At 41.3% G+C, this 144,179-nt stretch overlaps 6 protein-coding genes across 6 annotated transcripts; 4 read left to right on the top strand and 2 right to left on the bottom strand.

The window, feature by feature from the left end:
- Window positions 1-268: 268 nt before the first annotated feature.
- Window positions 269-9,113, top strand: LOC138608592 (digestive cysteine proteinase 1). The gene is made up of 11 exons (XM_069681183.1): window positions 269-427; window positions 1,195-1,254; window positions 1,335-1,427; window positions 2,093-2,265; window positions 2,761-3,022; window positions 3,118-3,313; window positions 3,414-3,607; window positions 3,687-3,778; window positions 6,349-6,510; window positions 8,286-8,475; window positions 8,558-9,113. The coding sequence occupies exons 1-11, from the start codon at window positions 385-387 to the stop codon at window positions 8,743-8,745; spliced, it is 1,653 nt and encodes a 550-aa protein (XP_069537284.1). The 5' UTR covers window positions 269-384; the 3' UTR covers window positions 8,746-9,113.
- A 1,459-nt stretch (window positions 9,114-10,572) lies between these two features.
- Window positions 10,573-17,145, bottom strand: LOC138609191 (solute carrier family 22 member 13). The gene is made up of 10 exons (XM_069681829.1): window positions 16,807-17,145; window positions 15,452-15,555; window positions 14,838-14,992; window positions 13,742-13,910; window positions 13,449-13,563; window positions 12,205-12,305; window positions 11,855-12,066; window positions 11,651-11,759; window positions 11,342-11,554; window positions 10,573-11,069 (listed from the first exon to the last, which is right to left on the bottom strand). Exons 1-10 carry the CDS (start codon window positions 17,143-17,145, stop codon window positions 10,967-10,969), a joined length of 1,620 nt encoding a protein of 539 aa, XP_069537930.1. The 3' UTR covers window positions 10,573-10,966.
- A 2,889-nt stretch (window positions 17,146-20,034) lies between these two features.
- Window positions 20,035-23,621, top strand: rpl14 (ribosomal protein L14). The gene is made up of 6 exons (XM_069681368.1): window positions 20,035-20,099; window positions 20,644-20,745; window positions 20,831-20,925; window positions 21,454-21,553; window positions 22,804-22,857; window positions 23,527-23,621. The coding sequence occupies exons 1-6, from the start codon at window positions 20,097-20,099 to the stop codon at window positions 23,584-23,586; spliced, it is 414 nt and encodes a 137-aa protein (XP_069537469.1). The 5' UTR covers window positions 20,035-20,096; the 3' UTR covers window positions 23,587-23,621.
- Window positions 23,622-25,880: 2,259 nt separating this feature from the next.
- On the top strand, window positions 25,881-41,624 carry LOC138609329 (SNF-related serine/threonine-protein kinase-like). Its single transcript, XM_069681974.1, has 8 exons — window positions 25,881-26,082; window positions 29,349-29,702; window positions 30,145-30,363; window positions 31,197-31,443; window positions 35,407-35,548; window positions 36,822-37,034; window positions 37,372-37,506; window positions 38,852-41,624. Exons 2-8 carry the CDS (start codon window positions 29,580-29,582, stop codon window positions 40,158-40,160), a joined length of 2,388 nt encoding a protein of 795 aa, XP_069538075.1. The 5' UTR covers window positions 25,881-26,082; window positions 29,349-29,579; the 3' UTR covers window positions 40,161-41,624.
- Window positions 41,625-51,551: 9,927 nt separating this feature from the next.
- On the bottom strand, window positions 51,552-54,323 carry LOC138609025 (1-acylglycerol-3-phosphate O-acyltransferase ABHD5-like). Its single transcript, XM_069681629.1, has 7 exons — window positions 54,253-54,323; window positions 53,567-53,649; window positions 52,941-53,343; window positions 52,442-52,593; window positions 52,120-52,231; window positions 51,859-52,039; window positions 51,552-51,721 (listed from the first exon to the last, which is right to left on the bottom strand). The coding sequence occupies exons 1-7, from the start codon at window positions 54,321-54,323 to the stop codon at window positions 51,590-51,592; spliced, it is 1,134 nt and encodes a 377-aa protein (XP_069537730.1). The 3' UTR covers window positions 51,552-51,589.
- Window positions 54,324-100,665: 46,342 nt separating this feature from the next.
- Window positions 100,666-129,013, top strand: trim71 (tripartite motif containing 71, E3 ubiquitin protein ligase). Its single transcript, XM_069682008.1, has 8 exons — window positions 100,666-101,034; window positions 101,065-101,411; window positions 117,129-117,296; window positions 122,640-122,774; window positions 126,333-126,575; window positions 126,790-127,287; window positions 127,898-128,038; window positions 128,203-129,013. The coding sequence occupies exons 1-8, from the start codon at window positions 100,677-100,679 to the stop codon at window positions 128,773-128,775; spliced, it is 2,463 nt and encodes an 820-aa protein (XP_069538109.1). The 5' UTR covers window positions 100,666-100,676; the 3' UTR covers window positions 128,776-129,013.
- Window positions 129,014-144,179: the final 15,166 nt, after the last annotated feature.

Raw genomic sequence — 144,179 nt, forward strand, 5'->3', positions numbered from 1 at the left:
GAACCGATACCAGTATGGATTCGCTGTCATTTTAAAACGGTAAAAGCAACCTTGACGCATTGAAAAACAAACTCCACAAGCATTGCAGCAACATCACTGACACAACCATCTTTTGGCACTGTGCAACATCCTAAATCTGTAACCATGATTTGATTTAGTCATATGACGCAAGTCATGTGATCAACTGACAAATAAAAGGAACCTCATATCTGATTGGCGTGTTCTTTTTCCAGGCGCGCTGTGATTGGTTAGGACGGGGTCAGTTTGGACTGCAGTTAGCTATTAAATTAGTGTTTTGGAGACATAGGTTGCAGAGTCATGTGTTTTTATTAAGTTTAGTTTGACTGCTTCATTCCCTGTATTTCTGGTCTCACAGTGGAAGCAATGCGTCTGTACTTTGTAGCTGTTGTTTTGTGGGCTATCACAGGTAAGAGGCAACACTTAACTTTCCACGTCGTGTTTACTGTTAGCTAAATACATGCTACGAAAACAGCTAGTGGTGTTTAGAACAGTCGTTTTGCAATGGCTATCGTTCAGGTTACGTTAGAGAAATAATCTCAGAAATTAAATTCTTTACAGCAGCGGTAATAAGTCTTGTATATCTTTTTATTTATCAAGGAAATATGTCTGCTTCTGTCACAGATACGTGCTGATAAATGCATAGAATGCCCCACCAAACCTCAGCTGAATTCTGTCAATTTAGAGTTGACTTTCTTCTCAAGAAAGGCACGTGCATCCTAAAGTAAAATTATGATAGGAGTCGAAACTGTAGTGTTCAGTCATTTATTCGGCATACATGCCATTATTAAAGCGACACTATTTTGACTTAATGAGCAACTATTTTTATAAGCCCTTCTGCCATTACGTTGTTCCCTTTAGCGTTAACTGAGCAAAAAACAATACGAGGGAATGTGGACCTATTGCGGTCTGAATGTTATTTTTGTAAAGATACGTAAAGCTCTGAAAACTGCTTGTTTAATATACCTGACATAACTCAATTAAGTCGGCAGGAATTTGTCTGCTTTTTGCCTTTAATGAGCACATGTTAAATTTTTGAACAAATTATTGCCCTAACCTTACAATTTTTTCTGTGAAAAGGACACACTGTGAGAACAAACATCTTAGCACAGCTGTCAGTTTATTTTAGGAAAATGTTATTTACAAAGCACCCTTCACTTCTTCTTTGTTTTTTAGCTTCAGAGGGCAAAGCAGTTCCCTCCCTTCCAAATTTTGGGGACAGCTATCATGTCACAGGTAAGCATTGCAACATCAGATTACATGTTGGGGCCTCAAAATGTTGCTTACTACAGGACTGTGTTACATATCCATTGCAGGAGTGATTTCTCTGCCCTACGCTGAGATCAAGGAGCCATTCGAGGCCTGGTTAGACCTAGCAGCAAAGTCCAGCCGCATTGACTACTACCATGGTAAGAAACCACTGGCCCCATGGCTGTTTCTCTTAAACCTGACTCTGTGTTTCCCCTGCTTGGCTGGATTACTGATGTGAAACTGAGAACCTGTTGTGTCAGACCAAAGTGACCAGAGCAGAACATAAGCACTCAGTACATAAACACAGAAGTGAAAAAGAATGAATAAGCACTTTTGAGGGACTTATTCTGTGGACTCCTGATACATACCCATGTGACTGTAAGCATTTACTGTCATGTTTTGACTGATTATGTAAACTCTGTCTATTGTATCCACATGATCCTGATGTGGGTAAGAGTCCAAATTTATATTTCTTAGTAAATTTATAGGTGGTAATCGGCCTTTATTGTGCAGGCTTGGAGTTATGAAAGTTGTAAAAATGGGCTGAGATTAGAAGACCAACAGTCTGTAAGTTTAAGAGAGAAATTAACATTACATGAACAGAAGTAGTTTTTCCAACTTCGGTGTGTTCATGAGCTCAAATATGAGGTGGAAATTAAGAAATCGAAAAGATATGTTATACTTTATTATCCAGAACCACATTAGGTAACTAAATAAACCTTATAAAATGTTGAAATTGACAAAAGTGTGACTACACCAATTTAAACTCAGATTAAAGAAGTAAATAATATAGCTTAACTTTTAATGCATTGATTATCAACAGGCCAGGTTTCCACTTACCAGCTGGGTGCAGAGAAGCCGTGGGGGGTTTCCTATAAGATCTCTCCCGAGACAACAGAGGTAGAGCTGAACGTGATGAAGTGTTTCCAGGTCAACGGAACAAAGGATGAAGCGGTCACAACGCAGGCTTCACTGCCTGATGTGCAGGGCTTCCAGGTCTGTGTGCAGTATTTTGGTTTGTTTAAGAATCTTATCACCATGAACGAACTGGAATCTGCCAGTCATTGCTTACATTAGATAACTTCACTGCATGGCATCAGATCCTGTATTCTTTTACAACAATACAGGAGTATTTGTCAGAGTAGATTAAATATATGCTCTTAGGAAAAACATACTTACCCTCCCTGTTGCAAAGTACTAAGCTGCCTGTACAAATCTAGGCGCAGACTAAACTTGAGAAGACAGATTTGATGCTCATTTGTGTTTGTGGTCCTGTGAATTGTAAAAGAATTGTAGGTGTTCTCCAGAGAGTCAGTTACTCATGTGGACATTTAATTTATTTTTTACTATTGACTCATTCATTGTCTAAAACCCTTTATCAATGCAAACTCAGGGACTTGGTACTCTGAATTTCCCATTTAATCCAAACATGATTTCTGGCCCATATTTTGTGTCATTATGCTCAAAAGTAAAAATGTTTATCCCCCACAGTTCCTGAGGATGGAGTACTATGGAGGTTCCCTGTGTGAAGTTTGGCAAAACGTGACCACCGTGGGTTTCAAGAAGAATACATACACACTGTGGGTGACTCATTCAGAAAAAGGTGCTGATGGTAAGGAAGAGCCTGCTACACCCCTCCATTATGAGATGATGGGATACAACACGCTGCTCGGGTCACATTATGACAAATACCTGGTGGACTACAAAGAGTTCAGCACTCACGTGGATCCCAAAGTCTTTGCACTGCCTGAAGGTTTGTTCTCTTTTATAGCTGCATAAAGCCAGATGTTCTAGGAGAAAATGAATATAAAAACACCCGTTCTACTTTGTCAATTATTGTTCATATAGGGATGAGCTGTGGGGGATTTCCTGGTCCAGGAGTGGAGCACCACATGTTGGCCAATCCAATGAAAGATCTTATCCACACTTCAGCATCAGGCCACTCACAGCGCATCTTCAACCATTTCAAGGACAAGTTCCAGCGCCAGTACAGCGATGAAAGAGAAGATGAGAAAAGGCAGCACGCTTTTGTTCATAATCTCAGGTGAAGGAATGTCAACACTTAGGAGTTGTGACACTGCAGCAATATGATCTCTCCTTAAATGAGTTTCTGATGCCTTGTGACTGTTTTCTTGTAAATGTAGGTACGTCCACTCCAAGAACAGAGCAGGGCTGCCCTTCTCTCTGGCTCTGAACTCTCTGTCAGATCGCACCATGTCTGAGATGGCCACTATGAGGGGAAGGAAACAAGGAAAGACTCCAAACAAAGGGCTCCCTTTCCCCGCGAAGATTTACGAAGGAGTGACTGTACCTGACTCACTTGACTGGAGGCTTTACGGTGAGTGTTTGCAATCTAAAATGTTTACCAAAGATGTTATTTACTTATCCTTGTTTTTATGTCAACTCTGCTCTTACAGGTGCTGTGACCCCAGTAAAGGACCAGGCCATCTGCGGCTCCTGCTGGAGCTTTGCTACCACTGGAGCAGTAGAGGGCGCCCTCTTTCTAAAGGTGAAAAGATTAAATAAGCAGCCTGCACAAGAGTCACTGGCCACAGTGCAGTGCAGTGCAGTCTGTCGGGGCTACTTTGTTATGCTCTTTGCAGTTCATCTGTCCATGCTGTGACTGATTTGCATTGCAATTATGTTCTGCGTTGATTATAAGCATCTTCCTAAATATTGAAGAAATAATATGATGCAACTAAAATAATTCTTGATGCTGCATAGCCACTACAATTTATATTAAAAAAAAAAAAAAAAAAAAGTGGTCTGTGTGAAATGCATGGTAAATGGACTGTACATAATATAGCGCTTTTCTAGTCTTTGCGACCACTCAGAGCTGCTTTTACACTACATGTCATTCACCCATGGCTATGCCACCGGGAGCAAGTTCAGTGTCTTGCCCAAGGACACTTCAACATGTAAACTGAGGGATCGAACCTCCGACCTTCTCACTGAAAGTCAACCGACTCTACCACTGAGCCACAGCCGCCCCAGTTTGAATTTCTTTGCTTGATGCAGGTGAACAGTTTCACCCTTCTGAAACAAACAACATCTTTTCCACACATAGCTAAAAGAAAGTTTGTATTCCATCAGTTTAGTTAAATTTCTGTACAATGCTGCATCTAATGCTCCTAAACTTAGGGGAGGCATCCCTTGAGTGAAAAGAAGTCCTCCCCTTCAGAATGGGGGCAGGTCCACACGACATTGTTCATTGTGTCACTCTCACTCACATTAGACAAAACGGTGTGTGTGTGAAGGAGTAGTACTGGTGAATGACTGTCAGCTTTGGTCCCCTCCATCCCGTACAAGGCAAAGCTCAAAGGCATTCCTTTTCCTGTGCTGCCCAGCAACTTGATCCAAACATTGGATGGTTTATTATGCGCACACACAGTCGCCCAATCCCCTCACTCATGGAACACATGGAGTTTCAGATGCATTCCCTCCACTAAGACGTTAACCTGTAAGTGACAGAATTTGGCTGCCTTCTGTTGTCCCAGTCTGCCTTTTTTTTTTTTTTTTTAACCTTCTTAAGCCCTCATGGACATGCGCACTGAACCTGACATCAGTTAAGTCTGTGAGGGTTTTGTGCTTGGGCCCTAGGGTGTAGGTTTGGCCAGTCTTGATTTTTGTCTCTTGTTTGTCTTGTAGTTGTCTATTGAATAGGCTGACAATGGAAATTCCCAAGTATGAAGAAGCAATGCAGGGATAGAAAAAACTAGGTTTATTTAGTGTAGAAGGGCCTTACAGAGTTATTAAGAAGTGGACTATGACTCTGGAGTGCTATGCAATAGAAGAATGAGAGGGGTATTATAGACGGACGAAATCTTAATTTATAATTGTGTTTTAAATTGCTTGCATCACCCTGTTATACAAATCCTTTTTGCTGCAACATTTTACTAGTTATTTGTGTTTGTCTTAAAGTGCTAGTCTCGAAGATTTTAGTTTGGTGCTGGGGCAGCACCTATTGCGATAAATGGTAATTGCGGGAGCACACTTCCCAGATATCCAGACAATGTTGCAGTGTCATCTGAGCGTCAAATTTTGTTCTTTTTCTTTGGATTTTCACCTATTTTTGAAGTTGTATCTGTAGTCATCAAGCTTTTTTTGTTTTTTTGTTCAGCCATAGTAGATTACTATTTACTTGCAACACTTGCAGAGATAAAAACGCATCACTAACTGGGCGCCGCTTGTGATTTTTCCCTGCGAAAGTCGCTCTAGGCACCCAGTCTGTAATACTGCAAAAGCAGTCTTTCACTAGTGGGCCATGGGCTCAATCACCAGTGTTACCTCATTCGTCAATAGATGTTGACTTAACAGACATTTATTTAAATGAAAATCTTCGATTATTTAAGTGTTGATCCCAGCCCAACAAAGCAATTTTCTTCCTTTCCCTCTTTAATGATGGAGAAATGTTGAATTTGCTTAATTTCTGTGTCAATTTCAGTGTTAAAGATAACTAAAGTACCTTGTCAGTGATAAAACACGATTCACTTATAAAGGAAGATCATGATGAACCTTTCTGTGGATTAGTACTCCTATCTAGATAATAAAGCTAACTGTTTCAGTGTTGTGCAGTTTATTTTGGCTAGCAGTAAGTACTGCTGCGAAGCCTCCAGCAGTTCGTCTTTGTGCCTTCGCCAGCACGAGGCACAGCAGCAGGAAGTGACCTGCATGCTGAGGCACCTCCGTGACCACAGGCCGCTTCGTAAATAGAGCCACTCTCCAGGGGCCAATTTGAAAATTACTTCTTCTTGATCTCACAGCGTCTCCCAAGAAACCTGTAACTAATAGCTTGTATAAAAACTGTTCTTTATAAACATCCCTGTTCATTCTCTTACCATCTATTTTGTTTTGTTTTTTAGTGCCTTTATGTTTGTTTTTTGTCTCTTGGTCTTATTTTCCTCTCTCAAACCCTCAAATTTTCTTGTATAAGTCTTTCGTTCTTTAATTATTGTTCAGGTTTATGCACTGCCATGAAAAACCAAAGCTTCTGAAACTGTTGTGTACTTTTTGTATGTGATTTCTGAGAGATTAGCCTTGTTCTGCTTCAGTGTGTGATGTTTTGTTCTTGTTTTTCAGATGGGCTCCCTGCAGGTTCTGTCTCAGCAGATGCTAGTGGACTGTTCCTGGGGTTTTGGCAATAACGGCTGCGATGGAGGGGAGGAGTGGAGAGCGTACGAATGGATCATGAAACATGGAGGCATTGCCACAACAGAAACCTATGGAGCCTATATGGGAATGGTGAGCTGTTTTGAAGATGTGATTCTTTAACCTATTAAAGCAAAATAACTTCATAGCACTGCACTGACAACCCATTATTTGTGTGAGACTAAAGCCTGGCCTACACTAAAATATTTTTCAAATCTTAACAGATGTTGAAAATGTGACAGATCCCACACATGACAATATATAATCATAGATTTAACAGTTTTGCTCCTATGGTGTGTGGAGAGCAACGATTACGTCACAACAGCACCCCACACCACACATTAACAGATCCCATTCACCAACAACCAGAATCCCGACTCTCAAAACTGGAAATCTCTCAGTCAAATGAGATTTTATAGTTAACAAACATGGCGGACGACAGGCAGGAAAAATTGGTGATGATAGTTTTAGGACTTTTTACTGAAAATTCTGGAAGAAAAATAAACAAACGTGATGGATGAAGTGGTGGAGATGGTGTGAACATGGGATGTACGTGTTCCTTTAGGCTCCCTATCTGCTTTTGTCACCATGGCTGCAGTTGTTGTGCTTCCTTCTTCAGTCAGCTTGCTTACCAATTGGCTATCGTTTTGTTCCACGTGACAATCCACAGAGTGCGTGCTCGGCTGTCATCTGGGTTCACCCTACACAACAGGATAACGGATCGTAAATATTGAACGTTTAATATTTATGATTTGAAATCAGTGCGGCGACGGCCTTCCAAGCAGATCGGGGGAAGTAAAATCACTCTTAACAGACATCACACCACAGGAACATCTGGAGAGATAATCTTTCGAACCATCAAAAAATCGGGACTTTGCTTACTACTTTCTGAAGGGGGGAATCGAGCCCATTATCTTGTAGTGTGTACCCCGCTTTGGACACTTACCTGCCATAATAAATGATGACTCTAAACTAAGGCTGTAAGGCACAGCTTGACATTTTTACACGTAACACAAGAGTTAAATTCTATGGAACATTCTTCTGCTTCTTATATTATATCTTATATCTATGAAAAATGCTTAAGGACGTGGTAAGAAGTTTTCATACTAGTACAATGTGCTTGTGAATTTTGTCATGTATTAATGCAATACAAGTAAAGCCTAAAAGATAAATCAACATCTAGCCTGATACCCAGGTACTGGAACTGTTTTTTCACATTAAACAATGCAGAAATTGAATGTGCCAATGTGGTATCAATTGAGTCAATGCTCTCATTAGTCTTAAGCTAATGCTGATAAAAACAGTACATGATATTCTCAAGACACAGTTTGTTGCATATAGCTAAAAGCAGTGTACTGTGAAAAAAACCTGAGAGGAATATGTGTCATAAAAATTATTTTGACAATTTTTCAAGTTTTGGGCAATATAGTTATAAGGAAATGTAAAATGAAGTGGCCCCAGGATAGATCCCAGGGGTACTCCTTTGCTGACCACCATGAAGGGGAACTTTACACCTTCTGCAACAATTGCTTGAGTTCTTAAATTGTTAAATTGTTGATAAACCATGACATGACATTGATGCCTTTTTGCTAGCTTTTAAATAAATATTATTACCCAGTTGTCATCTATTTCAAAGGTCAACTAACTGAAAGAACTTCTAAACATAGTTAAAAGGAAGAAATTGTGTCTATGTAGCCCAATTGGAGTCACCTGGTGCCCTGTCTGTACAGCACTATTGTCAATGTCCACAATCTCGACTTATGCCTTGATGGCCAGGGTGACTGTATGACTGGGACATACAGAATTGTTTCCAGTACTTCGGCAATATAAGCTCAGTAATCAGTTTTTCTGCTTTCCTTCCTGAACAGAATGGATTTTGCCATTTGAACACATCCCAGCTTACTGCACAAATCCAGAGCTACACCAACGTGACATCAGGAGACGCAGATGCCCTTAAGATGGCACTTTTTAAAAACGGGCCAGTGGCTGTTAGTATTGATGCTTCACATCGATCTTTTGTTTTCTACAGTCATGGTGTCTACTATGAACCTGCTTGTGGTAAGTTTTTATTCTCACTGGTGCTCGTAGTTTTTATAGCAAAAGTCTCTCTCTAACTGTGCGTGATTGTTGTGTTTTCCAGGGAATAAAACAGATGACCTGGACCATGCTGTGCTTGCAGTGGGATACGGTACCCTGAATGGGGATCCATACTGGTTGGTAAAGAACTCATGGTCCACCTACTGGGGCAATGATGGCTACATCCTGATGTCTATGAAAGATAACAACTGTGGCGTCACTACTGATGCAACATATGTTACACTGGCATAGATTTGCACATTTTCTGCTTATTCAAATCTTTATGTTAATACCACTATGTGAGTGCCTGAGGATGACTGACACCTGATTTTGGATGTGTTGAGGTTATGGCATCAAAATGAGCTGTTTGCAGATGAAGTATTCAATGTTGTTGTTAAATGGAATAAATTTGTATGCTGCACAACTCAAACACACAACAAATTAGCTTCTTTAGACATGATTTTGATATGTTTATTCAATTTTATTGCAGACGGTACATGGCTACAGTGCCTTCATATCAGTTGTACAAAGTACATTTTGTGACACATTTCCACTTGTTCTTGTTCTGTTTATCAAAATAATGCACTGGTCTGGAATCAATGCAATAAAAAGTTTGATTATTAACCATAACCTGACTTGTCTGGCTTATCTAAAAGAAAAACTCTGTGGGCAGCAGTAAGGCATGCTTTCTAAATTCATGCAGTGGCATGACATGTTATCCCCTCCACACACACATGTAAAGCATTCAGGCCTCACTTTTCTCTTCTACAGGAATAAGATTCTTAATAACCAAATTCCCTTTGCCTGAGTTACATAGCATTTTACATGACCTGTGCTTCTGATCCATGTTTGGAGTTTAATTTTAATAAATCTCTTGTACTTTGTACATTAACAGCCCTTGAAGTCAAAATTCACAGATCCAAGTAAAAACTAGCAAATATTACATCTAGATATAAATCCACATAATAGAACAAACTTCTACAAACAAAGCTGAAATCAAATCACATGCGGATAAAAGTGGCATTCCATAGTTTCAGTACAAAACTACAAATCAACTACGTTAGTCTAATAGGCTACAGTAGGCATAATAAAGTTAGCTTTTGCATGCAATCTACATGCAATTTTTATTTCTCTTTCTTGAGAATTGCAACATAGAAAATAAGGCAGTTGCTTGTTCATAACAGTCATAAAACATCAATGATATATCATAAACAGTCCACAGACATGGCAAACTTTTAAACAAATGTAAGTGCTTTTATTAAATGAACTAAAATGTAATAAATCCTAATAATGAAACAGGAAGTCTTAAAAGCAGCTGATGAGGCTCTATCTACTGCATTGCCCAATCCCAATCTCCACCCTAAAGCCTAAGCACTGAAACCTCACGGACCTTAGTGACGTCAGGAGTGCAGTGCGCGAGTCTGTTTGAGAACTGTATAAAAATTAGGACTAGGAACTACATGGCATCACACATTGCCTGGAAACAGAAGCCGACCTCCAGCATATAATTGTGTGTCTTACATTACAGTGTTTATTTTAGCAAACTATCAAAAGTCGGAGGCATCATTTTTATTTCTTTGCGAATTTTTATCTGGAAAACATACCTTTTTAAGAGCTTATAACTTATCTAAAAACATGCTATAGGCTAAAATAACTAAATGTTGTCACTTACAGATAAACCTATTTGTGGTTCATATCACCGCCCATGCTTGCTTTGTTTACATTTGAAGGGGGGCTGGACAATCACATTAGTATACGTGACCAAGTTGGCTATGAACTCTGGGTAACTACCAAAGGAAAGTCTGCAGATATGCAGACTCACGAAAAGTCCGCAATTTAGCATTGAAAAGTCTGCATCAGAGCCCTTACGCGCTTGATGATTTGACAGTGGGACAGCGCTAGGCACTCACACACTTACCGGGAACTTGCCTCAAAGTCTGAGTGTGGAGATTGGGATCGGGCCCATAAAAGGAAGTGGCTTAAGTCTTCCTGTCCAGTCTTATTCTACAAATCAGCACAGGCATAGATATTTAATCTTGATCTGATGCCTGTAGATCAAAAAAATATTTACAAATATGCAATCTGTCTTAAGTGGAACCATTGGTTCTGTTTCACCACTTAGATAAATTATAAAAAACACTTCTCAGAATAAAGATGTAAACACCTGAGTAATACCCGAGATTGAAAAGCAGGATGTCATTCTTCTGCCTCCTGAGGGTGTTTACAGTATCTGCGTCTGGTCAAAGTGTGCTACTGATTTGCCTTGGTAGCATGTATGAACACCTGCTTTGTACATGTGTGCACAATGCACACTTGCAACTTGTTTAGTGAGTCAAATATGTTTGGTTACCTTGCATAGAGCTCTTAATCACAACCTTACAGGTCAATGCATAGAGGATATTCGATGACGCACTGTATCCAGTAACAAAGTTGAGGATGTGTGGCAAGTGTATAATGGAAAATGTACACACAGTTAAGTCTGGTTTGCTAGATGTCGACGCTCCTGTTCCTCTGTGCTGCTGGCTGATTGGCTATTATCCTCCGACATCTCAGGGTTCTTATTGTTGGGAGGCCACCTTAAGGAGACAAAGTACAACAAAACTCAAAGTACACACTGAGAGGTTTGGTCTTCACCTAAGAACAAAGAGGCCTGTTATGTCCTGTTCAGGGTAATGAAGGCTGGGAATATGCAGAGGCTTTGATAACACTTTGATAACACTACAGCTGCTGCAAAAATAAGCCTCCCCGACAGAGAATGTTCCATTTAATTCTCTTTAAACTCCAAGTGAATTGAAAAGAATATCCACAAAGCAAAGTCCCACCCCCGTGAAAGGTCACATTGTAATACCTCGTGTCCCAGTTCTCTGCATCCTCCACCGTGTCGGGAAGAGGTCTGTCGGCAGTTTCAGGAAGTGCCAGGGCCAGCACAGCACCCAGCAGCGGGGAGATACCGAAGATGACCAGAGGTGTAGCAGGGCTGTTGTTATGAAGCATGTTGATAATGGGTGCTAACACGCCACCAATCCTCGCAAACATACAGGATACTCCTATTCCTGTTTGCCTGTAGGTATACACAAGGAAAAAGTTCCCGTTTTTTAAAATCACACAGAACATTTCTTTATATAAAAAGCAACTAAAACTGAAAGAAATGTCTTACCTCAGCACAGTGGGGAAGATCTCTGCAGTGTACACATAGATGACAGCAAAGGAGGCTGTTATGCCAAACTTCCCTACCATAGCAAGAGCAGTCAGGACATTGGGGTGATCTACAGTTAAAAGGATGGAAATGGTGCTTGTGAAAAGATGGTTTGCATAAAGTTCACATTCCTGTTAGAACACAAACACTCAGTGGTCATTGTACCTGCAGGGACAGTGAGCATAAGCAGACAGGCGAGCCCTCCGACAGCCAGAAATCCGCTTTGGGAGAGTCGTCGACTGCAGGGCAGGACAAGTAGGACGAGAGAACGAGCCGGGATCTCAACCAGCCCAAACACAAACTGGGTCAGGTAGAGGTTTGTGCCTAACCTGGACACGCCCAGTGAGAGGCCGTAATACACCAGCACATTCACAAACCTTAGGTGTGACGGAGGAGAAGTGATGTAGACAGAAAAGAAAAAGAAGAAAAATAATAAATGGGAATTTGAAATGTTATTGATGTATCTAAAAAAACTAAAAGTCATTTGTGCATTAACAAATAAACAAGCAATTTACCAGATGTAAAACAAGATGAGAGCCCTCTTTCTCATCTGAGGTGTTCTTAAGAGGTCCACTGCTGAATGTCTTCGCTTCGCCCCACCTAAAATCTTCTCCACCTGGACACATGTGAACCAAATTCTTTAAACATATTTAATATCTTTCATATTTTTAACAAATCTAATAAAAAGACAAGGCCTATTGACTGTGTAGCCAATGTTTGATATAGATGTTCCTGTGTACCAAAGAGCTCCATTGTTGACTTTAAAAACACATCAGCGAGCCTCTCTGTTGCAGTGGGTGACATGTTCTTTGGGTCTTCATTACCATGAACATGGGCAATGTAATTTTTTGTGTGCCATTGTTAGCAGCTGCAGAATACAGCTGTGAATAAGAAACGTACAAAAACGTACAATACCCACGTGTTTAAATCAAGTGGGAAATCTTACGCTGCGTTCCAGACAACTGGGAACTCGAGAACTTCCCAGTAGACATTTCCGACTTCTGGACTGTGAAGTCTGGAACGCACCATTTTTCCGACCTCTGCCTGGAAAAAATGCTATGGAACGCCATTCAAAGTCGGAGTTCCTACTTGTGGACTCGAGTTCCCAGTTGTCTGGAACGCAGCATTAGAATTATATATTTGTATCAGGCATCATCGTGAACAGGAATATTTTAGAAGAATGTTTATTTTTTTCTATTGCAGAGAGATGATGAGAAAATTAATAATACTCCAATGTTTGTCTATCTTACATCTATTAGCTTAGCTTAGCATAATAACAGGGAGTGATGAAAACAGTTTTCCTGGCTTTTTACGAAAGTGATAAAATCGCAACCTGTCATTTTAACACTTTGCTACATGATGCTAAATGTTAATTTGTGTGTTTTGGAGTTGCTAGTAAGATCTTTACATACAGTCTATGAGACAGGCTAACTGTTTCCCCATTTCCAGTGTTTGTGCTAAGCTAAGCTAACCGGTTGCTGGCCTTACCCCATTTACTATTTCAAGTGGTCATACCATCTAATCTAACTCTCTGCAAGCTATACATCTGCAGTAAAGAAAATGGGTTGGGGGGTAAGGGAATTGTGACATGTTGGAAAAATGACAAAAACATTGTTGTTATTAGTCTTTTTATGGATTTTTGTCATCTTCCATATCCCTTTGACTAAAAGATAAGTCTTCAACAGGTCTTACCTGCAAGCAGCAGAGAAAAACACATTTTAACATTTTAATTAGCCAGCAAAAATGGTGATGGATTTACCTGTACAACGGGTGGTAAGACCCGGCCATTGACAAGCGCTGCCTTGCGTAGGAGCGCAATGGCTTCCTCCTTCCTGTTGTTGGCCAACAACCACCTAGCAGACTGAGGAACCACCCTAGCAGGAGAAAGAGGAGTATACAGGAGGGAGGGACAGGAGGGAGAGTGAACAGAGATAAAAGAAAGTGCCGGAAAAATGGGGAGAGGAGGATTGGAGGTTCACAAGGAGGGCATTCATGTCCTAATGTATGAATACACAGTGTATCGAATGCTCAGATGCCCATTGATTTTCCCACCAAATATAAAAGATGAGCAGGAAGCCCGGGGCTGATATAGCCAGTTGCAACTTTCTCCAGTCTCGTATCAAGTACGCTATGCCTGCCAGCAGCATGTAGCCCAGACCAAATGCGTAGTCGGTGATGATACCAGCTAGCATGCGCCTCTTGGTGCAAGTCCATTCAGTGCCTTTGAAAAAACAGCACAGGGTTTGGAAGGAGAGGAGAGGAGAGGAGAGGAGAGGAGAGGAGCATGGGGAGAGAGTTAAACTATGTTTGGGGATTTGGAAATTTAAGGAGCGGACAGAGTAGGGAGGGTTTGTGTTCTGGGATTGAACAAAAAACACATGAGACATTAAATTATTACAAATAGAGCACATGTCTGCAGGCCTGAAAAAAGCTAATATGGTAGCATCAAAAAACGAAATTTTGACCTGATTATGGCACTAAGTTATCGCTAAAGTTAGTACAGTTCATCCTTAGCAGAACATAAATGTCTGTACAAAAAATACATGGCAATGGAAAGTTGTGATGACAGTTTACTAAAACCACAAAAGTGAACCTTGTAAGTGGTGTAAGAGGAAAAGTCAGGGGATCTCTGAAGTCGGTAGGATTCCACGCTAGGACCATGAATATCTGTAAGAACTTTCATGGCAATTCATCAAATAGTTGATGAGCTATTTCAGTCTGGAGCAAAGTGGTGGTCTGTCTGATTAACAGACTGTCATTGCCATCCCCAGAGTGGGATTAAAAAAAGAAATCATAGGATTGGAAAATGTTTTGTGTTTTTAAGAGGTAGGAGAATTTTTAAATAATTTACGAAAACAGAATAATTCAGTTTCATCTCTGTGTTTTTCCTGTTGCACCCATAGTTTCTAAGCTCATATTCTAAAGCTTCCTGGAAACATACAGCTTCCATGTAAAGGTTCTGTGTACAAACTGAATACACAAGAGCTGAAAGGACATGAAAGAGAACTTAAAATCTGATGATTTATTCCACAAGAACTTTCTTAAAATACTCTGTACAGACGAAGCTTTGTGGAGGATTTCTTTCTTTTAGAATATGATACAAAATTCTGATGATGATAATCTGAAGTGTCTCTGTTGCGTTCCGTACCTAGTACAAAGGCATTGATGATGACTCCAGATATCGTGGTGCCAACTGTAAAGCGAAGAATCACATAGACAGGGAAGTTGGGTGCAAAGGCCACAGCGACACCAAACACAGTCTGAAGAGCGATGCACAGCAGCAGGATGAAACGTCGGCCGTACCTTGCACACAAAACAATGCATGGACATGAGTTTGCTGACTGTATGAAAACTCCCACAGTTGCAAACACATCTCTAATTTATTTGGTATTGAAGAGTTTTAGAGTCCCACACACATTTTGATTTTATTATTATATCACAACGTTTATACCTTGAGAGGAACACAAAATATTTCATGATATTTAAATTATACAGTTTTTTAAAGATATTTTAGGCACCCACACATCCACATTGGGTTAAATCAGATTTAAAATACACAGAATTAGTGAGGCCCTATCAAGCAAATGTAGCCCTTCAACTCAATAAGCAACAATGTTTCAAATGTCATGGCTACCATAAACTAAAGACTCCCTCTGTGTCTGCCTCTGCAGCCATGCTTTAATGCCAAGGACTGGCTGTGTCTTGTGTATGTACAAGGTCAGAGGTTACAGAACTCCCGGCTAAGAGAAAGCAGCAACCTACCTGTCAGCCATGGCTCCAAAAACTACAGATCCCACCAACAGTCCAGACATGTAGATGGAAGAACCAAGACTGTTCAGTCCTGCTTTGTCACACACCAGGTCCCACTGGTGTAAGAAAAAGACAAACAAAAGAGAGGTGATATGTTAATAAAACCTTTTATTTATCTTTTATTCTCCCTCTGTACATATTAGTGTGAACTTATTACAGCAGGAATTATCTGTGTGTCTATGTTAGTCAAATTAAGTCTATATTGAAGTTAAAATACTTCCATTGCCCCTGGGACCCCTTTTTCAAGCTGTAGGTTCACTGTGTTGCTATTTTATTGCATGCTCTATATGAATAAATGTAACTATGATACTATTAGAAGAGACCAGCATTTGTTTTTTATTTATTTATAAAGGGCTTCTTAAAAATTTGCCTCTTTATTTGTCATCCCTTCTTGGATGGAGAGTTGCAAAACATAACACTCGTTCACAGGACTGGTTAGTGCTGCATGTCCCCAGAGTTCACAGTGAACGAGGAAAGACTGCTTTTAGATTTTTCGCACCGAATGCTTGGAATAAATTACAGTGCACCTTAAAGCTCGATACTCTGGTTCCAATGGGTCAATTCAGAAATCTTCTCAAAAGTCTGATTGATTTCAGTTGTGTTTGTTTTTAGTTTCTTTAACTTGTTTTAATTTACCTTTATTCGTTTTTTATGGCTTTCATTGTATTATATTTATTATGATTTATTGTGATAAATGTATTAATTTATTGATTGATACTGTACATTTAAATTGTGTTATTTATGTTTTATTGTACTAATATGTGCTCAGGTCTCTCTTGAAAATGAGATCTTGATCTCAATGGGACTTAAATGATTAAATAAAGGTTATTACAATACTACAGTACACTATTTATAGGCATGATAAGGGCAATAGGTTGGGTCCTGCTTTATTCCCTGAGGTGCTCAGTGTAAAAATTAAAATTAAGGGAATTGAAGGGAATACACCTATTTGCTATCTTGACACAAAAGCCAGTTAGCCTAGCTTAGCATAAAAATTGAAAACAGGGTAGACAACTGGCCTAAACTAGAGTTTTTTCAGGTGATATTGTTGATAGGCCTATTATGTTAACCAGCCAACCTTTGCCCCGTGGCTATCTTACATCACATCAGCATCACATTTGGGACTCTCTACTTCCTAAAAATGTTTGATGTTCTCTAGTAACCTTTTTTTTGCTTTTTGGGATTCATTTTTACAGTGTAATAACTGTTCACCTGCTCGCAGGCAGGAGCGTAACTTGAGATTGATTGCATGCAATGATAAAACAGATCACATTTAATGTGCACACCAGCATCCTACTACTGACTACCTCTGTGACTGTAGTGCTCTGGAAAGTCTCGTTGCTGTACACCCATCCGTGGCCACATGGGACGCGCCCGGTCCGGTTTCCTTGCAGGAGGACCTCAGAAGAGAAGCAGGAGGAATCCGAGAGGGTGAAGCTCTGGTTGAGTGTACCGGGAGAGTAGGAGAGTTCCCGGGCTACTGAGCTGGAGCTCTCCCGGCAGTGATGTGGCGGTGTGGCTCCTGTAAAGATGCTCACCATCATGTGGAAGGCGAGGAGGATCTGGGGTAAACAAATCCATATGTACAAAATTTTCTGATACTTTCCGAAGCCTCCGACGGCAGAGAGGATCTGGTCGAAATTCATTTTGGGAGAAAAATAGACCAATTTGGAGGGACTGTAGCCTATTCCACCAAATTTGAAGGAGCGGGGAGGTTGACTGTAAACACCCACCAGACAATAAATCGGAGAGGTGGTGGGGGGCTGTGGTGAGATGTTCAGGAGGTAAACAACGTAAATCAAACATGTGCTGTTGTGGTCAGTCTCGCAGCTTTCTACCTACATGGCCATCAGCCGTCCTGAAATGACTTGAAGAAACATGAACTGATAGCATCTTCCCGCCGACACTTCCCTTTCCTGCATGCAGCATCAACTCTCTGCAAATGAGGGTCCACACAGATTAAAGCTCCAAAATCAGATAGATGCCCAGAGGTTGTATCGGATTGCCTGAATGGTGAAGAAACTGCATCAGCTTGAAATATTAAAAAACTACATGCAGGATTCTGCTCGTTGAATTTGTTGTTGTCAAAAAGTAGTGCATCCAAGAAATTACCAGCGCTGTTTTGAAGCTCTTGCTGTTTTCCACTCGGAGAAACCTAAAGACACGAAAAGCAGCTGGGAACGCGCGTGGTTTGATGTAGCCTGTTACTTACAGGGCAGGGACATACCCTCAACATAAAATCCAATAAAAGACGCTCCAATGCAATTGTCACAATACATGCCTGACATTCAGTTATCATGTAGACGACTTATTTTATTAAAGCAGTTTATTTTCTTCATAAACATCATGTTATCATTAATTGCACGTGCAATCACTCTTCCCGTTGACTAACAGTACATTATCCTATTGTTCATTTGTGGTGCGTAAACACAAAACAGCTCACTGTGTCTTATGTCATCTGAGGCCCTCTGCTGCCCTCTGCTGTTAGGAGATTTAATTACACATTTCCAAACTGTAAGGCTCTGTTGCACAGCAGGAAGAAAAGTTTCTTACAAAATGAAACAAAAAAAGCGGGTTCAGAGTTTATGCTTTATGATTTTCCACAAACAATGAGATATTACCAAGTGGGACATGCTCCTGGACCGACCTCCCACATTGCATGTATGAGACTTGAGACTGTCATAGGGGACACTGGGTACGGTTGCAACACTGTGAATTTTTCTCAGTAATTCTACTCTTACTATTTAGACTAAACCAACCTTAATTTTTATTTATATTAAACTTACATCCATCTGCAATTTAACTATAATTATATATGACACATTATAATCAATATTTATTGGAATGGAAAGTATAAAAAAACATTAAGTGTAAGGAAAAAACTATACTTTTGCTTTTTTCCTCAATCCAAAAAGTATTATAATTCTATTGTTTTACAATAGAATTATGGTAATAATAATCATCTATTATCTAACACTCATCAAATACAAAGTTTTGTTTGTTTATGCATATAATACATGCCTACATAAAGTCAATGTGCAGATGTCGATGCTGTACATTCCAACTCAAATTTTTATTTAACATGAATTTATTCAATAAATACAAAACTATTTCCAACAAATCTGAGATTAAGTGCAGACCAGCTACTTCACATAATGTAAATGCATTTGCTTTGGTGGCATGTGTGATTCTGAGGTACCAGCTTGATCAATCAAGACAAAATCTGTCAGCTGTGACGTTAATTAACTGTATTCAGCAACACCTCAACACCTGAAGTATAGTGATACACAAAGTTAACAATCCCAGTCCAGTTGTTCTGTATATTAACCCTCCTTGGACTCTTGTCCAATTTAATAACTTTTTTAATTATCATATTATTATTTGGAGGAGAAGAGAGGGGGCGTGACTGTACACTTGTGATCTTTTTGTAGATAATAAGTGCTTGCATGACTTGCATTGTGGTTTCCCTGAAAGCCAAGGCTGGAATGCAAAAGAGGCAAAGAAGACCACTACACAAGGGCCCCAGATCCCAAAGAGTCTCGAAAAGCCTCAGATCATAGTGTTTTCTGCTGCTGTGTTTTTTGTCAGTTTTATTTATTGAACATTAGTTTTGAAATTTGAACACAAAAGTGCACAATCAACTAAGGCAGAGCCTGCAGAATAGCTCCCCTACAGGAGTCTTGCATGCACGCATTATATAAATTATATATATATATATATATAATTTTTTTTTTTCTGTAGAAAGATACCTCGGACTGTGCTGGAGAACATGCAGGGATTTGACATCGAGAGGGTGGAAACCTACAAATACCAGGGTGTTCACCTCTGCAATAAACTTTATGATTCAAATAACATAGATGTTCTGTACAAGTGCAGGAGTGTGCAGGACACTGTTAAGGACATTTTATGACACTGTGGTGGTGTCTTCACTCTTTTAATGCAGTGATCTGCTGGGGAGGAGGGAGCACATGAAGGGACAGGAAAAGACTGTTCAAAACACCTCTCACCCCTTGCATTGCACTGTTGGGGCCTTAAGCAGCTCCTTCAGCAGCAGACCGAACACCCACCCTGCAAGAAGGAGTACTACTGCAGTGAAGGCAATACAAGCATTTTAATTACACAGACAACAGTGACTTGGACTTTTCTTTTGATTTCATATCTATGTGTATCCCCATCCAACAACCACATCAAATGTATCCAGCTCATATTTCTAAATGTTTTTATATCCAAGTCACATGTGCTTATAAATCACTTGATGACAACTGATAATTGTGTTTAATCTGATGATGCAAGTTATTATTAGATTATGTTATTTCCGATATTTCACTGGGTTCATGAAGGCAACACGAAAATGTGGCGCACACGTTTTTGATCTGGCAGCACAGTACTTAATATAAATTAATTTAGCATCACATTAAGATAACTTTGTCGAACCACTCCCCAAATATAAAATCATTCTAACACCCCGCGGCTTTATTAAGATGCTCATGTCACAATATTAAAAAAAAGAAACACTGCGCATGCTCACCGTTTAAGCGGAAGCCGTATGTGCGTCAGGCGGAAGCTCTAACGTCCTTTCTGCTCCGGGACTGCCATCATGGTGAGTTCGCCATGAGAGTTGTAGCCTTTCAAAGTCGAATATCTTTTCAAATATTTAATTATTCTGGCACAACAAGAGTCATGTGTTTTGTTAACACATTCATAAGCATCTTTTTAACGTGTTTGATGGGTGAATGTTGATTTATTTTTAAGTTTTAATGCCATGTAAGGAACATGTCGGCTACTCTCCGTACAACAACGTGGTCCATGTGGCTGAGAAGGCCGTAAACTGCTCCATTAGGCAGACGTACTTCGTTTGTAATGTACCCGGAACACAGATTTATATCATGCGTTAAAGATGTTGTTTCATTTCAATACATGTTGTTACTACGGTTCAATACAGTCCCATCTGTGAGCCGTTAGCTCAAACAGTAGCTAGTTTAGATTAGCTAGCTGAAGCGGACGTATCAGCTGTGGCAGACAGTGGAATGCTACAATCCAGGCATGCCATTAGCCATGTAGTTTTATCAGATGCCAAATTTCTTATATTTATTTTAACTTCCATTTCCGTTAATTCTGATGTGCAACTCTGGCATCTTTCTCAGGTGTTCAAACGCTTCGTTGAGATCGGCCGTGTTGCCTACGTCTCCTTCGGACCCCATGCTGGCAAGCTGGTGGCCATCGTAGATGTCATTGACCAAAACAGGGTGAGTGCTCTAAATGACCAAAGACTGATCAGTGTTACTTTTGACTTGTTGACGTTGATTGTTAAATGTGCCCTGTGGTTTCCAGGCTCTTGTTGATGGTCCCTGCACAGGCGTGAAGAGGCAATCCATGCCCTTCAAGTGCATGCAGCTCACAGACTATGTCATCAAAGTACCTCACAGGTGGGTGGAAGCACTGAACACCAAAATCCTGCACAAGATTTCACAGATGCCTCTTGCCCAATGAAGATACTCAGGAATTCCTTGATATGGCTAATGTGAATATATGGTTTTCCCTAACATTTAGCCCTTCACCAGATTGAACAAATGCATGATACTAATAATATTTCTTTTCCTTTTTTTTTACACTATGATTTATGCTTTGTGACTCAAACATTTTTTTTTACCAGACTATATACAGAAGATGTTAATCTATTAAAATATCTGTCCTCCAATTATATCTTACATTTTATCATTTTATTTGGTCAACCCAACTCAAAAGTATTACCAACTGCAGGCTTTCTTTCGGGGTTGTCTTTCATTGTAGTAGGATAGATTTGTCTGGAATGTACTTGAATGCAATACATCTTGTGTTAAGAAATGTTAGGTTGTCTTTGCTTTAGAGTGCCTGCATGAATATGGAGTACAGTGTATATGGTGAAACATTAATGATGCCTATACCATCAGTACTGACTGTGCATTGGTTCACAGTGCTCGCCAGAAGTTTGTGAGGAGAGCCTGGGAGAAGGCTGGTGTCAGTGACAAGTGGTCACAAAGCAGCTGGGCCAAGAAGATCGAGGCAAGACAGAAGGTAAAAGCTACGTTTCTTTCTGGTCACTATGAACATAAGTTATTAAAAGGTATGATAGGGGCATATATAAAAGACATCAACAGTAGCAGTGTCATTGTTGTTTATTGATAGGTTTGTCAGCTTCCATGGCAGCAAGTAATGGAGAAGATGCTTACCACTGATCCTTGAAATTTGGGGTTAAAGTGGTTTCAAAATTGAGTAACTTGTTGGATATTTTAATTTTTAAATTTTTGTTTTGACCCCAGTCAAACTGTATTGATTTGTAAACTGAGCATACAGATTTTCTTGAATTAGTGTTTGGGAGAAATGGGTAATGACAATAAATGTAAGTTCCTGCAAACAGCTGTTAATTGTACATATCATCATGGTATCTAATATTATTGTCAAATTAGCTACTCATGGTGACAAAGTTTGTTTACATGAAGACTTTGGTTCCCATCTCACCTGAGTGAGTTATCTAAGCAGCCTATGCTTCAGTATAGATAGGCGCTCTAACCAACACATAATATGACGCATGTTAATTGTGCAGAAAGAAAAAATGGCATTCTGACCAATTTGGTCAATAATGAACAGCTGGCTGCCCTACAGGGAACCGGACAACTTTAAACAACTAATTTAAATCCGTTACCTGGGGTTAGATTTGCATCGAGCTGTTATATCCCACCACAGTGTCTGATGGCATTGGTGGTTTCATTCTCACTTTGGATGTTGTTATTCCTCACACATTCTTAGCTGATTGTGACCTGGTTGACTCCCCACAGTTTCTTATAGTGTCATATGCTCCTTTATTTCCCACAGAGCTGGTGTTTTTGTGTGGCTAGACAATCACTGTCAACTAGCTGGCTCTGCCTGCCAGAACCTGATTGCATAACGTGTTTAGTGTGATTAATTTAGGTACTAGATGATGTAAACTCACTTAACATATCACACATGGTTTTTGAAAAGTTGCCACTTTGTTGTTCTCAAAGGTTATGGTTGCATTTCAGATGTTTCTTTTGATGTTTGTGCAGGCAGTCTGTCTTCCCTTAAGAGCTGTAGTAAGCTTTGGATTGGTTAATACATACTTTAACGTTTGACATATTGTAATGCACCAACAACGCTCTCCAGTATGGACAAACAGAGCTTAGAACTGTTCACATCACCATCAATGTACATGTCCATCCTTCCATTAACTTACTTCGAGCCGAGAGCATTTTTGTGAGAAAAGTCTGCTCTGAATATCCCTGACTCTGTGTTCTTTGTCTTTGCAGAGGGCCAAAATGTCTGACTTTGACCGCTACAAGGTGATGAAGGCCAAGAGGATGGTAAGTAAATCACACCATTACGCAGGTTTCATATCTGCCAGAGCAGTTGGCCCGGTTACAAACATAAACTCGATCATGGCTGTTCAGTTCAAACAAATGCAGGGATCTTGGAATTAATAATAAAACATTTATCATTCCAATTTTATTATAGATAATAGCTTTTTTTTCTTGTCCCTCCTGGGATTATTAGTTTTGATGTACAATAAACACACTTTCTTCCATTTTAATAAAAACACCTTTTATTGTTAAATATGAATTTAATTATAAGAATTCCGATGCTAAATTGGGTAAACATGGTTGAACTCTTCAGGCCAGCCATTAAGTCTAGATAAGAATATCCTCCAGTGTGTTTTTGGTGTCGCAGACCTTGTTAATCTGATGTTGGATACAGCTGTGTTGAATAGGATTGGAGACTTTGCACGGCCGACTCAATGGCTGCAACTAATTCAATTAATGATGGGTCAGTTTGATTTAATAGTGCCAACGAGCAAGCATTGACAGCTCTCAGTGTGGTTGTCAATTCTCACTCTTTGTGAGGCAAATGAGAAGTGATTATTAATTTTCCAGACTGCAGCTTGATTTATCACCAATGATTCCTCAATTTAAAAGGTCCATTATGCTCGATTGAGTATCTTTCAATTAATGCATGTGTTCTTTTTGTTTCTGCAGAGGAACAAGATCATCAAGCACGAGGTGAAGAAGCTGCAGAAGGAGGCAGCAAAGAAGTGAAAAGTTTCACAAAATAAATCTCCTGTCCAATTGTTCATCTGTGTCTTCTCTTTTTTGCCCCCTCTGCAAAACATGTAATGGCTTGGGTAGATATTTTCCCACTTCATGTGTTATGAATAAATATTATGGACTGGAAAATGCAAACTTCAAAAGTGTTAGTTCATTTAAACAATAGTTACAAATCAGTAGTTAATCTGAGTTTTATTCTGGTGTTATAGTTTCAGCCTGATTTGTGGTACTTCTCTGTTCAAATGTATTTTAATAAGTAACTCACATACAGACAGAAGAGAGACCGGATGTGTCATAAAAGTATAAAAAAGGAAATTTTTTAAACAAACAAGGCGCAACATTAAATTGTTACTACTCAGTTTCCCTGTGTTTTTACTCGTATGATATTCTATGGTGTTGATTGTCTTCTAATTCAAGCTGTTAGGTAATACATACAATTAGCTGAACCTGGTGCTTGGAGTTCCCACTGAAATAGGATTGATGTACAATCCACTTAATTAGTCTTCACTACAAACCTGACAGTATTGTAACTAAGGGTACGTAGTTTGATTTGAAAAAGGTTTAGAATTTATAAAGGGAGAGAAAATATGATTCTCTAGTGGCTTGTGCAAAGAACAATTTTTCAAACATCCGCTAGATGGCGGTATTGAATAGTAATTGACGTAAACCATTTTTTTATTTTTTTGTCAATCAAAACTACATTTTCAGATGTATGGAGGTCGATTTGAGGCCCCTGAATGCAAAGCAAAGTCCTCTATAGATGAAGGGCTCGGGTAATCGGTTCACTGTTTTGTTGATGGAGTGAAATTAATGACCACACTTATCTTGTTTCTCTAAACCAAATATTGCTGCTTTCTAACGCTCTTAACTTGCAACACATTATTAAAAATCATTTATATAAAGCGCAGGAAGCCGGCAGCCCACTCCTGTCTGATGTGAACCAGCATGATAAGGCATTCAGCCAAACAGGTTTCGCTTCCTATATCAGGGAGGGCTTGTAAATATTACATAACAAAACACTTGAACGTTGCCCGGCCGGTTGAGTGAAGAGAACAGGAACACACAGTTGGTGCCAACACACCTCCCCACAGACCGCCACACCAGGCATCCGACTCCTCCTGGCAGACACAGAAATGTGGCGGAGGATGGGTGGGTGGTGAAGGAAGTCCGAGGGCCAACTCACTCAGTGGTCTGAATGACAACTTGCTTGATTTTCTATAGAAGAAGGCCCAGGCTGTAAAAGCTGATAATGACCCATTGTTCTTTTGTTGCCAGAGTCATATAATCCATACCAGTTTTACCTTTCACTCCCAGAATTCATTTGTGTTGAAATCCTTAAAATAAAGTCCAAAGACGAACACAGGTCGTCTAAAGATGAACAAGATAAAGAACATTTTGTTATATTGTCATGGGGCCTGATAAACACGCTTCTCTATTAGCGTAGTTCTGACGTCAGAGATGAATGGTACCGATGCGCAGTGATAATAGAGTTGTCATTCAAGAGTAACAGCACCGGAAAGCAGGTACATTTTCTTTCAAAATAAAAGCACAATACATAAAGGTAGCCCATTGTATAGCCTATGGGTCACCATTAAAAGTGGAGCAGATCTTGATGTTTTCACGCATGTTGTCAAAAATAAACATTGCCTATATTTCCCCTTCACTTATATTGAAACCATATTGCTAGCTTTTTATTAAAAATGTTGGTGTTATTTCTTTCTCTTAGCTTTGCTAACTTATGAAAGTAAAATTAGAAATGTGTTTCTACAAATGCTAGGCTAGTTTTGTCATTATTGTTTATAGGTCCTCTGTTATATGTTGAATATATTTAAAATATATATTTTTTCACTTTTCAACTCTCTCACTCCCTCCCTCTCACAGTCAGAGGGTAAAATACTCTTGATGACTCATTTAATCAGGAAATGTCCGTACATTAATGCATTTTATTAATTTTTTGCAGTGTTTAATTTTGACAAGACTAAAATGGTCTAACAAAAAGAAAAGGAAATAAGTTAAAATCCAGAGTAACATATCTACTAATTAGACAATTTAGTCAATTAGTCAACTTCTATTTCAATAAAATAAAACCAAAGAATGAATAATTCCTTTTAACAGCTCACGTTACTAAATTAGACTTATTCCATAGTTGAACTGTTACCCCAAAACAAAAAAAAGGCATTTATTTTTACGCTTTTATTTTGAAATCTGAACTTCCTGTATTAACCTGCTACCGCTGCGTGTTTGACGCAGTTGAAAACGCAAGCTAGAGAAAGAGGGAGGTTGAGTTGACAGTGTGACAGACTTACACGGGGACTCTTTGGAATAATCGTTGGCCGGTTCTCTGTCAGTCGGTACCGAGTGTTAAACTGAACGTCTGAGGATTTCAGCCTCGTTCAGGCTCGTAGCTCACGGCCCAGAGCCCCGCACTCTCCCGCAGTTTGAAAGGGAACAGATAGGACGAGTGGCGCTGCTTCATATTCCTCTGTGGTAAGTAGGACTGGTGTAGCGCATGCAGGCTGATGGTGTGGGCCCGCGTAGTAATATGTGTCAACATAGCTGGGCTCCGTTGGGTTTCAGCAGGGGACTTGCGCATCCTTCGAGGTGCATTTTAGCGTGCTATTCAAATCTTCACAGCTTCATATGTGTGCTGTTGGCGCAGGCTGGTCTGCACTGTCATGTTATTGTGGATGCGGCCAGCAGGCATGTTGACAGTAAAGGGGGTACCCATATGTGCTGTAGCGCCTATGCAGATTAAATACAACTGGTGTAGAATGGTCAGCACAGCTTAAACAGAACAATCCTTTTATATACTTAACTTTAGGTCTTCATGTGGTAGTGTAGAGTGAGGTTACAGTGACATATTGATAATATCTTTAGGCTATGGAAGACCAATAATAACTCCCATAAACTAAGATATGTATCTATTACCCCTCCTGCGTTGTCTCTATAATTATCCCATAGTGATGTATTTATTTCGTTTATATTTCTGAAATATCTTTTGGGACCCTGAAAGTGGTTTCAGGTAAGTTTTGAAGGGTCATGAGAGCTGAAAAATGTATTGATGCAACTCAAATGATGCTAATATCAAGGCTTTTCTCTTGTCTATGCTTTTTATTGTATAATTCAAGACTTATATAATATAATATAATGTAGGTATAAAGTTGAACTGATAACAACTAATTGACATATATAACTGGTTTAAGTATTCACTGGCCCTAAAATGTTGGGATCCTTTGTGTTACTGTACCATTGGCTACTAAATCTTCTTACCTGAAGTATCAGAATTTTTTAGCTTACCATCGACAGTGTGACAAAAAAAAAAAATCTTTGGTATCTTTGGCACATTGACAGCTTAATCAAGCGTGCCAGGTTAGTGATTTTCAAGTTAACCAGAGGCTTGATAACTCACCAGCTCATATCTCTTATCTTGGTCAATGAGAGTGGAGCAGTTATCATAACAGGTCCTTGACCTCATATGTGTGTTAATGTGCACACACACTCACTACCTAGTAAATCAATACACACCCCTAGCACCTTGAACAGTTACACAACCAACCTCAAAGCGTGCATGACGCTGGTGTGACAGGCCTGGGGGCTCTCTAGCCACGTAATCAAAATACCAAACTGTTTCAAACTTCAAGTTCATTTTTTAACCTTGTTATTTTGCCCATAAACTTTACTCCTATCTAGGTCTAGATTTAGGCTAGCAGATCCTGGTTTAACCCAGCTCATAATCAGACCAGCCCACTTTGGTCTCACCTAACCTGCCCTGACTAGTGTGCCCTAGCTGTCTGTGTGTGTGCATGTGTGTGTGTGTGTGTGTGTGTGTGTGTGTGTGTGTGTGTGTGTGTGTGTGTGTGTGTGTGTGTGTGTGTGTGTGTGTGTGTGTGTGTCTTCTTTCACGGCTTCAGGTTTTTTGAATATCAACACCCACATGTGTCAGTGTCAGGCGAAGAGTTCGGCAGCATTGAGATAACTTGTGTGTGTATGTGTGTGTGTGTGAGAGAGAGAGAGAGAGCTGAGACAGACAGAGATGTCAGCCTCCTATTATAAGAAAAATGACTCACTCTTTTCTCACAGGTACAATCATCCAACTGAAGATCACATAAAAAGCCCAAAGAGCCTTTTAGGCTTTCATAGTTTCATTTGAGTAAGCACGGAAAGCTGGTGGGCTGGAGAGGTTTATTTTTTCATCTAACTGTATCTTGTTGTGTTGATGGGTGTGTTCCCTGGCAACACTTATTTGGTCTCCTGTTCTCTCAGTGATTCCAGGTGAATGGGACACACCTAGGCCAGGATCACCTCGCTGGAATGTTCTGTGCCTGTAGATTGTGTGGTTTTACCTTTTCTTTTTGCTGTTGGCACGCAGGTAGATTCCTGAAAGAGGAATGCCATGCCTCCCCCGGAGGCGTTTCATAATCAGGGCTGTGAAGCAGCGTACAGTATGACGACAACAGCGTCTGCTAAATGGAGCAGAGGGTTAGACATGTGAGCGCAGTAATATTGAAGATGAATCAGTTTAGAATATCTTTTCACCCCTTAGAGGCAGAAAATATCAGATGACACAACATTGATTATGAAACAAATCCAGAAGTAGCTGTGAAACTTTGGACAAAGATGTGTCTTGTTTACTGGAGCTTAAAATATAGTGCAGATGGATTAACTGATATTAAAACAGTGATCTAAAATTAATTTGCAATCATTTTGATAATCTATTAATCTTTTAATCAAGAAAAATGCAAAATATTTGCTGGTTCCAGGCTCTCAAAAGTGACGTTGTCTACTTTTCTATGTTTGATATCATTTTAGATTGAATACTTTTGGGTTTCTGATTGTTGGTCAGACAAAACAGACACAGCATTTGTAGATCTCACCTTCGTCTGACATTTCATAGACTAAACGACAAATCTATTAAAGGAAATAAACAATCAACAGATAGATCAATAATGAGCACAAATATTACCACCTTTATTTGTTTTCCTTTTCCCGAAGCAGAAAATCGTCACTACATTTGATGATGTTTGGCATGTGATGTGAGTTTTTTCACTTTTAGCTTTATTTAGCTTTCTTTTAGTAAATTAAGTTTGGAAAAGTTGTCTTTTATGTAGCAAGGCTAACAGATTAGTTTTGTTCAAAGACAGGCTCATATGCACCAGGTCTTTTTGCAGACAAGCTAGCTGGCACTAGCTTGTTCACAATGTCATTCAGTCGGTTAATCCACTACTTTGGTCCACACTAAAATTTGAAGCATTTGCCAAAGTTTCATGACACTTTATACAAACATACCTTTGGATGAACTTTGGTGATTCCCTGATTTTTTTTAATCTAGATGGAAATGTATCTAGTATTTCTGTTTATGCCAAAATACGTGCAAAACTAGTAACATTCCCATCAGCCTCAGCTGTATGTTTGTTTAGTTCTAATTACCAAATGGTTGCTTGCTTACTAATAACACTTAGATAGTGACCATGGTAAACATCATACTTGCTAAATATCCGTGTATTAACATTGCCATAGTTGGAATGTTAGCAATTATAGTTAATTCAATTGATAAATTATGCACTCACAGGCTGTGAATGCAGTCTTGAGAATAACAGTTAATCTGAAAGGTTTACGACTCGGGGTTTAGCAGGATTTCCTCCAAAGCAGTGAATCAGTTTATTGTAGAGATTCACTAATGTGTCATATTGTCAATATAACTGTTTGAATTCTGATTCCCCCTCTCTCTCTTTTTCAACCATTTTCATTCTCAGATCACTGGAGGATGGGATTGAATTGAGAAGAGCAGCAGCATCACGGCAGCACAAAAACTCCAATAATTTCTCTTACCATCGAGTCTGGGTTTTTCGACATTGAAAGACCCACAGTTGGTCTAGAAGCTAAAGAACCACCTAAATTCAGCCTACTGAGGAGGACATGGAGAACTGATCAGAGACCAGCAGGCACCAGAAGGAAGCTCCTCCCCCTCCTGTCCATCAGCAGCAATGGCGGGGCTCAAACGTCACCATGACGGGAAGATCGCTGGGCTGTATGATTTGGACAAGACGCTGGGCCGGGGACACTTTGCTGTGGTCAAACTGGCACGACATGTTTTTACTGGGGAAAAGGTATGCTTGTGCATGACTGTACATGTGTGGAATGCAATGATGCCAATTATTTAATTTCCTCATTTCTGAATAGCTTTTATTGATTTCAGCCTCACCCTAACATACAGACATTCCTAAGAAGGGTGACGAGTAACACGTGTAGAGATTTGAGTTGTGTCTCAACATATTGTGTTGATCTTGGCCTTTGTGATTATATTAGCATCACATGATCTGTCTCGATGTCTTTTCTTAAGATGTTTTCAATTTGACATGACTAAATAAATACTTGTAATGTTTTTCTGTGACAATCATCACAATATCTAAAGTATCTGCTCTTCCGATCAGCAATTAGCTGTTTCTCTTTAAAAGTATGAACAACCTCTACAGTTTACAAAGGTTGCTGCTGATAGTAGATTGGAACAGATGTCTATCAACAATTTCCCTCATTATGCGGCTCTTCCAGGTTGCTGTGAAGGTGATAGATAAGACTAAGCTGGACCCGGTGGCACGCGGGCACCTTTTCCAGGAGGTGCGATGCATGAAGATGGTGCAGCACCCCAACGTGGTGCGCCTGTACGAAGTCATCGACACAGCCACCAAGCTCTACCTCATCCTGGAGCTGGGAGACGGAGGAGACATGTACGACTGCATCATGAAGCACGACGGAGGCCTCACTGAAGAGGTGAGTGGGAATGTGGGCAGCAGAGTGGCCATTAGGGTGCATGGACATTCAACTTGCAAGTGAGGGTGAATCCTACCATCAAGTGTACTTGACTTAGGAAATCTGAACTATCTACAGGGAACCTTGGGATAAGGCTTAAGAAAAGAGACTACCATAAAGTTAAATCTCAAGGTTAAAGAATTTGGATGTATCTCCTTTCTTTATTTTTAATTCCGGCTTTTTGTGGAAATGCAGTGAAGGCGAGGTCGACAGTAGGTCACAGCATTGCACACACTGCATCTCGAGGTTAATATATTTCAGATATGAGGAAGCAACTGTGTGATATTGAACCTTGTTACATTACAAGTGAAGTAGGGAAACTTCCTGGTATAAAGAAGGCTAGGAAATAAACAAGGTATTGTTGGTTTTATAGTAAAAACGTGTCAAAATAAAAGTTAGCATGTTTTGTAAGATTATCTCCTGACATACTGTATTAAAAAAGTTATTAATTCAAAATTCTTTAATTTTTTTTTTTTACTTTAAAGCAAGATCAAATTACTGAAAACCCTTATAAGTTTAATATAAGGGCTAGATAAGAAGATTGGTACTACCCTCCTTAAGGTATGGCGCTTGAGCCTTCGATTGTTAGCAAGACGGTTAGCATCGCTGAGCATGCAAACTTGAAAAAGGGGGGGGAACAGCTAGCTTGTCAAAATCAGCTAAACTGAAGCACCATATAAAGTGAACTTCAATATTTCCATTTCCAAGTGGCAGTAGTTGGAAACTCTCAAACTGAAATATTTTTTTAATGAATTATATTAACATTGCTCATGTTATTGTCTTTCCTCCCAAAGGTTGCCAAGTGTTACTTTGCCCAAATTGTCCATGCCATCTCCTACTGCCACCGGCTGCATGTGGTGCACAGGGACCTGAAGCCGGAGAATGTGGTGTTTTTTGAGAAGCAAGGTGTCGTCAAGCTGACTGACTTTGGCTTCAGTAACCGGTTTCAGCCCGGGAAAACTCTCAACACCTCCTGTGGCTCTCTGGCCTACTCCGCTCCTGAAATTCTGCTGGGGGATGAATATGACGCTCCTGCTGTGGGTAAGTCTAAAGAACTGCTAGATTAGCAAGTGCTAGGTTACGTAGCAGGGAGATATCTTTGCTGATAATTTGTCAATTAGTTATTACAGCATTCACCTTTACTGGAATGAGACACAGTCCGTAGTCCAGTGTGTGTTCCTAGCAGCATGTACAGCCTGTCCTCTGCTGTGTATAAGCCTGGTTAAGCGATGCTGTTATATTCACACGCTCTCTATCTGCCATTACGACCTACTGATAGCTCTGCATACACTTTGACCGTGCTGTATGACCCACAGGACTTTGGATGGACCCTGCAGACAACTTGGCATACTTAGGCTTTAACAGCTAGCTGATAGTAGGAGGGGAAGTGCTCAAAGTTCAGAATGTGGCGGCGTATGTCCTATATGAAGTTAATGAATGTCCACATTTTTAGTTCATTGGCAGTCACATCCTTTCTGTGTGTAAAAAATCTGGTATCAAATTAGGCTGAAATTGGTTTCCTCAGCACTTTCTTCTTCTGTGGTGGAAGGGAATACACCCCTCGATCATTCTTACCATGATCCTTCTGTCTCTCCTATTGACAGTGGCACCAATCCTCAGTGAGCCACAGCTTAGATTTTAAATTGAAATGTGATGGAGAAGAAATTAAAGAAGCGTGCAGATTTGAGGCTGAAAGAGGTAAAAGAAGCGTAAAAAGAGAACAGGAGAAAAAAAGAAGAGAAAAAAAGCACGAGTAGTCCCGTCTGTTTACCCAGAGGCCACTACGTCAGAGCAAGGGAGAAGCATTTTCTCTTTTTCTGACTGAGTGGATTTGCTGTGGCTATTTTCTTCTGCTTGCCTTCGCTCTGTCTCTTTTGTGGCAGGCAGAAGAGCTGCCTTTAAATACTGAAAATGAGGTTATAATCGTTGTTGCTGTTATTTTTCTGCATGTGCTAAATTAGATAGCTGTGTGAGCGGCTGCACATGAGAGGTCAGCTGTCCTGTAAAGCCTGTCTGAGCGCCTGACCCAGATGACAAATCAGACGATTGTGGACATTTTCAGTGCATATATGTGTGTGTGTGTTCTGTCCTCTGGAGTGATGGTACTGCCTGTCCGCTATTGTTCATTCAGCTGAGATGATGATGTTTTGATTGTGAGGATTATCCACCCAGCCGGGGTGTAATGTTGTGTGATTCTATCAGCGCTGCAGTTTGATGTGGAACAGGCTGAACGGAGGCCGGCCGTCCTGACGTGTGGGGCTTTGAGGTTACATGGCCTGGGATCACAATGCTGCCAAGGTACCTGCTGACAGTCTGTAGGGTGCTGAGGTTTGCTGGTGACGTGCCAGGTGGCTGCCAGCCCAGTTCGTTGCAGAGATAAAGAGGCTGTCCGCGCTCGGCTCTCTCAAGTCGGGCCTGTTTGGAGGCTTTTTTTTCCTCGTTTGAGGAAGTGCTGAAAATAATTTGAGATGAAAAGTGATCCAAATAGGGAGGGGGAATGTTGCACCATAACTCAGTCCTACAGCTGACAGAAGGAATGAAACAGCACGAGGTAAACACACAAAGCTGCAGTAAAGGAGAGAAAAGGCTTCATTTATTTATATTACTCTCACATGCTCGGGTACCAGAACTGTATCCTAGATGATTTTCAACATTGATTAATGTGTTTATTTTTTCAAAAATAGTCAAAAATAGTGAACAACACTCATCATATTCACCCAGTTCCCTTTCTGACATCTTTAACCGGCTTGTTTCATCTTACGAGAAGCCTCTGGTGGGTAGAATACATGCTGAAAGAAAACAGTGAGGAATTTTGAGGATAGAAAAAAACAACAATAATGTGTGAAATTTTGATCTCATTGAGGCAATTGGAAGGAAATGACATGTTGCAGGCATGTTTGTGCACTTTAGGGAGCAGATGATTGGCTCATAAGTGCTATGAAAAGCTTTTTCTGCTTTTTGATGTTATGCAGTGTGTGGGCTCTCTCCTTTTTGTCTCCACTAAATGGAAAGTTAAATATAGATTTCTGCTTCCTCTTCAAGAAGCACAAGCTGCACTTTAAAAAAAAAAATGACTTACTTAATAGCAATTACAAAGAACATATCCTGGGCACATGCATAATTCAGAGCATATCTGTGCATAATGAACGTGCCCAAGTAGAAGGATCTTTCAGAAAAACATGTTGCATAATAATCAGCAGGACAGGATGTTGAACTTGGCCGGCTCAGCCTCGGGGTTAACAGTCTTAGGACACAAGGGAGTGGTTGTTAGTTATCTCAGGGAAACAATGGCTGTTAAAATGCAGTTCAGGACGGAGGAAAGGGATGTTTACATTCCCAGCTGTCACCAATAAGTAGCCTGCGTCGTTCGCTCCAGGGATGCTAATGTGCGGTGACGAGAACAGTGTAATCCAGAGATGTGTCAACCATCTGGTTTATAAATAAAGTTATTGAGGAAGGAAGTTTGGCGGACGGCTGACGCAAGTAATGAGGGAGCAGGGTCATGGTTGCTAGGATACGTTGGCTAGGGGGTAAGATGGTGGTGGGGACTGCAGCGGAGTTTGCTCCCTCCATCAGCAGCATGAGACGCTCCTTCACAGTCTCAGAGCAATAAATACTCACCACCCACAGTAAACTGGCACGTTGACTTCACCAGATTGAAATCTCCAGCGTATCCTGGCAAACTGCAATCATATGAAGAAATGTGAAGACACATCCTGGGGGCTTTTGGAGGATTAACCCACTTAGGCTCACTTTTTTACAGAATAAGTCTTTAATTTATGAGTTTATAAGTTACACAAGCATGGTGTATAATTGGTAGTAATTAATACGTCTGCTGCTCTGTCCTTGGAGAGAAAGTCATCTGCTGCACAAGAAGTGAGCAATTTAACATTGTCAGTGAGTTTTAATAATAAGAGTAAGAACTGATAATTTGCCTGTGCAGCCGGAGCAGCCATGGCTTCAACAACACAAAACCTCTAAGAGACAAAGTGACACAGTTATTTTGTTTGATAAAGGAGTGACCTGTCAAAGTGTAGCCGCAGCAGTCGGCACATATTACTCCAGTTGTAATATTTAGTAAGCATGGTTGAATTAGGCTATAACCTTGACCTTTAAGTGTCTTTGAGCTCATTGTTTGGTTTTACAGCCAGCAACTTTACTGTTTTGGTTCACTCTCACTGCTCTTATCAACCTCCAGCCTTAGCAGGCTAGCTGTAAGCTAGTTAAAAGTTCTGATAGCTTTGAAGCTAATGTTGCTGTGTCTGCTTCATGTGTAAATGTATGCTAACATGTTTGCTACAAGTGTATTAAAAATTAAGAATAATATTGGAAAGTGAGATTTGCAGGAGAAGATACTATTCCACTGCTATTTTTATAACCACTACATGACTACATGACTTCAAATGTTGCAATTGTTTGTCCTAGGATGAAAAAGGGGGTCGACATGACTATGAAAATGTAAGCTTTAATGTCACTGTCTCTCTGCTCGTAGCCAGACAGCTGAATGTGTGTCAGTGGACCATCCCGCTGACCAGAGCGCCACAGAACGCCAAGAGCAAAAAGTTGCCGTTTTAAAAAGGCTAATCGGACCAAGAGAACTGTTCCATGAAATTAGCATTTGTATGATGCTTTGAGGGATGAACACGTTAACCCACTTTCCTAGTACCGAGTGTTTATGTGGGGGTGCATGCATGCGTGTGTGTGAGCATGACGCTGGCGGCAGGCAGCAGTACGGAGCCTCATCCTCGGTTTGACAGATGTGTCCTAAGCTAGTACATATTTACGGAAAGGGCTCTGATTGAGTGTTATTCATGCTTCATTTCAACTGGGGGCGAGACAGCTCTTGTTTCTTTATATCTAGGTCACTAAGCAGAAACAACATATGTGTTGGTGTGTCATGCTTATTCTTTATTTCTGTTACCATCTTACGTAAAACACTTATTCGTACGCGCACTTAAGTATGTTTTGGTGTGAACAGTTTGCATTCTCTCTGTGTCGCTGCAGATATCTGGAGTCTGGGGGTGATCCTCTTCATGCTGGTCTGCGGTCAGCCCCCCTTCCAGGAGGCTAACGACAGCGAGACGCTCACCATGATTATGGACTGTAAATACACAGTGCCTCCACACATCTCCCATGCTTGCAGCGAGTGAGTAACATGCACGCGCACACACCCACACAGATGGACGGAGTACTCTGCAGATACTGCATATTTCATGTTTATAGATGTGTGAAGACAAGAGACCGAAGAGAGAGGAGCGGCCTCTCTCTTCTGCTGCTGCTCCTCGTTGTCCTGCTTTCACTCGGTGCTGCAGTCAGCTGCTCCGCCAGAGATGCAGTGCAGCGTTAAGTGTATCTAATGCACCCTTTAAAATCGTCCCTCTATTTTTAACATTGTGAGGGTTTAACGATGCGTCAAGTCAGAGCAGGGCAAAAGAGGTGCTGAGTACATTTAGGGTTTGGCTCTAGCTTTGAAACACATTGTTTTTGGACATGACTTTATTATTTTATGTTAATCTGCATGTGCTACTTGAATCTCTGGCACACGTTAACTGTGGCCTTGAGGAAACAGCGCTTCTTCATATTTCTTTTAAACTATATAGCCAGTGGAGTTAGCTGCGCTACACCTATCTCAGCTAGACTGCAAAAACAAATAGCAAAGGTTTACAGCTTGTTAACAGGATTATGACTGGTAGGGTTAGACTGATTTTAGGTTTCAAGGCCAACAATGAAAACAGTGCTCTTGTGATCAGCTGCAGAGAGCTGATGTTTTGTGCTAACAAAATATCTTTATGTTTGACCATTTGTCATGTTAGCAGAGTTATTGGTGCACTACGCTTAAAGTCTGCTATAGAAAATGGTGCATCATATCCATGATTAGAGGTCTTCAAAGGATAATTCTCTCTTATTAAGAGTTGTATTATTTGCAAACTTGTGCCCACACTTGGAGCATAGAGTTAGCTATGCTTCACAATCACCTGTGGCTACCAGCTTAAAACATCCAATCACATAAATGCAGGTGTACAGCACAACCACAGTAATCATTTCTGGTTTGTTCTTTCTTTGTTCTAGTTTTTGTCATTATTCCTTTTGTGGAAATGTGTGGCTTCTATTCCTATCAGTAATAAAGAAACTGAAAGTAAGCACATCATAACTTTGTTAATAGCCCCTTATTTTATAGGACAGTTTATCTTTACAAGTAGGGCAATCACAGTAGGTCAAAGGTCATCCAAGTCTGCTCTTGTATCTGCCCTGTGTCACTTTTAGTGATGTTGTCTTCCTGTATTAGGAATTAACTTCTATCTAGGGCAGCCAACACAAAAAGACTTTGTGATTTTTCTAAATGCCAGTTATGACTTTGATATAATCTATTGTATCTGTAGTTCCTCTCTGACACTGCCCTCCTCTGTGACTCCCTCCAGTCTAATAGCTCACATGCTGCAGAGGGACCCCAAGAAACGAGCGACCCTAGAGGAGATCGAGGGCCACGAATGGCTTCAAGGTGTCGACCCCTCACCCGCCACCAAGCTGTCCACCCCGCTGGTGTCCCATCGCAGCCTGTCGGAGGAGGAGCACGGCTCCATCATCCAGCGCATGGTGCTTGGGGGCATCGCAGATCGAGACACCATAACAGAGTACGTGTCCCTCTCTCTTGCGCTCATGCATGAATTACCACCCTGCTATTCTTTCCTGTGTAATCTCACAACATTCGCCATGGTTCACCAGTTTAACTACAGAGTAATTGAGTGTCGTCAACACTGTAATAGCCTTTAACAAGCAGCTGGCAGTCAACCCTGAGCCATGTCAAATTAAATCTTCACCCCCGTCACTTCCTTTTGACTCACGGTCAGGGTTTCATCCTGATCTATGTGTTGATGTGTCTTAGTGTGTGTGTGTGTGTGTGTGTGTGTGTACGTCCGTTTGTACCTGTGTGTATTTTGGAATTCATTGATTCACTTTCTATCCTCCCAGGGCTCTGGAGTCAAATCAGTACAACCACATCACAGCTACGTACTTCCTGCTGGCTGAGAGGATGCTGAGGGATAGGCAAGAGAAGGAGCAGCACAGCCAGACACGATCACCCAGCCCCAGCAAGGCCCAGTTCAGGTACACACACACACTCTAACACACAAACACAAACATTTCTGGAGATAGACAGGGTGCTGCCTCTGCAGTGCTGCATACTGTCAGTTTACAGAAGACAAGTTTGACAGCAAATGGACAGACGGAGCCTTTTTTTCTGCAGAGACTGAAAGACAGACTGTGAATAGAGAGAGAGAATGCATATCAGCAACATTATCAGGGTTGTCCAACCAAAATATCCTGAAGCTGAAAACAGCAAATGTTTTCCTGCGCTGGCATTAAGGAGAAGTCAGAATAATTATACAACCGGATTTTCTAAATTGTATAAAGTAAACACATTTTTAAACTTTGAATAACTTTTCAAACCAACGTTTCTGTAAGTGAAAGCAATCTGACCCTTACAATAGTCCCAGTCTTTGCAGCTAGATATCTAGTCAGTGTTTACTAACTAGCTAAGGTAGCTAATTAACTAACCAGGCAGCCTGGGTCGGTCATGCAAATTCATTAGAGTTCCAGCTTTTTGACGCCTGATGCAGATACTTTTTCTCCCATCATCAGCATGTATTTTAATTAAAAAGGATTGGAATAGAAATAGACCTGAAGGTGCATGAAATAAAAGATGGATCATTAATTATATTACAATATTGATACCTCTCTCTGCGTAGCTTCACATAATGACAGAAAAGGGGGGAAACGGCTAGCTTGGCTCTAGTCAATAGTTACATAACCTCTTCTACCAACACTTTGAAAGCTTACTGATCTACACATGCTGTATATACTGTGCTTTACAATTTGGGTTTTTGGTATAGATTCAAACAGAGTAAGTACAGCTGGAGTCAGAAAGCAATTAGCTTAACTTACACAAAAAAGATGTCCAATCGACTTTAGGTTGAGTAACAGTGTAAATGTGCGATAAATATTTCTTCATGATACATGCCAGCATGTACTCCCACATGTGTTTATTTTTGAGCTGTGTTGGTGCAGCTCTGTTTTTCTCTTTTCACATGGACAAAACCAGGCTAACTGCTACATGTCTGTATGCTAAGCTAGGCTTGCCTCCCTTCAACCCTGTGCTTGAGCAAGCCATAAAACTGAATTCCAGGCAATCCGTAACTCACTCTTTCCGGTACATGCTTACAACAAATGGCATCTGAAACATGTTAGCAATGACAGTCGCCTCCCCAATTAAGGCTAACCCAACCCTCGGGCAGCAGATGCTCAGGATTCCAGCACGTTAATTGTTATGAAATAATGGTTCAACCTCAACATTCAACCTTATGAGCGAAGAGGGAGTCTGATCATTTAAACATAGTACTTCTAATCCTGTTCAACCCACTTAAGCTTGTGTTGTTGTGTTTACCCTTCACAGGCAGTCCTGGCCCACCAGAGTGGATGTTCACCAGGATGTCAGTGATGGCTTGGGAGGTCCGGCTATCTCCCATCCGGGGGGGCCACAGTCCCCTGCCCGCAGCGCTGAGAGCCTCCACAAAGGCCCCCGCCCCAAAACAGCTCTGCTGGACGTCAGCCAGCGGCAGGAGAACCACACCACGGCATCTAGCCAGCATCAGCCTGCTCGACAGAACCTGGAGAGGGGGATCAGGCCGCTGGCAAAGCCCCACTCCAACCCCCACTCCAACCCCCTCAGACTGGGCTCTCTGGGCTCTGTGGGCCCCTGTAAGCCTCGTAGTCCCAGTCTTTTCAGCGTGGAGGAGGATGAGGAAGAAGAAGGGGTGGGAGACTTATTATCCCCCTCAACGCTACCTGCTCAGGTGGTGCTTCGCTGCAAAGCCTCTTCCTCATCATCATCTACTTCTGGTAACCGGCTGACATCCCGTATGAGTGCTCCAGTTCTCAACCAGATCCATGAGGAGGATAAAGAGGAAGAGGAAGAGGAGGAGCAAGGGGAGCTGCATGGACTTGGCCCACCCAAACCCAGCCTCAGTCTCAATCTGAACTCTAGAATACCATCGCCGTTAACACTTATGTCATCTCCAAAAACTCTTGGTGTAAAAGCACCAGTTGCGGCTTTCACCCCCAGTCCAGAGACTAGTGACGATGAGACAGAAAGTCATAAACCAGACACTGCAACTGTAGGTGGACAAGGCGATGAGAGTGAAGGGAGAAAAGAGGAGAGAGAGAAAAGGGGGTCAGGGCAGGGCAGTGACTCCAACTGTGCTAGTCCTGGATCAGGTTCAGGCCAAGCCAAGGGCACAACCAAAGCTGCCAGCGGCCTGGTGGAAAGCCTAAAGTTGATGAGCCTGTGCCTCAGCTCTCAGTTCCACAACCTGACGGGGGGAGGAGGGGGAGGCAGTGGGGGCAGCGCTAACGTTGTTGGAGGGGACACCCAGGACCGCCCCATGTGGAGGATGTGCATGGGCGGCTCCACCGGCAGCCTGGATAAGGTCTCGCTCCTGGGTGGACCTTCACCCAGGGGGAACCTGTACCACCCGCAGCCCCCTCTTGGAGACGCGCTGGCGGACCCTCTTCTGGAGGGCCCCTGCACGGGCACCCTGAGGCTGGGAGAGCTGGACCTGGCCCGGGAGAACCACAGGAACATGAAGAACCGCGTGCTGCAGATGCCTCTGAGCGACAAGACTCTGTCCGTCAACATCCACCGGAGCCCCAAGGAGGGTCTGCTCTGTACCCCCACACCCCACAGCTGCTGCCAGGTCATCTAGAGCGCGGACAGCTGCTGCATCAGCTGCTGCATCGGCTGCTGCACCTCCACACTCCTCCATCCTCATCTATACATTCCTTATCATCCTGCTTCAGCCAGGCCATCGCTGGCTCATGAGTTCACACTAATTTTGCATTTAAGCTGTTTCCTGTGATTTAACACTTCCGGTGGATAACTGGGAGAAAGTCTAAATGCCACCCTTGCACATTTAGGGATGCGAGAAGTCTCCACGGAGGAGTCTGGGTGCCATGCCAAGTATGTGAAGCACTTTGAGCACATTAAACGGGACACTAAGGGGACATTTTAACCCACTGGTTTGTTTTAAATAAGAGACATTAAGTATGAAACAGGTAAAGGAGGTGCTCACATCCCTGCTCTTACACACTTATATATACTGTATGTACAGATTTTGTGCACATTCACACATACACCTTTATCACTTTCTGATAAGCTGATAAAAGGGACAGGTGATGAACGGGTAAGTTTAAGTGTCATGTTACATGTTGTCTTTTGTTGGACTTTCTGCTGTTTTTTTAATATCATTATTTTTTAAATTATTTTTTGAGACAATCGTTTTATTCGTTTTTTTATTCTGACTGAACGAGTGAAGTTATGACTGTTTTCATTGTAATGAGGACAAATATCAGGGTGAACATGGACAGCAGCACTTACATATGACGGTGGCACACAGTATTTTGTAGTCTATCACTGTTTTATTTTTCTATCTCGAACATGCTCTGCAGACTCGGAAAGAAAATGCACACTCACTTGTCAACTCTCTGCGCTGTTACACGGCAGAGTTTGTACATATGTGAATAACCTCTTAGCAGTACTCTGTACCTGTAGTATTGACGGTAAAGTTGTATTGCAGTAGAAACCTGAATACTAGATCCTTACTCACCATTATCCTCCACTCCTACTGGATGTTCAAGGTTTTGGTTGAACCCAGAGCTGGACAGGTGTGGCTTAATAAGATTTGAATCATCCCTTAAACCATACTGAAGTCAGTGATTATTATCTATGACGACAGTTCTTCAAATTCAAAGCGAATGATTACTGGGTGGAACCTAAACCATGTACAGCCTGTAGCCTTCCAGGATCACGGTAGCCACTGTTGTAGCATATTCCAAAACAAAAACAACAACAAAGGGGATTCAATAGAACATAATAACACCGCCCCTTCAAGTATCGGTCTGTGTAACTGGATGTGTGACCCACCCCTCGTGGAATATATAACCTGACAGTGCATGTGTTTTGCTGTAGCAACCTTATTCTAACCCACTGAGGTCAATCCACCTGCTGTATCTACCTAAGTAACAGATTCTAATGGTCACTTTACTGTAGCCTCACAGCAATACCAGCGACTGCAAAATGTACAACAAAAATGGATGTGCCATAAAATCTGTCTTGAGCATATTGTACTGTATGTATATGATAGAGATCTATTAAAATGAAATGATGTGAATGATGTCCGCAGTCTGTTTCTTGACCTTTAATAGATCTGCTTACATGTTTAGAGGCAATAAGATGAGGTATTTTAAGACAAATAATACATCTGTTGTGCAGCTATATTGCCAGGGATATACTTGAGCCAAGCAGAAAAATAGACAAGAATTAGGCGTTTTGGAGCGTAATGAAATATACATTGACCTGTAAATGCCAAAGCTACAACTGAGGAAAGTGAGAGCATTTTCATTTGCAAAACACCATTTCAGGATATCTTTAAGTATTCTTTACTTAAAGCTCCTGTGAGGAACTTTTGGTTTGATAGCCTGGTTTGCTTTGTAGGTCATATAGAGTAATCAGAATTAATTTTAGTCTGTTTAATAACCAACTAAAAACTCCCCACAGGAGCTTTAAATACTCAGTTTGATTGTGTCTATATTTCATAATTTCTTACTGAGTATTATAGGAATCACAAAGTAGCTATTTCATTTTCCTATCTACAGATTCTGAAAATGATAAATGACTTGTTCTCCACAGTCCATGTGGTGTATGCAGAACACTGACGCATTTTTGCCTTGTTCAACTTTCCTGTTTACGTAAAGAGAGCAAAGACAGCAAAATCACCCACGAATGCTGGGTCAACAGTTTGCTGGGGCATTTTGTTCAACACTATATTTTTCTAACACTAATACACCATGTTGACAAAAGGTATCTGAGTGAATTAGACTATTAAAAATCACTTATAAAGATGACCTACTGGTTTTACTCATATAGATCAGTTAACTTGTCATCTGGAGATAATGCAAGGTCAGTTTATTTCTGTAATTTGCCTCTTGTGAGAACACCAAACTTTGCAAAAGCACTTTGAAACAATACTTAACACACTGCTGAACAACCACCTTTTCCCTTGGATGAATTGTTTGCTGTCCAATGCCTTTACTTTGACAACACACAGAGAAAGTAGTCCCTTGTGCTTTAGAACTGTAATATTTGTGAATTTTGCCCCCAAAACTGCCCAACTCATCAAGCATCACTTAACCTTTTAATTTAGCTTCAAACATATTGCTAGCAACCAGCTAGCCTCTAGGGTATGATACAGACTCAGCAGAATGTGCGTACGTATTCCCATTGTGTTTATTTTCCTGAATGGTCTAGAAGCTTCCCCCCCCCAAACACTGCAAGGAGTTGTAATCTCTGTGACATCTGGGCTACTGTTCCACATCAGGCCGCTGGGAGGAAATCAGATCAGATTAGATCAGCTCCAGGGTCGACACATAAACCCGTTTGACCCACAGGCTTATATCCACACATGTACTCACACACACAAACGATGCGCCAACAGCTACACACAAACAAGCTGGGGCACATAAGCCAGGAGGGAAAACACAAATGAGCAGGTGACGTGGCGGTCATGTGGGTATGAAAAAATGAATGAACCAGTCCAGATAGTGTGTCATAGAGGATGTGATGAGGCAGACAAGACACGAGCTGGAATCTGATTTATCCCACAATCCTGGAGAGACATCACTGCATCCTAATCTCTCTCTACATCTTTCTGTACATATTGGTTTATTAGTTTAATTTGTTTCACAATATAAAAACCTATTATGTAGAACACGATGGATATGGCTAGATGTTGACGACTGTGTGAGTTAGTTAGTTGTGTGGTGTTTACAGTAGACGCTGCGTGGTTTGCAAGGGATAAATCTGGCAGACAGGCAGGGAAACACCACTGACAGACACGACGCTCACAGCAGCAGACAGATTATCTGCTTCTGGCAAGTCAGTGTGTATTAGCAGCAGTCTGCTAAAGTTAATCTTTAACTGACATTTGTACTGATGAAAAACCTTCAATTGCAGTTGAATATAAAAAGGTTGTTGTGGACTTGGAGGGGAAAAAAGCCTCAGTACATTGGAGGCTATTAAAGCTGTTTTTACATTTGTGGCCTATGGGGCAGAAAAACATCAAAGATAGATGACACGGGCACAACCACCTGCTTGTTTAAGCTAACGTTATAGCTAAGTTTACTAAGAATTGGCATCCAGCTGACACAGAACAACATTACAATTCTTTTTTGAGTTTTCCATCCACTTAAATCTCCTGTGAGGATTTTTTTCCACTGGTTATGAAAAAAAACTGAAATTACTCTATATAACCTTCAAAAGCACACGAGACCATCAGCGACAAGATTGATTATTTCTATACAGTTATTCTTAATGCCTGAAACTGCTGGCAGGGGGCAGGTGTCAGATGAAGCGATTAACTTCACGCTGCCTTTGTTTACATTTTCCAGGGCAAAAATGTCAAGTGAGTGATTCATATGACTGTTAAGGAAAGCAGGATGAGATTTTTTTGTTGAAAACCACCACTGCAGCCTGTACAGGAGTCTATGTACAGGACACAATCAGCAAAGAGGTAAGAGGTACAGCTTTGTCCACAGGGGGCGCCAAAATCAAACACAAACAGAAAGATCCTCACGGGAGCTTTAAAGTCGAGCTGAAACGGCATTTCGAGAGTATCTAGCTTCCGTATCATGACGTATTTCCGAGTGAAACAGGACGTGCAGGTGGGACATTTAATTAGAGGGATTTGATTTGATCGTTGAGAAGTGGGCATTGACAGACGTTCTCCACAGCGCAGTAGCTAGCTAACTGACCGAGCGTTCTTGGTGCTCTGCCGCTAAATGTTGCAGATTGATTGGTTGAAATTGTTTGGTGCTAACTTACGTAAGCGCGCGTGAAATTTAGTTTTACCGAAGAAAAAATGATCTGATTTTGATATAAGAATACGAAGAAATGGATTTTCTGTATTTTTTTTGGCCTATATTGTCAAATAGATGCACAATATTACCGGGGATGTGATCTAAAGGGATTAAAATGACATTTTTCATTTCACCTCATCTTTAACAAATGTAAGACGTGTTTGTTGTTTATTAACTTGAAACAAATACATGTGTTAGCTTGCTAGCTGATTGCTAACTATGTATCAGGTGGTGTAAATTGACCCTATCAAGACTTTTTGTGCTCTAAACTGCTGCCTGGTTTCATTTAATACAATGGGAATCAATTATAGGTCAACGTGTTTGTCTTAAAACCAAAACCATGAGCTAATAAATTCACTATTCAAATGAATGTCCATGAATGTTTTAGGTGGTTGATTCCATGTTTGTATCAAGAATAATGATTAATGTAGGTAAATATTGACAAGCAATGTGTAGGTTGTGAACGCATCACAGTTAAATGAAGCCACTTTGTGCAGCTTCTACAGTAAAAAAAAGGTTGTTTAATCTTCTTCTAGTCATACATTGTTGAGCTCTAGTGAATAAAAAAGAAAAAGGTGAAAAGGAGTGTCATGGCATTGACTGCACATGCAAGGCCTGGCAAATTTTTCTACACATAAAAATGTATGCTATTAAAGTAATTCAAAAATCATGTACAATGTGTTCTGATATTAGTTGAGGGACGTACTTCCCGGGCTGCACATGGTGGTGCAGTGGTTAGCAGCATAGCTAGAAGGTTCCTTGTACGAACCCCACTTCAGACGAAGTGGGCCTTTCTGTGTGGAGTTTGCATGTTCTCTCTGTGCAAGCGTGGGTTCCCTCCGGGTACTTAGGCTTCCTCCCACAGTCCCAAGACATGCTCGTCAGGTTAATTGATGACTGTAAATTGCCGTAGGTGTGAATGTGTGCGTGTAAGGTCATCTGTCTCTATGTGTCAGCCCTGTGATTGACAGGCGATCAGTCCGGGGTTTAACCCCACCTCTCGCCCAACCACAGCTGGGATTGGCTCCAGCCCCCCTGCGACCTTGTACAGGATAAGCGGTATAGAAAATGGATGGATGGATGGACTTATCTCCTTGTTTACATTGAGAAAGGCTGGCCTAGTTCACATAGGTTAGCCCCCATGCTATATTGAGCACTCATGTAGCCCAGATATCTGTCCAGCAGTAGAGCTGATTCAATCCTTCTTACCCTTAAATAAATCCTCTCTGTTTTTCATTGAACAAATGTGTTTTCTGTTGTGTTACTCACTTGTTTTCTTAAAAAAAATGTAACATTGAATATGTCACTGTTTTTATAATGTATGGACTCTATCAATTGAGAGTGTATCTGTCAGCAGAGCATCTGATCTGTCAGTGGAGCTGAATGTTAAAGCTGATCTCCTGCCACCAGGCTGTCAGAGGAAATGCTGATAAAACTGCTTTAAGGAACAAAGCGTGCGCACACACGCGCACACACACACACACACACACACAGTCAGCAAGGCAGATGGATCCCACACCTCTTAGACTAAATACAGCCTGCTGAGACACTACAGTCCTCTGTTATTTTAAAACTTTTGCTTTGTGACTGCCTAACAAGCACAACACACACACAGACACAAAGACACACATACACACATGCAGTTGGTCCCAAAGTACACAGACACTGTTTGGCCATCTGATGGAGCTTTTTTTATCCGTCATTGAGAAGTTTGTGTGTGTGTTGTGAGGCTCTGTCTCTGTGTGTGTGTACATCTGATTACACTGTAGGCTTGTTCAAAGTGTTACTAAAACAGTGTGTTTACTCATGCCACACAATGTGAAAGCAAGGACTGGCAGAGAAAGCAAGCGGTACAGGGAGAGAGAGAGAGAGAGAGGACAGCAAGTCAATTAAAGGCAAATATTCATCAGCCGTGACAGCCTGGGAAAAAGCAAAGAGAGGAGAGGGTATCAAAAAAGAACAGTTATTAAAGTATTACATAAAGGACATCAGAAGCCACAGCATTTTGACAACAAATTATATTACCAGGAATAGAAGGAGCAAACCGCAGCAGAGCAAAGCAAGGAAATGGATGTTGGGAAAAAAAGAAGAGGGCAGGACACAGCTGGAGAGGATTGGGCATCAAAGCTGTAAAAGGCAGACACAACACTGCTGCTAAACAGGAAACCATACAGCAGCACACAGAGATGAAGACAGGGTAGCTTTAATGTTGCAGCTTTAGGAAAATGACAATCCATCAGATAATGAAAGCAGGGAGAGCGATCGAATCAACCAATCGTACACGACTCCAATATGAAATGCATTGTGGCAAAAATAAAGCTGGGTCGACAATACAGAGGTATCACTGGTTGGACATCAGTGCAGACTTCCTTCCAAGTCACATCCTGTTGGATCTGAGAGACGCCTGCTTTTAATGATCTTGAATGAGAGAAAGGCCGTTTGGATGTTACCCAAAGTTGTTGTGATGAGAAGCCACAGAGGCTTTTTGTTGTTTGTTTCTGAGTTAATTAACAATTGTAGCCTGCAGGTAAAATGAGCTGGAGGACTACAATAAACCATATTTGGTTTATAAGGATAACGTTATTGATTTTACCTTTGTAAGTTAATTTAATATATCTATAGAGTATTACTCAGCCAGTGAAAATGTGTGTTAGGTGTTTTGTTGTTTGCATAAAGATGTGTCAATATTGAGAAATTACTCACATGATTGAGCTCGGAGAATACACACATTTTAATTTTTTTTATAGAAAACCTCCATACATGCACACAACATCAATCAAAAGATAATGTGCAATAAGTTGTAAGGTTAAAGAGGGGGTATTACGCTGTTATACATAAATATAATGTTACAATGTTGGATGTCCAGACTAAACGTCGGTGAAGTTTGAAATCAGTATAGGTGAAATTACGTTGGAGTAATCCCCAGGCTTCTCAGCTCAGTCTGCAGGCTGCTGTGAATGCCAAGTTTCACACAGTTTTTTCTACATGCTGCCTCAGCAGCCTTCGGAGAGCTGGCCAATCAGAAGAAAGTGGGCTTGTAGGGGCAGAGTTTCTTAAAGGGACAGAGCTGAGTCGTTTGAGGCAGAGGCTGTATGAGGGCCTGCACAGAGCACCAGTGTAAGAAAAATGAGCATAAATCCCCCCCCATTAAGTGTATAATCCAATTTTTAGGGCCAAAATGAGTGAAAACTTGCATGAACTTAAAGGAGCAATTCGCCCCTGGAAAAAGCCAGTCAAAGCTGGTGTTCTCTGTAATCGATAGAAGCAATAATATTTGAAATTGGCGCCATAGCAGCTCGAGGTTGCTCTTTCTACATTCCTACAACACCCATCGTGCATTGCACCCCTCCCTCTGAAAGGAACGGCCCAGCAAGAGACGCTAGAGTGAAATACTACCGTTTCGCTGCAAGCAATGGCTCAGAGCGGTACAGCATCCAAAATACGACGAGAATATATCAGTTGATCGTCTAAAAAATCTTCGGGTCTGCAGTCTCGTTTCAAACCTGACGATTTTGAATGAGACATGACATCGGAGGCAGGCATCTTAGATTGAGGAAATGTAGTTTAGCAAGCTCCCTGGCCACCACCAGATGACGTGTTTGATGTAGTCTGGCGGAGGTTTTCCAGGGCTCATTGGAGAAGCGGATAGTGTCCTCCAGGCAGTAGAAACAAGCTGTTTACACAATAGTTCATCTTTTATATGCTGAACTTGTTAGCACCTGTAGTTGCATTTTTATACATCTAGCCAACAGCAGGCAACATTAGCACCCATTTGTTGTTGTGTTTCTGGCAAAATGGTGAATCTACATCCGACATTCACTCTCTACCACTTCTTGGGGGAACTGGCTCATTATCAGCTAAGCTAATCGCTAACTCTGTTGTTTGGTGGTTAGCATGTATTTTACAGTGAGTTTTTTAAAACTTCTGAGCAGAAAACAGATGCCTGAAACTGTAAAAAGATGCTGATTTCAGCCGTGAGAGTGAACCAGAACAGTTGAATTGCCAAAAAACAAAACAAATAGCTTAAAAATGCTCAAATGTACTGTATACGGTTGAGGGGATCTGCCTGGGTGATCATTCTTTGAAGCTGTAGCACTTTTGAGCAATTTTTTAACAATGACTTTTAAAGAAGGGTTACGGTTAGAGCTTTCTTTGCTTTATCAATTTTGACCAACATTTTTTATGTCTCTTATGAGTTCCCAAACTATGTAAATAATAAACAGGTTGACGAGGAAGGCTCTGCTGTACCTTTAAAACCAAAAAACGAGACCAGATTTAGTTCTACAGAATCAATGGCTTCAGTGAAGGGAGAGAAATTACATGCTTTACAGGTTTTTTATGAATCAGCAGCACTTCAGTCTCAGCCCCAGTGATGTCACTGATGAGACGTGTCTCAATGCCTCTTTGGATCCATTTCATTCCTTCTACAGAGTGAAGAGAAGTCATCACATCAACAGCTTTTCCTGTGCTCTGTCTGCAGAGAATTACCAACCAGCTGGCATACTCCACCTCTGCTTCTGTCAGTCTTCCCTGATGCTCTCAGAATTGAAACGCTGTGAACATTAACCTCTGATGTCTTTGGTGTAATGTGGGAGCTGTGGGGTGCTGTGAAGTGCTCTCGCAGCGTGGAGACGGGACTTTTTGGAGTTCTGGGAAAATTACTTCACCTTTCATATCATTGGTATGATAGAAAATTCACTTTATTGATAGATGAACGGTGCTTTCAGTTAACAACAGAGTCATGCTGCACAGACTTCATTGAATATTTTCCTTTTCATTGAGCAAATGTCAGTCTGGCTGCAAACTCTGAGGTAAAAATAAATCTCTGGACGGTAAATATCATCAGTCACTCATAGGCAGTCAATTGTTGTTCGGTTCAGACAGGAGGGGAGTGGAGCTGCCCGTGCGTCATGCAAAAATCTCATTACACTACTTGACTGTCACATGAAAAATGAACACAATTGTTTGGGACTTCTGCACTGAGGTGATGGATGCCTATATAATGAGGTAAAAAGAGTTGTCCGGGTTTATTCATATCATCCTTTATGTTTAAGTTTAATTCACTTTTGATCTGCAACTATGGCAAAGGACTGAAAAATGCATGTGAATAATCAGTAAACAACACATCTGAGCCCCTGATGCTTTGGCTGCACAAACCTGTATGTGGTGATGATGATTAAAGATACACTGAGAACTGATAGGCTGCCAGCAGCAGTGCAACAGTGTGTATTTCTGTGTGCGCACACCTTTTATGTGCTGTTATTTCAGGCCTCCGAGCTTCACTTACATCCAAACCCAGTATGAAAGCTCCTGTCACTTTTCTCACTTTTGCAAATGAAATGAATCTGTGCCCATGTGACAGAGGAGGAGAGACACGAAGAAAATGCTTGCATTTATTAAGTGAATATTACAGACAGAGGGCCTGGCACGTTGTGTGTGCACGTTTCCAACCCCAGGAGGCTGCGCACATGTAGCTCCTGCTGAATGTTCCTCGCCTTGCCTTGACAAGTAGCCAGCCAGCGTCTCGAAGAAAACAAACAACCCATAATTACCCCGTTCAACCGCAGCATCACTTCCTGCAGTTCGGCAATCCAAAAGGCTTCGGTCTCCGTGGCTACCCTGTTGCCGGGAGACAGTTCGGGTGGGCTGGGTTGATGTCTAAGGAATGACAGGGACCGGCAGAGGTAGCAGAGGGGTTGCACGTGTAAAGGCCAGGGTGCTCAGTGCTTAATAATAATTATACATCACCATGTTATCAACTCCCTCCTCCGCTTACTAAACTGCAGCCATTAATCAGCCAGCTGCCAGAGAAAATAAAAAAAACATGTTATTAAAGTTGCCCTGTTCACTGGTCTGTTAACAAACTTATGTTTTAGTGTTAACATTACTTGAGCTCTCAATGTTTTCCTTACCCAATACTTGTATAACCACTCAAGACCCTTTGATACTACATGTCACATTCACCCTTTCACACACTAATGTGCTGTATATTCATACGCCTCCAGGAATTTGGGGTTAAGTATTTTTCACTTCGGCATGTAGCCTGGAGGAGCTGGGGGTTGCACCTCCAACCTTTTGAATAGAGGTTAACTCACTCTACCTCAGGTTTTGACGAGGAAAAAGAATGTGTGGGATAAAAAAGAAAATCTAGATCGATTTTGAACCTTTTTAAAATCTATCCAACAAAATTGTAGGAGTACAAAGCTTGATTGCAGAAGTAGTCATTTAAAATTGAGGCCCAGTGGTGACTTTGTAAATTTATGAAAAAGATGAAGCACAAGCAATCCAAGCAGAGAATAACTGTTATGATTTCAAAATAGTCAATAGTCAATTAATATAAATTAAGCATGAAGCTAATAGGTTCAACAAACAATTTCACAGAATTTTACATAGAAGGACACTTGATGGCTTCTTTGCTCAAGCTATTTTTACAGATTCACAAATTAACATCTCCTAGTAAAGCACCGTGTTGTTTCAACTCACGTCGATGCCCCTTGAAACAGAAGGCCTATTTTTAGTCTAACACACATCTCTGACCCTATTCTGTCACTGCAGTTGTGACTTAGCAGAGAGCAGAGTCGTACTGCTCTGAAAGCATCACTGTCCAGGTCTCCTGAGTAGGTCACTCGACTCAATATGCATGTGAGGGCGCTTTGCACAGGATTCACTGTTACCCCCCTGCAAAGGAGAGAGGAGGCAATGTGCATAGGCTGTTACTGTGCTGCCACCTGCTGGCTGCTATTAGTCACAGCTTCTTTGTTAAAATGAGGAAGTCCCCTGAAAAACTGACCAGCCCTTTGCCCTACTTACTTCCCCCCCTTTTATCTCTCAGAGTGGGCGAGTGGTCAGAAAAAAAAGCACCCAATGCACTTTTCTTAGACCTCCACCCCAAACAAGATGTTCCCAAGAGAGATGATTTCTCTTTTTACAGACAACAGTTGCCCAACAGTTACTAAGAATACTGATTTTGCAATAGATCCCAATTTGAACATGAGGAAATAAGAAATACTTAGTGAGCAACACAGACTGCAACTCACATTTATTTACAAAACTTCTTTACAAGAGGCTGGATTAAGGCACCCGTGGCTTCATCTGACCTTTGACCCCCAAGCCTTAGTTAAGGTTAGACTGGGGAATAATGAGTGAAGTGTCCTCGGCCAGTGATAGATTTCTATAGAGTAAAGTGCATCATAAAGAGGCTTACAGTTAAACTGTTGTGGGGTTAGTTAAACTCTTTTTTTCTGGTTCCCTCGTCTTCACTTTTGTTCTCTGCTCTGGTGAGGATCTGAAGGACTGTCTGGTTGAAGTCATCAGGCTGGTCGGCAAAAACATAATGGCCTGCTCCTCTGATCACCTGACAAAAACAAGACACAGTTTTGGATCCGCTTTGGATCAACTGAATAACAGAGATTTGCTATTGTGTATTTCTGTGGATATTTATTTTAAATCATACATAGTATAGACTGTAAAGAGACTATGGAAACAACCTACCTTTATTTCCACATCTGGTCTGGTCTTCTTGAAAGCGAATCCAGAGTCACAGTCAATGCTGGAGCGCGATCCGTAGATGAAAGAAATGGGAATGTCAGCCTGGACCTGTCCGATCCTCTCCAGCATGGGCCTCTTAGCCCAGCCATAGGGAATGGTCATGTTCCTAAAGGCCGTTTCTCCACTGTAAAAGAAAGAAATGATGTTGCAGATGGTATGGTGTGCTGCCAGAGTATCAGAACATATGTGTTACTAGATTCTCACCTTGGAGTCTGAACATTTAGATGGTAGATGTAGTCCGATACCGTGTTGTCGTCAAAGACGGAGGAGTATTTCTGCTTGAAGTCTGACCTGATTGTCTGCACCAGCATTGGACCTGAATAAACATATTTTAAAAAACAGATGTGGTAGAATCATTACAATCATGCTCTACTTTTAAACAAATTAAATCACACTTTTGTTGTTATTTAAACCATATTTTGATGTTTGTTATTGATACATATAATCACTTTCAGCATGCCCAACCTCCACATTTTTGGATCAAATATGTATAGAACAAAGAATAGATGTATGGGTATATGCTGACCTAGAGGCCCAGCCAGCCTGAGTCCAGCCAGTGGGTTAAAGGGGCTCATGACGGCCCCCATAGCTCTGATCCACACTGGGATGGAGTTGTGGTTGGGGTTCTCTGGACGTGCTGGGAACCCCCACGGCTCCACCAGCAGCAGATGTTTTACCCTGAACGCACACACAGTTACTGGATAAGTGTACACACTTAATGTTGAATTTCAATTATAAATCCCCACATTTACTCCTTAATGGGATTGCAGCTAGTGTGGCAGATGGTTAAGTGTTACAAATTACCTAAAAAGACAGCAAAACAACTTTATACAGAGTTTTGGAGAATTTAAAAAGCAGGACTATTGGCACAACTGTTTAACTAAAGAACGTATATACAGTAAAATATAAATATACAAAAAAAGTCCTTAATGATAGTTTCCTGTTGCAGAAAGTGTTGTTATATGCAAGTAAGGCTAAATGACAAACTTAAGCTTTGCAGGAGAAACTGCAAAAAAAAAAAGCACCTGCGTGGGTATTTGAGTGTGTAGGCAGCAGACAGGTATCCCCCAAGGTTGTGTCCCAGCAGCACCATTTCCTCCAGTCCCACCTTCTCCCTCCACTCCTCCAGGGCTTCCAGGAACTGCTCTTCAGCCCCCACTGGGTCGCCGCTGAATTGGGGTCGGCTGCTCCTGCCGAAGCCCAGCAGGTCTAGAGCGTAGACCGGTCCACTGCTGGACAGAGAGTCCAAGTTTTGGGCCCAGAGGGCGACACCGCCTCCAAAGCCATGCAGCAGAACCAGAGGAGGTCTGGGCTGGGCTGGGGGCTGACAGGGAGAGTGTGGCTGTGGCTGAGTAGAAAAGGCTAAGGTCCACAGGTAGTTGTCGTTAGATATCCGGACATGCTGCCTGGAGAAAGCCTGCTTCACACCTGTAGTGGAGGGGAGACAAGTAAAGATGAATGAGGAAAGACTCATAAGGGAAATGGGATTCATTACATGGGTACAATAATCAATTTTGGTATTTTAGCCCCTTTAGAAAAAAAAAATACTTAAGATACATCATATCATCTCAGTATTGAGACTATTCAATGCTAAAACTCACTGATACATTCAGCTTCTTTTAAGTAATTGATTGTTTTAAGACACGCTTACTTTTGAGCATTTTTTCTTCTGCATTTTTCAGCTGAGAGGGAGATGTGGGGCACCAGGAGGGAAGCCAACTTAAGATCCAGGAGCTGTGATTCAGACGGCAAACATGCACCCAATCCAGGCAAACAGAACACATGAAGTACATGAAAACACAGACCAAAAAATGAACTTTGACCATATGACATTTCTGTTATCAGTGCTGCTGGTATGTAATCTATACAGTGCTCCCCTAATGTCCCTGCTAGAAAAACAGTAATTATGGTGAATTTAAGATACTTTTGACGTGTACTTTTGGCAATCATCAAATGCATCAAGAGACAGCTGCACCATGACAAAGTCAATACTTGGAAAAGGAATGTAGAGATTTTAAGAACGAATTAATAGGATTCTGCCCAAGGGAACACTTTGTTCTCCGACTGAACTGAAAACTGGTAGATCTTAAATGGTTTTCAACACCTGGATACTTACAGTTATAGAAAGCATTACAATAACAACATTTTAACGGGTGTTTGGATTGTGTTCTGGATAATCTGTAAAGATAGCTTCTCCTGGAGGAGTCAATACTAGTTCAAGGAAACGACGTCGTCAGTTAAATTTCATAACGAAGGGCATTAAAGCAACACTTTTGTCGCCAACCACAGTTTAAAGACAAATTAAGATATACAAGTTTTTGAAGTAGGTAAACTCGCCTCTGTTCCTTGGAAGGTTGTATTTCCTCAGCCATCCTCCGCATGGTGTATTGTGATGGTCTCGCGAACATCAGAGAAAGTAGTCAGAATTGATATGATGCGTTCAGTTACATCCCGTAAATAATTTGGTTTTCATTTTTGTGGGGAACTAATAACAAAATATAATTTTACTAAGTATGTTTATGTAAAGCATGCGATAAACTAAGAGTGCAATGTGGTAAAGCGGATAAACTGGTTAACATATTAACCAAAAGCTAAATTCTCTTGAGAGTTTAGCATCAGATAAAATCATTAGTAATTTGTGAGGTTGGAGGGCTTTAGAGGGCTAAAGATTTGAATGTACAACTGTACTTGAAGGCAACGGTGTGTTCTGGACCTCTTTTGAGCTGAATGGTCCCCCGACTGGTTCTAGAGTTTCTGCCAGTCTTTGCCAGAAAATGATATTTTAAAATGGGATGATTTTTTTCCACGATCAGGTCAAGAAACTAGAGCAACCATTCACTGTTAAAGAATTGTCTAATGCCTGACAGCTTTATAATTTTGTTTCCCCCCCAAAATGGCCCCTATTCTCATTGAAATGTATAATAAAAAAATGTTAATGGCACTCTCCCTAAGACTCAACTGAACTATCTCTCTAGATCTTAAAACAAAGCAAAGACGCTTCGAAGGATGCAGCCCCATGATTAAGATGGCCGATGGGTGCCAGGGAGGAGTGTGTTCATAAACCCTGCAGCCACCTGTATGTAGAAACACAGAGGCAACTTCTTTGACAATGACCTCCTGGTGTAGTTAAAGTGCGTGTTGCAGCATCATTGCATTTCATCAACAACAATGGCAGAAGAGAACTAATCCTTTCATGTTTTTTGAGGGTACAATTTACAGGCCTGGAGTTGCTACTAATGCCAGAAAAGAATCCCTTCCATTGTTTGTATGTTTTCTTTGTAACATTTCCTTGAATAAAACAAATACTAAGCATACAGAGCAATTTATAACAGACGTAACGGTCACTACCAAGAAGGAGCGTCGCCAGGAATTTTAGGTCCCACCACCACAGCCCAAGCTGAACCTCACATTATTGCTATAACCACACCTCCATAACCCAACTGACCCACTATATTTGATATCATATGAAATGCTGGGAAATATTACTCCAAAGTGGACTGTCTTTGCTGCAACATAATATTTATAGATATAATGTCATATGAGATTCTACAGATGATGCTGATTAAGTATATAGTGAATCTGGGCATAGTGTTGGTTTAAGATGCTATTGTATAGCTATAGTTTGATTGCAAGACAAGACAACATATGATTTCATTTCATTTATTGTATTTATATATTTTTTATCTCCCAAGCCCGTTCTCACAGGTTGGCCTGAAGCTTAAATTAAACCCTGTTTTTTAATTCTGCCCTCTTGCCTCGTGTCTATTACTGGAGGGAGCTACAAAAACCCCTAACATATCTGCTTCAACACTCTGGGAAACTATGAAAGCCTGTATCAGGGGTCAAATTAACTTTTACACAGCATCTAATTAGATGACATTTATGCAGTTTCACCTTCCCCAGATGTTTACAAGAAGTGCTTGTAAGCTGAATTTGATACAGTACTATGCACAAAGAGATGAAGCAAGTAAATTATTAGCTCATGACCTACATGAACTTTCATCCTCACAAGAGATTCCCAAGATCACATCGTCAGGGATATCCGTAAACCCTTGGTTGTGAGTGAACCAGATGGGCGTACACCTGGGTGTAACACCCAAGAGCTGAAAGTTACGACTGCCACTTTAGCCCTGTTTGTGTTGCACCCGGGGGTATCTCTTATAACTAGGATGGAGCAGGAAAGTTTAGAAAGTCAGACTTCAATCCAAAGTACTGGGGCCATGTTAAAGAAAGAAAATCGTAGCATACAAGATTGAAGTCGTAACATTATGAGAATAAAGTTGTAATTTTATGAGAATGAAGTCGTAGGCTGTGGTTAGCCTATATGTTATTTTGAAGGGAAAAAGAAGAGCAGCCTGCCACCTGCACTAAAATGATTAAAATCACAAGTCATTTTCATATAAAATCACTTTTCAGAGTCCTGATACTTATGATTATGTGGCGCTGATGTGCCAAACGAAATATGTATTTTCGTTTTCACCTGCCCCACATTCCCTACATTTTCTTCAGCAGGCAGTCATTAGGGTTAGTGAGGCCAGCTGTGCCGAGTTAGACACAGCATGGAGCCCTCAGTTGGTGGAGTGTTTTTTGGTTTCATCAAAACTGAGTCAATCCAACAGGTTTTCAAAATCATGTTTTATATCGTGTATTTGTATTCATTGTGTTTTCAGTGTCCCACTTTGATATATAGACTTTCTATGTTGTTGTGGTGAGTTTTGCTGTTGTTTAGTGGGAATTACATTCTCTGGTTTTCCTTACCCCTACAAGGGTTCAGTCCAATTAGGGCGGGGCCAGAAGAGGTATCAAAAGAAAGTCAGACACTGACTGGGGGGAAAATTGTTTGTAGCAGCTTGCGGTAAGGCTGGGTGTTTGCACTTGTTTTCAAGTTTATTTGGTTTATGTGAGTTTACCTGGGACTTTTTTTGGCTCCTTTGTTTTCAATTTTGGATATTAAAATCACAAGTTCTTTTTGCAACGATTTCTGCTTCCTGGTTCTTCACATCAACATCTTTTTTGCTCACCACTGGTGCCGGAAAGCCACACTTAAATCCCTTTTTATGTAGGCTTACTATGAGTAATGGTACATTTGGTGGCAGTGGTGGCCTAAAGTAATGTCATATAAAGCTGTGTAATGAGCTTGCACATTACTACATAGGAGATCTTGCATGTTCACGCTATGCTATGCTATGCTATGCTATGCTATGCTATGCTACCAGGTGTGTTCAATAAATATATCTCCGGCTAAGGTGGTATCAAGCCTCTTGTGCAATACTTCAGAAGATGCTTCACGTTCCTCATTTTAGTGCAGGCGGCTGGCTGCTCTTCTGATATTCCCTGTCATAATAACACACAGGCTAACAGCCTAAAATTACGACTTTCTTTTATGATTATTTTCTGATATTATTGGGAGAATTACCTTGTAATATTACATTACACATGTATATTACATATTCAAATTTCTTCTCTTACCACTATATTCTCGTAATCTCTGATTTTTTGTCTTTAATGTGGCCCTAATACTCCATCATAAAAGTAACGGTCACAAAACTTAAAACAAAAACACTATGGCAGTGGGTCTTGTTTACAGGATGATTAATTATAGGGCATTGAGACAAGAGAGAGAGATCAAAAGGTTTCGTTTTTGCAGGCAAGCCCTGCTTGAATTATTCGAAGAGCTCTCCCCTCATCTACAGTATGTGTCGGACAGAAATGCAGAGCAGTCCCCGCCCTGTAGGTGCTGTTTGCGCTCTGATTTTATGCCAGAGGGGCCTTTCAAAACACCATGGGAGATATGAGAAATGTTCATGGGACAACGGCATGCCGAAATCCATTATTGATTGCAGCTGTGATCAATTTCCAAGTCAATAGTTTTTGTTTGTGTGTGGGTAGTTAAGTTTTGCTGTGAGACCATTTTATGTCCTGCATACAACTCTGAGTTTCCTAATTTCACTATTTGTAAAATGTATTTTCCTATACTTTTGCTTTTTCTTATTCATATCTTCTGAGAAGTTAGAAAGTGAAGAAGTGTGCTGCTTGGCAACAGTCTCTGCATTTCAAGTGTTCACATGGGCAAGCATCGTAAGGCCGGGCACAGCTACGACCGTTAACAGGCTCAGTGCACTCAGTGTAAAATGGAATGAAGTTGGTTGTAGCTAAGTCGGGCGTAAGAGAAAAGACCTATTTTTTTATGCCCAGCTGGTGCACTCGGCTCCAGGTGGGCCCGTGTATGATTTCCAGTCGTCTCATACAGCAGAAGTAATATACATCGCAAATAAATTAGCTAACATTAGCCTACATAACTTTGACCCAAAACCTAAAAGTGAAATATGAATAATTAACAATTATAGACATTTCTGTGTAAAAGAAAAGAAAATTGGGATTTTGCTAGGCTAGCACATTAGCATGTCAACTCAGCCAATTGGAGGCTAAATCATAAATTGAACTGAATATACAGGTAAGTATGCTAATTATGATTAGCTGTTCATGCTGTTAAGGTCACTTTTTCTGAAAATGTGTTACCCTAAGCACATCATTAAGATTCAAAATAACATTTCTTGTGCCATTTTAAACACATGCTTAATGTAATTTATATGGGTAAATATTGTTTTTTTGTGTAAATTTGGTAGCATTTCTTGTGGAATACTATATTTCACTTTTTCCAATATTAGGTTTCTTTAACCAACTTGTAAATACTCTATCTTAAACATGTGCAAAACACTGCCTGGAGAGATACGAAGCTTAATCCAAAAGGCAACTGGACTGGGTTGAAGCAAGCAAATAGTACTCAAGCAAGCAGCAACCTCCGGTAATGAAAAATTAAGCCAATGTGCAAGTTAAAAAACCCCCACGAGTGACCACTTGAGGCTCCAGAAAAAAAGAAATAACATTACGGCAGATGGGCCCATTTTTACAGCAGAAATAATGTTTACTGCCTGGAACAAGAAATGGTTTTGTTAAATAGCTAATTTTATTGTTGACAAATAATCTGTCTTGCTGTGCGATAAACGGAACTTTCTGGCCGTGCAAGAAGTCAGTGCTCCAGCTTTTCGGTGAGTTGAATGCTACTTTTGCTATTATTGAAGTGATATATTTTTAGCACTAAGTAGCAGGTATACAGTGCTCGCTATAGCTGGCTTGTTAGCATGTTTAGTATTTATCAAACATTTATTTAATAGTCGGCCAGTAAATAGGAGTTCCCCCGGAGAGATTACAGATTATTTTAAGTTTCCTGTTATGTGTCGTTCACCGGTTGCTCATTGTGTGAGCGAGCAGCGAGTCGGATAATTCATTTGTCTGATAAATATACACCTTCAGCCAGTGGCAACCACAAACAGACTCTCCTCCTGGGAAAGTTAAACTAGCTTTGATAACTTGACGTTTTTCAACCACTCGCTTTTCTGCAGCGCCACCCTCACATCCATATTTGGTCACTTCAGGCTCCTGTAAATCTGCGGCCATATTAGGCATTCTTTTTTTTTATTAAAGAAACTTTATTGAACAATTATAAAGCAAACAGTACAGACAAGTGCCAATACATAAGGAAAAAAACTAGGAAATGCTGCTGTGCTGGACACGTCATTCGATCCTCTCCAAGAATCTAACCAAAAAGCTCCACAGTTCTGTTCTGTTAGCTTGAGAGTTTTGATATATTGTTTTAGTTCATATAAAAATGCAGTGAAGTTAGGGGTCCCTTTTGTGATCCTACATTTGTGAATGTAAAATGTACCATATAATATGATTAAGTTAAGTTATATTTATCATGTTTGATATACATAATAACATTTGTACATTCAATATTAATGCCTTTTTTACTTTTACACACATATATTCCATCATTTTAGTCCAACTGGGATGTGTACAGTGGTAAAACAAGTGTGGTAAAGATCCTGTTTTGTCATTACAGAAAGTACATTTGCTATCGATATCTGAGAATTCAAGTGAAGTAAAATTTTATTGTCATTCATCCACATACATGGTACACAGCTTAACGAAATGTCGTTTCTCACGGACAAGGTGCTTAGAAATAGTGCAAATAACAAAACCAGAGACAGACAAAACAACATACTTATGGCAGACAAGACTGCGAGGGCTGGTGCGTTGTGTATGGCAATGAATATAAAATTTAGTTATGGAAAAAATATATAAATACGGAATGTAATATAAATATGCATTGTTTTTGAAAGTATATATTAACATGGGAAAAAATAACAGTCGGAATATAATGACATTGCACATTAGATGATAAATGAGGTAATGTACATAGTGTCAGAGCAGGGTGGTTCCTTAAAGTGTCCGTTAGTCCAGTGTAAAGTGTAATTGTGAATTTGGAGAGACAAAGGTTTCTGTTGTGCAAAAGTTTAATATGCATTTCTTTTAATCTTATTAAAAATGCATAATTTATATTTCAGCTTCATTTTCCCAGCCGAGAAACCAATGGGTGACGTCACGGTGGCTACTTCCATTATTTATACAGTCTATGGATGAAGACGTTTCACCTCTCATCTGAAAGGCTTCTTCAGTTCTAAACCGACAGGTAGACGGAGCTAGAAATATAGGCCTGTAGGTCATCAATATGCTAATAGATGCTGTAATCAAGTGTGAGTGGTTACGTTGACGTTGTTAACACCTGAATTACCATGACCCGGATGGCTGAGAACCTTCACAGACACTGCATGGAGAGAGCTGTTGTTTGTGTTTTTGTGAGAAATAGGCTAAATCTATTTGTGTCTTGAGAGTCTTGTGCAATGACAAACCATGTTAGATGACTTTGGCCTCAAACAAATAGGCTAAGACAGAAAAAACACAATTTCTGGCATAGAGATAAAACCTTAGCTTATCTGCACACTTTTCTTACTTTAATTTCAGATAAGGGCAGAGATTAAAGAAAAAGTTAATATAATTCATTATCCTCAAGGATTTGAGTGCACAGTATGATCTACTTTTTATATCCTACTTTTTTGTGTGCCTTTTTTAACATTTACTCTTACTGTGAATCTCATTAAATCTTAAACAGGGGTTTATCTTATAGATTTACAGAGGATGTATTATCCTTGAAAGGTCAGAAGCATCATTCAAGCAATGTTGTAACAGTCAATGTTTTCTGATTCGAGTTTTAAAGGTATTTTTTTCCTTTGGAGACCTCACTGACAGGATGCCCCATTATGAACTCAGGTTGATAGTCTACAAAGAACAAACATGATATAGATTATATATGTAGGGAAGCTTTTTACCTGCTTACTTAGTGCTATGGTATTTAGTGCTCTGACTTTGTTGTTATCCTTTATATATATGATCACATTTTATACCGTAATTAGTTGCAAAACCGTCACTCTTATACGTAGATGATTTGTGATTTTTTCTCTCACAGGTCAAGGACAATTTGAGGAGAGCCTTGGCAGTCCCGGTCCACAAGGTGGCGTAATTGTTTTCTAGTAGTACACACAGCTCCAGCTACCTCAAACACCATTTTCCTCTCATACCATGCACTTCTGGTGACTCTTAAACTATAGGCTGACTGAGTGGTTTCTGAGTGGTTCATTTCCTTTGCTCTCATAGATGCACACAATCACTCTCTGTGTGTTACTGTGCTTTCACTCTGCTGAGCACTCAGAATTTCATAAACCAGTAGACAATGAGTCTGTAGTCCAGCCCGTAGATGAGCATCAGTAGTGTAAGAACGTAGCTGTCTGGAGACCAGTAACTGGGTGAGGCTTTTAGTGAGGAGATGGCGATAACTGCAGTGACTTTCACAACCTAAATGACGCTAGCTAGCTAATCATGCTAGCAAGATGTTTAACATTGTATCCTCTGACTCTTGTTTTATCAGATGCTCAAAATCAGTAACACGTGGTTCTGGCTTTAAATTTACTCAACAAAGAGTCTGTTCAGTCTCGTGAATCCTGGACAATCAGGAGGACATTTTACATAACAAACAAAGCCACTACAATTCAGTTTGAATTGTCTGATTGCGTTATCTAACTGACTGTCTTTTGAGGTGTGTATCAAATGATGTAGCACTTTCCTGTAGTGGGGACTGCCATTCAGAAGAGAATTGTAAAAACATTAAAAACAAATACTCACAGTGGCATGCTGTGCTGAATAAGGCGTTATTCCAGTGATGATAATACTAAAAAAAAACTGGAAATACTTGACCATAAAACTGTGTCCCAGTTCCATACAACAGATTTTGAATGGAGTGTGCTCACACTGGAAAGGTGACCTAATTAAGTGAACTCAAAAAACCCAGTATGCGACTATGCGTACAAAAATGTGTTGCTTCTCTTAAAGATGTACAGATGTAGACAATTTTCACACAATGCAATGCACAAGGACAATAGATGGACTGTTAACTTCTTACTAAAAATAAATAATTGTAGATAATGTTGGGAGAGCTTTTAAAAAACAAAGAAAAAACAAAGGTAGAGGAAAGAAAGTGTATCTTTAAGTATTTTCTCTTTAAGTTTAATCAGCAGTAACATTACACGCATCTATCTGTGAATATTGCATCATCACTGTTAGCATAAAATGGCCAATGCTCTACTATTAAATTGTCTCTTTAGCCATGACTGTATGACAGTGAGCCAATACCAGAACCTGAAACTGAATCAGCCAAATGGAATTCATAAATAATTTAATTTAATTTTTTTTACTCCTGAGCCTTTCCTACTGCAACATGTCAACATTTTGTCTCTACTTTGTCCTTACACCATATTACTAAGAAACATGAACTGCACACATGTAGTATGGAATGAGATTTTTTCACAGTGGACATTTTGACTTCTAACAGGAGGAAAAGCACAGGTGTTAACAATGGTTCTGTTCCATTTAGGTGTCTGAGAAAGCCATGACAGGCAGTTAGCATGCACACAACCAGGACCATGAAATTGAAGCAGCTAAATGGAATACAGCCACCATTAATGCTCCTTTAAACACCTGCACTTTTCCTACTGTGAGCTGCTAAAAAATCTTCTGTGAAAAAGGCCTATTGGGACAACAGTGTCATATCCTTATGACACAAATGACACAACCTGACATCAACCAATCACAATAGTGAAAGTGCCATTTTTTGAACCCAAACAGGTGTTTTCACTTTTTCCTAATTAGACCTGGTTCAGGCTGTTTGTGCCTCTACAGACTCTCCCACTGGATCTGTTGCGCTTGTTATGGTCACGCTATTTACATCTTCATTATTCTTATTAATACATGAAGTTTGGTGACCTCACTTACAGGGGGTCTAATTAGAGTCATTAGAAACACCTGTGAGGGTGTGCAGGGCCTAATTATTGCTGATAAAATAAGTCGGTAATATGGTACTTCTGGTGCTTTAGCTTAGTATGGATAACCTCCTCGGTCATGCAAGTGACACCATGGCTTACTACATGCACTTTTTTGTTGTAATTTGTCTTAATTTGGCTGCCATAACAGAAGGAAGGTTTTTAAAAACCATCTTTTTTATGTGCATGGCTCAGTATGTCAGACAGAGAGTGATGGAGATTGAACTGTCACTGTTACGTGTGTATGTGTATGGTGCGTATGTGTGTGTGTCAAGCCAAGGTCTGCTTTATGTCTATAAGCAGTGCACTGTTCTAGGGTCAGCTGCTAAAACGTCTGATTAACATAGCGGTTAAACTCACTGTAGATCAGTAAGTTAGCTGTAAGCACAAACCGCGCTCTGCCAGGAGTTTTTGGGGCATGGCCCAGTGCAGTATGGGTATTAAGAGCGACTAAGCTGTTAGCAGAAGATAGAAAGGGGATGGAGGAGAGGCGGAGGGTCTGTCTGGTTGCTAGGATACGTGGCCGGCGCCAACAGCGGATATGATTTATAATGGCCAGTCTCACTGTCTCGCTTTCTCTGCTAGTTCCCTCCTTCCTCTCCTCCCTCTCACTTTTCCATTGACTCTCTCCATCCTCTACCCTCATTTCTATCCTCAGCATCTTCACGGGTCTATTAACTGGCCCTGGTTGTCTCATCTGAGTACTTCCTGCTGGCATAAGGCAGGACTATTATTTATATGGGCGTTCCTGATATGCCTTCCTGTGTCCATCATGAGCACGCTGACATTAATTCCAAGCAACTAAAGTTTATTTGGCAACAACAACAAAACTCATTTTGACTCCATCTCTTTTTGGTCCCCGGGGTCGCACTTGAGTGTGTTTATGTGGGTGCAGCAACTTCCCTGTGTGTTTATAAGAGTGTGCATTTGACATGATCATGCATGAGCTGCAACCACATGAATGGATGATATTGATTAGCAGAGACTTGATCCACCTCGGGATGTGAAAATCCTCAGGGACAAATACAGTGAGAGGAGGAGGAGGGGGCATGAGGCCATGTGAGGGGAAAGACAAAAGGGGAAATGGAGATGAAAGATGAAAGGATGTAACATAATGATTTAGTGATGTAGGCAGGAGTGTTTGATTGGTCTCTGAAGCCAGGGAAATCAGTAACAACAGTAAAACAGTGAGGATTTCTCTTAGAATAATCCATCTGTGTTTGGGTGGAGTTTTGTCAGATGAGTGATTGGAACTTTCTACAGAAAGATAACAAACTAACTGTCAGGTTAGAGGCTTTTTTAAGACTTCCAGCTGATCTTATATTCCAAGCAGATGACAGTGACTGATATGATTTACACGCAGATATTTTTGCTTTTATATGCTAAGGTTTGAGACACCTTTCTTTGAGATTCTGCCAATTTTATTTTTCTGAATTTCAACTGTAGTTATTTTTCCAGAGATAGACAGAGCCGCTCTGTACTTAAGGTTTAGTCCTTGGCATTCTCCTTATGTGTATGTTGCCATATTTTCATAATGGGATGACGATAAAAATGCTACTTTTTGAGCAGCCCTAATAGGTTCACATTCTTTGAAGTTCCAAACAACACGCACACAATGCTGCAAGGAATAAAAGCCCCTTTCAACAGCAAAGTCAGTGTTAAAGGCAGCGGACGAAATTCACATCCTCAGTCTCTGAAAAAATGCATTCTTAGCCAAATGAAGTATTTATCTTTTAAAGTTGCTTCTTTTTTATTGCTAATTTTCCTCTGGAGTATCTGTGTTTATTTTATTTTATTTTAGCAGTTCAATCAATTTTCTGTTATTCTAATATTTTTTTGATTTACGTTTGTAAAGTTTGTTTCGTTTTGAAAATTGTACACATATTTTAATTGAATTATTTTTCGGTGCCTCTCCTTCCTCCTGAAACAAACAAACCGTTTTGCCATTCAAAGGTTAGACCTCAGCCACGATTGGCTGACAGTATTTGGAGCGACCATGAGCCAGAATTGCCAGGAGGTATGAGGATGGTGAGTTAAAATCTTGACAACGGCTTGACTACAAGCTAGTGCAAGAAGGCAGCCTGAGGTGAATGACGATTGGTCGATTTCAGTGAAAGCAAGGTTCCACGTAGAAACCTGCAGCTGTTCTGAACGGCCCATTTCAAGGTCAAGGTCAAGGTATGGTCAAGGTATGGTCAAGGTATGGCTCATTTCAGAGGCATCCTTTATAAAAATGTAATTCTGGAAAAACCATAATTATGCAGTTTTCACTTTTTCACTGTGAACAATAAACACTCCATGCAGAATATGAGAATATCCATTCAAAAGATATGGCCTCTTTAAATAACACCTTCACTGTCAACATCCCCACTGGAGTTTGAATATTGTAGTAGAGAGACATGCAGCCCCTGTTGACCAATCACAGTTCTTGCTGTCTCCATGTTGGATGTCTGATACCGTAGCATGAAGCAGCCTACAGTGTCACTACATTGTCTGTATTCTTCACAGCTCATCACCTCTGAACAAACAGACTAATTAACTGTGACTTCACCTGAGCTCGGCAGATGTTTTACATTGTTCTTCAAAGTTAAAATACCTCCTTTGGTTAGCTCTGGCTTTACCAGTCTTTCTATTTAACAGACTTTTAAAACGTATCTGCACTTTTTATATTCATTTATTAGAGAAAGCGAGACGTCTGTTTGTCTCAGAGCTCTGCATCCATAAGTGATCCAGGAAAACATTCAAACTAGAGTGTCCATATTTCTCTTTCCCTCTCAGTCTGTCCAGTGTCTTCCAGTAAATAGAGGATAATTTTAGAGCGATAAAGAGCCCAGAGGATATCAAGGGGAGGGAACGTACACACACACACACACACACACAAACACACACAACAAGATGGTCCCTCATTCCCTGTTGCACCTGCTGACCCCACAGGATCCACTGAGATCGGCTATTGCTGAGTGTGCGGCTTCGACACACACACACACACACACACACACACACACACAGGAATGCGTACGCACTTTGACTAATAGGCCTAATGCTTCCTGAAGAGGGCCCAGCACTGCATTAGCTACGGATGTGGGATTGATTTAGAAACTGAAAGCCTTCTAGTGTGTGTTTGTGTGTGTATGAATATGTTGTGCACTCATTGGTGTGTGTTTTTCCCTTTTCCACTTGTCTGACATTATCTATTTACTCACAAATGATACACCACACACACTCAGAATGACACATATGAAGGCATTTCAACCGATTTGTAGATTGATATTGAATATATCTTTACATTTGGCCATTTTCATTCCAATATATATATATATTTATATGTATATTTATATATATATATATATATATATATATATATACATATAAATATCAAAGGGAAAAGCCTTTGAACGTTTAGAGCATCATCAGTCACTAAAACTCTCACTCATTTTAGTGTTAGCAGGAGGGCTAATTAAAGCAGTTTGACCCATCACACCAATTAAAGAGGAGTGAAACTCTGGAAACATCAGTCCTTCTAGTGTCGGATTAATTCCTGACATCAGTATAAAAAATTGAATTAAAAGTATAATGGAATAATGAACTTTAGTGTTTTGATGTGACTGTGGCCCTTCAGTGCTGCTGTGGATGACACGACTGACAGTGTGCATGTATGACAAACTGAACAACAAAGCTACTCTTTGGTACTCACTGTGGACTGGAAGCTGCCTGAGGGTGATGTATCTACACATCATCCTTTGGCTACTGCGGTGGAGCACTATGTTGCCACACAGACGCCACAATTGCTGGCATAATGGAACACAATATTGACCTTAAAGGGCCATTTCGCCGATATTCAACCTCAGTCCTTTCATGCTATTATGCGGAGCTAATGCCATTATGGTAGGAAAAAAATGCAATTTCGCTCTTTGCCTTTGGAGGACGCTATCTGCTTCTCCAATGGGCCCTGGAAAACCTCAGACAGACTACTTAAAACACGTCATCTGGCGGAGGCCAGGGAGCTTGCTAAACTACACTTTCTCAATCTAGGATGCTCGCATCTGATGTCTGTAGTGTTTAGTTGAAAAAAAACACATACCGTAAAATGTAATAATTTGTTCCGTGAGGTGCCTTGCATTGCTGCCTGCTCTCCTGTTTTCCCTCACAGACATTTCACATTTATAACTGACTCATGTCTCATTCAAAATCGTCAGGTTTGAAATGTAGACTGAAGTCCTGAAGTATATTCTTGTCTATTTCGGATTCTGTACCGCTCTGAGCCATTGCCTGCAGAGAAAACGGTAGTATTTCACTCCAGCGTCTCTCGCTTTCAGAGGGAGGGGCGCAATGCACGCTGGGTGTTGTAGGAATGTAGAATGGGTGAAACCACAAGCTGTTTGTACAACTTTCTCCACAGCTATGCCGTCAATTTCATGTTATTGCTTTTATCAATTACAGAGAACACCAGCTTTGACTGACTGGCTTTTTCCAGGGGCGTATTTCTCCTTTAAGTATTGCTACAAAAAATCAGTTATTTTATCTAAAATTAGACATCAAATTCAAAGCTGAAAAATCAAAAACTGTCCTGAGCTCCCTTTAAAGACCAGCTTCAGTCATGTTTTAAAACATAAATGCTCTGTTTGAAATAATAAATTGTGTTTTATATGTTTTTCCTGCAAAATATGTTGAATTACCTTGTAAAAATCCTCCCAAGGCATCTCCTCCTTCTCCCTCGTTACAAATTCCGGAATCTGCATAGTCCCCGCCCACTATGTACTACGATTCTCCTTTTTTTCTCCCCCATTACAGCTGAAAACAAAACATGTCTCTGCCATCGTTTAGTGGCAACTTGTTGAAACTTAACTAGCTTGGAATTGAGTAATTAGTATTCAGTAGTGAGTTTGCAAAAATTACGATGACGGTTACAGCTGGCGTGCGCATGGCCGAAGTGTGTCACCCCGTCCATTAATGGGATTGGCTCCTCAGGTTTGTGACGTCTCAAACCTTGCCCATCTGAAAACGTGTTGTTCAGCCTGTCCTTGGTACACTTCAGGTTAAAAGCAGACGGGCCCAGCTTGTAGAACAACACAGGGAGATGTTTACAAGGTTGGGGGTCTTTAACAGATCAGTTTAGATTAATATAGTTTATAGCTTTTATGTTCTATTTTGTGAAAGATATTCATAGTGTTGCATAAAATGTATACATTTGAAGAAATATTGACATATGAGAAGTTTAAACTCCTACTCCTTTTCCATCTCTGCACACCGGGCCAATTGCTGCTAATGTGACTCTGAATGTCTGTTTCAGAAAGTTACAGAAACTGTAGCACAGCCAACTTTAATTTCGTCATCATTAATGTCGTATGTCTTTTGGGTTTCAGATGCTGTTCAACCATCTGACAATCCGTGTGGTTGGAGCGTACTGACGCCTTACGGTAAGAAAAAGGGGGAAAAAAATCCACCGTCCATGTTCAGTGCAGGCAGAGTTAGTAAATCAAGTGGTTATCTGCCACCATCTTTTTGTACATAATTCATTCTTTGTGTTTTCATGGACAGTATTTACTTCCAGCAGCAGCATTACAGGGATTCTTCCCCTGCTTTAGATTTGTTACCCTGACAAATCCACAATAATCATGATGAAGATACCCTTTTTTATTACACTATTAAGGTATTGCTTTTCGGCTCATGTTGACATGAAGAAAGATTAAAGCGGATGTATAGTTTGTGGGTACGGCTTCAAGATAGAATGATTGTAATGTTAAACATCTCCTGCATGTGTCAAAGGCTTTCTGTGAAATGTTGGCAAACCTTCTCATAAAGTCACGCGGGGCTAAACGCAGAAACAAAGAGGCCGTGGTGCGTGGGGGAGAACACTGGTGGAGAACCAGGTGACTGGCAGAGGATGCTGGGAGAAAGGAGGAGAACGAGGGCAGAGGAGGAAGGGGTTAAAGCATGTTGAGAGCAGAGGAGAGGGTGAGGTGGCCTGGGGGGAGGAGAAGAGAAAGAGCAGAGAAACAGAAAAGCAGACGTGGAGGAGGTGGGGAATTGATGAAGCAGAAAGCTGGGTTATTCCTGCTGTGAATCTGTGTGTCTTTGCTTTGTGTGTTTGTGAATGTGCTAATGCCAGAGTGTGTGTGAGTGTGAGTATGAATGGTGGGCTTTGGCAGTAAATGAAACTGTTTATCAGATCAATATGGCCATCATCTCCTAGATGACTGTGGCCTCTACTGAAGAGCAATCATAAATCACAACCAAATATGGAGGACACCGATCTATAGCAGCTGTGTGTGTTGCTTAGAGTTCGTGTGCGTTTGCATGTGCAAGTGTACGTGCACCTCTACGTGTTTGTGTATCTGTGGCATCTGTTTGTGTGTGCAGATTTTGATATATGTGTCTGTGCGAATCTCTGCGAAGTCTCCTGATGCGCCGAGCTGAGGTTTGAGATGGAGCAGTCAGAAAATAGAGACACAAGGAAGACAGGCCACACCTTAGCCCAGAACTATCTACGCACTTTGTGCAGAAGCACAGATTCACTGTGTGTAGAATAAGGACAATACGCACATACATGGTCGGCTTGTAAGCCGGACATATCCTCCGTCTTTCTTCACAGGGTTAACAACAGCGCTCTTGTTCTGTGTGTGACGGCCCCCGGTGCTCTCACTCTGAATAATGTAGCCTCCCGATATCAGTGACAAGAGTCTCGAAACCAAAATAGCATCTTGAGCTCCGATAAATATAGAAGGTAATTAAATCGGCAGCAGGAGAGAGACAGAGAAAAAGCCAGGAAAAAGAGAAGGTCTGTTTTATGTGCGAGGATAAAACTCCCCTCTGCAGAGAACTACAGGGGATCGATTGGACGGGAACAAAACGCTGTTTGTTGTGTCACCTTTTTTACCCACTCCTGCATCGATATTATCAGCAATCGATTTTTTAGGGGGTAAATTACACAGTCTAAAGTAAATATACTGGATGTAGAGGTTAATCTGTGTGTGTTTTAGGGCCTGTCAGAGTACAGTGAGTCAGCACTATTTCACCAGTTAGTTCTCAGGAGACTCGGCCGTGTGTGCGTCTGCTGCCATCTGCCTTTTAGCTCTCTCTCGCCCTTTTTGCTGCCTTTCTGTGTGATGCGCTCCTTTCCCATCTCGCCTTATTCGACCTTTTGTCAAATGTTTCATCCAGTACAGTGAAAGCGACGAATCAGGGATTGATCCTATGTGTGACACCGTTGCAGAGAACTCAGAGGAGCGGGGTGAAAGGTTGTTGGGGGTCGGATCAACTTGTCAGAGCAAACTGGCCCACATCTTGACGTGATATCCTCTGGGAAAGAGTGAGTGTGTATTAGTGTGTGTCCGTTCAGTGTGACATGTTGTGACAGAAACTGACTGACAAGCCCCTTTGCCGCCCAACACCAGCCACTGCAGAGAGACTAATGATGACAGCTCTCGGGCCGTACACACTGCTCTCTTTTTCTCTCTATCTCTCTCACACACACAGACACACACGCACACACACTCACCATGTCTTCCTATCTCTTGCTCTCTTTGTCTTGTGTCTCTCCCTCGACTACCTCTTCCTCTATCACACGCCCACACAGACAATGGCATCCTGTATATCGTCTGCCTGACACAAAGGCGCAAACACACACATTTACATGCACACTCAGCTCAACACACTCACGCACACACACACCCGTATTCATGCATACAGTCATACCGGTCTGCATGACAAATATTTCTCAGATACACACATGACGTACACACATTTTTTTCTTGCATTGTCTGTCTTTCTCTCAGACACACACTCGCTCTTTTTCCCACACACACACACAAACGCTGCACTACTCTCTCTGTCTTGGAATTTTACATTTTGATGAAGGAGGAAGCACGTTGTCCAATCAGAGCGGAGGGAGCAGGGAGAGACCACGTCGGTGCAGACAGCAGGGATGTTCAGAGGCAGATCGGCAGAACCTCATCAGGGCTGACCCTACCAGCTCTTCCCCCCGGCGTCCCCTCGTCTGCGGGCAGCTGGTGGTACGATCCGCCAGGCTCGATAAGAACCCCTCCTCTCTGTCTCCCCCTCTTCTGTCAGTGCTAGGGTGTAGCTACTGATCCTATACTACAGCAGAAAGAGTGAGCGTGAGGGGGAGGAGGGACATCAGGTGTCACAGCTCTGCAACCCCAGTTGAGGCTGCATTACCACGACAACCAGCTCCAGGGGTGCTGCCAGGTGAGTCTGACAGCACACACGCATACACTTATACACATGCACATTGACACACATGCTGTACATGTGCACAATGAAGTGCTTCCACATTGTTTCCTCATAGGGATGTGTTAAATTAAACAGATTTACATACACAGGTGTGCAGCTGCTGATGTGCTCCAGGATGCGGGTATTGTCACTTTCGCATCCCATGTTTCAACTCTGTACTGAAGGTGTAGCAGTTTCCTGTGTGAGCGTGTGCGTAGCTGCTGTCAGTGTGTGTGTATGTTGTAGCCATGCCAGAATGTACAGTATATGTGTGTGTGTACATACGCCATATCTCCCCCAGCGGTGGTGGGAGACAAAGGGTCCCCTCCGTCTGGCGCTGTAGCACCGCTCACACCGCCGCTGATGGGTGGGAAAGTTCTCTCTGTCAGCAATCACGTCTGATCGGAAAAAGAAAAGAAGTCAAATAGGGTGCACCAACCCCCCTCACCCCCACCCTCACCCCCACCCATCGCTGTCGAACACTCCTGACTCACGGTGATAGGAGGACACGGTCACAGCAGATGATCACCCGGTGGGTGGGGGGTTGGGGTTGTGGTGGGGGTGGTGGTGTGTTCTGAGGACACGGAGGATGAGAGGAGGGGGAGGAGGGGGGTGGGGGGTGAGGGGGTGGTCATGACACTACTGTAATGTGTGATAGACATACCATAGAGAATAAGGTTAAGACACATGTGTCCGAGGAGGGGTCATCTGCCATGCACATGACTGCTTGTGTGTGTGTGTGTGTGTGTGTGTGTGTGTGTGTGTGTGTGTGTGTGTGTGGGAGGAAATGAATGGGAGCAGGAGCGTAATGTGCCGAACTGCCGGCCATTACTGACCGATAAACCCAGACAAAGGGCGGCGGATCATATGTGCTGTCTCGTGTCATACTCTCAGTCAGTGTGTGTGTGTGTGTGTGTGTGGGTGGGGAGGTGGGGGGAGGGCTCAAGTGTTGAATGGCCACGTATATGCAGGGCACCTCCGTCAGCGTGTGCGTACAGTATGTCTCAGCTCGTCCTGTAAGGTGGATTTCGTCTCCAGAAGATCACATGTGCGCATTGCGCTGCCGTGGTCTCCGTCCTCTCTCCCTCTCGGTGCCTGACGCCCTGATTCAAACTGTCCCATTTGACAGCCGGTCGTCATCCCACCCCGACTCTCCACCGTCATGCAGCACCAGCAGAGCCCTGTTCGACAGCGTCTCAAAAGGCTTTAGACTGTTTCAACCCTGTGCATATGACACTAGATTATCAATCCACTCTCTACTACCTACTGCCATAGATGAGCTCTTATCCTTATGTGGCCTTTGTTCAATCCTGCACATGTGATTGCAGATCTCTGTAGTGGGGATGCAGACCTACTGTAGATTAGTGTTTTAGGACTAGTCAAAGCTTCTTTTGCTGAATCAGATAGGTGAACTCTTCGATTGCATTATTCCGCATTCAAAGAAGAGAGTTTTTGGCATTCAGAAAGACCCATTTTCTTTGGACAAAAATATCTCTTATGTAAGAAGTGACAATTCATCTTTTTCAGATCATTTTTGGTTCGTAGCATGTAGAAGAGACAAACTAGGTTAGAGAGCTCAGTTAAACCTCTGGACATGCAAGTGCACAGGTCACGTACTCACCTACAATGACACTGCTCCCTACGTAGTGCAATAACCTGGAAATATTTCATGAGTCTACTGTTGTTTAACAGAAATATTTGATATTATGAAAGAGTGTGTTGCGTGACAGGTGTGGGCTGTCGTCCTCCTCTGTTCTCTGAGTATCGTATACATCTACCAGAGCGGAGTAATCTACATCTTTAGCCCACGGCTTCTCCAAAACCAGATTCACAGGAACCAAACTGCATGGTCTGCTTAAAAATGGTGGCAACGAGAACAGGCTGTACATTTCTCTTTCAGTGCCCTTCTCCCCCTCTCTCGTTCTCTCCGTCCTCCTCCATTTTAGTCCATTTCTCACCCTTCCTATATCCTCTCTTTTCTCTGAGCTCACATGCACACACTTATCCCCTCCTCCATATGTGAGCACTGACAATCTGTAGGGCGTGCCCCCCCCCCCCTCGCTACATACGTTACAACGAGCCATGCAGCATACATACATTCACGTAAAATGCAGTTCACACATGGCTGCACAATCACTGACACGCTGGCCGTCATATATGTCCTGGTTTGCACTGTGGGGCCTCTGCGCAGAGAAAGGACATCGGAGACAGACAATCAGGATTCTTGTTCTATAATTTGGATACTATGAGGTGAGTGCAGTCGCACGGTGACTGAAACAGTACTTTGTTGCGTACATGATGTCGGAGAGATGATAGCACAAGCAACAATTAAACTAATTGAACATTCCAGAGCAGCCCTGCAAAATGGCTGCCGAGCCGGCACGCTGTCTGTGATGGCCGACAGGAATGAGTAGGTCTAAGGTGTGTGCGTGTATAGCTGCGCGTGTTTAAGTGTCTGTGTGTTTGCCTGTTTGTCTAAATGTGTGCTTCCTGAGTGTTTGTGCTAACATTACGTGAGAGTAATCCTGCTTTTGCTTTTTACTGACAGCTTTGTGTCAAGGGAAGTCTCAACGGAGATTTCTGCTAATCCATAATTACTAAACTCAATATACCTCAACTGTAGGAGCCATTATGTCAAACCGCCTCCTGTAACCGCTGATGATTGTGTTTCCTGGCACCTGTAAAAAGATGCTACGTTTTAGCTGTGAAAATAAAAGTAGGCTTTCTGCATTAGATAGCGACGGCGGCAGGAGTCGCCGGAGTCCTTTCAGTTTCTCGTCCACCATCTTCAAAACGAACGTCGGCATTTTTACAGACCTGCATTAAGGTGCTGAATGTGTTCTGCTGAATTAGCTGACCTTGTTGTTTCTTTACAGCTCCCTGCCTCACAAGCCCAGCACCCAGTCGGCCATCCAGCCAGCTATCCAGCTATCGTCCCATCCATCCGCCCAGTCCGCCAGCCAGGCCGGCCCTGCCCAGAACTGGCAACCTGCAGGAGTCATCAGGGTTAGTGCGCCTTTGGCACGCCTCTGTGCCAAAACCATCTGTAAGCATCGGGCACAAAGTGGTAAATTTATAGATCTGCACTTAAACCCAGGGCCAGACAATCAAATAATATACTTTAAAGAAAGAGAGAAAAGGGGGCGATCCAGAGCCACCCATAAAACACTGCAACAGCTCCTGATTTACAACAGTCAATAGGACAAGTCCAGGCACATGCAGCGGCTCTATTATAGAATAAAAACCAATGTGGCGGTGTTAGCTGTTTTTTGATTTACACTTCATTTCTTTGCGTGGAACAAGAAGGTCCTAAGTTAATTTTTTCTACATCACATCTCTTGTGAAACTAGTCCAATATAATGTCTATAAGAAATAGCAGCTTTCAAAGGTGGGTACCTTTTTAAACACATACGCACACACACAGACGCACACACTTTGGTACAGAGATAAGCAGCATTCTCTCATTTACATACCCACTTTTTCTTCCATTCATATTAGGCTGCACACACACACACACACACACACACACACACACACACACAGCACAGATTATAAGCAACACTGGATTAAGTTAAAGCTGTGCTGTTTTGCTAATAATTCAAATACTGCAAGTGCTAGCATTTTCTGCAGTTCATCAGGGAGACGCTGTAAAAAGACAAAGCTGAACTAAATGACTACCAGCGCTCGGGCCTTATCGCAACTGTGTGGGTGTGCGGCTTGTGTGCTCATGTGAGAGAGAGAAAAAGAAGAGTATGTGAATGTGTGCGCGCTGAGTCTCGGATGTGACAGCCGAGGGTCGGGCTTACACGTTGAAATCTCTGCAGCGGCTTTAATGCATTTGTCGAGCAGAAGTGTGGTCACACCGTCGAGTCGTTCAGTAGAGATACAGCAGAGCGGAAAGACGACGATAAGGGAGTGCACCGTTGTACATTTACATGCAACACACCTTAATAATGTGCGTCTGTGCATGTGTGCGTATAGGTGTGTGAACCTGAGATACCTCTGCTATTCAGTTTTGATTGTAGTGAATAATGCCTCTCTCTCACACTATCTGTTCACGGTTCCTTTAATATAATATAAAATGTCTATAAATTCAATAGACTAGGGCTAAAAGCACAGATAAAAGCAGGTATTTTTCCTCGCAGTCGCAGTAAAAAGGCAAAAAAAAAAACAGCTTGCAAAATGCAATTTAAGCATTTAAGAAAGAATTTAATCTTATCAAATATCTTATTTGTGATAGTGTTTTTTGTTATGTATCCAAATGTATAAGTTATCATCACAAAGACCATTGTATGTAAGAGGAAATTGCACATTAAGTTAGTTATGTCATCTGATTATAATATGACCTATTAAAATGCTAACAGCAAGCAGAGTGACCAGAGGTCCATTTACTATTATTGCAACCCATTTAAAAGAGCTGCTGGTTTTCAGTGTAATACGCTTACAACAATTAAAAACTACGACCATGAAAGAGATGAAGTTAGAAAGGCCAGAGTAACACATAATCTTGTTTTGTTAACCTATTTAATTGGAAAGATATTGATGTTCACCTTTGAGGAAAGGGAACATGAGGACAGCAGTGTGTGTGTGTGTGTGTGTGTGTGTGTGTGTGTGTGTGTGTGTGTGTGTGTGTGTGTGTGTGTGCTTGTGTGTGTGTTTGGCAAAAGGCCTTTTAGAGCAGAGTAAGGAGGAAATGGATGCTCAGCCAGCATCCTTATCGCTGCTGCTCTCAGAGCTGACCACCACAGCTTCTTAATAATGGACACAAAACACAGAGTCATTTCTATTTGTGCTCTCAGTAGCACCTCTCAGCCTTTCTGTGTGTTGCCACAGATAACATTAATGCACAAAATGATGTATCATAATCCTGGAGACTGTTCCTTTCTATTCTACATCATTCATCTCCTGATTTAAAGATAGAGAGTGGGAGGCTAAAGGTAACTGTGTGGAGAAAACCAAAGTTTGTGTCTTTCTTGCGTGAGCTGATACGGAATAAAGATGAAATCGTCTCTGACACAAGTGGAAGTCTGCTGTTTAATAGTGTGGGTCTAAATGGCAGAGATGGGGAGGATGCTCTCCACAGCAAAGCTTTCTGCCTCCCTGGCTTCCATCCCAAGTGCAGACAACAGACGTCGTCATTTTCCAACTCAATTTACAGACGCATTAGGAGATGCCGAGGCGCGCCCAACTCGCTCAAATGCAATCAGCCTGCCTGTGTGTTTTAAGAGGAAATTGAGGGTGCAATCTTTATCGACTTCTTTTTCACTTCTCCTCTTTTGTAGACTCATTTTCCCACTAATATCATTTCAAATCATAAACAGCTGCATATGGATTTTTGTCATGACCACCCTGTACTGATCTGTCTCCCTTTTAGGCTACATGAAAGAAGGAAGAGAGGATGTTTCAGAGGACTGTTTAAACTCATTAGATAGATTCTGATATCCTGAGGTAAGTGAAGTATATAAATGTATAAAAGTATTTCTTTAACGCATCTATGTCCTCCTGGTATATGTACATCTAGTTTATTGCAAAATGTGTACATTTTTCTTTTGCGATAGACAACAACAATTTGATAAAACGAATATGAAACCTGCAGACTGGCTCCAATTTTTGAAATGTATTAATGGTATAATTTGACATAAATTAGAATATAAAAAATAATATATTTTTATCCAAAAATGTTAATAGTTTAAGCAGTAGTGCCTGTTATATTTTCTTTATGTTAAATGTGTCTTGAGGTGATGACAGTGAGTTAATGCTGTCTTTATAATAACATCATTGACACAGTGCAGTTTTTGTGTTTTCTGACATATGATTTGTCTTTTTGCCGTTAGAAATAACACACTTTTGCAGGGTTTTGTTCCATGTTTTAGCTTAAATTGATCTTCAATTGACTTCCCGGTAGCATTAAAAAGCTCTTTAAATTTGGCTTTGTGAAACCTGCTGACACCCTGAAAGTCTGCCTCTCTCCCTGTAATTGATTTCGCACCTTTGAGCCTCACAATAGTTTTCTGAGTGCACTTAGGGGAGAGATTCAGGACAAAGTCAGCTTGAGAGGTACATCCATGTAGATCTTTTCTCGCACACACCCTTATGTCCTGTTTGACCCACAGCTCAACATCTGACTTATTCGAGGCTGGTGTAAAAACTGAAGAGGGAGAAGCGGGATGCTAGACAAAGGATGGGGGCTGCGGACGGTAGAAATAAGAGGAGGAGGTGGGAAAAAAGTGGGTGAAGGAATTCTTAAGAAGAAAAGACAGAGAAGGCATCTACTATTATACGCTCCCATCTTTCAATTCTTTCAAAAATGTCACAGATCATTCATCCTCTTTTTCACCCTCCATTTCTCTCTGTATCACCTCATTTCTTGTACCAGCTGTTCACTCATCTGCTTCACTTTTGATCTCTCGTTTCCAGCAACATCTGATTTTTCCATCAGATTCCTCCTCTACGCTTCACTTTTTTTGGCTTCTTTCCTCCCTCATTTTTTTCAGTAAGTGATCTCACACACAAATGCATAGCTCATATGTTGATTATTTCTCACACCGTGGACATGTACACACTCAAAACATTATTCATATTTGCCGTTAAGTGGCTGAATCGCTTCTGCAAAATGTCCTTTCTGCCGAGCAGCGGCGTGGATCTATAGCATTCAGGTGGAGGAGGTCTCTCCAAGCATGTGGATGGTATCTTGAAACGAGGGGCTGGCTGCCATAGCAACCATATGATGAGGCAGGCAGGGCTATTTAAAGGAATTCAGCTGCTGCTCGCGTTCCCGTCAGCTGCACACCGGTCCAGCGAGAGACAAAGAAAAAGATATGAATGCAAGAAAATATACATCAGTATAGTTCCACACAAAGAGTCTAATGTCTGGTATTAAGGCAGGGATAGAAAACGGAGTCAAATGTAGCACATTTTTTAGTAAAGGGGGTTATCCGTGCTCATACATTTAATCTTCTAGTCTAAACATATTTTCAATTGCAACTCCTTTTTTTAGAATCTGCCACTCCTGAGAGTCACGTTGGGTTTTTTGTCCACCAGTCCTTAGTGTTAAAGCACCTTTCCCTTCCCCTTGTGCCAATTTAAATAAATCAGATTTAATTGCAACATTCACACGTAATGACTCAGCTAAACATGTGAATGCACTGCCTTTTTCATTTTGGTGAGAACACGCTGAACACATTTTAAACCATTGACATAAAATGGGCTTGCATGCAACACATTTTCACGGATGCACATCAGTAAGAATTATACAAAATGATTTGTTAAACATAGCCATAATAGTACTTATTTAAATGTTGATGTGCATATGCTGTAATTAAATGCAGAGCGGGCTACTGTACTGTAATGTCTCAAAATGTCTCCTCTAGAGAGGTTTCCTACAGTGCCGTGCATGCCAATCAGAGAGATGCAGAGCAAACAAAGGAAGGCAACATTTCTTAAACACATATTTTAAACACCCATTTCTCTGTAATTATAGTTTGTTTAAGAAGTCGTGAAGAAAATGACATTCATTTACCATCTCATACTAAGAGCATTACAGTATTTAAAGTTAACCTCCCATGTGTCCCTGTCAACATTGAACTAATAATAGGCAGTGCTTCTTTTCAATTCTGCAGCTTTTAGAAGACATCTGAGCCTCTTTTACTTCTCCATCTCTGCTTTTCATCCAATAACCACCAACAAAAGAGCTGCTCTGAACACAGCGTCTATATGATAGATGGTAGCTGTCAAATTAAGGCATCGATCAAACATTTACCAGGTGGCTTTTGAAGATATTATTTCTAGGTTTCCTCTAAAATTACAAAAAAGAGGCATTTAGTTGCTACATGAAACTAAACGCCATGTCATTAAACATGAAAGGGAGGGTGTCTTAGTAGTTAGGGAGCTCAGAAAAGTCTATAGATCATAAAGTTGCTTGACAAAAGATTAATCAGCAACCCCTTTTCAAGCAAAATCACTGAACATTATGTTGTTCTAGCTTTTTAAATTCAAGGGTGGGAAGCTTTTGTTTGTCTTGTCACATTTTATATTCTATAACTGTTATATTGTTAAAGTATTTTGTGTACTATATACGTTTAATTGAGAAATTAATTAAAAGAGTTCTACCTATTGGTCTGTCAAAGAAAACAACATTGAATGATAACACATTCCAGAAATGAGCATCAGCCTGAAATGAAACATACCTATTTGAAGGCCCTCACTGGTCTGGGGTCACACTGGCCTATAAATAAATGCCCCTGATTTTTCTGTGCTCATCATGCTCATATTCTACAACATTTTAATTTGAAGTGCGCAGTTATTGGTGTAACTGCAGGTGTTCTTTTATCCCTCAGTCGAGCCCAGTGTGCTATTCCATCGCCTGTAAGAGCAGTCAGGAAGATTTAAAGTGCTTCATAGAAGCTAAATTATGAGTGACCTCTCGTAACACTCCCTCTGCTCTTCACTCTGCTCTTTATCTCATTCTAATCCTAACTCATTTCATATGCTAAGTAAAAGCTTATATCCCTCCTCACTGTACGTACACACACATCCCTCGTTGCTCTGCTGTGATTATAAAATTTGCATAGAGGATGCTGGTGGAGCTGTGGAGAGCTGAAGCAGGGGGTTGTGGGTGGTCTAAAGCCTGTCAGGTGTATAGAGGTGGGGCAGAGATTCCCAGAATCCCTCATATCTGGATTATGAAGAGAGCGCTAAGAGGAACCCAGAGAAAGTTCCCTCACGCCTCTCTGCTCACATCCAACGGTTTCCTCTCCATCTAATTTGCATGTTCTCTTTTCACAGCTGTCACAGATGTAGTGAAGATTAGGAAAGAGGATGAGGGAGAGCTGACTCTGACCCCCAGGAGGACGCAATGAGATGGAACCACTTCTCTGCTCTCCATTGGAAATCCACTTCCACCATCAGAGCGCCATCTGCTGGCTCGGTGGGGCGGGACAGCTGGTGTTGTGAATCAGGCCGCCAAAGTCCAGGGACCGGCTACTTCCCAACACCAGGGTCTCACCCTCACCCCACACGTCTTACCAGGCCCTCACCTCTGCCATGAAGGATTCTGTCACCATGTATTTTACATTTCTTACGTCTGATCTTTACTTTTATGTCCAAATTTGTGTAAAGTATATTTCCGCTGCAACATGTCCATTCAGAATATGCATTTGAAAAGTGTAAGTGACAGAAAATATCCTAAATAAATTAGAAAACAAACAAACAATAACACATACAACAAAGATTATGACTCCATATACAATTATAAAAGTAGTTTTACCAAATAAATACAATTTCAAAAATGTTTGTGGCTTTATTCTTTTATTCATCCAGGAAATGTTAAGAAATCAAAATGTGATGTTAACTTCCAATAAAAACTTAAAAATGCAATACAAAAAATTCCCATGTCTGGACATTTATGGCTTAATTAACAGGAATTGTATTTGGGGGATACAGGCAGGCGATGTATCCACCTGCGCTATGACGAGCGCTGTCAGCACTCTCAAATTACAGCACACACTGTTGTGTTCTGAAATATGAGACAAATTGTGATTGCATAATTGTATGCAGTGAGGCTGACTGCAACACACTCCCAAACAGCCAGGCCTGTTTTTCACAAAGCAGACATTTTTTGAGAAGTGTGAGGAACATATGGGACAACAGCTGTTAAAAATCTTGAATTTATTTTCCCCCCTTTATCCTGACTTTTATGTAAAAAATGAGACAATGCCTGATGTGATGCTCATGAGAGGAGCAGCAGGCGAGATCACTGTAATTGTATCTGTAAAAGCCTGATGCTGAAAACAGAACTTCATATTAAAATGCTTTAGTGTACTACATATAAAAGTTCTTCTGTACAGCTGTAGACCCTTGACTTAGGGCTTACAGCTGTACAAGGACGCTCAAATATCATTTCATGTGGAAACTGACAAGGGCGTCACCATGATTTGGTTCAGAAAACACACTTCTAGAAAGCAGTGTTGAGAACTTATTTCATCTATAGACCATCTGAATTCATAATTAAAGGAAGCCTCTCCCTGTGCAGCCTGCATTTTGAACAAACATCCATTTTACAACATGAACATGTCTGGCCTTAGAAATAAATTCAAGATTCAGCTTTCGTTACTAGCTTTATTTACATAACATGTGGGCCCAGGTTTAATCTAATATTGTTAAGCAATTTAACGTGCAAATTTCTTATGATCTGTATCCTCTGAGCATGTCCTTGTCTGGCCACTGAATCTCAGCACCACATTTTATGTTCATCCATGTTTCTGCACAGAATATCTATAGAGTGTTTGTTTGAAGGTCAATTTCATATATAGAATGTACAATTATGGTATATTTTTAGTTTAGTATTTAATTTTTTTTTTTAGAGTAGTCTTATCTCTTTAATTTTGTTAAATATAATTCTAAATGTAAAGAATTACAATGATAAACCAAGTTGCTTCAAGCTGATGCAAAAGTATTCAAAAGTGTTGATATAATTTTTCAGTAAAAAATATATAGGCTACCGTTCCTTCCCCTTTAAATAGTTTTAGATTTTTACTATAGTTTTCTTTGAGACTTGCTTGTATGCTATTCTACAGTTTCTGTATTTGTATTCAGTTCGTGTGTATTGTCTATGTATTTGATAATTTGCAAATTTTACAAGTAACTCATAATGAAAAGTATTGTGACATTATCTCTTTAACCTTCATGGAGGAGAATATTTACAAAGAAGAACAAATCAATTAATTGCGTAGCTCAACGCATTGCGCATGCGCAGTATGGCCAGCACCTTGGTACCCGTGTTAACCTGTAGTTGATAAACCTGAGCAGCAGGAAAAGAATGGCTTTGACAAAGGGTTAATTGTAGCAAGTTTACACTGACTCAAAAGCACTTTTATCGTAACTAGAATATAGAATCATCATTAGGGAACTTTTAGTGGTAGTTTTAATTGCCAGCATGTTGCCGTCTTCAAGCAGGGTAAAGCTTAACCGAGTAGCTTTAAAAGACGTTATTGGGCTAAAACTGGTGCCGCGGCGGCGACGAGTCCCGAGGTCACCGAATAACGCCACAGCTGGCTCGAAAAAAGAAGAGGAAAACCAACTACTTTCTGAACGTATACCAGAAAGTGCCACTTCTTCCAGCAACGAACCCGTCCAAACTTGTTTAACAGAACAACTGTGCCCAGAAAATGAGGCCGATACAGCAGGTAACCTCCTTGGAGCAGAGCAGGACGAGAACTGCGTAGGTACGCCAAAGACGAAAAGAAAAAAAATCTGTCAGTCCAAGGAAGGAAAAGATAGTTTGGTGTGTAAAGAAGAGGGGCCATTCACGAGAGGCAAGTATCACCAGAGGAAACCAAACACCAGGAGCAAGAGCAGGTTGGACTGCGTCAGAAAGCTGTGCACTTGGTGTTTTTGCACTGCCCCAGACATTGCATTGATTAAACGGACAGAGGTCCGCCGTTGGATGAAGCTCAGGAGAAGAATTTCCAAAATGTCTTGTAAAATTAAGTTGAGTGACTCCTTTGCCAAAAGTAAGGCTACACAAAGCCAAGAACACTCTGTTGTAAGATCTAGTGTGGGAAAATGGTCGAGTAGATGTAAATCAAGACAAAGTAATATTGATCGTAAAACTCCTGTGACCCACGTTGCGAGAAGTGGCAGGGAGAGACGTCGGGGGTTTCAGGGCAAAGTGAAGGCCAAGTCCTGTGGGTGGGACTGTCAGCCTCCTACAGAAAACACAGCACGGACAGAAAAACACTCGATACCCACCGGACTGTCAAGTAAGGTGCACTGAAGCTGTTTAGTTTGCCTAAGTTTGGTTGGTTATAATTCACCACCATTACGCAAGTTATGTTAATGGCATCGCACTCCAGCTAACACTTCTTATTTGAGCATTTGGTAGCAAAGTCTTGTAGTCAACGTTTTGCTAACTTGCCTGTTTATTGAAACGGGTCACACGCTAAGCTAGCGCGCGGCTAAATGCTAACTTCTAGCATCTAACTGCCTGGACTGTTTTCTGATTGTGAATGAATTAACGATGTGGCTTTAAAATTTTCTGTGAGTAACCCGCCACTTTAATAGCAGTCACTGACCTTAGATATTTTCATACACTGATTGAAATAAGAAGCTAACTGTCAGCTAAATGCAGCAGGGTACTCCCATTAGTTGTGCCAAGGCCCCCTACACGCTACTAGCCTCGACCCCTGTGGGTCTTGGGCCACTGTGTTAGACAAGTTGTTTTTATGTGACTAAGTTTGCCTGAGCTGGTTTTAGCAATATGACTCATTTGTCTGATAATAAACCTATGAATATATTTGGGGAAAAATTAAGTTTACATAATTTGGGGTGGGCTGGCGTAAACCTTAGCAGTTCTCCATCAACCCTATCAGATTATGGCACATTTGATTAGAACACAGCATAATAGTACACTGGTGTGACTCTTATCAAAAGCTTGAGGACAGTCTGTTGATACTTCCCATTGACAAACCATAAACTAGTTGGTCCTTATCTTTGCCATTGAAGGAGCTTCTTTAGTAAAACGATTTGATATTTGATTAACACTTTTAATAAAGAATAAATCTTACCTAGTAGCTTATTGGGGTTTGTGTTTCTAGCTGATGGGGATATTTCCACAGTAAAATACCCATTAATAAATCCATTAGAGCATGGTGGACGCGAACACAATGCTGCACTCAATTCTTCTTGTACAAGCCAAGAAAAGCAAACGGGAAATGAATGCTTTATAGGAAATGTTTCAAATAGTATCGGTTAAGTTTGTCTCTGTTTAAAGCAGAGCTGTTCTGCTGAGCGTGGTCTCAACTAGTAGTGAATGAAATTGTGCCTCAATGGGCTGACTGTTGTGGGAATTCAAATAGATAAAATAACAAATAAATAAACAAAACACCTTACCAAGGTAGTAGGATACCTATATGCTTAATAATGTTAGATGGCCTCTGTTACATTGATGTTTGCACTGTATAACAGCTTTTTGTTTCCAATTGCAGATATTCATCGAAATACGCACCCAAGCCCCACTGGACCTACTGACTTAGAGGCGTCTTTGAAAAGGGTTGACAGATCCTCCGGCTGTGGTCTCTGTGGTGACTGTCTATACATTTCGCCTCGGCGGAAGACTGTAGGTAAGCCAGGACAAAAAAGCAGTAGCCCAGGGCCGGAGCAGCCTGCGTTTGAGGTTATGCTTGAAGGAAAAAAAACAGTCCCTGAGACCTCTGAGAAGATTAATATAAGAATTGAGCGGTACCCGAAGGTGACGCTTTGTGACATAGCCCAAAAATGTCATTCTTTTAGTCAGAATTGTGGCTATTTGTTACCGGATGTTCTCAAGACCAAGGCTGTGCATTGCTTCAAACAGGACATGAGAGCTGCATTTCGGTTTGGGCCCTGTTGTTTTGGCAACAACAAACAAGAAAGTGAGAAAGGAGCCCAGGCCCAAAATACAGAGAAGAATGTCTGTCAGTCCCAGAACCTGACTCCACAACAGAGCAACATTATAGGATGCAAAAACTCACGGACGTTTTCAAGTCATACCACATGTTGTTTCCTCAATAGTCAGACAAGTGAAGGCTCTACAACCTGTTCTGCTTCTCTACTATTAGGAAAACGTATAAAAGAGGGGGAGTGCAGGACTGACATGAGGGAAAGAGAGATTGAGAAGGAACCTGGGCCAGGATACCCCCCTACAAGAGCAGAGTTTTGCGGAGATAAAAGAAAAAAGCTTGGTGATAGTGTTGAAGATGGAATTTTGCCGTCCACCTCAGATTTAGAAAGCATCAGTAGCAAAAACTCTGACTGTAGTGACAAAGAAAAAACATGCTTTTGGGTGTCTAATGACAGCCAGTCATGTTCAGAGCATGTCCATGAAGTTGGGGGCTGCAGCACTTTTGGCCCAGATGTGACGGAGGACTCTGTCCACAAGAAACCTGGTGGTGACACGGGCAGTCTCAGAAAAACTGATGCAGCACAAATGTCATCAGAGCTGTCCTGTCAGCGGATGGACACAGATGAACCGGAATCATTCACCTGCCAGAGAGTGAGGATCTATTTAAGAAAAATAAACCTTTCATGTGCACGTACATACATGTCCTGGCCCTTCTCCAACATTGCCCCGACCCTTACAGCACATGCTGGGACCACAGCGCGGCCTGCAGAGTCTGCGGATCCACCAACTAAAGATTACTGTGTCTCTCCAATAAATCAAAATCAGCCTGATTTATCCAGCAAGAAAACCAATGACGTGCCCCCAGATTCATCCACAGACCCCTCCACAGGCACAACCCTCCAGATTCCACATGAAAATGATGTGAAGAAAGAAGAGGATAGAGAATGTGTTTTAGCAGAGAGCAATGGGAGAATACATAGTGATACGTCTTCATATTCTTCAGACAGCAAAGACATGGAGTTTGGACCTCACTTAATGGAGGCTGAAGATTCACAGGCCAGCCTTCCCTCAGATACAGCTTCCCTTTCCAACTCGAGTCAGAGTGGAACTGACACAGTCTCACCCTTGTCTTTGCTGGTTAATGGACCTGAAACCAACAGCTCCATGTCCACTCCTTCCCCCTCAGCACTTGGCCTGTGTGACTGGGAAACTGCGACCACTTTGTCCCCCATGTCATCTCCATTCAAACACGGTAGTTTAACCCGACTCTCAGTCACATCATCGTCTCTCCCGCCTTCACCATTCCGACTGAAAACAGTTAAAGGTGTTAAATTGTCTGATGCTCATTCAGTCAGTGCATCCCCAGCACCATCTCCACCTACACATGTGGTCAAATCTGTAGAAAAGCCGCTGTTCTGCTGTGAAGAAACCCAAATGACTTCAGGTCACAACTCTGACTCTTTCCATCACTGTGAATCATCCCTCCTCGCTAAAGAGGATCAAGAGAGTGACGGAGAACTTCTCACAGGCAGGTTTCCACCAAAACTGAAGCCATATTATAACACAAGCCCCATTAACCATGATTGTGCACTCTTTAGAGAGAGGTCATGGCATGATGTCTTTACAGAACAAGCTGTAGGAACATGCTCAAACGAATTCATGCTTCCACCAGTGCTCTCTCCTGTTGCATCACCAATAGGCTCAGAAACAAGTGTCCTGCCCCAAAGCCCAGGCTGTTCAGATGAAGAGGAAGAAGTAAACAAAGAACCTAGTAAATACAAAGTGTTACCTGAATGCCACATGCCACAAATTGTTTATGGTAATAATGAAAAATCTAAGGATGAACTTGAACATTTTAGTGGAGGTTTTAAGGGAGCTTCAAGCAAAACTTTGCCCTCACTAAGTGAACCAAAGTGTTCTCCCAGCAGAGATGAAGATGTGGATGATGGTAATGAAGAGGAAAGTCGAGATGAAACTCATACTGAAGACATTGAACAAGTTCCCTCAGACCCTAAAATACAGGCATTCCATAGCTTTGGTTCTCTGAGGGATACCTGCTCTTCCAGCAGTGATGAAGAGGATAGTGGAGCCCTCATTGATGAGGGACAGCCATGTTCTTCTCGAGAAGAGGGCTCAAGTAAATTTGAAAAAGCAGGCAGTGAAAGGCATCAAAATAAAGCAGAGGCAGATGGGGAGACTCAGCAGAACATTTTGGACGAGTTCACAGCTTACGAACAGGACATTCTGCTTGTCGATGTGATCCAGGATGACCCAGAGCTATTTGAAAACCTGCCCAGGAAAAGTATACTGAAACTGGGTCCTACCAGGGCTACAGAGACCCCTAAAACCAGACCTGTCAGAGTGGTTAAAACACTGTTGCCAAGGAGAGAGGATGCATCACTGAAGTTAACACAAAGGTAAGGTCTCATATTCGATGGCGTCTCCATATCTACAGTCAGAAATGAATTGTGTACTCCATTACAAATGAAGTTATTATGTTGATGTTTCAGACTGAACCCAGTTCATATTGACTTTCACTGTGACAGTCCAGATATCAAAGGTATGTCCTGTCACAATTCATTTTGTGATATGTATTTCAGACTTTGTGACATGCTAGTTGCATCAGCTAATGCTACAAATCCTTTCTTATCAACATGTGACCTATGATTTTGTATTTTTTGTGTGTACCTTAGAGGAGGAGAGTGACAGCAGGTCATGGAGACCTCAATGTAGCAGCAACCCTGCCACAACGAAAAGTTACACATGGACCTCCACAGAAAAGCAAACCAAAAACTGGGTAACGTAGTGGGTCTAACGTGTTGTGTAGTGGACGAGAACCACACTTGCAGCACTTTCCTGCAAGGCACCAGACATTACAACAAAATAACCTCCAACTTGCAATGAAGGAGAAACAAAAAACAGGTTCTCTCTTGCATAAGTGCTCTGTGTGAAAGAGAGAGAGGGAGCATAATAAACATCAAAGTCACAAACAGATAAATAGAAATCTCTCAAAACAAATAAGTAACCAAACATGTTTGGTACATTTCAGAGGAAGTTGGTCTTAGCTTACTTCCCATATGATTTAACAGGAGTTCATCATTTCCAATTCATAATTTAGCACAACAAAATACAACAAAATACTAATAATGGTCAACTTTACAATGTTAAATACGTTTTGTTTTTGACAGGGTCAGCCTGATGCCAACAACAATCGTGTTAACGGATACTTTGAAAGGTAGCTGGTCACATCTTTAAATATTGTGTTGGCCGAGTTATTTTTTTTGTTTTGATAATCGATGTATTTATGTCCTTCAAAAGGAGCCAGCCGATCCAGACAGTGACCTCCCTGCATAACCGCGTCCCTGCACTGATGACTGTAAAAAATGGTGAGGAGAAAATCAACATGGCATATAAAGCAATTTTGACTTGTGCCACTTTAATCTGTTTACATGGATAACTTCTAATATTGTGATTTAATGGCCAAAGTAAATGTTAAGTTCAAGGTTTCCTGTGTAGAGTGAAATACTGTGTGAGACTTGTTTTGCTTTGCTCTCTACACAGGGCCATGGAGCACAATCCCAGCCAACGCGGCAGAGTTTAAGCGCCAGCCATCTAATGCTGTAAGTATTCCATTAAAGAAAACTTCCTATTGAATATCTTACTGAATATTTTCATTATTCCAGAGTTTATCAGTGCTTATTAGACTTAGTGTAGGTCATGGGGTGTAAAACATTAACCCTACGCGCCAAGTGTGTGTCATTCATTAAGACAAAAAAAATGTGTTGATACAATAAAAATGGAAAGAAAAGCACTTAAATCTTCTTGCGCTTGATTGGCAGTGATGTTTTAGTTCTGGAAGAACCGTGCAGGAAGTGATTAAGGTGGAAAATGTTCAAGCAGTGTTCTGATTTAAAAGTACAAAAGAACCCTGAAGAAATTCAGAAATATTTATGTTGCGCTGGGTTTTAGTTATATGATCAGTATTAAAGTAGTTATCAACAATTGACTTCAGATGAAGAATGAATAATGGCAGTTTTTACAAATCGAACTTCGTGCAAAATTAATGAAATTATTAATGGGATTCATAACCTGGAAAGTACAGAAATTATTTTTCAAATGGTAAAATTCAAAATGTTAAATAAAAAAGCGTTTTGGAAGGCTGATGAGACTTCAGACTTGATGATACTGATGTTTGTGATGATACTGTGATGTATTACAAAGACACTCATTAAGCTTGTAAATGACATTTAATCAACATTTGTTGCAGTGTCCTACATGTTTTTTATAGTATTTTGCTGTTGAAGTTTGTTACAGTATTTTGCTGTTGAAGTTTGTTATAGTATTTTGCTGTTGAAGAAACTTCTCCTCTACTCCCTCAGTACTGCAGGCAGTACTTCAGTGAGTCTCTGTCCTGTGGGTTCAAGATGTGTTGGTTCCTGCATGTTCCTTTGGAGGGCGATGAGAAGGTACCAACAGCACACCATTAATATACCTGAGAACTGTGCAGATCTGCAGTGTTCCTTTTTCCTACATCAACTACAGTACATTACGTAGACAATGAACTTTTGCTATTGAAGTCATTTAGAGAACCATTTTGTAAAGCAGTCGACTGAGAAGTGGAGTAATTCATGCTAAAGCTTTAGAATGAATGTAGAGCACAGGCAACATCGTCCTCTGCTGTGCAGTAGGTGTAATCACACACTGTCACAAGTCGCTTCACTTTTTTCTCTCTTGCAGTTTTGCATTGAAACTGTGACGCGCTTCACCAAAAATCCAATGTGCCTTCAAAGAGCAGGTGCATCTTCAATGTATCCAACAATTTAACCTCAAAGGAAGACATTTTCTGTGGTGGTCAATGGTGATTATTTCTGTTCGTCTCTAGGAGCTGTGTTCACAGGCTACTACCAGAACAACCCACCAGGAGTGTATTTTTCCATGCCGGTGCTTCTATCACTCCTCTGGGCTCTGCTCAGAGCCGGCATGGTGTCTGATGTCTTCTCAGTCCTCAGCATCAGCTTGGCCCATAAGATAGTGGTCAGTGTGGTTTTCATCCATCTCTTAAAACGATTGTCATGCTGCAGTACACCTTGTAGTCCAGTAGAGGGCATGGTATGTTATATTAAGTATGGAGAGATTGGCACTTTAGGGTAATTTTCAAATGATCAGTTACCACTATGCTCATTAAAATTCATATTGCTCTCTTTCCAGCCTGGCCATGAGTTCCTGTTGGCCCTCTTCAACTGTGTTAGAGAGAAACGTCTCATGGGTTTTGTGCCTGAACTCATGCAGCTCACATGCAAGGTATTCTGACACACGTTACCTTATGTAGGAAATAGGATGTTTATTTTTTTTTGTGTTTGTGTATTTAAGAATTCATTGTGCCTTTATGTTAATAGATGGCCAGTGCAGGCCTGGGGCTGAGTTTGGACTGCCTGGACAGTGTGAAAAACACTCCTGAGCTCCAGCAAACAAGCTTGCATGTTTCAGTGACTGGCAACTACAAGTGAGTGGGATTTCTTCTTGGTTGTTTGTGCATTTTTTCTTATTTGTCAAGTAGTGTAAGTGTCTGAATGACTCTGTCTTTATATCAAAAGGCTATCCACCAGTGCACCGTTTCCAGAGTATCTGAATTTGGCCCATGCCATTGTGGAAATAGAGGTAAGTTCTTCTCTTTAGTAGATTTCTTTTGTCAACTGAGTCAAGTAAAATTGTGTGAATCTTACATTGCATTCAGGCCTGTCTTAGTAATAATAATACATTTTATGCACTTTACATTTGAAGCAAATCTCAAGTGCTTGTCTCTTGTCTTCATGTTTCTGTCTGTATGTCAGCTTTGTGCCAAGCAAGAGGACTGGAAGCGGATGGGTGAGGTTTTCAGGTCTATCTGCCAATCAAGCCAACGCCCCAGCCAAGTAGAGCGAATCAGTGGCTGTGTAGCTATAGCGCTGCTGTCTGAGAGCAAAGACAAGCTGTCACTGCCCTTTGCTGCCTTTGCAGAGACAGGTAAAAAAAAACTGTTACTTTGGAGTAAAAGAATAACTAACATGGTGTTGTGTAATCACTGATATCTCATTTAACACGTAATGATTCCTGATCATTATTCTGATATTTAGTCTGTCAGAATGAAGAAGTGGACAGCCCGAACAGGAGCTTTTTAGGCAGAATTGGAGTCTCTCTCATGCTACGATACCACAAAACACATCAATGGGTCAAGGTAAAGAACCAGTCTTTGGTTTTTTCACACACCTATAACCTCCTAACATCTGATCCCTGTCGTGGCCTGTCAGCCACCATTAGTTAGGACAGTGCTGGGAATGATTATGCGTCTGGCTATAGCACCCATATTTAAGTTTCTGGGACCGTTTGACTTCTATAGCTTATATAGCTGGCTATAATTAGTATTTTTTAATTGAATAAACTGTCATCTTACATTTGAATAACTTGACTTCTGTCTTGTAAGTGTTTTTTTATGTTATGAGTAAACACAAAGAACCTTTTTTATACGATGGTAAAACTGAAACATGAGATTGTCTTTGTAATTTCAGAACATCACATTTTTGTACATTTATGATGCAGTATGCTACTAAGAAGAGATTGCCTTGTTTTGTATGTTTTTGTGTGCGTGCTAAAGGGCCGGAAGGTGGTGGAGGCGCTGTCCATTTCCAAAGTCAACTACTCAACGCTGAAAGGTCTGTTTGGGAATGAGGATGGAGCATCACGCTGCCTCCTGGTCACTGTAGCTACTGAGCTCTTCCTGCTGAGTGGCAGTGTAGAGGGAGCTCTAAACACACTTCGAGGTAACAGCACTGACCCTGCAGTATACAGGCAGCCATGATTGGCTTAGGTGACCTCGTACACTGTTTTTGCCATTGTTGTGCAGCCTGAAATGGGTTTTTTGTAGATGATGCTTTAGAAATCAGTTAAACAAAGCTTTTGCATATTGTCTGTTTTGACAGTAATTTTGTGTTTCAGAAAACAAATGGTTCGTGAGTTCCTGTTCGTGGCCATGTGAGCCTGCTGATCTGGAGAGCAGGACTCGAGTGTTGACACGTCTGGCTGAAAAAACCTCTCACAGGGACTCGCTGGATGTCCTCAGTAATCTCCCCGGACTCAAAGAGACAAGCGGTCAGAGAAGAGAAACATTTTAATTCCTGTTAATGTTAAAATTTCTAGTTTTTCTCACAATCAAATGTGACTTTAGATTCTTGTATGCGGAGATTCAGTGAAATGAGTAGCAAAGCCAGAAACATAGTTACTTCATTTAGTAGTCTGTAGCTTGTTCTGCAAAATTTAGAAGTAATTAAGTTCCAGGTCAATCAAGTACAGTAGGTTTTAACTATAGTCTTGGGTGGTATTTGATGCTCTTTACCTGTCATAACAAATTTGCTTGCAGGAAAGCAACTTTTAGCAAAGAATTGCAATCAGAAACAGGCAGCCTGAGAGGCAGTGGGTGTCAACATGGAGAGAATGTCTCTAAGCTGAATCTCTTCCTGTTCTTCAACCACAGGGGGAAAGGGGCAAATGATGTAGTTTTTTTGTAAAAACTTGAAGGCATTTTTTATGCTGACTCAAAAGTACACATTTTCATAGGTTCAAAGGTTAGTGAACGATGGCTCTCGTGTGTCTTGCACCAGCTCTCGGTGTGACTGCATGTAATTGTTTGCTTGTTTTGTTTGCTTGTTTTGCTTGCTGCAGAGATGGTCGATATCTCCAGGTACGGTCCGCTGTTTAACTCTCACCTCCAAGTGTGCTTGGACAGACAGACTCTTCCTGTAGCTTCGGACACAGTGGACTTCATGCTTTCCAAAAACCTAGCAGTCGACCACGCTATGCTGCAGAAACTTTTACACAAACTGGGCAAGCAGAACCTCTGGCTCCGTGCACGGGAAGTCTTCAGGCGTAAGTATCACTATCTACCCCCCTTATATTAATACAAGATTGGATAAATGAATGACTTTGAATTGCTTTTTATTTGATAAACTTCATCAGACTCTCTGAGTGTGGGGTACTATCCCGGAGTGTCGGCTCCTCCTGGTTTCATGGGCCTAATCGTCCCCTACGGGCTTGGGGAGGTGGAGCTGGCCCTCGCCTTTGAGATGTTCATCACTGTCAACGCAACGGTCCTCCTCCACCTGCCAGATAACACCACTTCCTCTCTCACCATCACTCTAAAAAGGTAACGTGCGTTGTGTGTTAATGTTCTAGTTGCTTTCTAAATGTACCTGATGGTCCTGTTTCCTCTTCCAGGACTCAAAGCTGTGAGAGCGAGTACCTCTCTGCTGGCAGCCGCCTCCTCTCTGCAGCTTGTATCCCTCAGCCCAAACTCATTGTTCACTACACAGCTGTTAACGCCTCTCAGGAGCAGGTGTTCACCCTCGACATTTCCTCTGCTCGATTCTGGCTCCGCCACAATCATTTGTGGGCCAATGAGGTGTGGACGCACTGAACCATGCACTTATTCCCCTGCAGTTCCTGTAGTACTTCATTTTCCTTTCCCTTGAAACTGCCGATGTTCCAGAGAAACCAGTTGACACTGGGAACACAACAGATGAAATCAGGAAATTGTTCATTGTTGTTGGCTGTATTTTTGTAACAAACGGTCATATTTCAATTTAACCATTGATTAAGAAGCAGAAAATCTCCCAAACCAGAACGTCACCCAAAGCTAATAACTTATGTGTTCCAGTTTGTTTTATAACATGTTGTAGGGGTTGCTTTGTTTATCTTTGTTGTTTACTGAGAAGTTCCATTAGCTTATTTGTCTATGATTTATGTCACTCAGTTTTTGTGTAATTTACTATTTGAAAACTATTCCTGTTGGGGTACAGAGTCCAAAATAGTTTTGTAGGGTTGTCAGACTTTGTTTAAAACAAAAATGTAAATAACATCTGAGTGTGTATATATGTAAATATTTATATCGGTGTTTAGTCTTTGACAGTATTATGTTACTGTATTATACTAGATTGTGAAAACCTCAAGTGTTGCTAGTTCAACAGCTGTCATTTACATTTTCTTTGTGTGAAGTTTTTATTAAAAAAAGAAAAAGTTGTTCTGCTCCAAAAAGTTTGACTCTTTAGTGTTTCTTCCTGACATTTTGATCCTGGTTGTAATGAGAGATTCATCATCTATTAATTGTAATTTGTCAACATAATTTTCTGATTAATAAAGCATGTCTCTTCATTCATATCAGCTGCTCTGTGGGATCTTCAGCCACTGTAATGATGATGCAGTAATGTCACTGCAAAGCTCCTGTAGTAGAGCACCCAGCTTCCTTAGATCACAAAGAGGAATGAGTTATAGATGCCCGTTATGTGTAGATCAGACATCATTACTGGAACAACAATCACACAGGCTCCCCACCTTAATTGTGACACTTACTGGCCTGATATATGTAAATCTGTTAGAGCCTACTGTTAAAAGATTGATCTGTCAACTGCACATATGTGGTGATATGTTGGATATCTGCAGTCATAGTTTGAATAATGATGTTGCTCTAATTAAAGACAAAATCAATTTAGTAAAACCACATAATGACTGCAGTTAGTGACCACACACTCTTGGATACATGGCTGCCATGAGACTGTCATCAAGGATAGATGGACCGGTAAAGCAGATATCAGTTAAACTTGCTTGTTAATCAACAACACACATTTATCTGGTAAAAGGTCTCCATTATTCAGACCTACGTGCTCCTCGGTGTGTTAAATGTAGTGAGAGAATGTGTTTGTGGTAACAACATAAAAAGCCGCCACAACACAAACAGCATTTTATTTTTTACATTTCACAACAGTTTATAATTCCCTTTATTAGCTCAAAACGTTTCCAATCCCATATTGTCACATATCAAAAACAGAGCTGCATTTTGCCTGGACTATCTCCCTCCCGGTCTTGCATCTCTGTGCATAGAGGTGTTCCATTACAAATAATCCACCAGGGGGAAGTACTGTGCTGTGTCAAGATGAATTAGTAAAATGAGTAAAAATAACAAAAAAAATTGTCCCTGTCACTGCAACAGCAAGTTAGAGCCTATAGCAGTTTTCAGCTGTAGTGTTAAGACAATCCTGCAGACCCCCATTGCTCCACACATCCTCAAAATTTACTGTACAAGATGCCTTACAGGCATCAGGGACACGTAAGAGTAAAAAATAAATGACTTTAGACCTTATCAGGATGTGGATATATGAATTGTTTGATGCTCCATGGTATAGAAAAACTACTTTATCTGGACCACAATCATTATGCCTTACAAATAACACAATAGTAAAGTGTCCTATGATATGATACTTTACACAGCTACAATATCTTGGTTGCAAAGTTATCAAATATTCCTAGACTGCTTATAAATGCAAAATAGAGCCACTTTCAGTAATTTTTTTACCTCCCTATGCTGTTGGGTCAGATGATTTGCTGTGAATAATGGAAAATAACCATATTGGGAAAACAGGCGCCAATGTTTGTCATCCAGGGATAAGCCATACACAGAGCTGTCTGTGTTTTTCTTTTGTTTTTGCTCAGAGCAGTGCAGCACAGTGCAAAAACACAGAACTGCTGTGTTTACATGTTAAGAGGACCCATGCCTCAAGACTCTAAGTGATCTTGACTGCCTTCCAGGGTTGAAGTTGCTTCCGTCAAAGAATTCTTCAAAGGTCAATACTGTAGCCAGAATCTCATGGACTGTTTAGCTGTCTGCAGTCTCTTCATGAAAGGCTGGTGTGAAACATAGTGCTTCATGGGGAATCTATCTCTCCCCGCTTTGATCATCTTGCAGAGTTTCTGTAAATAATTTTTACAGTTACTGTTAAATAACGTGTCTCATATGATCTGACTTAAATTATAAACCAACCCCATAGTTTTGAGTCATTTGCTCCTCGCTGTTCCATGTCCTGTTTGTTTCTATTACTGATCTTTCAGCTTGCTTCATCCTCCTCTGAGCACAGATCATTTATCTTTTGATCCACTGTTGATGTAGAATTGAGCAGAAAAACAATCCAGTGAGCACATAGTCAGCTGACAGACAAATGATCCAGCAGCTATTTTGATAGTTTATTCATTGTTTCAGTAGTTTTTCATGCAAAAATACCACACATTCACTGGTTTCTGCTTGCCATGACTGGGGATTTGTTCTTTTTTGTCATGTTTTGATTGAACATCTTGGAAACCATTTGAATGCATCCATGGGTCTTCTTGACATTTAAAAGTGTGTTTTTTCATGTTGTAACCGCTAAAGTCAAACTGGATTTAAAACTTTTAAAACAGCAAGAAAGGACAAGGGAGATTTTTTGCCATGGCTGTAATGATGTTCAGCTTGAGATCAGTTGTATTCTTTAATATGTTTTCACTTAAATGCTCATTTGATATTTTTGCTGTTAAATTTCAGATTAGCTACAGAAAAGAAAGAGCAACATCAGATGAATACCCTCCCATGTCCCTGGACTCAACTACTCTGTGCTTTACAGACCACCACAGACCATACACGCATTGATTACTGCAACCCCGCTGCACGGTGGTGCAGTGGTTAGCGCTGTTGCCTCACAGCTAGAAGGTCACCGGTTCAAACCCCGGTCCCAAACCGGTTCAAACCCTGGTTTGGGAACCGATTGGGAAGGTGGGCCTTTCTGTGTGGAGTTTGCATGTTCTCCTCGTGCATGCGTGGGTTCCCTCCGGGATCTCCGGCTTCCTCCCACAGTCCAAAGACATGCTTGTAAGGTTAATTGGTGACTCTAAATTGCCCATAGGTGTGGGTGTGAGTGCGAAAGGTTGTCTGTATGTGTCGGCCCTGTGATTGACTGGCGACCAGTCCAGGGTGTACCCCGCCCTTCGCCCAATGACAGCTGGGATAGGCTCCAGCCCCCCGCGACCCTGAACAGGATAAGCGGTATAGATAATGGATGGATTACTGCAACCCCCTACAGGCCTTTCTGCATGCACATTCAACCCTCTGCAGATGATCCAGAATGCAGCAGCACGACTGGTCTTCAATCAACCCATAAACAGCACATGTCACTCATTCTTCCAATGAAAGGCGCCTGGTACTCCCACCACAACAGGGCCCTAAGTTGCGAACTAGACTCTTCTACTCTGCAGTCCCCAGGTAGTGGAATGAGCTACCAAACTTCATTCGGTCCGCAGAGTCCCTTTCTATCTTTAAGAAGAAGCTTAAGACCCAGCTCTTTCATGAACACCTCTGCACTCAATGATATTGATGCTATTGATGATTATAACATCGAGGATGTAGTTTATTCTAACTAGGATTTTCATGATGATGATGATGAGTACTGATCTTGTTGCTGATGATGATTACTATTTAAAACAACAACAAAACAAACGCCCTATACACTGCCTGTTGGCACCAGTGTCCGAAGCTTGTTGAAGTTTGTTGGCACTCAATGACTTTGTTCCCTCCTGTCTTGATCATTGCTTGTATTAATCTTTTTTCTGCACACACGCACACACACAGTTTATTTTCATCATTTGTACATCCATTTTATTTTTTGTAACATATTGTTCTGTTTTGAATGTTCAATTTGAATGTTCAAATATGTAAAATAAATAAGAATTGAAAGATCTGGGGCGCTGTTTAGCTCAGTTGGTATAGCAGGCGCCCCATGTACAGAGGCTGCAGTCCTCGTCACACTGATCGCAGGTTCAACTCCCAGTCTGCCGATCATTTGGTGCATGTCATCCCCCACTCTCTACTCCCAACATTTCCTGTCTATCTTCAACTGTCCTATAAATAAAGCCAAAGGCCAAAAAATAATCTTTAAAAAAGAATTGAAAGATCTGATGCTGATTTCAAAATTATTTCAGTGGAAACGTGGAAAAAAAGCGGAAATAGTATTACTGCAGTATTTTACATATGTTTTATCACCAAGAAATAACAAGAATTGTGTGCATAGGCCTATAATGAGTAAATGGCTGATTTTAGAGGTGAACAGTAAAAATGACAGATTTTACTATTTTTCTCAAAAATGAAACCCTAACATTACAGAATGCATGATTATAATCAGCAATGGCTTTGAGATAAAAAAATGTGGTTTGAATGGGAGTTAATGGGACATTTTTGTCCTTAACTTTTAAATAGGGTAGTAAATTTTAAATCTGATGCTACACAAAAACTAATAATGCATCAACGTCAATATTTTGGTTAATCCTTGACATATCTAAGACTGATTAAACAAAAATGCCCCAGCCACCCAACATTTGTTATATGGAAAATAGCCCATTTTTTGTGTGTTATTTCACAAGAAATATGATTTTCATTTTTCAAACTGGCATTTAAAGGGTTAAAATCCTGATAATTATTCAATATTTGATAGTTTTGATCAGGACTGAAGTTGATCAAAAGATTTAACCCAAAAAGCAGAAAAAAAATATTAATCTGTACTATTTTTATAGCAGTTCTTGTAAGTGGACATTTTTGTCCATAACGTCTAAATAGGGTAGTAAATTTTAAATCTGATGCTACACAAAAACTAATAATGCATCAAAGTCAATATTTTGGTTAATCCTTGACATATTTAAGACTGATAAAAAAAAAATGCCCCAGCCACCCAACATTTGTTATATGGAAAATAGCTCATTTTTTGTGTGTTATTTCACAAGAAATATGATTTTCATGTTTTCAAACTGGCAATTAAAGGGTTAAAATCCTGATAATTATTCAATATTTGATAGTTTTGATCAGGACTGAAGTTGATCAAAAGATTTAACCCAAAAAGCGGAAAAAAAATATTAATCTGTACTATTTTTATAGCAGTTCTTGTAAGTGGACATTTTTGTCCATAACGTCTAAATAGGGTAGTAAATTTTAAATCTGATGCTACACAAAAACTAATAATGCATCAAAGTCAATATTTTGGTTAATCCTTGACATATCCAAGACTGATAAAAAAAAAATGCCCCAGCCACCCAACATTTGTTATATGGAAAATAGCTAATTTTTTTGCTTTTTTTCATAAATAATAACAGTGATATCGAGTAATCAAACAGGCATTTAAAGGGTTAAAAACTTCTCAAAATTATTGAATGTTTAGTTTTGAGAAGGACTGAAGTTGTTTGAGAGATTTATGCAGAAAAAAGTAGAAAAATATATTAATCTGTATTTTTTTATGTAGTTTTATGGGAGGTGGACATTTTTGTCCTTAACAACCAATTAGGATGGGAATTAAGACGAAGTCGGAGGGTTAAGTTCTTGCATAAGTTGGATAGTCTGGATCTTATTTTAACAAATTTAATGTCATCTTTCCCCAGCTAAAGTTACAACTCACCCCAGTAGCGGGGCAGGTTGTAACAATGGACCTCTTTGTATTTGACATTAACTCACATACTCTGTGAGTTTGAGAGATCGAGCACAAACAACCACTGAGTAACAGATGCTTAAACAAAAAGTGTTACTTCCATCCCCGGTCTCCCCTAAACTCTTTATACTCCATGAACATCAATCATTATTAAGCCTGTATATCCTGGGAGGAGGTAAATCTATTAAAAATGACCCTGGGTCTTATCCCATTTCATTTCCTTCCACGTTTCCCATTTTAATGTTAAGACAATTAGATCACATTTTGACTGGGGGCGAACATTTTTTGCCCACCTTGTCACTCAACAACTAACTGACGCTCATGAACATTGCGCGCGCGCACTCGTCCACGACCACATTCCCCTTCCTATCGGGAACGAGCGTTCGGCGCACACCCCTCTCTCCTCCCTAGGGCGGAAGTGGGTCCATTTTTTCTCAGTCGGATAAGAGCGGCTCGAGGAGCTGCAGCCCGAGCAACACGCGCCCACCCTATGTTTATGTTAATGTTAATTCGACAGAAAGTAAACAACAGCAACAACAACGAAGTAAGGGACGCAGTTAAGGTCTATACGGTCGTTAGACCGAGTTTTTCGCGGTTGTACGGCATCGTTTTCCACGCTGCCGGAGAAACATCCTGCGCATTCCTCCACGCAGAGAGAGCCACAGAGGGAGACCAACCGACGGACTCAACGGGGAAGGAGCGCTGAAAGCGGCCTCTTCACAAGGTGGACTGGAGAATTTAACCACAGCGGCTTATGGTTGACGTCCTGACGGATATTTCCGATTTATCTGGGACTCTCTCTGATTGTTGTTGATGCTCGAATGACCCAGGGCACACCATGAGATCGGTGCTTTGATGAATAATTTACGGTCTCGCTGTCCGAGGCTCGCGCAGCTACAACCAACCGACCATTGGCTGCGCCCGACGCCGTCTTAACGGGCCCTGATGGTGGACTAGAGAGAAACGCCACAACAACAGCACGGGCCCAAATTGGAGAGCAGAAATAAAAAAAAACAAGTTATTTTGATTCTAAAATTTCTACTGTTTTGTACAACAGAGCCCAGTAGTCATGTTGCCGAGGCGGTGGGGGAGGAGAGACGGAGCCTCCAGTATTTCGACCCCGACCCAGTGTCGCTCCAGTTTCGGGTTTATTTTATGAAGCTCCACGAAGCACCAACGGGCACTTTTTTTCCACATAAGCGCCAGCATCGTCCATTGCTATCTTGTTGGTCTTATTCGAAAGAATGACGCGGATGCTTCCCAAATAAAACGCCTTACACAACTGACAGGACTGATATGACCTTAACAGCTTAAGTATTTTTCTTTATGTTACCTCAGAATCAATCTTTGAATAACTGTTCTGAAGAACTGACTACCTCCTTGTATTCTGTCAGGTCAGAGTTATATAATACAGAGAAGTATCTGTAAGTCGATGAGCACCGTTTTACTGTTGAACTGACTTTAATACCTCACGAATCTACCTCAATGCAACTTTATTTTCTAAACAACATAACGGGCCAATGCGTCCGCAACTAAATACCTCAACCTCATTGCTGCGCATGTTGTGAACTCAGTCTGCAGATGGCTTCGTTTCCAGACTCGGACCTGCAGACTTGCCCGCTCTGCAAGGAGCTATGTGGCTCCTCTGCTCCTATTTCCTCCAGCTCTTCTACCTCCTCATCTTCTTCACATACCTCATGCTCCTCCAGCCAAACCACCAGGAGGCTCCACGTCCTGCCCTGCCTCCATGCCTTCTGTAGGCAGTGCCTGGAGGGCCAGCGGAGTCCTGGGGACCCGTTAAAGCTTCGGTGTCCCACCTGCGACCAGAAGGTGTCCATCTCTGAGGCTGGGGTGGACTCCCTGCCTTCCTCCAACTTCCTCTTCAGCAACCTTTTGGATGTGGTGGTGAGCTCTGAGGAGCACATCCAGAACAAGAACGGTCACCACCTCCGGGGAGGTTTAGGTGGAGGCTCCTCCAGCTTCCATCTCCCTCATGGAGGCCTGCTGCACCCCCACCACCTGGGAGAGCCTCAGTGCAGCTCCTGCGATGAGGAGAACCCAGCCACGTCCCACTGCATTGACTGCCAGGAGTATCTGTGTGACAACTGTGTGCGGGCACACCAAAGGGTGCGGCTGACCAAGGACCACTTCATCGAGCGCCTGGGAGACAACCTCCACCTCGGCCAGATCAATGCCAACAGCAACCCGGGGCAGCCGGGGGTGTCGGTGTCCCTCGCCCAGTCCCTGCAGAACAACTTTGCCCTGCTGTCCCTGTTCCAGGATCGCATGAGCTTCTGCCAACACCATGACAATGAGGTGAGTAGATATAAGAATAATTTTTGAACCATTGACCATGGAAAGACAGAGGTAGGTCTGCATTTGTTACAAATATGAATACCACTTTTCAGAAAAGAATGGCAATAGGCATGTCACACATCAGGACTTTTAACAAACTCCAGGGTGTCTTGGCATCTTAACCAACCCTACTGGTCCTGTGGTGTTCTTAGTGTGATTACATTATATGAATTGTGCACAAACGCATTCATACACTGTCCTATGGTGTGATAGCATTATGTGTGTACCACAGAACCATACTGGGGGCCATATGGCCTTAGGTTCAAAGGGAGCTGAGTGGCTCTTCACCTAGTTCCCTGGAGACGAACAGGCACGTGTGCTGAGCTGGATTTATGCACACATACACACACACACACACACACACACACACACACACACACACTTATAAGCATAGACACATGCAGAGTCTGGTTAATCTGTACCACACCATCCATTCAGGGCAGAGAGAGGCCCCTGGAGTAACTGCACACATGTTTCTATGACTGTTAGAAGTCCTATCCATGGACATATTGTGGAGATCTAGCCTTTTCTCATAATGGGAAAGACAAGTTGGAACTCAGGGCCCGAAGTTCTTTCTTTTTTTTTGATCATGTGATCTGGGCAAAGTAAACTACAAAGGCCTGTAAAACAGGAAACCAGCTCCTTCTTGGTTTAGTCATATGGCCAGGAAGAATAACAAATAGCATTTGTAGGGGTTCTTGGAATTTCATTTTTGTACCACTTCTGGTTTCCGTTAAGGAGCTAGAAAGAGGCTCTCCCTGCTGCAGGAGAATACACTTTAGGCCACAGGAGCATAATTCAAAGAAATGTTTCTTCTAAAAAGATAATCAAAAAGGTTTGTCCAATCGAGGTCTGAGTATGGTCAGGTAGGTTGGACATTATTATACCGTTATGGTTGCTTTCAACATTTCCTAGTCATATAATTCAATTTCTGTAATCATGTAGTACTACTGCAAAAGTTAGAGGCATTGTAACTTTCTTACATAACCAATAAACAGATGTGGGTTCAGGCTTCCTGCTGCTCCTTAAAAAGTCTTAAAGTCTTAAACAATAATCAGGGAAATTAAACACATAAATTACCGAAATTTGCAGAAGGTATTACATTTGCGGTTTGTGGTCTAAAATTACCGTAACAGAGTATAGAAAGAATCTAAGTTGTTTGACCGTAATGCCTCAGAGACTCCACGAGCTTTACGTTATGTTCGTTCAGCTACAAACAGTGACGTCTGGCTGTGTGACATTGTTTTGTTGTCATCAGTCGTGATTTGTAGTTAGATACAAATCGTTGGAAGAAGAGATCTTTCGGAGTTGGTTGTCACTAGCAAGAAATGACAACGCAAGGTGCAATTTATGCGCAGAGACAGTCTCGTTAGGGAACTTAATATATTATTATGTTTTTGGCAATTTACCACCACCTATCAGCAAAATGTCAGTGCCATCGCATTTAACCTGTCTATCCCTCTGTGTGTGCACTAGGGATCCGCCGATTGAGAAAATCAGGGCCAATACTGATGTTTAAAACAACAATTTTGCTGATGCCGATGTGTTTTTTTTTCAATATCTGTAATTTTTGTAATTATTAATGCCCTCGTCTGGATAAGGGGCCAAGATTAACCAAACAAAACCAAATAAATAAATTTATTCAGGCCGTCATCACACTCTTTGAGAAAGCATGAATTCAATCTTTCAAAATTCCCAATACATCTTTTTTATTTAAACTCACATAAAATATATATATATATTTTTAAATAACCTTAAAAGCCTCTTTAGCCTATTTAAGACTCACCTGATCATAGCACAAGCATTTTTTAGTGCTTACATAGCCTAAGAAAAATCTTTCTGAAAACTTAAATACTTTTATGTTACAATTAAATTTACTGCACAATTAAAGCAGTTAAATAATAAAAACATCGACAACTGCCAATGGCACATGCCACCTTATTTGCAGATGGCTCCGATGGGCCTGATATCGGCTGATTCCAATGTTCAGCCGATGCATCGGTGCATCCCTAGTGTGCACAATAAAGTCAAGACACACACTTGTGGTCAAAAACTCCAAAGGATATCTCCTGGAAGTGTGAATGACAAAAGATCTCCTGCTACTTGGAATATATACGTGTGATACAGAAGCCCTCTATTTTACTTTATATGTTGGCATCTTGTTTATAGAGTTGTTTTTATGTTACACCAGCTATCAGACCCATTTTTTGTTTCCTGGTAAACACGGTTACACTGTGACACGGTTTTCATTTATATGTGTAAAATGTAAATAAATATGCCAAGATATCAATAAATGACTAATTCTGCTGCAATTTTCAAAACATTAATTAAGCATGTTGTCACACAAGGCCAGTTCAGATCCCAATTAATTTTATTTTCCATGACCTCCACCCCCCTCATACGTCCCTTGTCCATTGCCAGTAAATAGGTGGATTCAGTTTTCCAGTAACGGCTTCATTTCCCAGTAATGCCTCACTCACTCACTGTGCTTCAGCCCTGGGGGAGGGAATGACACAGGAGAAGGCTAGTCTTTCTTTACCCATGAGCACTGAGCAAGCAGAGTCATTGTCTGTCAACCAGCTCCAAATCCATCATGTGTTCAAACAGTTCCTCATGTGTCCAATATGAAAAACCAGTTTGGTCTTTTAAGGACTTTGCTTTTTTTTTAGTATGTGTCAAAAGGAAATCCTTATAATCTATTCTTATTTTTTAATTTAATCCTTAGTTTGCTCGTCCAATACAAATTTACTTCATGCATCATTTGTAATTTCTTAGTTTGTGTAGTCTTTCTTAAGTCACCAGTATAATCCGTCAGAATTGCCTGTCTGCCGTTTGAGCAGCGTTAAAAGCAACCTCTCTGGTACCACATTTGATTTCTGACATGTTTTGAGTTTGAGTTTCCAAACTGGTTGTTTAAACTTTAAGGTTTTCTGTGCAGTAAGAAAAGACCTGTTTTGAGTGCTAATGTCTAGTGAAGCTCCAACCAGATATTTCTGTCATCTATTATTTTGGGCTGTCTGAGCTGATTCCTGAACAGAACAACAGAGACACTAGCTGTTAGTTATTTCCCGCAGCAAGGGATCTCAGTGCAGTGTTCTTGTTCCTATTTTGCTGCCATGCTATTTAATCAGGTTTGCAGTAGTGCAAAAAGTTGTGTGGCTTGTTCAGGTATTCTTTCCTTGTTGTTTTCTTTCTTTAGCATACATACCAGTTATTTCCTCTCAGGCAAGCCCTGAACATACACGCACGTCTGCAGTCAGCTGGCCGTCAGTTGGCCATCAGCTGGAGCCCTCACTGTGTATTCAAATGCAGCTCTTTACAGAAGACACAAGGCACCACATCCGCTTTTGTCTGTGCTACTTCTTTGAGGTCAGCATGATGTGTCAGGGTCGTCATACCCGCATGAGCACTGTGTAGTGTGAGTTATGGCGAGAGTTGGTCCAGGAGCCGGGGTCTGTCCCCTTTGCAGTGTTATGTAAGCCTGCCGAGGAATTTCTCCTCTCCCCGGAGATCGGTGGTGACGAAAGTTAATGCTCGCTGCTCTAACACCTAAACAACAAAAATTTGATTGTTAGGGGTTGGCAGTTCGATCCCCACCTCCTTCTGTCGCCAAAACACACAGAAATTTCTCCTGATGGTCAGGTCAGCATCCTGCCACCCTGAAGCCGGCTGCCAGTGGTTTATATGAAAGAAAGAAAATACTATTGCAGGAAGTGTAACTGACATGTATATGTAGTGTAGATGGTAAATTGACAATATGGACATTTTGTCCTTTGACTAAGATTTGATGCCATTCACATTTGATCGGATAACGGTACCTGTCCCTGGAATTTGGTACTGTTAACCAACAGTCTTTTTTGGATACTTCACTCTCTATCTCTATCTATGTAATAACAAAAATGCAATTTCAGTTGCAATAATTGAGTCCAAACTTCTTAATTTCAACATTGTCATATAATTATAGCATTGTGTAAATATTTATTTATTTAACACTTAATGCACCGCACAAAATAAAGTCCCTTTACCTCCCTCTTCCCTAAAACCTGTCTCTAGTATCGGCAGCCTTTCGCAGTCTGTGAGGGCAGATTTGTAAGCTGGTCAGCTTTGCCTTTTGTGTTTTTAAAAATGTAACTAAACTTGTGATTGCTTTTAGTTCGCAAATTGTAGCATTATAAGTTCCAGGCTATAAGTAGGAAGTCCTATACATGAGTAGTGCGTGATTCAGTTTGTGGAAACTGACATTTTAAACTCAGGAAATTTGGTTAAGACCGTGATATTACAAAAACAGAGATGGTGATACAAAATCTGGCTTCATTTTTAACTTCATCAACTGTAATGGAGAGAGAAGTTCTGGTTTTTTCCCTTATGGAGGCCGTGGACTGAATATCAAGTTTGTTTGCTTTGGCGTGAATTTTCTCCCAATTCTCTGCGCACAGATGCATCAACCATTTAACCCATTATTGCCCTCTGTAGAACCCCAGTGATTCTCTGATGATGCACACAGAGAGGATAACGCTGGGTTTCAGTTGGAAGATCAGGCTTCTTGGACAGCAAAGGGAGTCGGCCACCTATTCATAAGAATATAGAATATGTGCACACATGAGTGAATGTGTTGGCCTACTTAAACAGCATAAATGTCAGTTGTTACTCATCTGAAGCACTGGCAGTCACATTGTGTGTCTGTGTGTGTGCGCGTGTGTGAAGTGGAAATGGAAAATTGGATTACATCAAAGGAATGCCCTCTTCTTGCTGTGATGTCACCCACCAGCATAGAAATACATATGCAGCACCATCTGAGAGATCCTAATGACATGATAATCCTACAAAGTGCCACTCTGTGCTTTAGATTAAATTGTTGTCACCATGACGACGCGTCTCGCTGTGCATGTGCACAGCTTCCCAGCAACACGCACACAAATACTCTTTATATAGCAGGGGTGAGGGTGTTACTGAGGCAGACTGAGAGCGGACAGAAAGTGGTTGCCGGGCAATGAGCTCCCACAATGCATCGTGTTAGGATGAGGTGAAGTTGAACTAATCAGTTTGACGGCCTACCAATGCTCTTGTATCTCCTCGGGGGCCATTTTTGTTGAGGAAGACAGTGGGATGTTCAGTTGCAGTGGGAGGTCTTGGCGTTTTATTGTAGTGTGTCACACATTTCCACTCCTCTACGATTCTTTGTAAAATTTAACTGCTCTGTTATGTCGTCCTGCAGAGGAAGACTATCACCTAAAACATATGCTGGGTTGGCTTTGTGATCACCAGCTTTGCTCCCCCTCTCTGCAGCTCGCGAGCAGAGAATGTTTGTAAGGAAACCTAACCCAACACTGACGCTGATACAAGGCCAGAGGAATTCCTGTAACTTGAGTTTATACCTCCTGGGTTCTCTTTTCCCCTTCGCTCTCTCACTCTCTCAAACACACACTGGGTATTTCCTCCTGCTGCTCCTGCCTTTCTCATCAGCGCTCTCTGTCTGCTCTCTATCAGAGACGATGGACATTATGGATGCAGAAAGTCTCCTCAATATGATTTAGCAGCTGTTGCTGTTGAGGGGCAAGTGATTACATTTCATCACTCCTGGAAGTGTCCGTATGAGTGGGTTGCAGAGGCCTTTCCTTGCTAAGAGCATCTCCCATCTGTAGGTAGTTATGCTCTGAAGAGGATTGTCGTGTGTGTGTGTGTGTGTGTGTGTGTGTGTGTGTGTGTGTGTGTGTGTGTGTGTTTCCACACGGCCAGCACAGTTGGATTATATGAAGTTGGACTTCCAGGGTTTTAATGTGCAACATATGCCCAGTAATTAGAGAGCATTCCCTGTTTCCTGTGTGTTGTGAATGTGTTTCATGTAGGCTAAGGGGGAGTGTGTATGTGTGTGTGTCCCGGCTTTGATGTCCATTTGAGGACTTTGGGCCATATAAATTTAATGGATAGAAAGGAAGGCATTTATCACATTCTCTTTGACAACGGGATTTAAAACCCATTCAGGAGTTGGAACCTGCTACTTCCTTCTTAGAGGCTGGGCACAAATGGCGTTTTAATTGGCCATTATTTGACCTCACTTAACGGGACTGCGCTGTTAACACATTTGACGTTAAAGCTCTCAACTCTATTTGGGGGACACTGCACAGCTTCCAGCTACAATAAGTGATAAATATCTGGCTAAGACCATACCTGTTTGTTGGCTGTTGTGGTTAACATTGGGCACAGTTGCTGTACATGCTGTGCTCGTACATGCTGTACACTTTTATAAGCAGTTAGCTGTATTATTTGCCAAATCAAATAAGACTAAGTGCAAATTCCAAGTTTGTTTACTTTGTAACCGGAACTTTCCATTTCTGCTATTAGCCTCCTGATCACCTGATGAAGGATAAAATAACTGTCGCCATGAAAACTTCCCAAACTTGTAAAGTCTTTCCCAAGTCCTTTGCTGGTCTTAGAAGCTTTCATTTTCATGGATAATCAAACTGACCTTTTTGGATCATATCCCATCATCTCAGTGACACCTGAAACAACACCTGAACACAACACAAACATCAATTCCTATTTAGATTTTGTCAGTGACACTTTACTATTGCACATAAATTTATCAGCAGTGGACTAAAAACCTGCTTTACCTCCTAAAAAAAAATTCAGTAAACATTTAGCTGTGAACGTTGTTTTCTTGTTGTTTTTCTTTCTGTGTCATGATGTGTTATGCTCCATGTGACAGGCATTTGCTCATGTTGATGTTTCCGTCCACTTGTGTAACCAGGCCATTTCCTGCAAAGGCCATGCTCTTTAGGCTGCCATGTTGGTATGCCAGCCATGCACATGTGTGTATGTGTGCGACAAACTGGCGACAGATTTACGGAGGCTTTGGGGATGTGAGCAAAACAATGAATGTTTCTAATCTGTGCTGCATATGAAGCATTTTAATTTCTTCATTCTGGACCAAACCTGGCATATGTTTCATCAACATATGAGCAGAGCAGTGAATGTTGTTTATTGTGCTCTCGGATGTCAGGGTAACAAAGGAAAGCTGGGTTGTGACTGTATACAGATACACACATCTGTTCCATCTCAGCTGCTCCACATTTCACTCACACAGCTTCTCCATTTCAATCTGTGTTTGCTTGAAGCTGTCTCCCTCTCACATTTCTCCTTCATTCTCTCTTTTTGTTTATGGACCCCTTTTTTCTTTTTTTATCTTCTCTCAACGCTCCCATTCTTTCCCTTCCTTTGCTCCTTTTTTTTCCTACTCAAGTATTAAGCACAGGACAGTCAGTCACATGCTCGCTGGGTAAGGAGGCCAGCTGACTGTGGTTTGTTTTCCTTCTCCGCTGTGGGCCTGTCCAATCAGATCGCCGGCTTACAGCCACCGCCCCCCTGTTGTATCTGGCAGAGTTTCAAAACATCGGCAGGCATGTGCGTGTTGTGTCCGTGGCAACAAGCCAACAGGGGTTGCCACGAGAGGGCGGGGCAGCGGCGAAGGAGGACTGGAAAATAGCAATGTGAGTGGAGGAAAGGAGTGATATAGGGGACAGAGAGGGAACGGGAAAACTATATGTGAACAGTATAAGGAAGCTGTCTGGAAAAGATGACAGCAGGTGTCTGTGAGTTCCATAAAAGGAGCTTTGTCTGGCAGATGGTATTACTGGGATTGCTGGGAATGTTGGGATTGGGTATTCCACAGATTATCCAGCCTGGAAATACCAGACTGGCTTATGGCTGGTGCTGTCTATCTGCCCTTTTCACATGTGAAGTGCTCTACTTTTTTCATGTTTCCTCCACCTTTACTACATCCAATGCAGGTTTTTAATGCCAGTTTCCTCGCAGAACAATAAATCAGAGAGGAGTGGTTATGACCATGAGACTGTAGTTTCTTCTTAGAAAATAAACTGTGCTGTACATTCCAACCCGTTTAATACATTCTTCTGCAAGATGTGTTGAATGGGGCAGTGGGAGTTTTTGTGCTTTTGTTGTCAAACATTTGGCAGTGTCATCTGACTTGACTTGTAACTTGAAGACCCCAACATAATTTGAGATTCAGCTCTTTGCACGGCTGTCACAAGGAGGACTTACAAACAGATTCAAATCTAAATTAGGCTATGTCCACAAGTATTGTTTTTGTAACGTCCATGATACACTGGTATTTTAGGTTGCCAAATATGGAGACTTTTGGAAACTCTGCTGACCGTGTTTACGTTTGAAAACTCTGCTGTTTAAGTGTGTACGGTCACGCCCCTATCACATGACCTTTTTCCAGTAGAAAACAAGCAGCATCAGCTTTGACTTGAAGCAGTTAAGGCAACATGAATAACACATTACAGGCGCTGTTGACCTTGTTGTCTATGCTAGCTGCTGTTGCGTGACAGGGCTAAGACTCGTCTAAATGGAGGTAGTCAACGAAAATGTCCTAGCTTGTGGGTCGTCTCACTACTACAGCATGTCCACATATTTCTCTCAAAAAGTACAAAATCAGAAAAGACTGAAAATTGCTGTGATCGTTATTTTGTTATCAGTATTAATTACAAACTAATTGTACTTTCCCTTCTTCAGTGTGCTGCTCAGGGACTAGCACTTACATAGCGTCGCTTTCAGGTAAAATTGTTGGTAGTAAGTAAACATAAAGCAGACTGTGAATGTTCTCTGGATAGATAAATGTTTAAAACAAAGATATATTCATTAGGACACAAACAAACTAGATTTTTTGTTAATTCAGCGTTGATTCTTCTAAGCAGGATTTGTTCATTTCATAGCAGGAACTACTTTTCTTAAATATGTTTGGTTCAAGTTGCTAAACAAACTGACATCTGACTTCAGCTTCTAGGAATGTCCCCTCAGTGCCTGTTTGTTTGTGTCCATACGTTTCTGACCTTTCTTGTTTCTGTCTGTTGACATGTAGTTAAAGAAAGAGCACACAGGCCCGAGGCACTGACATGGTTTGTGAAAAACAGGCTAACGTCTACACAGTTAATCCCCTTTGTTAAAAAACAGACATGAAAAAGTCTTGTGAATTACAGTTTTAAGCTTAAACTCTAAAAATGTATTTGTACAATTTTGTTATAATTGTTTAAAAATTAAAGTTCCTCGTAAAAATTAATTTAATTAATTCCAGCCTTTTTTTCCAGAGCTTTTTTAATATTTATAATATTTCAATTTATAATATTTATATTAATATTAAATTATAATTTAAAAATTTCCCACTGCTATTGTTTGATAACAAAGACAAATACACTTATCTGCAGTATCTATATTAGTATTGGAGCATCTACAGTCACATGAATTATAGGAAATGCTCTTTCGATTTTGCACAATGACTTTCAAAACATTTCTACACTTTACTTCCTATAAAACATTCCATCCATTGCTTTTTGCAGAGTTTGGATTAAATTGAGCCATTGATTTGAATTACACTGCAAAACATAATCTGAGGTTAATGAATTGCATGTTTCATGCATGTGACAGATGAGTTATAAACTAAAATGGAAACTATTGAGAAATGGCATTTGGACAGGACCCTTGCAGATGTCTGAGCATCTCAGTGACAGTTAAAAGTGCAGTTCTCTGAGAGAGCATGCTTCCACAGTTCCAAGAGCAGCCCTAGTTTTTCTGGCACTACAGTGTGACATTACATGGCCCTCGTCCCTTCCCCCCACTCGGCTGTGCATGCAGGCAGCGAGTGCTGCACGGAGCGATTTTACTGGCTAACTGAGCTCGTGCCCTCTCCCCCAGTTCCCAGTACCTCCGAGGGGAGGGGGGGAGAAGGGGCCTGATCCTGCTGCTGCCTGACTCCTGCACGGCCCATCATGCATTTAGTCTATGTTCCAGCAAAGATTTCACTATTTAAATTTTCACCAGCTTTACATATTAATGTGATACTGAACCGTAAATTTATTAATTTTTTATGATCCGAAATCTTTTTAAACTGTAATAACGACCCATGAAATTTTTGTATTTAAGGTCACTTTCCATCATTGTGTGTTAACTCTTTAACTGGAATTACAGTGCACAACAAGTCACTACTACCAATTTGATTTAATTATTATTTCTCTTGATATATAAGTTTTATGTTTGACCTTTTAAAAAGTTTAAATACATCCACACGTCTCCAAATTTCTGACGATATTCCATTTATTATGATATATGGTTAGAAGGAATAATATAGAGAATAAAAATGTTATGTAACTGCTTTTTGTTGCTGCATGAAAAACCAACAAAACACTATTAAACAAAGTGCTAGATTCTTTCTGAGGTATCTCTTCAGTCCATGACCGACATTTTCAAACACACCCCCACCATATGGGGGTGTGTTTTAGTGTAAATTCATAATGAAGGAGCGTAATGGGCAAGGAGGGAGAATGAGAAACATCCGGTGCACTAATGAAATACAATAACTCACTTCCCCCAATGAGCCGAGCCCTCCTGCTCCGAGCTTTAAGCTGCTGATGGCATCTGTGTCTCCAACAGTAAAAACAGACAGCAAGTTTACATTACACTTCGCGTATCTGTGTATTTGTTCAGCATTTTGCACACATTTCAAATGTGTTTCTGCTTGCATGTTTTGTTGGAGCGTGTGACATGTTATTGTGTAATAAATTACACTGTGTAGGTGCATCACCACTGCCTGACAGCCTCCCCTCTAGAGTGTTCTGTGTGGAATTTACAACTCTGTTAGCGTGACACCACGCCTTTTTCACGTCTTTTTAAGTTGTTTTTCCACATATAGATCACGTGCACACTGGACGTTTCTGGTGTGTTGTTGCATGTGTGAGGATATCCGGCGTGTCCAGTCCTTGGCATGGCTGTGAAATGCCTGGTCTGCTCTAGCACCACATGTTTAACAGAGCAGCTAAATTCCTGCCTGGCAAAGAAGTTTTGTGTGTGATGCACGTTTGTTTGTCGTAGGTTGATTTAACAATGTGTGGCATATTTCTTAAAGGTTGTGAATGATGGGCTTGAGCGAGAGGCAGGTAAAGAGGGAGGCAAGCAGAGAGGGAACAGGATCCTTCCACAAAGACCTCTGGGAAGAGCCGGTATCCTGTGTGAGTCAATAATATTGACTGACGTTCCAAGAGGCCAATGTGTTATGTAATCTACAACCTTGTGTGTACGAGTGAGTGTGTTTCACCTCGAGGACTGTTGAGCTGTTGACGACACATCAGCAGCAGATTGCATTAAAGAAATGTGAAGCGTCGTGCAGGTGTTTGTTATAGGATCTAGTTGTGTGAAATAGGACTCCAGTGTTTTCTATCACAGGCTTCTGTTCTTCATTTTGCCATGTTTCCACATGCACAGATAGTGACTGTTAACATGAGATAATACAGCCATTATATATTATTGATTTCTGGATGGTCTGTTTAAAATCTCGTGTAAAATGGATGTTTTGAATTAATTAAGAATTTATTTTATTGTTCAGTTCTAACTAATGTTCTGTGCGTCATATGTTTGTTTTAACATGGCTCCAAATAACTGCTAGGCAGAGGCATATGACATATGAACCGGGGTCCTTTAAGAAGACATGTTAAAACACTTACAGTTTATTGAGAAGAGCACCATAAGGTTCGCACATTTGCAAAAAGAGAACCAGTTATTTATGTGACAACCAGATTGACTGGGATGATTGAGTGTTTGAATTGGTTACTCTGGGCAACTGTTGCTGTAGTAAATTAAGTTTCATTAGATACAACGTGTCAGGTTGTGTGTAATAAAGCTGATTGGCATTTTTCCATTAACATTAGCCGAGGCTCAAGTCAAGTCAGTTTTATTTATGCAACCCAAGGTAACAAATCACATATTTGCATTAAAAGGTTTTACAATCTGGACGTCATATGATGCCGTCTGTCATGAGGCCGTCAATTTTGATTTGAGAACTGGCAGAGGAGGGATCCCTCTCCTTGGATAGACACACAGGTCGTAGATGTTTTGTATTCAGAATAGACCAATATAGTATAATTATAGTGTGGACAGTCAGGAATAAGAAATTGTAGATTTAAAATTATGGATCTGGGAGGAAGTTGAGCTAATTAAAGGTACAGACACACATTTTGGACACTAATGTGCTTTTGAAAGACAAACAAACGAAGGGTTGGAGACATTTTTGTGTTTTTTAGAACATTTACACTGTTCTTGTTTTAAAGACGAACATGGAAAATAAATTCTCGGCTTAATTATGACTATTGCAGATTTGCTGGATGGATAATGGCAACAGGCACAAGCCCCAAAGTAATGAAAGAACAAGCAATGATCTGGAATTAAAGCTGAAAAGTTGGGTCCTGTTGGGGCTCCTCTTTTCCGTGTGAGGCTAATCTGTAGAGCTACTAATAGATGACCTATTATTCGGAACAAGAAATGTTGTAATACTAAAGCTACTGTAAGGAACTTTTATTTTGTGCCGATCTTGGTGTCTGATCTCTTTGCTGATCTTGATCTTGTCCAAATAACAGTGAGCCGTCTATGGGCTGACAAAAAAAAGAAGCTTAGCGTCGCCTACTTTCTGTCGGCACACACACAACCTCACGCTGTGTGTGCGCTGCAGGTGTAGCCATTAAAAGTAAACAGTCTGCTCCGTGAACGGTCCGAGTGTGTAGCCACAGCGTTAACGTGCACCGGGACGAGGTGCCGGTGTTAAATCCGCCAGAAATTCACACACTTAGCCACCTTGCGTAACTGCCTGTTTGCCTCAATCATCCCGCAGGCGCATGTTTACAGTTTACAGACAGGTGACACACATACTCAGCATGCACAGCGGTCATTTCACTCTGTGCCCTCATAAAAAGCTGCACTAATGTGATATCTAACTGACTTTTCCTGTTCTATGTGTGGAAAAAAACTGCTATGGATGTTACGTGGGTCATCAGCGTTTGGGGAAGTAAATCTCCCTCGTGTGTGTACGAAAACTAAAACGTGTGTTTTTCCCGGTATTGACAGTATTGCAAAATCCATGTCAGTGGCAGAACATGAACTCTGATAAATTCAGAATCGTTACAGCCATACATGTCCTGTACATGCACAAGCAGCGAATTCTGGTAGAAAATCTCATCCTGCTTTCTTTTCTGTGGAACATGTAAACAAGGTTATTTGGGCAACTTGCTGTTAATCGCCTCGTCTGACACCGACCCTATGGCAGCGATAGCAGGCATTAAAATTGCTAAATAGAAACCGTCAATCTTGTCACTGATGGTCTCGTTTGCTTTTGTAGGTCATATAGAGGCATCAATACCCAGTATTTCACAACAGCTTAAAACTCCTCATAGGACATTTAAATTAGGTACATATACTATATTATATCAAATTATGTGTGGAAGATGTTGGAGACCTCTGAAAATAGTGTAGGGACACAATTGTTACCTTACATATTTGTTGCGTAGGACTTCTTAAGGCTCCTCTCCCTAAGTGGGTTCTAGACCTCTAAATGTCACAAATAGCAAGTCAGCATTTTCATGTCAGGATCTACTTTCCATTCGCTATAAAAATTTACAGTTCATGAAACCACTCATCATGTTTTTGTCAATATTTAAACAGCTTGGTTTGATGATCTGAGTGCTGCTAATCTCAGTCCTGGAGATGCTATGGGTCAGTCTCTCATAACAATGCAACATATCATGGCACCATCAATCTGCCTGTCCCTCAGCCATGTGTCCATCATCCTCCATCTCCACCTTCCTCCTCCACTCCAGCCCAGCTGCATTCCTAGCTTTTGTGTGTCATGCCCCCTTGGAATTTAGGAGATGCGGATGGGGGTGGGATAGGACAAGAGAAGAGAGGAGGGCAATGAGTGACAGAAGTAAGAGAGACAGCAAGAAAAGGAGCAGGAGAAAAGGATCCAACAGGAGCTTAAAGAGAGGGCAAAAAGGAGGAGGAAGTCAGAGAAGGGGGGGTCTCATTAGGTTATGCCGCTCCCCAGGGAACAGTCATTATTGATGGATTGATTGCAGGCCCCTCCCCATCCACTCAGGTCTCCTGCTATTGGAGGCCATTGATCTGGTGTCTCTTTGGGATATGATGGTCAGTGCATATTTAATTAGCCTTCAATTACAAATAATCAGCATTCAGACAAGAGGCTTAAAGCAAAGCTTCGGTTTTAGCAACAAAGGTTAAGTGACATTTTTCCTTTCTTATCCCAGGAGACGCTATCAACCAACATCAATGCTGCTTTTGCTTCATCAATCATTGATATTTCTGCTCAAGAAATAAAAGGGGCTAATACAATATAGCAATCAGAGATGTTTATTTCTATGTAAGACAATTAAGGAATGTTGACATATAATAAATAGAGATAATTGTAATTGTACTTCCAAGCAGACAGGCATGATACTTTTGCCAATTTCCCTTTATGGCTCGACTCCTCAGATGTTAGAAGAATGTTCAAAATGAGTATTGATTGAGTCTTGGTGGCCTTTTGTCCTTCTGTGCATCTTCTGGCTCCGTGTTTTGGAGCAGAGAAGCTCTCTGGGGTGTTGAGGCCTAAATGAGCCTCCCTGGTAGCACATGCATATGGATGACTTGTTATCATTCATGGTCTTTTCTCATTAATTAGATTTGGGTGTGTGTGAGAGAGAGAGAGAGGGGGTAGAGAATGACTCTTAACTTAGTGATACATTTAATATCCTGCCAGTCTGATTTCATTGTCAGCAATTGGTGACTCACAACTGTAAAACACGTCAGCGTTCATAAAGCTGGAGCCCTTTTTACATTCTAATTCCGCCACAGCACCATTACAAAGTTATGCCACCTTTCCCATTTTACACTGAACCAAGCAACAGCAGCGTAAAGCTGCCCCAGTGCGTGTTTGTGGAACTAAAAGGTGTGAACAAACAGGGCAAACTTTACGTACACACGGAGTTGTTCTGCCCTGCCGTCTCCGCAGTTTACACTGACGCCGCTTCCCCTCTGTTACTATTTCCTATGCCAGATCAAAGTTGGAACAACTTCGCCCCAGCATTCTGCTTCTGTGCGTTTTCTATAAAAGACATCCATCGTCCTCTCCTTATGTCCTGCGTGGGACAATAGCCCCTTCAAGGCGACACTGCCAGTTCAAGGCGGGATTATTGCGCCTGTGTTAAGTTCCGTCTTCTATGTAAAATGCACAGAGGTGGAATGGTAAGGCGAAGTCGTTCCGCCGGCATCGCAGGTAGGCAAAATGGTGTCTGTGTAAACAGCGGAGCTGGCAAGGGCGGAACAGCGCCATTTGTGTGTATTTGAAGCACGTGCTGTTTGTTTCCACATCACACACGTTCTGCTTCTGCGACGCCAGAGAGCTGTAAAAACACAAACTGGAGCGGCTTTACAGCTGCATTGCTTAGTCCAATGTAAAATGGCAAAAGCTGCATAACAATTAAGCTTTGTTACGGTGCTGAGGCGGAATCGCAGTGTAAAAAGGGCTAATGACCGATGTACCTCTGTATCTGTTTTGAAAACACATTGACCATTATCTCAAAACAGTCATTTTTGAGGGTCTAACAGAGGCATCTACAACTTACCAAATGCAATCTTGAAAAGTCCATGCTTCACCAAACACATACCAAACTGACCCCAAATCAAAGTAAATGAGGACCTGTACACAAACATTATACATTTGTGTAATTGTCTATTTGTTGGTAAGGTTTTAAGAAGTCATTTATAAACAGCAGCTGCAGTTTCAGTTTGTACTATTTTGAAAACCAAACTAATTTGTCTGTCTCTCTGTTTGTTTGTTTTCAGGTGTTTCTCTTCTTCTGTGAAACCTGCTCTGTGCCTATCTGCAGGGAGTGCAGCGTGGGCCGTCACATGGGCCACACCTTCGTTTATCTACAAGACGCCGTACAGGACTGCAGGGCCATCACCATCCAGCTGCTGTCAGATGCACAGCAGGGACGACAGGCTGTGCAGGTGAGACAGGAACGCAGACAGACACATTTACAGAGAGAAAATATGCTTCAGTAATTTATTTGCTTGTGTGTTGGCTCTACTGGGTGAATCTGGAACGAAGGCAGTACTATTGAGGCAAACATAAAACACCTCTACTTGTCTTTTGACTTAATGCGAGGGGTTGTAAAGTGTATCAGAGAATGATCTATTGGCCAGCTGTCTTTATAATACATCAAAAGAAAGTGGTTCTGCATCACTCCCCGGACTTTAATAGGTCAAACTGATTTCAGTCTTAACCAAACAAAGCAAAGAGCAATTCTGCCCAATTCTCCAAGGTCTGACAAAAAAAGACCATCCTTATGAAGGTCAAACCACACCAACCCACCCTCATCCATCTCCTAGAGGGACGGAGGAGAAGCTGAGGAGAGCAGCTGTGTCTCTCCATCGTCCCTTTGCACAGAGAAACCAACTATTAGAGATGATCAGCTTGAATGTGTTTGAGAGTGACCAGTCCTGGCCTGCTGGGAAGCCTGGGGTTAGAGGTGTCCAGCTGGCCATGAAAGGGGGTGGGTCACATGGGGTGAGGTCTGGTGGGGGCAGGGCTGAAGGTCAAAGGGGAGGAGGAGTGGAGAGGAGGCTGGGGGAGGGTGGATGAGGTATTTAAAGGATTTCAGAGAAAGGAACTCCCCTCCTCTGTTAAAGAATTGGAACACTTTGCCCTCCCCCTATTCACTCACTCCCTCACTCTCCCCACCATCTCTTACTCTCACCCCCAAACAACAGCCTCTTTTCATTTACATAATTATAGCTTCCCCTTTGATTGCAGCTCAAACAATGAAAAGTGTACAAGTTTAGAAAGGATGAGAGGTTTCAAATGCTGTTTTAAAACTGCCTAACTGACTTTCTTTCTTCTTTGCCTGTGCCCAAAAGCACCTCAAGTTGCATTCCCTGATCTGAAGAGATCGGTTTTCAATTGTGGAGAAACAATTGATCAGTAGAAATTTGATTGCAGCCTATTTTGGAAAGTGATTATTTATATAAAGTAATTTATCAAAGAGCTAGAGTAAGAGCTGTTCTGTTGGCTCTGTGAGTCCGTTATCTGGCACAGAGATGCTTTAAGGTAAATATGAACAGCAGCATCCTAACATGCTCGCAGTGAAAGTACTGAATGCTAATGTTTAGCAGGAAATGCTAACAATGCTCGGCATTTGCTACTTAGCGCAGTAAGGAAACAGTTTGATAAAAATTAATGTTCCTGTTCAGACTAATGGCTGTATAGATGGATGACGCCTCCATCTGCTCCCATTGTACGAAAATGATGCCCAAATAGCCCCCATGATAGGCGCTGCCATCTTGCGATGGTGATGTCATTTGGAGCCAGAGACTGCGCAGTAGAGATCGGCGGGTGAAGTGGCCATAGCCACTTCCACTAACCAAAACACACACAGTTTACTTACCGAAAAAACAGCAAAGATCCTGCATGCCGGCGTATCAAATAACTAATTAAAACTAAACTTATCAGAAAAATGAACACTTGGACATAAATCAGCATGATAAGAACTAACTATAATGACAGAAACCATGTTTGAGAAAAAATTATCTGGCGTGTATTTGGATTTTATAGTTTGTCCCTCCTGTTAACATGGAGGAGGCAGGCTGTATGACCTATACTACAGCCAATCAGCAGGGGGCGCTCCAAATGTTTTGGCTTCACTTTTAGGGAGCTGTCATGTCGTCCATATTTTTATACAGTCTATGATTCACACCAAAGAGGAGGACAAACTGACAGTCTGACATTAGCATCATAGGGCTCTGCCTCTAAATTGGAGTAGAAACCCTTTATCTTTTATCATTGTAAAGCTTTATATTTTTGAGTTACAGACTATTGCTTGGATACATCAAGCCATAAGAAAATTTGGACCTTTCTGTTATGTTTTTTTATCATGATATAGACTAGACAATTCACCTCCTCGAGGAAAAGTAAGATTGACATATCCTTGTTTACAAGAAAGCAAGTCCAACTTGCCTGTTAGCTATATGTGGAAACTACGACTTAAAGGGGGAACAGGATAGGTCACTCACTAGTGTTTGCCTGATGGTCTTGAGAGGTGGCGTAATGTTATAACCTTGGTAAAGACTCTCCTGAAACATGAAACACTAGCTGTTCCACTAAGGTCATGTGACACACTGGCATGTACTATCTCCTCAGCAGAGCTTGACCTTTGTGTTGCTGGTTCACCATTTGTACTTTAAAGAATGGGTGCTTGTGTCACTCTGGGTGTTCTGCAAATTCCCAGATTCACAACATAGATCTTCCTAATTAAAGGCAGACTTTAAACTAAAGCCAGGTAACACAGCACTCTCTTTTCTTTACCGATGAGTCAACAACGCCTCTCACTTATCTAATGAAAAGCACCGGGATCTGTACTGCTGAGTCACAAGAAACACCGCCTACCATCTGGCAATACGTTGTGCTGTTTGGTGTGTGTTTGTCCATTTGGTCCCAGGTCACCATGGCAGTAAATGCTGACGCCAGATAATATGTAAACACATGCACACACACACACGCCACACCACACCACACGCTCATGTCCCCCGAGGTAGGAAATTTCCGCCCACTCCACACCCATTATCATCCCTGACCCCTGACCCCGGACTTGTGACCTCCTGGTTGGCCAGAGCTCTTTGGCTCCGTGGTTTGATTGGTCAGTTTGACCCTCTTTGTGTTCCAAGCTGTGCTCTTCTGGGAATGTTAAGGGAATGATGGAAAGAGAAAAGATGGAGACACATCGAAGGAGAGGGAGATCCAAGAAGCAGAAGTCAGAATATGCAGATTGAAAAGAATGAAAAAAGAGACAGATTATTTTTCTCTTTCCATCAGTCCAGCTCAGAGGAGAATGAAAAAAAGAGAGAATGAATGAAGAAATAGAGAAGAAAAAATAGCATTTTATAATTACAGGATAACATAAAGACAACTGGAGAAAGATGGAGCCTTTTTTCTTCAAAAGTCCTCCCTGATTCTTCCAGCCTGCTGTTCCCTCTCTTGGGGCCTGATTTAGCTGACCCTTTAGCTGCCCATCTCAAATGGCCCAGCTAAAGAGAAAAGGACCCTGCTGCCAGGCTTTGTTCTTGCAGGGGTGCAGTGGGGGTGGGTGGTGTGTGTCTTAAGACAGAGGTTGCAGATCACAACCTGTAGAGGTTTAGGCGACCTTTGATCCCAGTGGTCGATATCACAAAGGAAGCCTTATCCCACCTCCCCTTCGTGCCTGTGAGGTCTGGTCCACCCTGTGACCTCCCAGAAAAAGCCAGAGGAAGGGCCGGATAAAGGAAGAGGAAAATGTGCAATTAGCCCAAATTCTGAGTTGTAAAAGATAGAAGCTTTTTAAGGGGGAGTCTTTCAAGTTTATACCATACAGTTGCTTTTCAGTGCCTCTACTGATCAAGAAACGTGTCATCCTCCTTCCATTGTCCTAAAGTCCTGATTGTGTAATGCCATTCTGTACAGTTAGAGGGGTAAAAAGATACAGCACCATTTTCCATACGTTCCATTTTTTCCTTAATGCAAAGATTTAAATAAATCAATGTTTGAATCAGAGTTTCCGTTATCCGGTAATTATTGTTTTTCACCGCTAAAATCTATCAGACATATTCAGAATCCCCCGGTCATAATGTCCGGTGAAAATACATTTTCAACAATAAGAATATCACTGATTCATTACACCTCCGTCCCATCAGCACTTCAGAAATATGCTAAACCAGCCATCCAACCCGTTATTGGTCATTTTGGAAAAGGAATTACCGACAAGGACGAGTCAGCAGTACCAGCCCTTGTCATCGATGCCACAATCGCATGAGATGCCAGCGCTGTGATGACAGCGCTTCGCGGCTATGGAGGCTTGAATTACTCCAGGCCTGCGAAGTCCTCATCAGGGATTTCAGTGAAATAGTAAGCAAGTTGATCAAAAGGTTTCGTTTTTGTTCCTGTTTGGATAAATTAAAGAGCTCTCCCCTCAGCTACGGCATGCGTCGGGCAGAAACGCGGTGCGGTCCCCACCCTACAGGTGCTCATGGAGCTCAGATTTTGTGGCAGTAGGGCCTTTCAGAACACCGATCGAGACATGATAAATGTTTCCTCATTTCATTATCCGTAAAATGTATTTTTCTTTACTTGTTTTGTTATCCATATCTTATGTCAATAATTTGATGAGAAAAGTTAGCAAGTGGAGATGTGTGTTGCTTGGTAACAGTCACCGCTTTTCGAGTGTTCACGTGGACCCGCATCATAAGACCGGGCGCAGCTTCGACCGGTGTCAGTTAGGCTCGGTGCACTCGGTATAAATTCAAATCATGAAGTTGGTAATAGCTAAGTCGGATGTAGGAGACCTATTTTCTTTACGCCCAGCTGATGCACTCGACTCCTGTGAACTGTAGACGGAGTCCTTGTTTACAGTGAGTGATTGCTGCCTCATGCACAACTCCTCTGCAGGTTAAAAGTGCAACATTACGTGTATCATATATTACTTTTTGGAAAAGATTATTGTAGGGACAAGTCAGTAATTTCCCTACCTAATTCTATGCCCTTGATATAGCCTGCCTATCAATTGTTTTTAAGATAAATAAATGCAGATAATATTTGACCTTAATTTCACCCATTGGTCCGGAACAGTGAAGCTTCCAGGACTTGTGGACCTGGACACAGATTTTTTTTTTTACGTAAACCCTGATTTGAATAAAGAATCAAAGTATGAAAGTGCAACAATCTAATGGAGCACGCTCTTCTCACACTGAGACACTTGGATAATGAAGCTTTGATAATGCACTGTTAGGGGAAACTGTGTCTGATGTAGGACTTCTACTTTCATCAGGCAGACTTTAAATATCAGGAGTGAGTTGGGGTTCGGGCCAGCAGGATGTGCATCATTCTGCGCTGTGTGAAGTGACTTCCTATTCCTGACCTGTGTTTCCTTTTCCTCTCAAAAGAAGCCACCAAACATGACAAAGAACTAGATCACGCAACCAGATCAGGTGTTCGTGCATTGACTTGCCAGGAAGATGTCACATACAGTGTCCTCTCTTTTAATGTTTCCTGATCCTCTGCATCCTGTTGCTGGGGGTCATCTGAATCCCATCTGAGTAATAAAACAGACCAGACAATGATGTGCTTTAGGGCATTTAAACAACCCCGTCCAGTCCTTTCACAGAGTTGCAGAGCCCTTTTCAACTAATTTGTTTAATTTTCTGTCTGTCAGTTTTTTGTCAGAAATGGTCATTCTCAAAACTCAGTTGAATTCTTAATCAATTTACTGTAGGCGTGAGTATTATGTCACATCAGTAAGATCACATCATGGTGCTTTGTTTCCCCAGCTGAGCATGGAGAAGGTCCAGGCCATGGCAGAGCAGGTGGAGATCAAAGCAAAGGTGGTGCAGACTGAAGTGAAGGCCCTCGTCCTCCGACACAAGAAAGCGCTGGAGGAGAGGGAGTGTGAACTGCTGTGGAAGGTGAGTTGCTTCCTTTTGGACTGTGGGAAGAGTGAGAAAAAGGTGAATTCTCTAACAAAGACCCTACATCCTCATCCATACCAACACCCCATACCAGCAGTCTGCAGTCCAAACTGTGTGCCCTAGCAGAGTGTATAATGTCTTGGGCTAATTAAACTTGTTAAACAAAACCTGGTACTTTGGTCTGCACTTCAGAAACCCTCTGCCCGGGCCTCCCTGGTTTAAAGTTACCCAGAGAACGAGTGGGTCTTGGGTGAAAGAACCCTCATCCCTGAGGCCCCTCACCCCTGGCTAAACCTGTGACTCCAAATCCCTAACCCTTAAATGAATTAACCACATAAAAAGGGACTGTACTACATACAGTACATGCTATTGTGCCAGTCAAGCCTCTTATACAAACACACACACACACAAAAGCTGCATCATATCAATTACAGCTGAAGCCAGAGACTTTAATGTGTACATGTGCACGTTTAGTGTCCTGGGCTTGAAAAATCAGAAGTGATAATTTAGCAGAACACCCAGCGCTCTACCTAAACTCTTGTTTCTCCACTTTTTCCTGAGAGAGGGCTCAATGACATCGTAAAAAACTGAGCTGTGTCTCACTGCCTCAGATCTTCCAGTTCTCGTGTGTGTAAGTGTGTGCGCAGGTCAAAGTGTCAAGAGATGGTTTTCACTTACTCATGTTCCCCCTTTAATCCTTTTTACACTGCTACAGGGCTCACTCTTTATCCCTGACCCGATAAAGTCATTACAGGCAGCCACAGCACACCCACATACAGTAACTGACAGATTATTACACGTTTCGTGAATATAAATGATTTGCCTCTATAGCTCCTGTCACACATGCACTGCACATTGTCCGGGTGGGCTGCATGTGTGAACGCGGCAGGTAATAATCGGTTACATTCACCATGAGCAAGTGGGTGGAGTTATGGCGTTTATACCATGCGACTGGTGCAAAACCAGAAGAGCGGCATACCGGTATAACAGGATGATTAGAACATCCGAAGTTAAAGAAGAAGGATCATTCACAAGACGACAGCAGCAAAGATGAGATTTGGGAGCTTCTGGCTGTGAGGCCGATGCCGATATTGTTTTTGCCTGCTGCAAGGACTGCGAGGCAGCGTACTTTTTACATACACACACACGCACACAGACACACACACACACATACACCACCGTCTGACAGGGACCCGCTGTGAGGGGCATGTGTGAAACGACAACTGTGGAACATTTCAGGAGCTGTCTTGAAATTTTCTGGAAATTGAGGTGGTAGGAGGCTGTCATGTTATATAAGTTTGTCATTTTTAACAATTGATTGGTCAATTGAGTCATTTGTCAAGCAATGATGGAAAACATTAGCTGGTTACATCCTCCAACATGTACTTGTTCTCTGTTGCATTTTATTATAAACCAAACTAATATTGTTATTGCTCAACAAAACTGCATCACTGCCTGGGCAATCTCTGATCCCATTGGCTGTAGTCTGACGATGATATAGCCTCTGGGGACAACGGTGAACATGTTGGGCGTCTAGCCAGCGGTTAGTGATAAACGACTTCCAGTCAAGACTTTAATTACCGGGTCTTACCTTTGCCAAAATTTCAATATCATGATGCAGATTTGTAAAAAGTAAACATGAAGCTTTGTCAGGTCTGTCCTCAAGAGAAGAAAACAACTTTTAAAATGCTCGTTCGTTGAATGATGCATTCGTGGAAGTCAGGAAATCTAAATGCTGAGCGGCTTTCATGACACAGCGTCAAGGAAATTTATCTCTTGCACTTTATTTACCTGCCACCTTCTGCAAGCTCTGCTCCTATGCTTTCCTCATTTCAGATGTGAAAAATTTTCATGATGAAGTGAACAACTTCCAAGTCATACAAGACAGAGATTTGCTACGCTTCCTGTTCTGTTAGGCAGCGTTGATGTCAGCTATGCTGACAGTGTTGTCAGGAGTAGAGGTAGTAGAGAAGCAGAGGGATTCATGGTTGTGGGATTGTGACAGAAAAGTGAAATGTGACTCATGGGTTAAACATGTGACTTGAAAGCTCTGAATGTGAGTCTGGGTGTGTCTAGACAAAGTTATTGTGTGAATGTGAGGTTGTAACTTTATAAGTAGTTGTTACATCAAAGAAAACATCACGGTCTCCCTCTTGGTAGCAACCCGTTTCTGCTCTAACTCTGGGGTAATGTCTGGATACGTTCAGTGCGTGTGTGAAAGGCACTTTACATACCAACTCTGCTTGGAGTGTTTTCATGTGAGGAACTTAAACCAGTCATCTGTCCATCAGAGAGCGTAACTTGGGTCTTTGTCCTCAGTGACTATAAAGTGTAACTCTAGTCTCACAGATGCAAATTGCAGTTCCACTTATGCCAAGGATGAACAAAAGCCCCCACTCTTTTGGATTCTTTGTTTCTTTCAGTGTCCTTCCCCACTATCAGAAGTCCTTCTAACTATAGAAGCAGTCAGGCTATTGTGTTTTACTCCTTTTGTTAGTTAACGGTAAGTAAGAGCCCGATCCCCGCCTCTCAAGTTCTATCACCCTCTTCAAAGCTTTCTTGCCTGCACTGTAACTTTATCTGTCTTCTGAAAGCAACAGAAATGTGTTGCGGTTAGGTGACCCTAAAACTTTGTACTATGATAAGCTTCATAATTGCCTCCCAGTTCCACTTTGGTACTGTTTTTAGCCTTGTCTGCCCCTGATGCCTTATCTCAGTGAAAAATATTCACTATGCATTATGTTATCTTATTTAAACCACAACAGCTGCGTTTTTTCAGTTGCAAAATGAACTCCCCAGTAAAGATAACATCCACATTATCATGAAGATTTAAGAGATTTTAATAGTTATTACACAAATAAATGTAATTTGAAGCAAAAATAGTTTTTGACTTAATTACAAATTATCTACATTTTGTCAGTGGAATATAATTTCAATTTAACACTGGAGTCAGTAATGCATAGTTTCCCTTAAATGCCCATCATTCTTATGTCATACATTTTATAATATAAATTAAATCTCCGGTAACTCCCTCTGCTACCTCATGCTGCTTCACTTCACCAGCAACCGGACTTGGAGTCATTTACACATCTGTATACAGGCAACCAGCTGCATGTCACCCACATGTTCTCCTTACTCCTGACTAGAGCAGACGCTGCATGGTCAGCACATTGCTGCCATCTTGTGGGCAGACCTGGTAGTAGCAGTGTTTGGTATGACGGAATTGATTACATTGTTGTCTGTTTAATTCCACATTCATTTTTTGTCATATGTGCAAAAAGAGGTTACTAATGAGGTTAATCATCACTTAAAAAGTGATCTATATCTAGAAGCAATTACAAGGTAATTACAATGTATCCAACAACATCAAAGGGTTTTTTTCTAAACTTTATCTGGTTGTGTCATTCAGTTTGAGTGCTCTTAGCCAACATTGCCTTTCCAGATTAAACACCATATTTAATATTTTTATTTTTCATCAATCAACCTCTGTGATGCTTTTTATGCTGTTTATTGGTGACGTTAAACATTGTCTTCTCTGGTTCTGTCTCCTGTCAGGTGGAAAAGATCCGTCAGGTGAAGGCCAAGTCTCTGTACCTGCAGGTAGAGAAACTGCACCAGAGTCTGACCAAGTTGGACAGCACCATCGCTGCTGTGAGCCAGGTGCTGGATGAGGGCCGCCACCTCGACGTGCTTCTGGCCAGAGAGCGGATGCTCACGCAGATCCACGAGCTAAAGGCTTTGAGAGGTTTGCTGCAGCCGCAAGAGGATGACCGCTTCATGTTCACACCTCCAGACCAGGTAGGCACTCAGAACCTATAAGTCATAAAGAAACACCCAAAGTTCAGATGGGTTTAAACACTATGAAATCTTTGTTTACTGAGCCTCATGAAATATTAATAGTTGTAGTAGTTGTGCTATGGCTGCTTAACGTTGGGGATTATATACATCTATTCAAATTTCACAAGTTAACCTTAAACAAACTCTTTAATGTTTTCCATCTTGGTTTCCACAGGCTCTCTACATAGCCGTCCAGTCCATGGGCCTTATCAGCAGCGGAGCATTCGCCCCAGTCACCAAAGCCCATGGTGAGGGTCTAAAAAGTGCACTCCGTGGCAAGCCTGCCTCCTTTACTGTGATTGGATATGACCATGACGGAGAGCCACGCCTTTCCGGCGGGGACACAGTGTCTGCCATCGTCATGTCGGTCACTGATGGTAACCTGTCTGCAGCTGAGGTTACGGACCACCAGAATGGCTCTTACAGCGTCAGCTACCTGCCTAAATTTGAAGGGGAGCACCTCGTGTCTGTGTTGGTGTGTAACCAGCATATCCAGGGAAGCCCCTTCAAGGTGATCGTCAAATCAGGGCGGAGCTACGGCGCCCTGGGCTCCCAAGTGTCATCCTTTGGGTGCGAGGGGGAGGGAGATGGTCAGCTGTGTCGTCCCTGGGGCATTAGCGTGGACAAGGAGGGATACGTGGTGGTGGCTGATCGGAGCAACAACCGCATTCAGGTAGAGCATGATGTCTTCTTTTTTGCAGCTCTGTGAGAGACAAACAATGGTCAGCATGTTGGTTGTTACTTAAAGCTTAATTCTCTACTTTTTGCAGTTGTCAAACATTATTGTTTATAGATTAAAAACAACGTAGCCATTACAAGTAAATAATCTGCACTAAACTGCCCTTAGACTGCTTATGTTTAAGTTGCCATTCACAGAGAAGGTCATGCTATCCTTAAACTGTTGATTTTTATGCTAAAAGTGACGCTTATTTCCTCAAACTACCCCCCTTGCAGACACACTCAATACGATGGTGTTTTGTCACTAAACTTTTTTATTATGGATGAAATGATAACATTTAAAAACCTGATAATATCACCATATTTCATAGAACAAATAGCAGTGTCAGGAGGACTCTGAACACTTAATACACACTTGAGATGTTTTCACATCTGTGTGTTTCTTTGCTTGATAAAAACATAAGCTGTGTATACTCTAGAGTGCGTGTACAGAGTCTGAGTTGCTCACAGTTAGAGTTTAGAGCTTTACAGGAGAGCTGGAACAGAGTAAGTCATGTTGTAACAATGAACTAGAATCAATAATTGTTTTTGTTCCTTCCCTTCAGATATTCAAGCCTTGTGGTGCCTTCCACCATAAGTTTGGCTCTCTGGGTTCTCGCCCTGGTCAGTTTGATCGTCCCGCGGGGGTCGCATGTGACAGTCAGAGACGAATCATTGTGGCTGATAAGGACAATCACCGTGTGCAGGTATGAACCACCACTTAGACACAAGCACAAACATTTATAAATATGTGAAATGTGTAGGCAAAAACTAGTGTACACAAATATAAACACGCAGCTCCTCATGTTTACTCTCTCTGTACTGCCGATGTTTTCATGCTGGGCCCTAAGACATTTGTTTTGTCTGACAGGTGTTTACTTTTGAGGGCCAGTTCCTGCTAAAGTTTGGGGAAAAGGGTACCAAGAACGGGCAGTTCAACTATCCCTGGGATGTGGCTGTCAACTCTGAGGGTAAGATCCTGGTCTCAGACACCAGGAACCATCGCGTGCAGCTCTTTGCCCCGGACGGCTCCTTCCTCAACAAGTACGGCTTTGAAGGGGCCCTGTGGAAACACTTTGACTCTCCTAGAGGAGTGGCCTTTAACCACGAAGACCACCTGGTGGTGACCGACTTCAACAACCACCGGCTGCTCGTCATCCGGCCCGACTGCCAGTCGGCTCGCTTCCTGGGCTCCGAGGGCACCGGCAACGGGCAGTTTCTGCGGCCCCAGGGTGTCGCAGTGGACCAGGAGAACCGCATCATCGTAGCCGACTCCCGCAACCACCGAGTCCAAGTGTTCGAGCCCAATGGAAACTTCTTATGCAAATTTGGCACACAGGGGAGTGGCTTTGGACAGATGGATCGCCCCTCTGGTGTGGCTGTGACGCCTGACGGAGTCATTGTGGTCATTGACTTTGGAAATAATCGCATCCTCAAGTTCTAAAAAAAGTGTATTCTCTCCCTCCGTTTGCCCTTTTGCAGTTTTTTAGATGAAGGAAATGGAGGAGAGAGAATGAATCAACAGACACAACCGGAGGAGAGCTCAGAGAGGATTGAAAGCATGTTGAAGTGAAGGGAAATTAAAACTGTATATGATTTTTTTTTTTTTCATTTGCATTAATCTTCTCCCAATCAGATATCTGTGGTATGTATGACAAAGGGGACCTCTACAAATTGATAATCAGTAGAAAAAGAGCCATATTTCCCTTCCTCAGTCTCCGCTGCTCTGAATCCTCTCTGTACGCTCTCCTTAAGTCTCCATCTCAGGGATTTTCTCACTTTTCTTGAAATCTTGTACCCTCTGCTCCATACCTACCTCATTTAGCTCTTTATGAATGTACTCATAGTCACTGAGCAGAGGTTTTAGTCCGTGAAGTTTTACAAAGAAGAAAAGTCTACCTCTATACTTTGTTATTTAAGAGAGACATAAAATAATGGACTGTTGAGTTGATATTTGCACAGGATTAATGGAATTCTTGCTGTGCATTTTGAAATATGAGTTAAAGTGAACCTCCTGAATGTTGTTGCTGAGACAATACTCAGATCGCTGTAGAGGCTGCATGATTTATTCTCTGTAGAGGGCTTCGCTCGGAGAGGAAACAAGGGTACAATAGTGTCCTTTCCACGTTTTTAGGCTCCCTAGTGTTTTGCTTATGCATCGACCCTTGTCTCTTTGTGGCTTTTTGGAGTTCTTAGTGTCATGATAGCCTAAGAAGAGTGCCCGAAGCGATGCCAAACTTGATAGAATTAAAATTAGCTCAGGTCTTAGTACGACTCATTACTTTTCTGACTCTCCCTATAGCTTTACTAGTTTATAACGATTTGATGAATTTATTTGACAAGAAAAATGATCCCTGAAATGATTCCTAAGATAATCCCTCTCATAAAATCATCCAAAGTGTTTGGATGTCTCACGAGACTGGATGAACTAATGTTTTTGATAAACAAAGACAACCTGTGTCGTTGCTATCCAGTCAGCATGAACAACTATGATGCAAGGATTAGAATGCAAGGAGAGCAGCACCTCCTTCAAACCCACCAAAGGATTTTGGAGATGGATTTTCCAAGATCTAGATCTATTAGTGATCTTAATGTAGAGATTTAATCATTTAATTGACACCTTTTTGGTGAGGCATGCTGTGTGACAAAAGCCTCACAAGTAGACACCTAATTTGGCTGTCCAGAGGACGTTAATGACATCACATGAAAGACACCTAACATTAAAATCCTTTGGATTTAGCCTGTGGTTGAAAGCCACTTGCTTTGGCTCCTGGGGCTGAGGATTGAGTCCAGTCCAATGAGAGGGCCTGATCACGAAGAAGCCCTGCCCTATTTATTGATTCCAGGAGATGAGGAGACCTCTCCAGATTGAGCGCTAGTAGACCGATTCCTCTAAAGATGGAGGTCTAAAGAACAACTATTGGAGTCAACCAAAGTTAGAATTTCTGCACAGTGGCTAACTGTAGATTTGGCAATTTAAGAAACTAAAAGTCCTCTTTGAAATCATTTTCTTTAATAAGCATTGTCGCCCAATAGTGAAAATTTAATAAAAGTCATGCAGTTGAGTCCAAAGCCGTGTCCAGGCTTAGAAGATTAAAGTGTGCTTTAGTCACAGTATATTGTGCTTGAGTACTCTCACACCTGGCTGAAACCAAGGCTCTTCTTGGTGAAGCTGGTTTTGAAAGATCCTTTTTTTTTGTGTAGAGAACAGAAGATACACGCACCAAAGAGACCCCCCCCCCTTCCTTTTGCATTTATTGCCTCTGCCCATCAAACAATGCCCCGTTAATGTCATTATTAGACAGCCCATAGAATCCAAGTAGCATCTCCCCTTAACTTTTGTATCCCAATATAATCAGCATAGAAACCTAGAGATAATAACCCTTTGTAGTGAAGCATTGTGGGGTTTTGAACCCCCCTGCCCATGTTTCAATCTGTGTCCCACTGGAAGCACTAGACAATTAAGGTTCTGTTAGCCACTTCCTTAGCCTAGCAAAGAACCTTGGGGACTTATGTAAAGATTTACTGACTGACTCTCGCCTCTGAGGAGAGGGCCCGTCTGCACATGATCAGGATTTACATTGTCATATCTCAGATATCCTGAACCTCGACAGTCATTTTACCTCAACTGCTGAATACCTCAAATAAGTCGCTCATGGCTGCTGTGCATTTAAACATTCAAATACCTCGACTTGTTACCCATTCTGAGTACCTCATTTTCACTCTTGTATTTTAGCATACCTTGTCATATATTTATGCATAACCAATATACCTCATTCTTTGAATCATCTTGTGTTAAAGTACAGTACATGTCCCATAGCTCTTGGACCAAAGATCATGGTACTGTTTTAATTTGTATTACGGTCATCGCTCCATCTTCCAACCCTGAACAGCTTTTGGGTTGTTCAATCTTCTGTAAATTGCCTGGTAAACTTTGCCTTTTATCAACAAGAAACCAAATATTTCAGATGAAAGCATTGTGCCAAAATGATCTGTGAGAGTTCTGTGCCAATCAGGGTTGGCATTTGGACCACGCTGTTGTAGACGACAAACATCACTGGACCATTATATCAGATACAAATGTTGAATCGGAGCACCTGAGAATAAATCCTCGCTCTCTGATAGGATGCACTTAAGAGGGCTGGGCCCCATTTATCTTTACCTCATGATGATGATGATGAACATGCAGATTCCACTTGTACTTTGTTACTGTGCGTAAGGGGTGATAGGAAGAGGATGTGGCCTCTTTTAAAGAGTTAAGAACTTCACAAATTCGCCTTTGAACATCCGAGATTTACCTCAAATTTCAGCACAATTTATTAATATCTCAGTGTGGATTTAAAGATGCTTGATGTTGGTCGCATAGGGCCATAAGACCAGTCTAAACCCAACCATGCTCGCTGTGTGCTTCAAACAGACACATCAGAGGATTACGCCGAATACATGACAGCAGGCTGGGTTTATATTTAAGTGGAGCTCATTGATGCACATTGATGGCGAGCCAATTTGATTCCACAGATGCTTTGAACCCAACACAAGATGTTTTTTGTTTTTCAGTATTACTCTGTGAAATGTTCATTCATGTTGCATCAGTTTTTTTTTATTAAGATTGCAGAATTCTATCTTTAAGATCCTTAGGTCTTCACTCTTAAAGAGGAAAAATGTATTTTAAACCTTTATTTGTTTTTCATTTTGTTGCATGCTTTAAAAAGTCCTTGTATTATACCGACGTCTCTCAGATAGGTGGTGCAAAACTCAGATGGGGTGGGTAGTTGATTATTGGGATGGTTTTACCAAAATATATACCCAAAGATTTGTATGTGTGTGTTAGGATTGCGTTGGATGGAATTAACCTTTGACCTTTGCGATTGTATTTCCTGTTCTCAAGAGGCTCTGTAGAGTACAACCTGTTTGGCCTGCCATGCCTCCATTCCTGAAGAACAATAGAGGCAGAGTTTTCAGAAGAATGCAGAAGGCTGGTGTGCCCCTGGACCATTAGTGCTTAATTTTCTCTAACTCCCTCTATTATGCACAATATGTGTAGACATATTAACATACTCTCCTTTCACACCCAAGCCCTGTAACTTTATGAAGCTGTTAAAGCTTCCTGCAACGGGTAGACTTACTCTACCGACAAAGATGAATCCATAAGGTGTGTTTCTCGTGTGAGGAGCAGCTAGGTTTCTCCAGCACAAACTAGCAATCAGCTCCCTTCCTTGTCTTTATAAAATCCAGGAAGTGTGGTGATGGCTGCTGAGCACATGACTGGTTCACTGCACTCCTGCTCAGCGGGGTTTTTGTTTTTTTCATAGGGCCTCTGTGGTTTTTTTGTCCCCCATTTTATTTCTGGCCTCTCAAGGCTGTAAGAGAAAAAAAAGCAAAAGTGCACCAGGTGACGTGTGCAAGGTCGTAGACCTCCTTTTAATGATTGTATACTCTAAAGAAAGAAAGAAAAAAAATGGTTGGAAAATTTAGAAAGGAAAAAAATAAAACTCAGGTAGTTCTCAGCAGCCCTGCCCTGCAGGTGTCTCATTGAAACGTGTCCCGTAGTGATGATGTAGTGACTTTCCCCCCTCTTTTGAGCTCTCATTACTAGTCTGATTCTTTGTGTGTCCATTTACATATTATAAAAGAAATTATTTCTAAATTTAAAAAAAATAAGGCTTTCGATTAGTTTCCCCTGATTAATCTGTTGTTTTTTTTGCCAATTTTTGTTTCCTTTCACAAAAAAGTACAAATGCGTCTCACCACTTGATGCTCATTGGCCCTTTTAGAATGTATTTTGTGAAGAAAGGGGTTAAATGGGATCTTGTTGATGCTCACTTGCTACAACCAGCTGCTGGTAGCAATACAAGACACAGAAAATACTAAATTTTTCTTCAAATCTTTAGTGCTAAATGTTCCACACCAGCAATACTGAGAGTATACAGTGGAATCATGTGGTTGTAGTGGGACATGCAGCACAGAGTTCATTTATTAACCAGCCTTTACATGAACCTCCCCACTCAGGGGTTGTTTGGTCCAAAAGGAGAACGGCCAGTTCATCTTTTCCAAACTTTGTGTCTCTCTCTCCCAGCAGCTGTTTGTTTGTGGAGTGTGTTATGTGTTTGTGCGCTGCATCTGTGTTGTCTAAGCAGAAATCCACTGAATGTATCCTAACAGTCCAAGAAGCAGGGCGAGCCAGCGTGGCCAGCTGAGTTTAGATGGGTGCTGCTAGCGCTTCCTCAGCCAGGTCTGTGTGTGTGTTTATCAAACCTTGTTTATGTGTGTGTAAGCAGGCACGCCTTCCCTCCCTCTTAACACACGCTCGCATCGGGCTGAGTGAAGTGCAGATGTCAGGTCTTCAGTCTAAATAAAGCACAGGAGACTATAATATATTGGCCACCTGCTGCTCTCTCTGTACTCTGTGGACTTTAAACATTTCCTATGCAGTTTTTTGTTTGCTTTTTTGTTTACACTTAAATAAAGTTGTATTTCTTTGACTTCAAAACCTGCATCTGTTTTTGTCTTGTTCTTGCACTGTAGCAATACTAAAATTCACTTATTGTTTTGACTTTTTACTCAGATGACTTTAGAGAAGATGTCTGAAAAAACTCTTCTATTGCTGTGTTCACTCACTGTGGGTTTTGAAAACTGTAAGCCCCTTTTATAAACCTTAGATGCACACACATTATACCCTGTAATTTTTCCACATCTACTCAAGAGTCCATAAGAGATATTCAGTATTTAATAAAGTAATCCATTTGTTGATATAATTGACAAGCTTAACAGCTACACCTTCAAAATAGAATAAAACAAACCCAACCTGTGACTTCACAGTGAGACTGAAACTGGTTTCAGTGGGGGTTGGAAAGGGTAACTACTACCAGTATTATAAAGTAATGTCACTTCTGCTCTGCTCCACTGCTATTACTTACATTTTTTGGTAAATATAATACAATTAATAAAATACTGCAGTGGCTCGTTACTTCTGTTTCTGATCTCTTACATTTCCCAGAAAACCTTAACAGCCTCCAGGCTTTACATGTTGTGGGCAGTTTTTTTTTCCACTAAAGAAAAGTTATGTTAAATGTTGAGGGAGCGAGAGAAGCCATATACAGCTATGTCTGATTTAAAAAACACAGTAGGTTGTGGTCAATGGAGGCTGCTTCCACTTTGTAGTTTTCTCTCTACATCTGTGTCATTTTTTAAGATTAAAAAATTAGAGATTTAAAGATTAAAGAGTTTTTCGCTGGTTATGAAACAAACTGAAATTATTTCTGATTAATCTACATGAGCTACAAAAGCAAACCAGACCATCAGCGACAAGATTGATTTTTTCTATATAGCTATTTTTGATGCCTGAAGCTGCTGGCGAGGGGTAGGTGTCCTATGAAGTAATCAAATGCATGCTGCCTTTGTTTACATTGTCCAGGGCAAAAATTTTAAGTGAGTGATAAATATGACTGTTAAAGAAAGCAGGATGAGATTTTTTGCTAAAAGCCACCACATAAGCATGTACAGGACAAAATGCAAAGAGATACGAGGTATAGCTTTGTCCACAGGCGGCGCCAAATAAACACAAACCAAAAGTTCCTTACAGGAGCTTTAAGTAATAAAAATCAAAGCCACAGAGCTGTGAATGCATTTCCAAACATGCTGAAGCTCCTGCATTTCAAACATATATGATCTCCCCCAAATAGTGTACTGACAACAATGTTATTATGTTATACTCGAAAAGGTCATATAGACTTTACATAGACCCGATTCAGGTGTAATCCCAGTAGTAATGGGACAAAAGGAATGGTAATCCACAAATAAAGTCACAGAAACAAATCCAAATGCTAAACTATTTCTAGTAAAACACTGCAAGTTTCTACTGAGTATTTGAATAATTCCTGTGTTTACTCACAGTGAGTTGGAGTTGAATTAATGATAAGAAACATACACGAATCTCTCCACAGGGAGACACTAAAGTGCAGAAGAATCAGACTCGGTTGTAGTTCCCTCCTCCACAACTTGATGTCAGCAGCGCTACGTTTCAGATTCACCGGACATCAACACGGTATTACGCTGTAGAAGATTTATGTAACATTACAGTAATAAATTATTTTAGTCAGAACAGGAGATGAACTGGAAAAGAATGATAACTTGAAATGAAATGTGGAGTATCTGTTAGATGAGATATCTTTATGTACAGTGTCTCTTTCCTGCACAGAGGTAGACAGACATAGCAGTTATGGGGTTGGAAGGAGTGATAGCAGTGGCAGTTTGGGCACAGATGATTCATGAAATGCAGATTTGCTAGATTACAATGACAAGACACGACACGGCGTCGCTGATCAAACACAGCATGCTGCTGCACCTCAAACATCTCCCGAGCACTGAGCTGGGACGGCACGAGCAGAGGAGCACCTGTATGTGCGAGGGCCCCAGCAGATGGCTGGGAGGTCCTCGAATGTTGTGTGTTATCATTGGTGTCTGCATCTTGTGAATGTGTATGAGCGGTTTTACGTGGCTCTCTGAGGAGCCAATTAGCTGTAGCAGACTGAGAAGCGGCCACAGAGCACAGAGATCCAGATTGTTTTCGCTTTGGTGGCGGCGCAAACTCGCCTGCTCTGCCAGAATCAGCAGAGTGCATCAGTCACTGCAGATCTGGATTACATGATTATAGTTTTGTTTGCACATGGCATTTAGAAAAGGCTCAATGCCCCAGAATCTATGGAGCTTACATTTATAAAATGTATAAAAACATAAAAGTAATTTTGTATTTTTATTTATTTAATTATTATTATTTTTTACAAAATGTTTCCAAACTTTTAATCTCATGATGGTATTTTTCATGACCTGGTAGATATGTAGCTCCTGTTTGCCGGATCAGCCACAGGGAAAGGCTCTGGGTGTGCATGTAAATAAAAGTTAGAGCCCTATACTCTGCCCTCCTCCTGCGCTTTGATTGACTAGTACTACTATGCTAGTATTAGTTTAAACTAAGTTTGCTTTCTGCTACAAAGCTCTTTAACAGCAGAGCCATGTGGGCCAACTTGTTTCAACCAGCAGCACGGAACAACCTGTTGGAGTCCCGTGTAAATCCGTGGTGACCAGATACTGGCGTTACCTACTGAAAAATCTAACAAGTTAAATTACTTTTTTGTTGAAATTAAATCCCCTTTGCAACTTGTTGTCGGGTATATTTTCAGGACGGTGTGTAGCCTACTGGAAGTCTACCTTTGAGTGTATTGACTCTACCGTCATTTCGTAGCCTAGTTTACATCCCATAATCTGTAACTCTGCAGGCTAATAACAGGAGTGACAGACGCAATATAACCTTTTTAGCTCTTTATTATGCTAACAATCTGACAGTGAATACAGTATACAGGCACAGCTATTTCAATGAAAACAATACAACACAGGCCCTTAGTCCCACCAGTGTTGCAGAGCTTTGTTTAGTTTGCGGATGCTACATCAACTTTGAAGTACAACTCTTCATAGCTGACAACCATAGAAGAACATTGCACGTAACAAAAAAAGTAATCTGAGTACACTAACGGATTACTTTGTAGCGCGTTGCTTTAAGTCTAACTATGAACTTTTCTTAAATCTCACCAAACTACGACTGTTTCAAAATGTTAACAGGCACCAACTAAGTTAGTATAAGGTACCAAAAATACTTAAATTAGGAAAAAGATCATGATTTGGGGCTGACAGATGGCTCTACCACCTGACAGATGGTTGAATAAACTGCTGTAGTACTACATGTAATGTTTGCTAACTACTAGCTGGCATATCATTTCATTCTGTTGTTGCCGGATAGTATGTCTTATCATCACCCAACTGTCAACAAAGTCTTGCACTAAAGTTACAGTAGATATCCATAGAGGGAAAAAAATCTAACCCTAATCACCTCCAGCAGTTGAGCAACATTATCACTCATTTAGAGTCATTTTTCTGGCCACCTGGTGAAACTCAATGCAATATTTACTCTTTAATTTAAGTCTACAACAACTCCTGAGGGAAACTTTGGGTGCTTTAGCTGCTAAATGCTCCATTATGTTCACCAGCTAGATGCTAACTGTGTCCATCCTTTGTTTAGTGCTGAGCAGGTAAGTGGGTTTTCTTTGTTGCTTTTTCATTTGATTCATTGATATGAATATAACAATTAAAGCTTCTAAACTAAATAAGAGGTTAATGATTGTGTTGTTTTTTATTTACAGCTGCCTCTGCTTCATTGAGTCAGAATTACTTTGGATAACCAGCTGCATTTGGAAGCAGTGGTTGAGCTTTCTCTGGGGAGGGATGGAGAATGTCATGAACACCACTGTCATGAGAAGTGATATGTGTCAAAGGGTATAAAATAGAAACGTCCATTGTAAAATAAATATGAACTTAGGATAAAATCACATTTCATAACAACATAGTTTTCATGTACTCTTCAATAATTCAACTGTGTTTATATAATTTGGTCATTTATAAATTGTTCTCTTTCTCTCTCTCTCTATATATATATACTGTATATATATTTTCAAATAAAATGACTCACTCTAAATAATTTCACACATCTTAGGGCTCCATTCTTCAAGGTTAAAAATAGCTTTTGAGCAGGTCAGAACGTATGACACACAGCCGTCATGCTTGTCTGATGTTAACCTGAAATATGACTGTGTGGGCGAAGACCGACCCCTCTCGCAGAAAGCAGAGTGAGCAGCTGTCGTAGTCTTGACGTTGAGGTGACGGAACCCGTGACGTAGTCAAGACTCCTGAAAAACGTGACTCCCCCGAGGTGCCTTCATATCCAATTCAGCCCTGGTCCTGAGGAGAGTCCTTCCTCAGAGCTCAAGTGTCAGAAGGAGAAAAACTCGAGGGGGCAGCTGTGTGGCAGCAGCGGAGACAGGGAAGCAGAAAAAAGGCATTGATTTTGTCTTGATTTTCACACTCTTCAAAGACTTTTCAAGCATATTGACTTCAGCTCACAGCCAAGAAATGTTTGTGCTCTGCCTCATCAATTCACAACAAGAAAACAACCCTGCATTTGAGATAATGAGGCTTTACACCCAGAAAAATAACAAGATACACAAAGTGGAAACATGAAAACAACTTTTTGCTATTTGATGTTGTGAATTGGAGACAAACAATTCATGCCTCAGCTGTATTTCTGTCATTTCACTACACATAGCACTCTCATCTCTTTTATATCAGTTGTAACTCACATTGCCATTGAAGTACCCTTTATGCCTATGTGTAATGTGTGTACATTTCTCTGTTTCCTCATTCATGTTGTCACAGTGATCAGAGCTGCGCACGACAGACAATTCAGTTGTGCTAAATATAAGGTGTTACATCATCCTTATGTCTTCCAGACCCATTGTTCATTCTCTGTTGCTCATGCTGGGCCGCCTTGCCAAGAAATTACCTCCTATAGGCCTGGTGTGCAACCTTTCCACTTTTTGTCTGGTTGTATTTACCTATAATTGTACTCATAACTTGGGAGATTCTCAGAAACACCTATCATTTCAATGGAACCTCCTTTATATCCAGTTAAAAAAATGCTCCAACTTTGAAAACAAGTCATTAGACTCATCCACACAGAGACATTAACATACACAGTTACACACACCCACTTCACATCCAGAATGCACCTACATATATATACACACACACTTTTATACACCAAAGGCAATGATGCTCAATAAAGGCAAGTGACTAAACTCAAAAGATGATGCACACTTTTCTGTTGAGGCGGGCTCATTGGAGACAGGAGCTCTGCATGATTATTTTTGGAGAAACCCTTCAAAGAAGGCGAGACTGATGAGTTTGGATGACGTAGCAGCTATGGGACATTTGGTCACAAATACGAAATGCCTTGATGTCCTCAGATTAATTTCTTCCACAAATTACTTTGATCATGACATCTTTATCCTCCGCCCCTGAGTGAGTCATGGCAACTCCACTGTAGCAGTGTCGTCGGGCAGAATGTGATTGAATGTGAATAATGTGGGGGGAACATAAACCAATAATAGGACTGAACGCGGCCTTGTAACCTCAAGTTTCTGACCACTACTCTCCCTAGTCATCATGCATCAGGGAAGTTTATTAGACATACTGACACTTGTGTATGCACGTACACACACCTGACCAATCCATTATAGCAGCCAGTGGACTGATAACCACACAAAGCGACAGATGCAACATGGAGCCATGTAAGAGCTCATTGACCTCTGCACTGTTCTGGGGGCTGTGTTCGCTGGCACAAATTACCGGTCCATCCATCCCCTGTACCCTCCCTGTAAAATGAAAGCGACTGTGGATCACTGCACCGCCTGCACAGATATAGCTCGCCTCTGTCCAGAAATTTGAGTCCTCTCATGCATGTGTGCATGACAAAGAGAGAAAGAGGAAAGACAGTGAATTCTAATTAAATAGAAAAAAAAGTGATGTTTTTGCAACTCCTCTCCAGGAAGTTTTGTTTTGATCCACCAACTTTAGCTCAAGTGACTGGGAGCAATCTTTGCACTTTAGAGTTCTAATCACAGTACATCCATGCTTAACAAGCATGTTGCTTCTATTTTCCTCACATTATTACTTCTTCTGCAAGTGTCTCCTGTCTTCTTTCAGCACCACAATGGTAATGGGTCTAGCACTTTTACAGTTGTGTTAAAAATGTCCCTTCTTTCATCATGTCATATCTAACTAAAAACCTAATTTACTGAGTTGTAAGTGTTAGCTAGCCTGATGTGTTAGTGTTAGCTAGCCTGCTTTATTATTGTTAACTATGTGTTAGTGTTAGCTAGCCTGCTTTGTTAGTGTTAGCCAGCCTGATTTGTTATTGTTAGCTAGCCTGATGTGTTACTGTTAGCTAGCCTCATGTGTTAGTGTTAATTAACCTGATTTGTTATTGTTAGCTAGCCTGATTTGTTAGTGATAGCTAGCCTCATGTGTTAGTGTTAGTTAACCTGATTTGTTATAGCTAACTTGATTTGTTATTGTTAGCTAGCCTGATGTGTTAGTGATAGCTAGCCTGCTTTGTTGTTTCGCTAGCATGCTTTGTTGTTTTTTTGCTAGCCAGTTTTGTTAGTGGTAGCTAGCTATCTAGCTTGCCTGTTAAAATACTTGAGCAACTGTTGCACATTTATACAGTGACTACACTTTACCAACAGTATATAGTAAAATTATGTAAAAAAGAAATCTTACTCCATTTAATTGCAGCTTGTCTCTAGAAAACTCTTTTATCTTTTTATTTCAAGTATAAATATTTACCAATTGATTTTTTGGCATTTGTCTTGCTTGAAGAAAAGCTCTGTCTCTCAAGGGAGTGGTTTAATTTCACCATGTGTCTGTGTTTTTTATTGTTTCACCGGCCAATTTGTCCTTCCCTTACTCCTCTTGTTTGTTACATCAACCTTCTACAAGCCAGTCAGGCATAAATAGGTGAGCCGCTGTCAATATGATAATCTCATAATTTATTCATTCAGCATTTCTGCTTGTCTCTCCTACTCTTCTTTCTCACAAGTGTGTCACAAATGGAAACAGCCAGGGGGAGATTTCCCATGTTGCCACAGTGTGAAAAGGTCAGCACACACATTCATAACACAAACAGAGATCAAACACTTGCGACTGTACATCACCCACCATTGTCTCTTCCTGCAACACCCCCACTTTTCTCTGTGTCTCCATCCTCGTGTTTTTTTCCTTCTTTCGCTTTATCTCCCACTCTTTCATAGAGTTTTCTGTTTGAACACTAGGATTTCTTCCTCTCTGATGACAGCAGACAACGAGGTGGTGAAGTTCTTCAAAGTTTGTTTCATGTTTTAGTGCAAGGCCTGGCTTTTTATCCCTAAGCTCTGATTGACTTTAAAGATGGAGATAGACTGGCATTTTAGTCAACTTACAGACACAAGTCATCAGTCATTTAAATCACTTTTGAGTTGGCGGAGGCTGTTCAAAAGTCTCTGAGGCTGGTGTTTTACTTCCTCCAGAATGTCACTTGCTTTGTCTGTTTTAGCCCTTTTATTCATCATTGTGGGCTGTGACTAAGGACGTCAAGCAGGTTGTCCACTAATTAGTAGATTGGCAGTTCAATCCTTGATTCTGGGCAAGATGCTGAACTATAGATGGTATAAAAAAAGTGGATGTAGCCCCCCGAGCACTACTATTTTTGGATCCTTGAGTTATTTAAGTGCTAATTAAAAAAGACTACACTTCCACTCAACGAATTATTAAACATTCTCTTACTTCACAGTAAGCCATACACACCACATACACAGCAGAGGGGGTTATTTGGGTGACTTGAAGCTGAGGTGACTTCGAGCTGACAGCTGGCAGCCCCCACCTTTCACTCAAAGCCTTAATATATTTCAGCTAGATGAGATGTAAAAAAAAGTTTGATTTTACAACAAAAGGGTCTATGGGTATTGACTCAGTTTTGGAAAAAGCCACAAGTGGCTATTAGAGGAACTGCAGCTACTTCTGCATTGGTTTAATTTGCTGCTCTGGAGGTTGCCTCTTGCTCCCAAAGGCTTTGTTATCAGTAGCCCCTTTTACACTGCCAGTTCAAGGCAGGATTATTATCGGTGTCTATGTAAACAGCAGAGGCAGAACAGCGCCATGTGTGTATCTGAAGCACGCGCTGTTTGTTTACACCTCGCGCACGTTTTGCTGTTGCTTGGTCCAATGTAAAATTTGCAAAGGCTGCATGACGGCGGAGCTTCGTTATGGCGCTGAGGCGGAACCGCGGTGTAAAAAGGGCCAATGTGTGTGTGTGTGTGTGTGTGTGTGTTAGAATAAGGATTAGTTTAGTGCAGGGGCTCTCAGACTCCATGACAAACCAAAGTTAGTCATGGAGTTCCACAAGGTTCTGTGCTCGGACCGATTCTTTTTACCTTATATATGCTTCCTCTGGGTAATATCATGAGGAAACACTCCATTAATTTTCATTGTTATGCAGATGATACTCAATTATACTTATCTATGAAGCCAGATGAAACCAATCAGCTATCTAAACTAGAAGCATGCCTTAAGGACATAAAGATCTGGATGACTAGAAACTTTCTGCTACTTAATTCAGACAAAACTGAAGTTATTGTGCTCGGCCCAAAACACCTTAGAGACTCTTTCTCTAATGATATAGCTGCCCTAGATGGCATCAGCCTGGCATCCAGCACTACTGTTAGGAATCTGGGAGTTCTATTTGATCAGGATATGTCCTTCATCTCCCACATAAAACAAATATCAAGGACAGCCTTCTTTCATCTTTGCAACATAGCAAAAATCAGACACATCTTGTCTCAAAACGATGCAGAAAAACTAGTCCATGCATTCGTTACTTCCAGGTTGGATTATTGTAACTCGTTACTATCAGGCTGCCCTAATAAGTCACTAAAAACTCAGCAGCTGGTACAAAATGCTGCAGCACGTGTGCTGACAAGAACTAGGAAGAGAGAGCACATCTCTCCTGTATTAGCCTCTCTGCACTGGCTTCCTGTAAAATCTAGAATAGAATTTAAAATCCTTCTTCTTACTTACAAAGCTCTTAATGGTCAGGCACCATCATATCTTAAAGAGCTCATAGTGCCATATTACCCCTCTAGAACATTGCGCTCCCAGGATGCAGGCCTGCTTGTGGTACCTAAAGTCTCTAAGAGTAGTGTTGGAGGTAGAGCCTTCAATTACCAGGCCCCCCTCCTCTGGAACAATCTACCAGTCAAGGTCCGGGAGGCAGACACCCTCTCTTCTTTTAAGAGTAGACTTAAAACTTTCCTCTTTGATAAAGCTTATAGTTAGGGCTGGCTCAGGCTTGGACTAGCCCATAGTTATGCTGCTATAGGTTTAGACTGCCGGGGGGATCTGACACACCAAGCTTCTCTCTCTCTCTCTCTCTGACTCTCTCTCTCTCTCTCTCTCTCTCTTCCTCTCTCTCTGACTCTCTCTCTCTCTCTGTCATATTAATGCAGCTCATTAACTCTGTATCTTCTGGTCCCATTAACATTACTAACCACATATCTTCCCGGGAGTTCTTGCTCCCTTGTCTTGAAGGTTCCTGGGGATCGTTGCTGCAGACCACCTGCTGCTGTGGACCTGCTCGACTGCAACAACTACTAACATCAGCCTTCCCCATAGTATCATTATTGTTGCTGCTAATGCTAATAGTAGACCTGTTGACTTCAACTGTTACAATTACGATTACCTCAGCCTTTATCATTACTCTGCTTCTCTCGCTAATTTATTTATTTATTTATTTATTTAGCCAATCTTCACCCTAGTCTAGCACTATTATTGGCATTGTAACCATAAGTATGTGTCTGTTGTTGTTTATGTAACAAGGACATATGTTGTTGTGGTAACAAGAACATATGTTGCTGTTGCTCTCTTTGCCTGTCTCTATCCTGCATCTCCTTCTATCCCATTTTCGGCCCATCCAGTCGAGGCAGATGGCTGTTCAACATGAGTCTGGTTCTGTTCGAGGTTTCTGCCTGTTAAAAGGAAGTTTTTCCTTGCCAATGTGCCGAATTGCTAAGTGCTACTCATGGTGGATTCATGTTGGGCCTCTCTTTAAATAACTTAACAAAGAGTCGGTCTAGACCTGCTCTTTCTGTAAAGTGTCTCGAGATAACCCTGGTTATGATTTGGCGCTATACAAATAAAATTTGATTGATTGAATTTGATTGATTGACTTTTTCAGGCCAGGGACCCCTTACAGTGGAGAACATTTTCCAAGGACCCCCTAATAATCGTAAAACCGATTAAGCATATGCTTACTACCATTTGCACTCTTAGATGCCATTGGAACTATTTGTATTGTAAAACTTATCAACCTAAATACTGCAGACCTGTTTCATGGTGATAAACAAAAAAACATTTAAATTTGAATCATGT

The sequence above is a fragment of the Semicossyphus pulcher genome, unplaced genomic scaffold, assembly GCF_022749685.1.
Source record: "Semicossyphus pulcher isolate SPU_LCO1_2020_fin unplaced genomic scaffold, fSemPul1.0.p SCAF_5, whole genome shotgun sequence".
NCBI classification, from domain to species: Eukaryota; Metazoa; Chordata; class Actinopteri; order Labriformes; family Labridae; genus Semicossyphus; species Semicossyphus pulcher.

Bases quoted from the DNA above. Each gene is read 5' to 3' on its own strand.
- LOC138608592 (XM_069681183.1), top strand. From the start codon at position 385: ATGCGTCTGTACTTTGTAGCTGTTGTTTTGTGGGCTATCACAG. The intron at 2,266-2,760 runs GTCTGTGTGCAG...TATCCCCCACAG, and splicing joins CTGATGTGCAGGGCTTCCAG to TTCCTGAGGATGGAGTACTA. The intron at 3,314-3,413 runs GTGAAGGAATGT...TTGTAAATGTAG, and splicing joins GCTTTTGTTCATAATCTCAG to GTACGTCCACTCCAAGAACA.
- LOC138609191 (XM_069681829.1), bottom strand. From the start codon at position 17,145: ATGAATTTCGACCAGATCCTCTCTGCCGTCGGAGGCTTCGGAAAGTAT. The intron at 13,564-13,741 runs GTGGGAAAATCA...TTCTCCTGCTAG, and splicing joins CTGCTCATCTTTTATATTTG to GGTGGTTCCTCAGTCTGCTA. The intron at 12,306-13,448 runs GTAAATCCATCA...ACATGTGTCCAG, and splicing joins TCTTACCACCCGTTGTACAG to GTGGAGAAGATTTTAGGTGG.
- rpl14 (XM_069681368.1), top strand. The intron at 20,746-20,830 runs GTGAGTGCTCTA...TGTGGTTTCCAG, and splicing joins ATGTCATTGACCAAAACAGG to GCTCTTGTTGATGGTCCCTG. The intron at 22,858-23,526 runs GTAAGTAAATCA...TTGTTTCTGCAG, and splicing joins TGATGAAGGCCAAGAGGATG to AGGAACAAGATCATCAAGCA.
- LOC138609329 (XM_069681974.1), top strand. From the start codon at position 29,580: ATGGCGGGGCTCAAACGTCACCATGACGGGAAGATCGCTGGGCTGTAT. The intron at 35,549-36,821 runs GTGAGTAACATG...GACTCCCTCCAG, and splicing joins ATCTCCCATGCTTGCAGCGA to TCTAATAGCTCACATGCTGC. The intron at 37,507-38,851 runs GTACACACACAC...TACCCTTCACAG, and splicing joins CCCAGCAAGGCCCAGTTCAG to GCAGTCCTGGCCCACCAGAG.
- LOC138609025 (XM_069681629.1), bottom strand. From the start codon at position 54,323: ATGTTCGCGAGACCATCACAATACACCATGCGGAGGATGGCTGAGGAA. The intron at 53,344-53,566 runs GTAAGCGTGTCT...CCTCCACTACAG, and splicing joins AGAAGAAAAAATGCTCAAAA to GTGTGAAGCAGGCTTTCTCC. The intron at 52,232-52,441 runs GTCAGCATATAC...ATGTTTATTCAG, and splicing joins CAGGCTGGCTGGGCCTCTAG to GTCCAATGCTGGTGCAGACA.
- trim71 (XM_069682008.1), top strand. From the start codon at position 100,677: ATGGCTTCGTTTCCAGACTCGGACCTGCAGACTTGCCCGCTCTGCAAG. The intron at 122,775-126,332 runs GTGAGTTGCTTC...GTCTCCTGTCAG, and splicing joins AGTGTGAACTGCTGTGGAAG to GTGGAAAAGATCCGTCAGGT. The intron at 127,288-127,897 runs GTAGAGCATGAT...CCTTCCCTTCAG, and splicing joins GGAGCAACAACCGCATTCAG to ATATTCAAGCCTTGTGGTGC.